Source organism: Rhinolophus sinicus, chromosome 14 (assembly GCF_057876585.1).
Source record: "Rhinolophus sinicus isolate RSI-liver-muscle chromosome 14, RSI-T2T, whole genome shotgun sequence".
Taxonomy (NCBI): domain Eukaryota; kingdom Metazoa; phylum Chordata; class Mammalia; order Chiroptera; family Rhinolophidae; genus Rhinolophus; species Rhinolophus sinicus.
Window position 1 is genome coordinate 20,584,602 of NC_142514.1, and position 144,179 is coordinate 20,728,780.

The following is a 144,179-nucleotide window of genomic DNA, read 5'->3' on the forward strand; positions in this document are numbered from 1 at the left end:
ACCTCCTAACAGTCCTGTGTGGTGGGAACCCTTATAGTCCCCATTTACAGATGAGGAAAATGAGGCACGGAGAGGCTAAGTACTTGCCGAGAATCATACAGCTGAGAGGACTTGAGCCCACGTCTGGCAGCATCCAAAACCCTCTCTACACTTTCTAGTACTATGTGTGTCTGCTGGGCTGGGGGTGGAGGGTGGTGAGAGGGGCTGTGAAAGGCGTCCCAGAGCTTTATGAAGAATGTGATGGTTACAGGTCTCTCCTCCTTCTGAGGCAGGTGTCATTATCATCCGTGTTTTATAGACAGTGGCTCATGGACCTGCTCAAGAGATGTGGTGATGAGGCTTGGACCAGGCCTGCGGGCTTCATTCACCTCCCAAGCTCCTACCTCTACTGTGAGCAGCTGAATGGGGCTGCGGAGGTCCAGGCACAGGCTTGGAGCCCCAGCCCCGAGCCCCGGCACTTCCAGAGCTGCTCTGGGACCCCGTGGACAATGCACAAAGCTCCCCTGTGGCCCCTTCTGCCCAGGCCGGCTCATCCCTTCTGTGGACAGCCCCCCTGTGTCCCTGAGGAGTCCTTGAGTTTATCCAGGTGTCTCTTCTAGGGGCCAATAGCAGCAGTTGGAGCCGGGCGGGGACAGATGTCTCTGGCTGCCTCACAACCCACCCCTCAGCTCATTAGAGCTACTTTCACATCCATCACCTTCAGAGAAAGGCAAACAATGAGCAGAAGGATCCGGGAACCATCACTCAAGGGCTCCTCGAATGCAGAAGCTGCAGTTCTTCCCAATTCACTGATGAATTATTGAATTATTTCCCTTAACACTGATTTCTGCCAGATACCCGCACCCTCACTACGCTGCCTAATGCTCCCTGCAGCTCCTGTGCCAAACCCGGCCTCGTGGGGAACTCAGCAGCGGGCTGGCGGGCAGGCTCTCCATCCAGGCCCATGTGCTGTTCCACACACTTGAAGATTAATGGCGCGAGGCCACCTGGATTTTATCCTCCAGCCCAGAATGTGCGAATAGCTCATCGCTGCTTGTGCTGATGGGTCAAGATGTTCTCCCAAATGTGGTGCAGGAGGCCCAGCAGAGGAAGGAGGAAGAGGGAACAGTGCATTCCTCCCTCCACCCACCCCTCCCTGCTGTCCCCCTGTGGCCCACACTTCCCTCCTGGGGTGCTTGGAACTGGAGGTTTTAATGAGGACATGCAGATGCCTTGCCTACTGGAGACTGGCTGCCCAGGCTTCATTCCAGCAGAATCTCTGGAGCGTCCAGACCCCCTTCTGTAGCTGTCAGTCCGGGCCACATGAGTTCACAGATTCTGGAAGCAGGAGGAATGTCAACTGACTTTGTGTCTGTGCCTTTTTTCTTTACAAAGTGTATTTCCTTCCCATTCTCCACAGCCCCAAGAGTCACAGGAATTACCAGCCCCACTTATCGTACAAATGAAAAAATTGAGTCACAGAGAAGTAAGCTGTTCCTTTGCTGGTTAAGTATCCTTTATTGGGCAGTCCTTACTCTCTTGGTGACCTTGTGACCCAACGTCACACGGGGCCCCTGACAGAGCCTGGACTTGAGTTCTAGCCTGACACTGCAACCCTCCCACCCACCTGTCCACAGCCACCTCTTTGTGGTCTAGTGTCTCCCTGTGTAGCCCCCTGACAGCCCCTCCTCTTCTCCCAGGGGAACACGCCTGGACCTTTACCATGCCCCCCACCATGGCCTGGCTTCTCTTCAGCGCCCTCTCTCCTGGCCCTTTCTCCTCATGCGCCCACTGTCAGGGGCCCTCTGGCTGTGTGGAGCCCTGAACTGAACACATTCAGACTTGGATTATGTACCCACTGTGTGCCCAGCACCTGCCCTCAAGCTGCCCACCCCTGGGGATAGCATCTCCTCCCTTATCCCGAATGTGCCCCAAGGCCTTGGAGTCTTAGACGGTCTTGCTCTTTCTCAAATGCACCAAGCACACCTATGTCCGACTGACCTTGCACTTGCTGGCAGCCTCTGCCCTCACATATTTAAATGACTTAGGTGTTGGTTGGATGTCTGCGCAAGATGGTAGCTGAGGTCCCTGAAATCTTAAAATCCTAGGGATATGACCTCTGACCTTAGCTTCTATAGCTGAAGATTCGATTAAAGATTCTGAGAGACAGTAACATAAGATTCTAGGTTTTGATAACCTCTGGGTTCTAAGATGCTGAGATTCTCATGGATGACACTTCACGGCTGGAGAAACACCCATTAGAACCTCCCATCAGCTGGGAGTAGGTTTTTCCTCTTCCTCATCCGCCAGCCGGCCCCATAATGCACCAAGTGAATGTGGTTTTTTGTGGCTTAGACACAGTAAATGGACTGAGCATTTTTAGCACCACACATGTGGTGCCCTGGTCTCCAGAATAAATACTAGAAGATGATGGATCTTTGGAGATTTTCTGCATGTAGAGGATATAAGTCTTCCAGGAAGGGATTTTGCACAGGGCTCTATTCCCACACTCACTGCAAGGCAGGCTGGTGATTGGGCTGCCCCAGCCCAGAAAACGGAGGAGGGTTCCTATTTTGCCAAAAGGACTGAGAAGGACCCTCTGTCTGCAGAGGCTTTGGGCTGCTGTGAGGGTCTTTCCATCAGGTCTGGGCAGTGCGTTCTACGAGGAAAGAACTAGATTGTGCTGTAGATGTTACTCCCCCATTTCAAAGAAGAGGAAACTGCCACCCAGCTCGGTTTTGCAAATTGCCTGAAGCCACAAGCGTACCTATAAGACAGCAGTCTAGTAACTTTTAACCCTTCCCCAGGCTGCCAAGCTCATCTAGAGGGAGTTAACAGAGAAGCCGTTCAGAAGCTGAAACTGTAAAAGTGCCCACTTCCCTCATTGCCATCAATTACACCTCCCACAGACCCCTCCTTATGTCACATAAGCACATCATTCCGATTTAGACGATCCATAATGTTAACTAAATATGGGTTGATCGTCAAGGGATGTATTTAGGCACCGTGTAATTAATCACAACACAGGAGGTAAACATGGGATCGTATTAATACAAGAACCTCGCGAGCATCATAGGAAGCTCTTCTTTTCACCTCCTGCGCTTGGAGGCTTGAAAGCTATTGCCCAGTTCTTATTGATTAGCAAACATTAAAAATTGATGGAAAATGTAACTTCATTGACCACGGTGAGAAGTGAGCAGAACCTAGGGCAAGGTGAGACGGGAATGGGGAAAACTGTAAGGGAAGCACCAGCCACACAGACACCCTCTGGGGTCATTGTCCCTCAGATGGCTCTCACGGGGCGGGGCATGAGGGGGAGTGAGGGTCTCCATCCTGGCTGAGGTTCAGGCCACCATCCTTGCTTACCTGCTCACCTGCACCGTGGCCCCAGCCTTCCATCTTGTCAGCTCTAATCCACCCTCCAGCCTGACCTTGTGTATGGTCATTCTAAAAGATCAGCCTCACGGAAAAGCTTCCATGGGCCTAATTCCTAAAAATGCCTTAGCCTGGCATTCAAGCCCACCGTGATGTGGGCTGACCCCTGTCCCCTTCCCATCTCCCTCCATAGCCCACCCTTGCCTCTGGCCACGCTGAGTTATTGTCCCAGTTTCCTGCCCTGAGTTCTGTCAGGCCTACAGGCTTGCACATCTCTGCTCTTTTGCCCTCCGCTTGTCCTTCCTCTGGCCAGTTCACAATCACCACTAAATCCGCCTTGCTTTACCTCCCTCAGGAAGCCTTCCCAGATAACCCTAGCAGGCTCCTTCTTATAGGGCCTGAATCAGTTCTCGGACCGCCTAAAAGAAATCATAGAGCCTCGTTGGCTAACACCAAAACGCATTTGTTGCTTGCTTCTCTGGGTCAGCTGTGGGTGGGCTGGGCAGCTCTGCTGATCTTGGCTGGACTGGCTTGTATGTCTGGGGAGGCTCCGTGGTTGTTGGCTGATGTTGGCTGACCTTGACTGGGGGGATGGGAGCAACTTGGCTGTGCTGCACGCATCTCTGAGTCTCTAGAAGGCCAGTGCAGGCTTGTTCTCAGTCATGATGGAGAGGCACGAGGCAGCCCAGCGCACGGCCTAATCTACATCACAGTAGCTTCACATCTGCTGACACCCCACTGCCAAAAGCGAGTCATATGGGGGAGCCATATGCTTTCTGTCAAGGGGTGGGACAGCTGCCCATCCACAGTGGGAAGGTACCGCAAAGTTCCATGGCAAAGTGTGCTGATGTGGAGAACGGATAAGGAATTGGGGCCAAACAATGCACTCCGCCGCAGAGATTGTGCATTCATCATTCAAAGCTCTCAAGACATGGCAATATAGCATATCGCTTTATAGTTGACACACAATAAACTGTGCATATTTAATGTGATGATTTTGATGAGTTTGACATATGTACAAACCCATGAAATCACCACCATAATCGAGACAATAAACATTCCTTCCTTAGCCTATTCAGGCTGCTATAACAAAAATACCATAGATAGAGAGGCTTAATTAAACATTGATTTCTCACCGTTCTGGAGGCTGGAACAACCCAGGTGAAGGTGCCAGCAGATTCAGTGTCTGGTGAGAGCCCTCTTCCTAGCTCATAGAAGGCCGACTTCTCGCTGCTGTGTCCTCACATGGCAGAAAGCGGAAGAGAGCCCTCTGGAGCCTCTTTTATAAGGACACTAATCTTATTCACGAGGGCTCCACCCTCATGACCTAGTCACCTCCCAAAGGCCCCGCCTCTTAACACCATCATATTGGTGGTTAGGATTTCAACACATGAATTGTGAGGGGATGCAAATGTTCAGTCCATTGCAATACTCCTCACCCTCAAATGTTTCCCCCTGCCCCTTTGTAATCTCTCCCTTCCATTTCTCACTGCCACCCCCCTCCTCTGCCCTAAACAACAATTGATCTGCTTTCTGTTACTATCGAGTAGTTTTCATTTTCTAGAATTGTATCTAATGGGATCATACAGTACGTGCTCTCACTTGTCTGGCTTCTTTCAGTCAGTATAATTATACTGAGATTCATCAATGATGTATGTATCAATATTTCATTCTTTTATATCGCTGAAGAGTATTCCGTTGTGCAGATATACCACGATTTGTTTATCCATTCCCCTGCTGATGGACATTTGGGTTGTTTCAGTTTATGGCTTTAACAAATAAAGCTGCCATGAACATTCGTGCATGAGTATTTCTATACGCACGTGCTTTCTTCTCTCTTGGGTAAATACTTTAGCGTGAAATGACCAGATCATAGGGTGGTATGTGTTCAACGTCTTAAGGAACTATCAAAGTGTTTTCCAAAATGTCTACACTCGCTGACATCCCCACCAGCACGCAGTGTATGAACATGCTAGTTGCTCATCCTCTCCAGCACTCGGTACCGGTCGTGATTTTTCCATCTCAGCGGGGATGCTTCATATGCTTGCACTGTGGCTTTATTTTGCATTTCTCTAATAACTAACAACGTCGAGCATCTTTTCATGTGCTCACTGGCTATTCTGATCTCTTTTTGGCATGGTGTTTGCTTAAAGATCTTTTGAATTGGGTTCTTTGTTTTGTTATTATTGAGTTTGGAGGGTTCTTCTTATGTTCTGAATACAGACCTTTATCAGGTATGTATTTGGCAAATATTTTCTCATAGTCTGTGGCTTGTCCTGGATGAGACGTTTAAACACATCGACCCCCCACGCCCCCAGCAATCAATGATTGGTCAGATCTTGGCCAAGAAGGCCAGTGTTGATGGAATGTGTCAGGGTCTGATCCACGTCCTCCATAAAAATAAAGCAATTGCCAGAAATTTACAAGGAAAGCAGCTTGTGAAGTCTCATCAAATCCATCTTCCTGTCCCAGGGATGTCATCCTGCAAATCATGGTCACTGTCAGGGACAGGCGTGGCAGGTGGGAGGGGGGATTAAGCCCTTTGTCCGGCATCATGTTGGTGATCCAAGATCGCCCCCTAATGGGCCAGGCGCATCCAGCCCCTGAGTAAGGTCCCCTCGGGATGCTGCGAGGCACTAGAAGACAGATAAATTGAAGCATCGGCTTCAGCTCCCAAGTTTCTGATGAAAACAAGTGTTTTCATTCACTGGGCAAATATCTTAGCAGAGATGGATGGAAATAGAGGTGAGACTGAGGAGAGCCAATATCTGCTCCTTCTGAAGAGGCTTCTGAGCGAGGGAAGGCTAGATTGAGGGAGGGGAGGAGGGAGAAGCTTATGCACACACGGGCATAACACCTGTCTTGGGCTGGGGGCTTCCTGAAGACACCCTTTCCTTGACCGTGCAGATAAAACGACCCCAGCTGGAACTTCTGAGCCAGAACATGTCCAGCCCTGTCCCCATGGCTCCATCCCAGGGTTCCTGGCATTGGGAATGTTGCCCTGGCCCCACTCGCTCTGAGGTTCACAGAGCAAGTCCTCGATCCTCCAAAGCCTCTTCTTCTTCCTGTCTGGCCTCCTACAGCCACCGGCCTTTCTCTGCGCCATGTTGCCCAAGCCTGGGAAACCAGCCAGCCTCCTCCGTTTCCTACAGGACACAAAGAGAAGACTATTATCTGTCACTGACATTTCAGAAGGTTAGGGTGCAATGCAGGGGGTCGCAACACAGGAAAGACACAGACACCTTGCTTCAGTGTTCTCGAAATCTCCCCGGCCAGCCTCTCCCTTCTTTGGCCCCAGCCTGCTGCTCTGGTGTTGGCCCCCTCCCCTTAGGGTCCTTCTGCTGTCATCCCCCATATCCCTCTCAAACCCCTTCCTCTAGGGCTGTCAGGGCCCCACCTCAAGTGCCTATTGCTAAATATTACTAGATACTGAGTCCTGCATTTGCATAGTCCTCTAGGCCCAGGAACATCTTTCTTTTCCTCAAGAAAAGAATAATTTGATAAAGTCTGAATTATGAAGAGCAAAGTGACAAGCTCAAGGCTCTCTTAGGATATTATTATCCCTGCTGGTGTTGGAATGTCCCTCAGAGATTTTAATGTCATGTCTGGATTAGGAGGGCAGGGATCCATAACTCTGTGCCTCTCCCAAGATTATTTATGGCCCCATATGGCAGTGGAATAGAGCAGACACATGCTCACACCTCCCAGCGCTGAGCACAGACTTCCAGGAAAGCCCAGCCAATTCTGTGAAAGTTCATTGACAAATCACACTAATTTTTAAATGCCAGCTTTCCCAAATTGGTCTCAGGGAAACACAAGTTCTGGATGGTAGTAATGGATTTTAAGCACAAAGATTTTCTGTAAGTTTGAGGAACATTATACAGAGGATGCATGAGGGGACTACGTGGGCTAGCGGGTGCTCAGGGAGTTCTACAGTGATGAAAACTCTCTGAGTGCTGCAAAGAAAGTTTCAAAGCAGCAACTAAGATTGAGTCTCAAAGTCTTTTCATAAAAGAAAGAAAGTTTTAACCAAAAGTAAGAATGACACTATTTCATGGTAAAAGATAGATTTTTTTTTCCCCAAAATGAATAGCTGGCAACTTTATACCGACAGACTCCATTGACTTTATTTTTCTCATTTCTCTGTGAGCCTGCGATAATTTTATCCCAGGCTGCCATGACATCAGGTTCAAGTCTGTTCATTGGCTCCAGTCAGGACTGGGAGACTCTCCTTCACTGTTCCCTCCAGAACCTGAAGGGCCTCAGCATAGTCGTTTACTCCATGGGCTTAATTTCATCAGCCCCCCTCCCCCCGCCCAGGTCCCTGCCTCCTGCTCAAACTCACCCCTCCCTCATCTGTTCCAGTTTGGATTCTGGACCACGATCCAGACCTGGGATCCGTGTGACTAAGGCAGAGCTGAGAGCATCAACCACAGATCAGGAATTCCAATCTTGGTCTCTGTTCTGTCACCAATTCACTGTGTGACCTTGGCTACATTGCCTTCCCCACTCTGGGCCTCAGTTTCCCCAACTCTACCCCGAAGTGTAGGACTAAATGATATCCTGGGTCCTCCCTCCTTTGGTCCAAGAACCTATGATTCTGCACAGGAAAGTCTTGCTCAGGTATGTGTGGGAAAACAGCACAAATATTATTCCGATGGTGACTCCTCGGGGAGGTGAGAAAGGACGAACCATGAACACCACAACCAGAAACCAACGGACCTCATGTTAGTCACCACTGGCCTACCTGCAGGGAGCTTGCATTTCCAGTGTAAGCTGAGCAGGGTGAGACCCTGAGCCGGAAAAACTGTGCGCTTCCTTTGAGATGTGGGTTTTAGGATGAAGTCAGAGAGAAGGAGTGAAGCTCCTCTTGATGACAGAGCCTTGGGGGAGATGGCCCAGCGAGGATGATGGCAGGAGAGGGGACATGGGAATGGGGAAGGGAGTGTCACTACTGTCATCTTCATCATCATCATCATTGTCATCAGAATAACAGCGAAAAATGATCAAGAGCCTCCTCTGTTAAGTGGCTGGCCCAGGCCCAGCACACAGTAGGTGTCCATGCTGACAGTAGGTGCCCACAGTAGGTGGCTGACTGATCGATTCCGGGGCCACCAGTGAGAACTATTTTTGTTCTTGCTGAAATAGCACCTGCTCACATTTCTGATGACTCAGAGCCGCGCGTGGCTGGCTTCCCTTCTAAGAGTGAGATTAAAGCACACAGTGGACAAGCCTGCCCACATCCCTAGGACAGAAGCGTCATTCATGAAGGCTCCACTGCTATGAGCGGCAGGCTGTTCCTTCATGCCACTGAAGCCAGGTGGCATCTTTATTGCCCTGAACACAGTTATAAAAGCAGGTGGCTCTGAAGGGCATAGAATAAAGCCTTCCGGCCTGTCCCTGTCCTTCTCAGGCACCTGTCGGGACCCCAGTGGTGGCAACTGGTCTGTTTCCATCAAGGTCCAGCTGTTTTAATGGGGACTTTAAATAATCGCATCTGTTGTGAAGAAATTTATGTCCTGCAGAGACACGTGCAGCTGTGAACAGAGACATCCAGAGAGATTCAAGGCCTGTCGGCTGTTGGACAATGATACAAAGGACCCTCCCTGCCCTTCCATTCTCCAGAATGTCAGTTTCCAATGACTAGATGTCACTATGGAGTGCCCAGCCATGGACAGAACTCTGGGCACTGAGAGAAAGATCAGACATGTTCCTGTGCTTGAGGAGCTCATGGTCAGATGGGGAAGACAGACCTGTCAGCAACATACACCACCCCACCTGCAAAAAGCCAGACTAGAGTTCACAGCAGTGGCTGCCATTCCATGAGCACCTTCTGTATACAACTCTGCTCACCTAGTGCCTTCTATGTGCTGGGCCCAAAGCCAGGTGATTCACAGGTATTATCACTAACCCTCACAACAACCTCCCCACTATAAGGTCAGTTAATCGTTCCCATTTTAGAGATGAGGACACGGAGGCTCAGAGAAGTTGAGGAGCTCACTCAGGTCACACAGCCAGGGAGGCGGGTTGAGTGAGTGTGTGCTCTGTGGACAGCCAGCATCACTGCAGCTCTGCCCACCCACACCCCCTCAGAAGGAGGCCAGGTCTGCTGGGCTGGACCCAAGGAAAGTGTGGTGACCTGACCCAGGTGGTCAGAGTCCAGAGTGGGTGCTAGTTTGCAGGTGCATTGTCACTTTCTGATTGTGGAAGCTCTTCAAGGTCACTGTATTAACCCAGTTGAGTTTGGTGATCCCACCCCTGCAGCCAAGGAAGAGGCAAGATTTAGGTTCACTTGTACATTAGTATTGTTTGCATGGGCTCACAATCTACTGCCCTCCCCACCATCTTCTCATTTGCCTTTAAAATCATGCCCCTCACCCACAACTTACACTTTGTCTACGTGCTTGAGGCAGGATTGAGCCCCCATGGTTCAAAGGATAAACATGGGGCTTGAGAGTGGCCAATCAGAGCTCTATTCCCCTGGACTTAGTGATTGGCTCAAAGATGGGCACATGACCCAGGTTAATCCAATCAGAGTCTGCCCTTGGACTTTGGCTGAAAGTGCATACTTTCCTTTCCTCTAAGGCTGCTAAACTGGTTGAATGTAGGACTGCAGTTGCTGGTGGCTATTGTAAGAGGAGCCTGTCTGAAAATAAAGCCAGAAGAGATGAATAAATCTCTGAAAGATGGAGTGAAAAAGGAAAAGAGGGATGGTCAAGGCAAACAGAATATAAGCCTATCAAAGGCCCTCATCTCTTTGGCTCCCTGCTATACATTCAGTGCCAGATGTCACCTACAAGACCAGGTGTGACTGCTTGAGCCCCTTGGATCAAGGCAGGCCTGAAGCCAGCAGCCCCCTAGATATTCCACTTTCATGAGACATTGCATTTCATTTTCTGTCTCAACCAGTTTGTAACGTGTTTCTATCACCCACCACCCAGTGGTCCTAATCCAGCTCTGTAGCTACCACCAGGAAACACAGTGCCTGGTGCATAATAGATGCTAAGTAAATATTTGCGCAATGTAGGAATACATTAATACACCTGGCCATTTCTCCCTCTCTGCCTCCCGCAGCCTCCCTCCTCCCTCACCCCCAGCTGCAGACCACCTAGATGGCATCGTCACTCCAGGCAGGCTTGATGACCAGTCAGCTGTTTTCCTCACTGCAGCAGCAATGTCTGCTCCTTGGGCCATTAGAGGAGGAAACAAAGGCTTACAAAGGGGGTGACCTGCCCAGAGAACTGCAGCAAGTTAGGAAGAGTGGGGTCTGGGGGCAGGGCTCTCTAACTCCAAGGCTAGTGCTCCACACATTGCATCTTGGTCTCTCAGGTGGGTGACAAGGGACCGCCTGGCATCTCCCAGAGGAGCAGGGGTCCCAGGAACACCACGTTCTTTCAGGGAGTAACTGCCTGAACATGTGTCACTGAACTGGACCCAGGATGGCCAGAAAGACTTGGTGATCTATAGAGGAAACTGAGGGCATATTCCAGGAGGACAGCTTGGTACACAGTGTCCAGAACGCCATCCCTCATATTCCCACTGGACACTGCACTTTAAAAGAAACCATACGTTAATTTTCATCACCAAAGAATATATACATGCAAAGATGCATGAGTCAGTGAATGAATAAATTCAAATACATCATTTTAAATGGAATCCCAGAGAAATCTAGTGATTTTTCCCAAGGTCACACTGCTTGGGATGGCAGACCAAGTCCAAACCACAGCCTTCGCCACTAAGGCCCATGCTCCTTCCCTCACCCCACCCTACCCTCCAGAGCATGGGAGAGAAGTTTGAAAAGAAAGAGACCAAAGAAAGAGTTCAGCGTGAACTGAGGTATAGGGAGGGCTTCCTGGAGGAGGGGGAGCCCAGGCTGGGCCCTGAAGGGCGAACTGGAGGAGAAGAACATGCAGGGAAGAGAAGTGGCCCACAGTTTGCTGCTCCCTGATCTTTAGGTCTCTGGGACCAGAATTCTCCGTGAGGAGGTTCAAGGTCTTTCCCAAGCAGGTGCCCTGGGAACCTCTCCCGGAGCAGGTGGAGCTGCACCCTGCTGGTTGGAGGTGGCTCCCAGGTCGGAGGTGGTGGGCAGCGAGAAGCAGGGGCCCCTGGGAACGTTCTGATCTCTTGGGTTATGTCCCAAGTGCTGCTGATTGGGAGAGAGGATGGCAGTGTCCTTGCCCATCTGCTGTGAGGGGACAATGGTCTCACCAGCTCTCTGATGAGGCCATTAGACCACATTCCATCAGCCAATCGGCCCCACCAGACACAATCCCTGCAAAGTGTCTCATCAGCCTGAGAACTGCACGGCCCCTGGGCCCTGGGATTTCCCTGCAAATTCCCACTGCGAGCCGCACCCTGCGAAGGTAAGAATCCCCCATTATGTCCACAACCCGGGAAATTAGTTCGTTTCCCTTCGCTTTGCTGCCTCTGAAGCCCATTTCCCCATAATGAGCCTGCAGAAGCAAAACAGCATCACGCTGCTTGAAAATACACATCTGCTCAGCTGCCACAGGATATTCTTGGGACTATTTTGGGAGCCAGAAGACTGAGTTGATGGGAGACGCATCCGTTCTCTGCACAGGTTCACTTTCCAGACATAGGCCCGAAGCTGAGTCAACAATTCTTTTAAATCTCGAATCTCCTTTTCCTCTGTCCCTCTCTCTCTTCGTCTGGCATTTAGTGATGCCAATTAAATGCAGACCCTGAGGTTGGCACCAGGTATTTGAAGATGACCAAGCACCTCCTTAAATATGTGTCCTAGATACTTCTCTTGCCTGACCCTAGCACCAGCCCAGTGACTGAGACATATTCCCTACCCTTGGGGGACTCCGAGACCGACTTGCAGTGTCACAGCATTCATTTATTTAACATATTTGTTGAGCACCTACTATGTGATAGCCACTGTGTTAGGAGAATCAAAGGTAAGCAAAACATCATGGTCTTTGCCCCGTGGAGCTCACCAACTAGACCGGGAGACAGAGACTAAGCTAAAATAATATAAAGAAGTATAAAAATGACAAGGGCTCTAACAGAGAAGTTATATGAGAATCTATAATGGGGGATCTCAGAAGAACTGACCCTCCAGCTATGATCTGAAGAATAAAGCAGTTATCAAGTGAGCTTGGGGCTGAGGAAGAATGTTCAGATGAGGCAACTGCATGTGCAAAGGCCCAGTGGCTGGAGGGCTCTTGGCAACCAAGAAGAACTACCAGGGATTTGTGATTGGAGAGCAGAAAGAAGGTGGGAGCCTGGAGAGGGGACAGGAGCAAGACTGAGTGAGAGCCTCAAAGGCCACTTTCAGGATTGGGGTCTTTATCCCAAATGCAGGGGGACTGTTTCAAGTGGAGGGCAAAAGTCAGGGAACAGAGCTGATATGATCAAATCTGTGTTTACAAATTAACTCTCAGGCCACAGCAAGGTGAGCTATGATGGAGGGAGGTATTGGAACAGCACGATCTGAAGGCAGGAACGTTCGCTTTGGCTGGGAGGTAGAAGGTCGGCTTCCCAAGAAGGAGGAGATGGGAGTAATGAGCATTCACACCCGTATGATGGTCATTCAGTCATTTGACACATGCATATTGAGCACCAATTACGTGCCAACCCTATGTTCAGAGAGGGGGTACCAACATGAACCAGGACAACAAAGTCACTGTCCTCAAGAATCTAACACGGGAAGAGACAGCTATCTCCCTAATGCTTCAGGGAGGGCCAGCTCCTGTGACAAATGCCTGGGCAGCCCTGATAATCAGCTGGCTCTCTTATCAGGTGAGAAAGAAAAGACCAACCAGAGCCCATTTGAAGATAAGCAAGAGAAAGCCAATTACCCCAAGTCAATTAAGAGGTTTTGGTGAAAGGACATAGAGTAGAGCCAGGCCATGTGGAACCAAGAGTCCTCAGGCCTCTGCTGTCCACCAAATGGTGCCTTTCCTGGGACACTCCTACATTCATCCATGTTGCAGCCCTCGTCAATATTTCCTGGCGCAGGAAGCTAAGCGAGCTCAACTTGGGTGATTGCTGAGCAGACAGCGGCTCCCAGGAACTCTTAGAGTTTGGCATGCTGCTACCCACTTTGCAAATGAGCAAATGTAAATTCAGGGAGGTGAAGGCACTTCCCCAAGGTCACACAGCCAATGAGTAGCAGCAGCATGATGTCTGGGCTGGTGATGCCATCACAAGCATGGAGGGTACTGTTCGTCCAAACCTTGATTTTGGTGATAAGGACTGGGCATGTCTGCAACAATAACAGCAGCTAGTGCCCATTCGGTCCTGCTGGGTGCCAGGCAAGGCTCCAAGCACTTTATATCTACTCACTCATTTCGTCTTCACAACAACCCTGTGGAGTATATTCCAGTTATGCTTTGCCACAGTGATGGCGTGTAGCAACCGCAAAAGCTAGTAGCTCAGATCAATGGACATTTATTTCGTTCATGAGTCTTCTGGCTGGCTAGACAGTTCTGCTGGTTTGGCCAAGCTTCAGGCTTGAGCAGTCAGCTGGCAGCTCATCTATGGGTTGGCACAGGTGATGCTGGCTGTCCTTCTTACATATTGTGGGCCTCGTGTGGTCTTTGATCCTCCAGCAGGTTGGCCTGGACTTGTTCAAACAGAGATTGCAGATTTCTAAGAGTGTGAGCAGAAGCACACAAAGCCCCTTGGGGACCCTTAGAATCAGCACAACGTCACATGCAACATATTCTATTAGCCAAAGCAAGTCACAGAGCAGTGCACAGTTAAGAGGTAGGAAAGAAGCTCCACCTCTTGAGTCATGTCAAAAAGAGTATGGGTATGGAAGGAGTAGACAGCTGGGGCATTTTGCCATCAGTCTATCAGAAGATGGGCATCATAGCCAGCCCTCATTTACAGATGAGAGCTCCAAGGCCCAGAGAGGTGCAGTGACTTGCTCAAGGTCACACAGCTATGAAAAGGCAGAGGTGAGGTTTAAGGCCATGTCTGCGCCCTTCTCCATGACTGCTGCCTTTTGAAAGCTGTGGGCAAATCCATGACAGAGAAGTCCAGGGCTGGGAGAACCTCAGGCTTCCAAGATTCTAAGTGGGAGACTTTTGGGTACTGGGAGGCCATCAGGCCCAGGAAGACCTCTGGCAGCAGGGGGAGAAGGGCCTTTCTCCCCCAGAGAGACAGGAGTTACCTGGACAGAGGACCACCTGGGCAGGTATCAGAGCTCATCCGGCTCTGACAGGGCCTCGCCCAGCTCTGCTGCCAAAAGGAAAATCTTGATTAGATTCATTCATTCATTCATTCATTCATTCATCCATATAGTCAATAACTACAACCTTGGAGAGTGTCCTCATGACATGCTCTGCCTTCTAGTCATACTCATGCATGTGAACACTTATCTCAAGTATCTCCTCCTCCAGGAAGCCCTCCCTGATACCCAGGGTTAGTCACCCCCTCCCACTTTGTGATTTTACTGTATCCTGGGAGTGTCTTTGGATTTCTGTTACTGATTTATGTGCCAATATCTACCCCCAGGGTCCTGTGAGAGGACAAGTCTCCAAAGGGCACGTGGGATTCACCTTGTTCACAGCCCTCTGTTGTCTTCCCTGATAGGGTGGAGGCTCCAGGGTGAGGCAGGGCTGTGTCCATCTCGCCCAGTGTTGTCTTGGAGCCTAGAACACTAAGGGACACAAAGCAGTGTCAAAAACATTGGATGGAAGAAAGAAGGGAGGGAGGAGAAGGAAAGTGAGGAAGAAAAGAAGGGAGGAGGAGAGAAATAAAGGGACTTGCTTCATAGGCACAGATGAAGGAGGCAGAAGAGAAAACTGGAAATTCATCTATGAGAAGTGAGGGAAGTGGAAAGACTTGAAAATTGAAAATGGCCCCACTGTGACCTATGACATTTTATTAATCAGAAACAAATTACTCTGCACCCTGGGTAGATCTGAGAGCTCCTCAGAGTTTGCTCTCAGTGGAGCTTTCTGGAGTGAAACATTTCTTTTGAGGTCTGTTTCATGCTGAGCCATGTATATGCAGATTCCTGGGGTCCGAGAGGATCCAAGGCCCTCAGCCTGGAAGAGAGCAGAGGTCTTGAACCCAGCCTGGGTTTGGCTATCTGATCTACCTAACTGTGCAACCTTGGCCAGGTCACTCAGACTCGCTGAACTCCAGCTTCCTGACACTTTGAAAGGGCCTGGAAGAATGACGTCTCCCCCGCCCTTTCTTTGCTCTTTCTCCAACACCTTCCCCAGCCTTGAGCCCAGGTCAGGCTCCACCTCTTCCAGGAAGTCACCCAGATTACACCCACTCTAGATGTGAGCAGCTCCAGTGCTTTGCCTAGAGGCTGAGTGCCGGGCTGTGAGGTCAGCCCAGCTGGGTCCAAATTCAAGTCACTCTCTGTTCTAGACTTTCCCGCACAAAGTGGTGACCAGGAGTGGTTTGAAGGGGAGTTGGAGAAATTGGGTGGCCCCACCCCAGACCTGTAATGAGCCTGACTTCATACTTGAATAAAAGCCCAAGGTGGGGTGTGGGCACATGCAGGTGTGAGAAGCCCTTGCCCTGCAGGTGGCAGAGAGACAGGTAGGGGAGCCCAGCAGGAGGCCTGAGGAACAGCTGGCCTGCCTTTTCTTAGGGTGGTCTTGCCAGGGCACCTGCAACTCTTACAGGCACATCTCCATTCGGGAAAGAACAAAAAACACAACAAAAACACTGCCTGCCTGCCTGCCTATGTGACTTGGCCCCTTCACTCCACTGCTCTGGGGCTACAGCCCTTCCCCTATAAAAATAGGACAATAACTGCCCCTGCTCTTGGGTTGTTATGAGGATGGAGTGAAGTCATTTCCATAAAGCTGGGGGCAGGTGGCCAGCATGGTAGGGCTGCACCTGCTGTTCTCTCTGTAGGAAGCTCCTTCACCTCAGGCACGTCCCAACCCCCCTCCCAAGGTCCCCCTATAACCTCCCAAACCGGATGTCTTATCACCTTATTGCTCTCCTTCATAGAATTTGTTACATCATGCACTATCTTGTTGTTCTTATCATTTACTCCTTTTGTTCGCTTGTTTTCCCAACTGAGGGCGGGGACCTGTGAGTCTCATTCATGGATGTGTCCTGGTGCTGAGCACAGAGCCTGGCACCCAGAAGAGCCTGACAAGTACCTGCTGGGTGAGGGTTGGCTGAGGAGAGGGTCTGGGTTGTATCAGTCAGGGTGGGTGACGTGCTGTAACAAATAGCACCAAATCCCAGGGGCTTCAGCCAAGAAGAGCTGGTTTCTCTCCCACATGAAATCCAAGTGGATGTTGTTGGTCAGGAGATCTCCTCCAGGAGGCACCTCCTCCGAGCAGTGATGGAGGAATCTATGGTCCTTCCATCTGTAATGATGTAATCTATACACGTGACTTTCAGAGTCTCCAGGGAAGGGGGGTGAGTGAGGAGGTTATCACCGGGTAATCGACCAGCTCAGCCCAAGGGGGCCCACGTTATTTTCACCTACATTCCATTGGCCACAAAGATGCCAGGCTACTGGGCAATGTTGTCCCAGGCTAGGCAGTTGGCTGTCCCTGCTCTTCCAATGTGACAATGGATGAGTCCCGTGACTTTGGTCCTCTTCTCCAGACCCCTGGTCCTGGAGTCTTTCTAGGTCTTTAGCTGATGTGATGCCTGGATCAGGAGAGCAAGGAGGGAAGGGCCACCCAGCACTGCTCCCCACAATTGTCTGGGGAGGAGGAAGTTCTGGGCTGTTTCAAGCTGATTGTGTTTGGAACCTTCTGTGTCTGCCAAGCTGCTATTTCCGGTGCCATCTGCCTGTGTTCCCAGCACCAAAGCCCCGGGATAAACAGTTTTCTTCTTTGGTTCTTAAAGGAAGTTTTGGCAGGGGGTGGGGAGAAAGAGAGGAGGGAGGCCTCAGAACAAACATCTTGTTCTCTAAAGAGAAGGGACGTTGGTGGGACCGGGATGTCATGTAGGTCTGCATCCTGCGAAAGGGCCTGAGTGGAGTGCACTGTGGGCAGAGGAGGGCAAGTGGCCGGGAGGATGGCACCACTGTGAATTCTTACCTCCCCCCATCAGACTGGGGCGGCTTGGGGCTGAGTCATCCTGTTCCCAAGGCCCAGCCCAGGGCCTGGCACAGAGCAAGCGTCAGCAAACACTTACTGAATGAGTGACTGAGTAAATGAAGGAACAGGGAGGCAGGGCTGGATGAGGAGGGGGGGAATGGGGTGTGGTGAGAGGCCAAATGGTCACTGGGTCAAGTGCTTTAATGAATGATCCTGTGGCGAGGACTCTCCTGGGATGGCCTCATGGTCCCTGCCTCCTGGGATGGCAAGGTGGGCAGGACCTGTGACTGGTTTTTAACCAATAGAATCCAGCAAAGGTGATGGGATGTTACTTCTGTGATTTGGTTACAGAAGATCATGGCTTCTGTCTTTCTAGTCAACTCTTTCTATTGCCTTCTTGGCTTGTACACGTTGATGAAGTAAACTGCTATGTGTGAGACATCCCTATGGCAAGGTCCTGAAGGCCACCTCCCGCCAGCAGCCACCAGACGGCCGTGACCTGAGGCCCTTGGTCTGTCAGCCCTCCAGGCACAGTCTTCCTAACCACAGCAGGTGCTTCCCTGGCTGAGCCTGCAGACAACATTCCGGCCTTGACTAACCACTTGATCACAACCCTGTGTGAGTCTCTGACACAAAGGATCCAGCCAAGACATAAATTTCACCCCCAAACCCACAAGGAACATGAAAATCTAAAACTTGAAAGAAGCACTTAAATATAAGCCACACATTTCTCTGCATTGCCTCTACTCTCCTTCACTCTAAGCTTCATGGGCTCACAATGGGGAGGAGACTGTGCCAATAATCTAAATGCAAATCACCTCTGGCAGTGACATTCAGCTTGGGAAGAGTCTCCGGCAAGTGCAGATAAATGTTACTGGGACTGGGTCAGGTGGGAGCCGTCTAGGAAGCAGATGTTAGCATGTTTCCCCTTTCCCCACGCCCATTTTTAAAGTGAAAGAGACCGTAGAATGCCCGCAAAGCCAGCTACAGCGGAGGCCTTTGCAGAGGCCACATGGGGCTCTGGGGTGGGTTCACGGGGAGGTACTTGGTGGAGGGTCCTGGAGGGTTAGGGCAGCAGGGAGGCTTCAAGGGCACAGCCACATGGGCCCCCTGGCAGGTCCCTGCTTGGTCGGGTGCCGGGGAAGACAACGTGGGGTCACTCGCTGTGAAGGGAAGCCAGGCAGGTAAGAACAGAGTCTCCAAGTTCCGTTATTGCTCATCTTCCCCTCTAAGCACCTTGGAGGATGAGAGAGCATCAGAGGTCATCCCAGGCCCCCCAGGCAGGAGACTTGGCCCCAGCTCGTGCCCTGCCAGGCTCATGCTTGTGCTGATGCCGCAGGGACAATTGCACAGGACGTCACTGACAGACTCCTGGTCAGCAGGGCCTCCTATGAGCCGGGCCCCGCTCCCCGGCAGTCATCCTGCATGCAGCCTCCGCCTGCAGGAGGTGCTAGTCTAGGCGCAGGTCCTGAGCTTGCCCTGTGGCTGTGGGGATGATGGGCTGAAGGGCATGGAGGCAGGATTGGTGACCCCTGCTCCCGGGAGTTCCAGGATCAAGGCCTGTAGAGCCCCATGTGTCACCCAGGGGGTTGATACTGTTTTTGATAGTGATATTGATAACAATGCTAATAGATGGAAACTGACATGTATCAAGTACTGCTATGCCTCAGGTCCTGTGTGATCCATTTTCCAGCCATTACCTTGTATCATCGTCAGATTGCTCTCCCTGCCCATGACAAGGAAGCTGAGGCCTGGCGCGGTGAAGCGTCTTGCCCAAGATGGCACAGCAAGCAAGTGGTTGAGGCAGAATTTGAACCAAGAGCCCGTGCCCTTAACAATTCTGTCTCTATTACATCCCTTCAGGGAGGGCCCTCGTAACAGACCCAAGTTCTCTTGCCAGTTTCAGAGTGAAGCCAGCCTTCCAGATCATGCAGTGGGGGCTCAGTGTTAGGTGAAGCTCCCCAGACCCCAGGACCTGCCATCACCTCAGCCCTCTGCCTGGTGAGCTGGCGTGAGCCCAGTGACCATGTGCCTGGTGATGCTAGAAAGACACTCAAGGTGAGGCAGAGGCGTCTCTGTGAAGCCCGGTCAGCTGGCGGCTGAGGGACTGCCTTGGGGTGCCACTGGCCTAGTGAGAACTATTTCTAGTCACCATTGTTTGAGCCGCCCTCCTGGCTCCTTCACCTACCAGAGAGAACAGCACTGCAAAGGCAGTCACCTCTGGTTCAAGCAGAACCTGAAAGGCATTACGGGTTCCGTTTGGGTGGAGTCCGTGCACCCTGGGGATGAGATAGTGGCCCTTGTCCTGTAGCCTGCATGCCGGAAGGTTGAGCAGGTGTGGAATGGAGCCCCTCTCCTCCGGGAGACACTTCACAGAAGATAAGGGACGCCTGACCCATCAGGCAGCACCACAGTGTAGACAGCTTTTAACACTTCAGCCTCTCAGACACTTACCATTTATCTCAGAAAATGCAAGTGTTTTTCTTTCTTTCTTTCTTTCTTTTTTTTTTTCTTTCCCCTTTTCTCTGCTCTAAACTGCTCAGGGAGTACTGCAGCGAGAAAGATGAAGGGTTGTCACGCAGGGAACACTTGTTTTTAGAGGTTTCAGTCAGGTTCCATCATCCACGCTCCCTGTACTCCGGCTGAGCAGAGCTGAGTGGAGGGCGGGCTGGGCCGGGCTGAGCGTTGGACAGAGCAGTTGGACTGGGGGGCTGAGCTGGAGGAGGAGAGGACGGAGGACAGGCAGCTCTGGCAGTGGGAGGGTCTTCAAGCTTAGGACAGAGATTGGGGAAGGGGGGTGACCAACATTTAGAGCAGAACCGCCCCTCAAACCAGGTCAGGAGAGGCCCCGGGCCTTTAGTGGCCCCTCGGACTCTCCTCCATGAGCTTGGCCCACGGTGGGAGGACTCTGCAGGGCCAAGGGAGGGGGACTGTGGGCTCCTTTAGACCTCACCCTGGCACCCCAGGATTCTCTGCCTAAATGGTCCCCCAAGCACCCTCCAGGAGGCTTCCTGCCCCTCTTGCCCAGGTCTAGGCTCCTGAGGTTCCCCAAGTGTGAACACCGCCCCCAAAGCAGGCACCCTGGTGGAGGAGCAGCTGAGGGGCAGCTTTTGCAGTAAGACGAGTCACTGAGTCTACAGTCAAGTCAAAGTCTTGCCTCCAGTAGTATTGTGACCTCTCTGCTTCAGTCCCATAGGCAGGGACTGTGCTCTTTGGTTCTCTCTCTAAACCTAACATGGGCCTGGCTCCAAGTGAGGACCCAGTGAGGGCTTGCTCAGGGGAGATCAGAGAGAAGCAGTGGCTCTCCTGAGGGCACACAGCGATGGGATGGACAGAAACCCCTGTGTCCTGGGTCACCTGTCAGAGAGCCTCCAGGGGCTTTCAGGGACCCTTGGGGAGGCCCATGGATGGAACCAATGTGCAGTCGTTTCGAACAATATTAGCCCGAAGCAGGTCCCCCAGGCACAGGGAGCAGCTGTGGCAGGAGCAGCCCTGATGGGCGGGGGGTGGGGCGGTGGTCAGCATGGAGCAGCTCCCTGGAATGTGGGGCTGGGGATCCAGCACCATGTGGGTTCTGCAAGGTGGGCCCTCCATGGCCTCTATCAGGAGACCCCCATTCCCACAGTCTCCTCTCACGCCTTCTCTCCCGGGAGTCCCAGCGGCCTCCATCTACCACAGGCCTCTGAGGAACCTGGGCCTCTCCTCCTGGGACGCTCCCTGCACGTGGCACCAGGGAGCAGAAGGGCAGAGACTTGCCTCCCAGGTCAGTCACTGGGCTCGTCCGTGGACTCAGGGCCTCAGCCTCCTGCAAGTTCTATCTGGTTTGAAAATACACAAGCAGCTGTTGACCGTTATTGGTCATGGTGGTGTCTGAAGCAGCACTGTTATTGAACCACTCAGCTGTTGCCCGCAGTGAGAACCATCAGCGGTTCTGCTGGGAGGAGCTCCGGTGGGAGCAGGAGGCGGGAGGCTCTGGAGCAGACGAGGCTGGCTCAACCCCACTGCCCGCTGTGATCCCCACTTCCCTGAGTCAGACTCTTGGCCTCTGTAAATGGAGTTAATAGTCCCTGCCTGCAGGTGAGGGGAGGATAAAGTGTGCTGCCTTCCTCTGTATGCTTCTCCAGAGCCCCCTTCACCATCTCCCCTGCTCTGTGCCCAGCACTGACCTGCAGGGGCAGCATCCACAGGGCGCTTGCCCTCCTGTTGGGCCTGAAGGCAGCAGAGGAGACCAGGAGCAGGAGGAGAGAGGTCAGGCGTTTGTTCCCTGGCTCCTCCCACTGAGCCACGGTTGGCAGTGGCTGACTGTCACTCACATGGCCCCAACTCCATCGGGTGCCCTTCTCCTATGGCTGCAGCTCTCACTGAGGTCTGGTAACCGCTCCCTCTATCGGCCCCTTCAGGCCTGGGATGGACACAGCTCCCCACTCTCGCTGGTCCCAGGTGCCCACCATCTCCTGTTGGGCCCTCTTGGTGATCATTCCTGCCGCCCCTTGGTGATCATTCTTCCTTTAAACTCCCTTCAGTTACTCTCTCAGGTCTGTTCCCTGCTGACACACTGACCAGGATTCTAAGAAAGGGATTTGGGGTTTCCTTGAATTTCAATGAGAAGAATGGGGTGGGGCATGAATGGGAACCAGGAGACCTCTGGGTCTTGGGAACAGCTGCCTTGAGCAGGGCCATCAGGAAACCAATAAAGTCCTACAATTCTGAGCAGCCTGCATCTCCAGGAGGCACTAAATTAGGGCACTAGAGCAGCAGCCATAATGCTCACCCTTTCTCCCCACCTAGTTTCAGCACCCCACACCCCATTAGTGGGGGAGGGCATTGGGGCAGTGCAGGGATGTGCCCATTCTGCTGAGCAGGCCCAGCTGAGGTCCCTGGTCCTGACCTGTGTGCCCCCTCCCTCCAGCCTTGGGCTCAGGACGTGGGTAGAGTTGGGGAGCAAATCCAGGTGCGAAACCCAGGGAGCTCAGGTATCTTTTCCCAATAGGCCAGCTTTGTGGAAGCCTTGCCAAACATGGGATGCTGGGCAAGTCGCTGAGTAAGAAGACACATGTTATCTGTGTCATCTCACTCAGGGACAGTCAGGACCTGGGCAGGAGCTGTGCCTGGCCCTCAGCAGGTGCTCCACTTAGGGGAGCCCCATCCCCACTGTGGGGAGCTCAGCACAGACAGTTCTCCTAGAACCCAGCCCCTGCATCAGCCTGCCTTCCACATTCCCGAATCTGCCTCCCATCCCCCATCCGGACAATCAGGCCATGGAGAGATGGCCACCACGGCCCTTTCAGCTTGGACAGTGTGGGGCCCTTGTTTCTTTACTGAGCAACAGCCTCATAGCCCAAGCTCTGACCACTGTACCCTCACCCTCATGAGTCTATCAGATGCATTCAGGAGACCCTGAACCCCCTTTCCTCCCACTGGTCTCCTGAGTTGCAGGCAGGAGAAGAGACCCACCACTGATTGAGGACCAGCTGCCCTATTCCCTCTGAGGTCGTGTGTCAGCAGGAGGAAGACGGGACAGTGTGTCAGCAGCAGGGAGAGGGGAACCGTGAGGACGGACAGTGGACACACTAGAGAGCACCGGGGAGCAGGAAGCTCACCTGGGAGACCCAAGAATAGACCCCGCTGGGTGCACGCGTGAGCTCTGAGCAGGCAGCAGTTCTGGGTGCTTCAGCCTGTCAGCACTGGAAATAATTAGAATCCTAAAAAAGCCTCATTATTTCTCCCAGGGCCATGGTGCCCTTTGGAAAAAGGGATATTTTCTGCCAGATCGTTTTCTGAAGATACATTTGTCACAGACTATTGTGTAAATCCATGTTTGGCCCATTTTAAAAGATGTGATTTATCCACTTGACTGGGCTTAATGCTCCTTCTCCGAACTCTCAAAATGTGGCTGCTATTAGGGCCCAGAGAGGAGCCATAAATATTACAGGGCGAGGCCTGGACACACACCTGTGGGCTCTGACCCCTCACGCTGCAGAGGACAGGTCATGCTGCTCAGGAGCTGCAAACACTTCAGGACACTGGTCCATCCTCAAGGACAGAGCCTGGGATGCTGGATAACGGCGAACTTCAGGTTCACTCATTCCACCAGGCTTTTGAGGTCCTACTATGTGCAGGCCTGCATGGGGCCTGGGGGTGCAGCAGTGAACACATGAAGTTCCTTTTCCCAGGATCCGATGTTTGGAGTGGGAAGGCAGGTAGGAACAGGTAAACAATTCACCAAGACTGCCAGGTGGGAGAGGTTCTGGGAAGAAAGTAAAACAGCGTGATGTTACAGAGTCTGGTTCTGGGACAGGGTCAGGCAGTGATCACCTTAGACTGAGGGGATAAGAAAGGTCATTCTGAGAAGGGGACCTTTGAGCTGAAACATAAAGGATGAGGAGGAACAGATATTTGAAAATCAGAGGGAGACCTGCCAGGCTTAGGAAACCTGAGCCAAAGCCCTGAGGGGCAAATGAGGTTGCTAAGGGAGCACTGATGACCGAGCAATTAGCTCCACCTGGTGGGACCAGAGAAGACTTCAGCCAGGAAGTGATACCTGAGCTTTTCAATGGTGAGTGCTGAGAATTTCATAAGCTGGGAGAAGCAAGGGCTTTCCAGGTGAGAGACACAGACAGAAAGGTTCAAACCTGGACAGGTACACAACGTGTAGGAAGAACCAGCATCATCGTGCCCAGAGGGATTTCCATGAGCGGCTGGAAGCATCCTGGGCTGAGTGTGTGCCGACCTCAGGCAGAACTGGGGGACTCTCTCCTGAGGCAAGGAGACCCACTGTTTAAGCATCAGGCAAGTCCCAGTCTTTGAAGGTGTCAGGTCCTATAACTTTAAGGGCACTTCCAACAATAAAATGCGACAAACCAGCAAAATCAGCTTGCACTTTATTAGAATAAAAGTTAACAGACTTTCCGTTTGGATGCGTCTATTTCCGGTTTCCTGTCCTCACCCCAACCATCCAGCAGAGGGAGGTCTTCATGACCAGAATGCTTTGCACACATGTAAAGTGTGTGCTGAGTCCTGGAGGGAGTTGGGAGTGGGTCACAGAGACCAGAGCTGGTGGAGGGACCCAAGCCTCAGTGACCAAGGCTCCCTCGTATGGGAATGTCAACAGGTGGGCACAGTCAAGGGTGTGGATCTCGGCCCTCCTCCAAACAGCCTCTGCACTCAGCTCGGCCCACCCACAGGAAGTGCCAGCAGCACCCAGACCTCCCACTGCTCCTGCCCTGAGTCTTCACCCAGCACCCCAGAAAGCCAGCCCCAAATAACCAGCTCCAACCAGGTCAACCTTCCTCCCTTCTATTTTAGATCAGACCAGCCAGGCGTTTATTTGGGAGCAGCAGACACTGATTTCTCTCCAGGGCTCACTAAATTGGTAGGACCCTGCGACTCTCCCAGCAGGCCCTTTGATGGAGAAAGTCTGTCTAATAAATAACTGAGAGGCGTCTCAGCTTCCTGAGAACTACGTGGAGCAGCAGTGTCCCCGTTCCCCCAGCAAAGCAGAGCTTCAGAGCACTCCAGCAGAGATGAAGAAAAGCCTTTACTTAAGGGTGAGTTAGGAAAAGCAGGCGGGCGGGAGGAAAGAGGCTGGAGACCACAGGGGGAGGCCAGGGTGCGGGGAGGGGGCCTGCTTCAGGTAAAGATGCAATTGATGACATATCCAGAGTCTCACTCAATGCCAAGTGCTTTCTGATGAGCATCTCATTTCACCCCCAAATGAATCCATGTGGTGGAATCCACTGCAGCCCCATTTGACAGACAGGAAAACAGAGGCATATGTAGGTAAGCCAAGCCCTTACCTGAGGCCTCCATTGGTGAAAGCCTGGACGCTGGCCTGTCAGCTCCAACCTTCACACTCTTCACCTCTCTGCTCACCTGGTGGGAATCAGGGACCAGCAGCATCCTGGAGTATTAGGGTCTCCAGAATCTTAAAGCTATACTGATGATGAGATCAGGGTCCAGAAAACCTGAGCTTGAATCCCAACTCATTCAGTGCTTTGGAAAAATGGGGATAACAATCCCAAGGTCACAGTCCTGTTGCGGGGGGTGAAAGGGCAGATATGCAAGACACGTGGAGCACAGGGTCCTACACAAAATACGTACTCAGGGAAGTCCAGTGTTACCTAAGATAGTGGTAGCTGCTCTAACAAGCCAACCCCCAAATGTATAATGGCTGCAATTCCTTAATTGGTGGCACCACAAGGTAGCAGGATGCTGGGTCTGGGATGGCACCTTGGGGGACGGACCAACCTAGTGACACCCAGTCTGTTTTGCCAGCTTATTCTCACCATTGCCTTCTTGGTTTGGATGCTCCGATGAGGCAAGCTGCTATGTGGGCGAGATCTTCATGGCAAGGAACAGAGGGCAGGTGGTTCTTTGTCAGTATCAGGGTGGCAAAAAGGTCAGGTGCTCATGGGAGGTTCTCAAAGGCCTGAAGTGGATGTGACACCTGTCACTTCTGCTCACATTCTATTGGTTGGAAAGGAGTCACATGTTCCATGTACCTGCAGAGAAGGCTAAGAGATGTAGCCTCGCTGCGTGCCCAGGAAGAAGAAACATCTTTGGTGAACAGCTGAACAGTGTCTGCCACACCTGGAGAGGTGAGGTGATGTCTCAGGAGAACCAGTAGGTAGTGGGGAGCCTCCTTAGAGCCCAGGCTCTCAGGTGTACACGAGGACCGCAGGCTCTTCCCACCACACATCACGCCAAAGTGAGGCAGAGTCACAGGACCGGACAGAGGACCTGAGACAAAGCTCCACCTGAGCAGGGGAAAGGGAGCTACAGGTGGTCAACACGTTGCCTGTGTTTCCTGCAGGAATCATGGATGGGGGGCAGGAAAGCCATCGCTCCATAAGGCTCTTAGCTGTGAACTTGATGCTGATGCAGAGTTGGCATCAGGGCCCCCTTGGGATCAGTTTCCTTATCTGTCAAATAAGGCTGCAGTAAAAGGGTCCGTCATAGGGGTCACTTAAGGGGGACGTGACATCTTTGATGCTCAATAACGTGCCTTTCCCATTTCTCTCAGAGTCCTGCTCCTCTGCTGGGACTATCTGACAGAGTCAAGCTAAGGCACTTTGGATGATGCTGTTTTCAGGGGTACCTCCTTTTAGGGGTATTCAAGGACAACAAGAAGTCCATGAGAGGGAAGATGATCATGAAATTCACTGATTTCAAATCTCTCCCATCAGACAGATGAGGACAATGACACTTGGAGACAGGATGCCTTATACACACATGTAAAACCAAGCCCAGAAATCCTGTCTCTAGACATTTAACTCTTAGAAATAGAGATATACGTGGAGAGTTTTTCATATAGGACTTTGCTTATAATAGCTAAAAATTTGATATGTTTACAGACATTACCACAGGAGTTAGATAAAGTTATTTATGGTACATCCATTCAATGGAAAAACTAGGCAAAAAGTCCACAATTAAAATAATTGTGCAGAAGAGGTAAAAAGGCATGGGAAGACTTTTATGATATAGTAAACGTAAACGGAAGATTTTAGAACAGAATGGACAGTATGCTTTCCTTTTTGTGGGAAAAATACAAACATATATAAACACATATAGGTATACAATTAATGTTTGACAGAGGTTATTTTTGGTAAAAGTATTATGAGCACGTTTTCTCTTTTTCTTTTGCCTATGCACACTACGTGTAACAAACATGTATCATTTGTCTAAGAGGAAAAAATATTCTTAAAATGAGGGTTAACATTTTGTTGTCCCTAAAACTAGTTGATATCTAAGGACAAGGAGATCCCGACTTTTTGTGACTCTACGTCTTAGCTCCTCAGAGTGTTTGAAAACAAGCTGAGGTCACTAGGGGGAGGTCAGGACGTCTTTTGCCTTTGAGATCCTTGAGAAATGATTGTTGATTTTAAAGTGTTTTCGATCTCAGCTTTCTTATCGTTGCAATCCAGTTTTACCTTCCTGAAATAACAAAGATATCCTCTTGATTGATTTGAGTACATATGAAGCATTTTAATCCCACCGCATTAGTCAGCTATTGCTCTGTACAAACCACAAATTCCAAGTGACATACAATAAGCGTGTACGTCTCACACAGTTGCAGGTTGGATAGACAGTTCTAAACTGCAGGTTTGGGATGCAGGTCTGTTTTATCTGCCATGTACCAGAAGCACCGCTGCCTACATTCCATTAGACAAAAGAAGTCACAGGCCACATCCAACGTCTGGAGGCCCTGAGGGTCACCCTGCCTTCTGTGGGAGGAATTGCACAGTCACATGGTAAAGGGTACAGGAAGGGTGAAGAATTGGGGCAAATAATTTAATCTACCTTCTGACTGTTGTGGTCAGGTCATAGTGTGAGACGACTGGACATAATGTGTACATTTTAAAAATAACGTTATTCCTCCACTGATTTTAAAAGTAATATTTTAAAAATTATACTACAAATGAAGGGCAAATGAAAATGACCATAATCCTATTATCCACAGATGGTCTGTTAAGATTTTACCACATTTCCTTGCGGGATACACATCCAATTGCACACTCAAATAAACACAGGCATGTATCTGTATTACAAAAGTAGCATCACACTTCATTGGGTTTGTATGCTACCCTTTTCACTTAATCTCATTTTGTGAAATTTTACTTGCATTATTAAATATTCTTTAAAAAGAAGCTTTTCATACATGTACGATAATTTACTCTAAAGATATAGTGTAATGTGTCTAGCCAATCCCCTATGGTTAGATATTTAGGCTTTCTCAGATTTTAGCCCGTTACAAACAACACCATCTTGAGAATCGTGGAATATAGCAGTAGTCGACATATATAAGCCTTTTCATACATCTGTGCTATGTACCTTCCATGCACCCCCTCATGTGGGCCTCACACTCCCCTCTCCGGTAGGTTTGATTACTGCCCCCATTTACGGAGGAGGAAGCCAGGGCTCAGAGATGTGAGGAACTTGCTCTGTCATCACACAGCAGCTATTTAATTGGTGGGGCCAAGATGAAAACTCAGATCCTGTTGATTATAAAAGCCCAAGGTCTTAACCACTCAGATAACCCCCCTTTCTGTGTACCTCCATGATGATTTCTTTGGGATTAATATCTGGAGTAAAATTAATGGGTTTGCACACTTTAAGGCTCTCAGGGCATGTGACCGACACACCTTCTGGAAAGGAGGTATCAATGTAAACTGTTGACAACAGTGTTAACTCTTGTGCTGGGCACGCTTATAGGTGCTGAAGACAGTGATGGACCAGCTAGGCAAGGCCCCTGCCCTCCTGGGACTCGTGGGGTCCCTGCTGCCAGGGCACTGCAGAGGGAACATTATACTTTCAGATAAATAAACAAAGCCAAGAAGTATGACAGTGACTGAGATGGGCAGGATGGGAAGGGGTCTCCACGTTAGTCAGAAGTACCCCGGAGGCCTTCTCAGAGGAGGTGGCCTTGAAGTGAGGCCTGAATGCCCAGAAAGGAAAATTCAGGGAACCCAGAAAAGTTCCGTTCAGGAGCTACATCAAATCCAAAGTCACCAAGGTGGGAACAAGCTCAGCTGTTAGAGAAATGAGGAGACGACCCACCAGTCTGCAGTGTGGTGAGTGAGGGGAAGGGTGCTGGAAAGAGGAATCAGGGTGAGCAGGGAGGGTTCAGGGAGGTCTTGCAGATCATGGGGAGGAAATTAAGTTTTATTCCAAGAGCCGTAGGAAGGTCTAGAAAGTGTCATGGGTCTGAAAATTATACCACTTGGAATATCCTCTTGAAGAAGAGAAAGAGAATTAGGAATCAAAATTAGCTTTGCAATTTAATATTTATTTAGAGTACAAAAAGAAATTGCAATAAATTACAGTATTCAAAAAACAGGCAATCGCCTAAAACATCACGAAATTGAGAGAAATCCCACTATATTTCTGATTTAGTTTCCTGCCACACTTTCATGGCTTTCTTTCTCCCCTGAATTATTGAGGCTGAATTCTCTTTATTCACTTCCTCATAAGACAATGATTTTGTAACATCATTTTCTGTGGCGAGAAGAGAAAGTCAAATCAGGGTTTCATCCAGTGGCGTCTGATCGTAATGGTGCTATATTGATGGAGTTGAGGTTTTTTTCACCTGCACGATTCATATGGATCACGTCATGCAAATTTTCAGGCTTGTTGTCAAATTTGGGAAACCTCCTGTCAAGGTTCTTTTATATCTGAGCAGTACGATTTCCGGGCATAGCAAGTTTTTCTGGCAGTTACTAATCCTAATTAATCTTTGAATTGATGGTGCTCATTAACCACATCGCTTGGGGCCCAACTAGGGCCTTAGAAGGGGCTCGGAGAAGTGAGAGTCCCTGAAGCTTAAGCTTCTTTAGCCTCTGGCAGAGCCTCCGCGGTCTGGAGGGAGATGATCTAACCCTTCGGGCTTCTGAGCAGAGAGTAGCAGATTGTGGGGGCAGCAAGGAAGCAGAGAGTCTATTCAGGGGGCTCAGTGCAGGCTCCAGGAATGAAATGAGGGAGATGGACAGATTCCGGGATGATAGGAGATGTGCTGACCTGGGGAAGAAGGGAAGCCTCAAGGATGAACTCACTTAGCTCTGTTGCTTGATTTCTCTTTTTCTCCCATGTTCTCTGGGGACTGAGGCCTAGGCAGGCCCCCTGCGCCCCACTGACAGGGCACCTCACCCAGAACCGGAGCCTCACACCCTGCCACGGTGAATTCAACAGGAAGAGCCAACAGGGAGGGCATTCTGATCCAAGATGTGTAACGAGGTGCTGAGTCAGGGAGGGTTGCAAGGCTTTTGGTCTAATCTATTGTCAGGATAGAGTTGTTCACTTGACAGGAAAGATGAAATGTAAGATCCATAGTCCTTGAGAGGCCTGGCAGTGAACTTTTGATTGGAGAGGGGACCGGGGAGAAGAGAGAGTCCCAGAAGGGACTCAGTTCTCCACTCAGCATGGCGGGGATTGTGAGCTAAGGAAGCAGAAGGCTGGCAAGCCGTTGGCGTTCCCCGTGCTAGGCATGGTGACTCTGACAGCCCAAGGGACAGAGGCCTGAACAATAACGGCAGGGGGATACCTGGGTCACAGCTCCCAGAAAACTGGATATTCATGGGGTTTTCCAAGAGCACACTGACCTCCTGACCATGAAAACGGAAGGAGATAGCTCCCCCTCCCCCCAAGAGCCAACAAAGTGACAGTGTTTGAAATGATAAACCCAGACAGCATTTAAGGACTACCCAGGCCACGGCCCCCCACCCACCCCAACAAATGGCCACCCCACTCAAGATCAGGAATGACCAGCAAGGAGTAACACAGGACCCACACACAGACAGTGTCTCCCTGCTAACAATGAGAAAAGGTGAACGAACGTTTCTCCTAAGAAGAATTGTCCGAGAATCAAGAGCAGGATGACGAAGTAAAAAACACAACTAAAACTACAGAAAAGAGTCAAGGTAAAAAGAAGAATGATCAGTGGTGATTATAAAATGTGAGGAGAAAAAATGCGTTGGTATACCTCATAGGAGAGAAATGAAACAAATGAAAACATTACAGAGATGAATGCCACATAAGAACCCACCCAAAAGGTGATAAATCATCACTGGAAATTCCATCAGGAAAATGGAGAGTCAGCTTCAGGAAATCAGTCAAATCAAAATGGAAAAGAACAAAGTGGTAATAATGAATCCAGTGAGGATAAGAGACGTGAAAGACAGAGCAAGGAAAGCTGGGACGTACACAACGTTGCTGAAGAACAGAACACACACACACACACACACACACACACACACACACACACACAGAGTTTTCAGAGTCCTCCATTACGCTCTACGGCATCAGGGCTACATTTACTGAGCACCTGCTTTGTGGCGGGACTTGGGCTCGGTGTTCAGTCTAAGGAAACTTGGTTCAGACACTAGGCAAAGAGGATGATTTGACTAAAATAGGAGAAATAGAATAAACACTAACCAAGAGGTAGGACTAGATTCTCTGGAGGATGAGCTATGACTGAGGGAAACGTGTCAATCATACATTGTTCCATGTGTGTGTGATCCGTGTGCTGGGAGTGAGTTGTTCAGACCAGCAAATGATGGAGCCAGAATTTGAAGTCTAGTGTGTCTGCTTCCAAGTTTATCCTCTTTCTCCTTGAACGTGCTGCCTCCAGTCTCACATCAGCTCGAAGCCATACATCACTTTGTAAGGCAACTGTCAGTGATGAAAAATCCTGTGTATTGTGTCATGCAGGTTTATTACGAGGGGTCTGGGTGTGACGGGCTGGGGAGGAGGACATGACTAGTACCCGAAAGATGAGCACAGGTGTATAGAGACTTTGTCTCGGGATAGTTTACATACCCAACCAAGTGGGTCTTGGAAGAACGGCAAGTGCATTCATCAAGCAAAATCAAGGCAAAGGCTATTTACAAGCTGGACAGTGAAGCATTCATCAAACCATCGGCTGGTGTCCAGGATGTGCTAAGAATTCAGGACCACAGGACAGGGGGAGAGGCCATCAGTGAGAGGGATCAACTGCCACAGAAAAAGGGGGAGGAATAGAGAAGAAAGTGCATTCCTCTGTTTTAAGTTGTCCTGAGGTTTTGGCGTCGCTTGCTCAAATCGTGTACTATAACCACAAGCACAGAATACAGACTGTAAGAATTATGGTACTGGAGCGCTGAGTGGACCCAGAAACATAATATCCAATCGGTCTTTAAGTCCTGCACCGGGTCCCTTGGTGTCCGTCCAAAGCTCTCATTTACCTCTTGGCGTTATTAAGATCTTGATTTTTTCCAGTGTCCTGTGCCTGCTTTGTCTGGAAGGCTGACTTATGTACACATGGTCTTCACTTGGGATTCACATCTTTGAATTTCAGGCTCATTACTAGGCTGAGAAGGAGCTGAGGTAAGAAGCTTGGGAGGTTCAGAGCAGACTCAGGGTAGGAAAGAAAACCAAGTGAGCAGATGGAGAAGGGGGAGCCTGGGAGAGCAAGGATTTGGATATGAGAAGCCACAATTAAGGAGGAAGTTTCAGCAGCACAGTGGGATCAGAAGCCAATTTTCAAGAGGTTAAGGAGCAGGTGGGGGATGAACAAGTATGGCTTCCGGGGGAACCCAGGCCCCCGTGTTCCTGCATCAGCCCTTCACCCCTAAACCCGCACCTGCATGTTTCAGACCACCCACTCCAGTGAGACAATCCTGCGGTTCCTTCTTTGGGCCTCTGAGCTGGGCTTTCCTTCTGGAACACTCTCCCTTCTCATCACCAAACCCTGTATTAAAATCCAGAATCTTAGTATTGGACGAGACCCTGGAAATCACTCAGTAATCGTCTCCTTCAGGCCACATGAAGAAACTGAGACCCAGAGAAGAATATGAACAACATAGATCGTACACAGCAGCAAGAACATGACAGTGTCCGTCATCTCTTATCATAAGCGGGCTGCATAACAAACCTTCCCAAACTGGGTGGCTTAAAACCATCGCTTATTTTCATCCATGTCCATGGTTCGGCAGCTATGGTTCTGCTGGTCTTGGTGGGGCTTGGTGAGGTTTGGCTCCAGGCCATGCGTCAAGTCTGCTCTCGTTCCTCCGAGACCAGCAGGCAGCCTGGCATCATCTTTTCATGGGATCGACAGAAGCAAAAGAGAGAAAGCTCAGCCATGCACATTTAAAACCTCCGCCTGCATCACAGCTGTTAACATCCCATTGGACAAATCAAGCCACACGGCCAAGCCCAAAGTGAAGGGGCTATTACACAATATTACACACAATGTTAATACGCAAAGAACTCTTACACAACAGCCAGACGAATGTGCTACTCAAAGAGGCAATCCACACAAGAAGATTGAAATAGCCGATGAGAAGATGTTTAATTTCTCTACTAATCAAATAAATGCATATACAAAGAGAGGTTTGTTTTCCACACACCAGATAGGTCAAGATTAAGAGAATTGACAAACCCACTTAGCTTATTGGAAAATGGACACCCTCATACTCCAATGATGGCAGTGCTAATTGATTCAACCTTTTCAGGAAGGCAGTTTGGCAATATGTGTCAAAATGTAAAATGAAGGTGTCTTTTATCCTGATAATCTCACTCCCAAGGAATTTATTGATGGAGGCAGTGACATAAATTAACAACAAAGAAGTATGTTGCAGTGGTTCATTGGAGCATGGTTTATTTTATGAGATTAAATAGATCTAAATAGGGAATTGAGTTGATAAATTAGTGTAGTTCCATAAGATGGAATACAATGCAATGATATAAAATGACGTAAGTTTGCAACTTTTAAAGTGGAAAAACATCCATGGCTTCTCACTGAGAGAAAACAAAAAGTGGGCACAAACTCAGAAGCCCATATCTTGGTATCAAGAAATGTAAAAAGGATATTGACCAAAATGTTAGCAATGGTTCTCTTTCAGTGCTATGATTTGGGGAAATTTCTACTTCTTTGTACTTTTCCCTAGTGTTTGAAATGTTTATAATAACACATGTATTGTTTTATACAAACAAATAAAGCTTTAAAAGAAATGAAACTACTTTAAGCATTTTTGCTCTGAAAAAGACTAAAACAATTATGGTAATAAGTCACACTAGATTTTGAACAGAAAAAAAAAAGTCTAATTTTCTCTTGTAGCTGGTTTTCTGTTAACTGCAACCAAATGATTTGAAAATGTAACAATTATACCTGTTTGGGGATTCAATAGAATTTTCAGTTTTAACACAGTGTTTGAAAGCATTTAATGCTCTTTACTTTGGCAGGAGGAAGGCACTGTCTGCCAATTACTTATAGGTCAGAAGCTGTTGCATCTGACCCGATTTTGCCTGGGGACCATATTCTAAGCACAGTCACTGATGTGTAAGCGCACACACATTTATTTACACACACACTCAGGAGCCCAACTCCAGGATGAGCTAACATTTATCGAATATTTACGATGTTCTAAGGTTGTCATATTCTTTGTTTCATTCGCTCTTCACACCTACTCTATGATGGAGGTATAATTACTCGTGAGGAAACTAAGCATCGGGCCATTTCAGGGACTTGACTGGCATCCTGTATTTCTTCAGTAACTGAGGTCCTGCAGGACCCACACTTCAGCCCAAAGTTCCCATAAACTATAGAAGGTGCCCAGAAATAAATCTAGTCAACTATGTGCAAGACCTTTAAGGAGAAAATTATAAAACTGTATTGAAGGACATAAAAGAAAAACTGAATAATGGGAAAGATATAACCTGCTTATGGATGGGAAAGACGGATGGTCTAAAGATGTCAATTGCCCCCCAAGCTAATCTACAAAAGCAATACAATTACAGTGTTTAAAATCCCAACAGAATCTCAAGTGAAACATGACAGGCTGATTCAAAAGTTCACATGGGAAATAATTTTGAAGAACAAGGACAACGTACCCTCCCTAACACCCAGATTTATGATAAAGCTCTTCTGTTTCAGACCGTGCGGTACTGGCGTAGTGCAAGTACAGAGGCCAATGGAGAAACCAAAAAACAGACGGGGGTGTGTTTGGGAACTCCATATATAACAGCGGAGGTGCTGCAAATAGGGGAAAGACAGAGGACACAATAAATAATGTTAGGAAGTTGGCCATGTGGAAGGGAGAACTGTTATGTCTCACACAAAAGGGATAAAGTAAAACTTTGAAAACTGCAAAAGAAATAAAACTTTATAACAATTGGAAAAAAGTTGAAGTCTCTTTATGACTTTGAGTGGGAAAGAATTTCTTAAAACATATAAAAGCCCAAACTATACAATAGAATTGAATACAATAAAAAACAAAATTATAAGTTTCTCTATAAGAAAAGATACCTTAGTCAAAATTAAAAAGAAAAAAGAAGACACAGGCTAGAAGAAGCTATTTGCTAAGCACATATACATTAATTAAGATGTATCATCCAGAATATGTAAAAAATCCCACCAAATGATAAGAACGTGACCCAAAAGAAAAAATGGACACAGAGAAAACGGAAATGCATGGCCAATAATCAAGAGAGATGCTTCACCTCACTAAAAATCCGAGAAATGAAAATTAAAATAATTTGCATGTATCTATATTCTCATGTACCACAGGTGGAAGTGTAAATTGTTGCAAATACTGTGAGATTTGCCAACCTCCTCCAAGGTTGAAGACACACGTACTTAAGGACTCAGCAATCTCACGTCCAGGGACAAACCACAGAGAAGCTCAGACACGCGTGAACAAGGAGACACGGGCAGGGCATTCCCCCTCCATTGTGTGTAGTAGTGACAATTTAACAGCCTACGTATCTAACACTTGGAACATGATTACATAAACTGTGGTGTAATCATAAAAGGGAAAGCCACAGAGCAATTAACGTTAATGAGTTATGTTTATAGAAATCAACATGCATGAACCTCCTAGACGTCATGGTGAGTGGAAGAAGCTTATGGCAAGAAGACAAGTAGGTGTTAGTAGAGAATAGTGGCTATGGAGGCAGATTCAAGCCCCAGAAGCAGCATTTCCAGACAGATGTCCTCGTGTCAGTTATCTTAACAGATAACAGAGAGCTGTTCCACTGATTTCCTCACTGGGGGTAGCAATGCCTGGGCTGTGGTGAGTAGTAAACATACTTGTATTTAGCACTTAAACAACTTAGAACGGTGCTGGACACACAATAAGATCTTGGCAAATATTAGCTCTTTTTGAGACATACGTATTTGAAATGCTAGAAATTGTGGTTACTTCTGTGAATGGAGAATGGGGAATGGAATTGGGTTCAGGGTTCAACTGCACCCAAAACATTTTATTTCTTTAAAAAAAATAAGGATAAATAAACAAGTAGCATAAGAGAGTGCCTTTATTGTGATGTAAGAGTTTTGTGTCCTGTGGTGGCAATTATATGAATCTATACATGTGATAAAACTGCATGGAACTTCATACAACACACACACACACACACGCACACACACACGTGAAATCTGAATAAGGTCTGTAGTCTAGTTAACAGTATTGTGTCAACGTGGTTGGATTCCTGCTTTTGATGTTATGCTATAGTTATGTAAGAGGTTACTGTTGGGGGAACCTGGGCAGAAGGTTCACAGGACCCCTCTGTAGTATTTTTGCAATTTCCTGTGAGTCTATAGTGATTTCAAAGTTAAAAGTTATTTCAAAATAAGGAAAAAGAAGAAAGAAATCTGAAGTAAATAAGCCAACTAAAATTCCTTTGGTGGATATTTGAGAGTTCACAGTAGTAATAATAATAAAAACAGTCAGTCATATAGTCCCACATGCCGGGAGGAGATTTATACGTATTAACAACTCCATGAGGCAGGTCAGCTGAGGCCGTGTCTGGACAGCGTCTAACTTCAATTTCTCCCTCCACCCAGTCCTGCTTCCTTCTCTCCCTCCCTCGCGTGTGGATCTCGGGACCCACACGTCCTTCCTAACACACGTCCTTCACACTGACCTGCCTCCGAGTCTGCTCCCCAGGGCATCTGCAGGAAGAAGGGTCCCAGGAGACCTAGGTAGAGGCCAAAGGATTACCTGGGGAGACACGAGGAGGCCAGGTGAAGCATGAAAGCCCAGAAGTGCCCTCCCCTCCCCAGCAGGAGTTCCATGGACTGAGAGAGCAGTGGTGAGAAAACCTTAGCTGCACCATGGCGGGCAGAGCAGCCCAGAGAGAGAACTGCCTGGGGTGGGGTGGGGAAGGAGTGGGGGGCAAGGCCAAGGCTGGCTACTTCCTGGTTTGGGTCTTATTTTTAGCTCAGTTGCCTCTGTGACAAAATCACTTTATCTGAATGCTTTTTTACTGCCTTACTGCTCTAGTTCTGCACTGCAGAATTTTGTAAATGGGGTTAATTCTGGTTTTCTATCTTCCCATATTTGTAACTCCTTTCTCCAACAGTGAGAACTCTGGCTTCCATTATCCCCTTGTTTGAAATCTATCTTCTATCACAATCCTCACTGCCCCCTCTATACCACCCCCGGCGTGGGCTCCCACCTCACCCCTCCTAGTCCCCAATATGCACGGCCCCTACCCCCCTGCATAATTTGCTGCCTGCTTATGGTAGACACTTAGTAATTGTTGGTTGGATGAATGAATAAATAAATGAATGAACATTGGTTATCCCCAACCCCTATCACTATGCCCATGGTGGTTTATAATAATTATTGTATCATTAAATGAACAAATAGTACGGGAAGAACAGTAGAACCCAGTAACTCATAATTTATCGTGAATCAGGCATGAAGTGTATCTTTCGTGCATCTGCGAACAATATTTTGCTGAACCATTTGAAAGTGTCAGAAAGATTATGAATGGCATGTCTCTCGTATTTATATTCATAAATTCATGAATTCACAGCTCCAGAGTCAAGTTCAGTGATGATATAAAACCAGGAGGCAAAGACTGATGTGGGGTCTTACGCAGTATGAGAGGAAGGTCAAGGTCAGAAGCAGGCCTCTCGCTTCTGGGGGTGTTCTTATACTGCAGATGGCCGTGAAAATCAATGGCCCAACTTTTGTGGAGGACCATCCCAAAATAATAATAATAAAGTGATAGTAACAAATGATTCCGTTTTTCCTTCGTGTGGACATAACAACCCTAGGAGGCGAGTACTATTAGCACCCCTATTTTTTAGAGGAGGAAACTGAGTTTTAGAAACAGGGTTGATTCTCGTTTCACCCCTCCTCATATTTGCCACTCCTTTCTCTGATGGTGAGACCCCAACTCCCATTATCCGTAATATATTTACTTATGTGATGAGAGAGTCGGCACCTTTTGCCCACCTCAGATTCATGGTAGAGCAGTCAGACACGTGCGTCTAGAGAGTTTGGTTTGAGAAGTTCACTTCCAGGAAATGCTCCTACAGGAATGATCATGGTCCATGAGATGCCATGTGTTGAAACTGAACAGCAAGTGTCCCATGGACTCTCCTCTTCCATGTTCTCATGGGCGTGCCTCGCCTCCTGCTGGGTCACAGGGTCCCAAGCCCCCAGGCATTTCCTCTCTCTCTCTGGGTTGGGCTAAAGACACTCCTTCAGGACCCCTGTCCGCAGATTCATAGTCCTTGCTTCAAGGTAGTGGGACCCTCATCAGACAGGATGCTGGGCAGGCCAACTTCTGCCCTGTTCTGGTGAAGCAGCCCAGGGCAGGTACCAAGCACCTTGCTCCACTCCAGTGGCCATGGCTCCCGGGCGCAGCTCATAACTGCCCCTCTCCACTTGTTGAAGGCTGAAACCCCGCTGGGGATAAAGAGAAGAGAAGAGGCGCATTATTCAAACTGAAGGGACCTGTTTTGCAGACAGACCAAGGATGACAACAGGAGGAATGGGAGGCAGTAGGGACTGAAAAGACCAACAGTGAAGGCTGCCTCAGGCTGCCTTGTGAGGTGAGGTGGGGGCGGGGGGGGGCGGGGTGATAGCCTTGCTGCCCATAGGGAGCCAGGTATGAGGACGACACGAGGGCCAAACCTCCCCCCCCTACCCACCTCCAAACAGACATGTGGGTGGATCCTGGCACACTTCACAGGGGGACAGGGCATCAGATCCCATCTTCTCACCTCACCCAGATTCATTTTTCAGACCTGAAGGAAGCACACTGCAAGTACCCTGAGATTTCTCCATCCTACAGTTTCCACTGGATATCATGTGCCTTTCACTTTCACATGTTTTTTTCTCCTAAAATGTCAAGTAGCTCTTTCCTGTAAGTACTGAACAGAGATAAAGGGGATTAGAGGATAATTTTATCCCATTTAAAGGTAACTTGGAGCACAGGGGAGTAAACAGACTCACTTGGAGGTTTCTCTTCACCCGCCTTCTCCCTCCTGGCTCCTGCCCTCCTGCTCCCTTTCACACTCCTCAAAGGCACCCTCGGAGCTCCTGACACTGGGACAATTAACGTGTCCAACAGGGCCCTCACCAAGGTCTGCCTTCCAGAAATCCAGTTCCCACATTCACCTGGTCTGAGGCAAGCTGTCAATTAAAAGGCTTCAATTGTCTGGAAAAATAAAGAGAACAAAACCCTTCGAGCTTTGATCAGCAATGCTAACCACAGCTACCTTGTGGCAACATCTAGGAAATCCTGTGTACTTCCATGGGCTCTTTGGTGCCACTTGAAAGGACACCAGACTCTTGACAGGTCAATGGGAGATGGTTAAAAGCAGGGACAACAGATGTGTTAGCCTCTGATGCAGAGCAGCCATGACCCTTAAAGATTCAAAAGTGCACCTCATCCATGGAAGGGCTGGTCAGGGCTGGGGAGGGATGTCAACCTCCTTGGATCTTTGCTACCTGGGCTTTAAGCTTCTGTAGCATTTATAGGTTAAAAACAATCAAATGCCAATAATTTCTTTTTTTTTTTAACCTAATGCGTACCTTGTTTTAACTCCACAAGAATTTTGTGAGGTAATGATTATGATCCCTACTGAAAACATATGGAAAACAGAGGCCCGCAGAGTCTAAATAATGTGCCTAAAGTCACACAGAAAGTGGGCAGAGATGCAAAAAGGTGGGCAGCCATCATTTTTGTACCTCCTCCCATTGCAGCAAGCTCCTCTGTCTATCACTGAAGTGACTTCCAGGGGGATTTAAAGCACTGGTGCTCTTTTAAACCTTCCCTTTCACTGTTCTTATTTTCTTCTGATATTAAAGACTAGGACATCAAAAACAACTACATATATGGACAAAAATTAGAAAGTGACCATGCATGACCAGGAAAAATCTCAGGAAAGAGCTGAGAAGACCTTAAATTTGTATCTCAGGGTAATTCTTGGTACACAGACAGACTATAATAATAAAAATAAATAAATAAACAAAACAATAACCAAAAGAGCAAACCCTGGGGAAGGGGAAGAATCTGAGTTATATTATTAGATTCAAATGCCCAGTTTTCAGCACACACACACACAAAATTGTAAGGCATACAAAGAAACAGAAAGGTATAGCCCATTCAAAGGAAAAAAAATGAACAGAACTGTCCTAAAAAAGAACTGATGAGAAAGATCAAACGAAGACTTTAAAATAGCTGTCTTAAAGATAATCAAGGAACTAAAGGAAGATGTGGAGAAAGTTAAAAAATGATTACGTGTGAAAAAGTGGAAATATCGGTAAAGAGATAGGAAACCTAAAAGAAACCAAAAGAAATCCTGGAGATAAAAAGTGCAATAATTGAAATTAAAAATTCACTAGAGGGATTTAAAGACAGATGTGAGCAGGCAAAAGAAAGAATTAGTGAACCTAAAAGTAGGATAATGTAAATTATTGAGTCTGAGGAACAGAAAGAAAAAATATTGAAGAAAAGTGAGCAGAGCCTAAGGGACCTGTGGGACACCATGAAGCAGAACAGCATATGCATTGAAGAAGAAGGGGGGTGCAGCAGAGAATAGTTGAAAAAACAAAGGCTGAAAACTTCCCAAATTTGCTGAGACATGAAGATAAACATCCAAGAAGTTCAATGAAATCCAAATAACACGAATCAAAGAGATCTACAACTTTCAAAAGAGAAAAAGAGAATTTTGAAAGCAACAAGAGAGAAATGACTTATCACATACAAGAGGTCCTCAAGATTTTCAGCAGATTTTTTTATCAGAAACTTTGGAGACCACAAGGCAGTAAGCTAATACATTCAGAGAGCTAAAAGAAAAAACTGTAAACCAAAAATCCTATATGTGGCAACACTGTTCTTCAAAAGTAAAGGAGTAATTAAGACATTCTTAGGTAAGCAAAAGTTGAGGGAATTGAACACTTGACCTGTCCTGTAAGAAATCTCAAGGAAATTCTGCAAAGTGAAATGAAAAGACACTGGATAATAACTTGAAGCTATCTGAAGAAATAAAGACCTCAATAAAGGTAAATACGTGGGCAATTAAAAAGCTAGTAATGTTGCCACATGGTGATTTTGTTTTCCACCATTTGTTTTCTACATGATTTAAGGAACTAATAAATTTTTTTAAATTAGTAGTCTAAAAGTTAGTATTGTTGTAACTTTGGTTTTGTAATTCCATATTTTTCTCCATAATTTAGGATACTTATGCATTTAAGAGAATTATTAGTTTATGTTTTTGGGTACACAAGGTATAAAGATGTAATTTTGTGACATCAAAACAAAAGGGGGTGGGTAAAGAAGCAGAATTCTTCTATGTTATTGAAGTTAAGCTGTTATACCTTTAGGATGTTAACTCTAATCCCATGGTAACCACACAGAAAATAGCTATAGAATATACACAAAAGGAAATGAGAAAGAAATTTAAAGTTTTCGCTTAAAAAGACTAAACACAAAAGAAGACAATAAGTAATACAGGAAATGAGAAACAGAAAAGCTATAAGGCATAAAACAAACAGCAAAATGACAGAAGTAAGTACCTTCTTTTCATTAATTATTTTAAATGTAAATGGATTGAACTCTCTAATCAAAAGACAGAGATTAGCAGAATGGATAAAAACACATGATCCAACTAACTATATGCTGTCTACAAGAAACTCGCTTCAGATCCAAAGATACAAATAAGTTGAAAGTAAAGAATGGAAAAGATATTTCATGCAAATAGTAACCAAAAGAAAGCAGGGATGGCTATACTAATATCAAACAAAATAGACTTTAAATTAAAAGATATTTATAAGAGACAAGGACATTATATAATAATAAAAGGTTCAATAAAGCAGATATATAATTTGCAACTATTTTCTCCCATTTTCTGGGTTGCCTCTTAATGTGTTGACATTGTCTTTGATGTACTTTTTTTTTAATTGTAAAGTTCATTTGCCTATTTTTTCTTCTGTTGCCTGTGCCTTTGGTGTCAGATCCAAAAAAATCATTGCCAAAGCCAATGTCATTGTACATTTGCTCCATGTTTTCTTCTAAGAATTTTATAGTTGTAGGTCTTATATTTAGGTCTTTGATCCATTTTGAGTTAATTTTTGTATATTGTGTTAGGTAAGGATCTTACTTCATTCTTTTGCATGTGGATATCCAGTTTTCTCAGCACCATTTGTTGAAAAAAACTTTCCTTTCCCCATTGAATGGTCTTGGCACCCTTCAAAAATCATTTGAATTTGACCAATGTTTATTTCTGGCTCTCTGTTTTATCTTTTGATCTATATGTCTGGCTTTATGCCATTACCAAACTGGCTTGACTGCAGTAGTTTTGAAATCAAAAGTGTAAGTCCTCTAGATTTGTTCTTCTTTTACAAGATTGTTTTGGCTACCCAGAGTCCCTTGAGATTCCCTGTAAATTTTAGGATAAGTTTTACTATTTCTGCAAAAAACACCATTGGGGTTGTATTGAATCTGTGGGCTGCTTTGGGTAGTAGTGACATCTTAATAGTGTAAGGAAATAGAAAATTTGAATAGACCTGTAACTAGTAAGGAGATTGAATCAGTAATGAAAAATCTTCTGGCTTCTTTAAAGTAAAGAAAAAAGAAATTTAAAAATATGACCGTAGAGTTCTATACCCAGTGGTAAAATGGAGGCAAGGAAGGGTATTTCAGAATAAATTCAACACCAACAAACCTGCTTTTCAAAAAATGTTGAAGACAGTCCTCTGCATACAGGAAAATGATAACATTTAGAAATTAGGATCTACACAAAGGAAAGACAAGAGCTAAAATGTTATTGTGCTAAATTAAAAACAAGACATAAAAGATTAAATACTGTATGATTTCATTTATATGAAGTTTTAGAAAAGACAAAACCATAGTAACAGAGAACAAATCAGTTGACAAAGTCTATGGGTTATGGGAAGGAGATAAATGCAAAGAAACATGAGGGAATTTGGGGGAGAGTGGAAACATTCGCAGTGTGATTGTAAAGTGGTTTAAAAACTGTATACTATGTCAAAACTCATCAAACTGTATGCTTAAAATTGCTGGGTTTTATTACATTTCCTATATCTCAAGCTGATTTTAAAAACAGATACTTAAACTGCCTTCCAACATGAGTCCAGGCCTTTGAGCATATAAAATGCAGGCTGGGGAAATGTTTATTTCCCCCAATATTTGATGGTCAGAGGGAATGTCAGCTCTCCTCTTTCCGCTCCCAACATGCTGGGTGATATTGGGACAAGTCAGTTTTTCCTCCTTGTGTCTCAAAGGCCCCACTTAGAAAGATAAGTCTGAGAGAGTCAGACTTGGTGACCCCGCTCAGACCTGGTGACCCAGTCCTGCCTGGAAAACATGTGCCACCCACCTTCCTCTGCAAGTGGCAGGCTCTTCATCCTCCCTCTTTCCTGGAAATCGCTTGTGCCTGGGCTCTGGGAGCGAGACGATGATCTGCTTTGCTTATTCTGACCACTTTGCCCAGGAATGGCCTGATGCGATATAAGGCTGGTGCTTGCATTTTCTGGACCCCCGGGCCCTCTGGGAATCCTGCACACCTGTCACCTCCTTAGCCACTAACCCCAGGCAGAGTGTCCCTAGGACAGGAGCACTGAATAACCCTTGGCTAACTCCCTCTCATGCAAACAGGTGCTGACTCAGTGCAAGAGATCAAGGGGCCTGGTAATAGGGAACTTGCACTGTAATCGGAAATACCTTTAACGCTCTACTCATGGCTGTCCCCTGCTGCTGTGACAAAATGAAACAGTAAAAGATATCGATTCTTTTTTTTCTAGCAGGGAAACGGGGAGGAAGGTTGGGTTTTAAAATGAAATTATGGCTATTGTTCTTCTGGTAGCATTTCTCCTATGCCGCCATGACAGATGGCTCTTTAAGTGACAACAGATATGTATTTCATTAGGACACTTGAGTCAAAAGATCGATGATGCTCAGAACCGCTGTGCCAGACGATGGGGGTAGATGAACAGGGTGAGAAGGCTGCAAAGATTCAGCTAAAATTAGGCAGCTGGTGACAGAGGCTGGATTCACAATCATAGTCCATCGATTTCCAAAGTGATGCTGAAACCCCGAGGAGTTTTATTGGCCTCCGTGTTCTGTCTTTGAGGAGAAGGGCGTTCTCTAATAAAGTGGCTTTTCCTCTGGGGAAATGGAGCTCTTTAAAGGCAGGATTAATATTTGGCAGAGGAGCAGGAGAGTAGTCAGGGCATCATGACCACACTTGACTCTGAGCTCACTTGGCTCTCAGCTCCGTTGCCAGGACTCCCTCATCATCATTATTCTTCGTTGCCCTTTGTGAAGCACCGCCCACTTCCCCACTGGCTGCTGTGAGCCTGAGAACTGGGAGGGTTTCAGAAGCGTCACATCCAATGGGTGGAGAGACTCTGAGAGGCCAGAGGAAGGAAAGGGCCAGCAGGTGCCCAGGCAGAGGTGAGAAGGTCCTGAAAGATGGAGGAACCGTGGGAAGACAGCAAGGTTTGTGCTTGAACTCCTCCCCAGGGATCAGGGTGGCTACCACCCTCAGAGAAAGCGTCCCCACCATAGGGCTTGTTCTGTAAGTATCTCATTTAATTTTTTTGTCTATACGAATATACCTTTAAGAATTCATTTTGGGTTGAAATTGATGTAAAATTTTGCTCACATATGATATATTAATTAAAACACTGAACGACATATGTATGGTAAAAGTATAAAAACATGTTTAAAAAGGTCTAAAATCTTTTCATGATCCTGGTTTATAACAGCCTCCAGAGGGGTGGTTTTCACTTCACAGACAGGAGACTGCAGCCCAGAGAGGTTAGGCAAATTGCAGCATCTGTGAGAAAATAGCAGAGCAGGGTTTCAAGTTCAAGGTCTGCCTGATGGCCAAGTGCACATGGTGGTGGGACCCTCCTTTCCCTGTCACCTCCTCCTCCTGTCTCTCATCCAGCTGGCTGTGTTGTCTTTCCATGGCTCCTCCCCCTGCTTCTCACCTCTGCCTGGGCACCTACAGGCCCTTCCCACCCTCTGGCCTCTCAGAGTCTGTCTGCACATCAGGACGCAGCCCCTCCTGAAACCCTCGCCAGTTCTCAGGCCCACCGTGTCCTGTAGCACCGACTGTCTCCCTAAAGCCTCTCACCTGGCCTCTCTACCTTTTCAGCAGGTTTTCTGATAGTCTTGAAGGACATCAACAGATCAGGAAGAGGAGCACCAATCAGCTTTACAGCCAGCAGACCTGGGTTCAGATCCTGCCCAAAGTTTCCTAAGCTCAATGACCTCAGTGAGTCACTGAGCTTCCGTGAGTGAATGAACAAGCCTCCGGGGACAACTGTCCCCAAGGGTGGGAGATGATGAGGGGCCGTGTGGGGGAGCATGTAGAGCATGGACTTTCCCAGCAGTGGAAGCTTAGGAGCTCAGAGCAGGACTTAGGGGCCAGACCACCTGAGTTTAAATGTTAGCAAATCCATTTACAGCCAGGTGACTGGGGCTCAGTTATTACCTCTCTATACCTCAGTTTCCTCATCTGTAAAATGGGGATGACCATTTATCCTAGTGAATACCGGCAATTAGAACAGTAACAGAATTCAATAGACGTTAGCTGCTGTGTGTAATCAGTCCCAGGCTCAAACTGAGGCTCTGTCACTTCCTGGCTGTGTGTGCTTGGGTAAGTGACTCAACCCTCCTGAAACCTTACCTTACAGGGCTGCTAGAGGAGGGGGGACATCCTGATTATGAAGTGCCTTTCACAAGGCTCCATCCAGGTGTGGGTCCACCTAGGGGTGAGCCCACCAGCCTCCCAGGGCCCGAGGAGCCAGGAGGAGGGGGGCATTTATTGGCAAGAGAGATGGTTGGTTATTCCACAAAGGACATGGGGAAAAGAAAAATAAATCACTGCCCTCCCACCCAACTTTGTAAACATCATTGATTTGCGGCAAGAGTCACGTCAGGGCTACAGATGCATTGATTGATGGGGCCTCGCATGTGATCAGTGCTGCATATGCAATTGATTTTGAACCTTTCCTCCTGGAAGGTCTGAGATGAGAGCTGACAAATGAGACATAGGAGTATAAAGTTGCAGCATGAAGGCTTTAGGCTAGACACCAGGAGGGACAGCCTTTCTGCTGCGACTGATTGGTTGCCATAATATTTAAGGATTCCAGAAAGCTAGAAATAATCCTTGTCCTAGTAATAACCAGCATTTGCTGAGTGTTCATGATGGGCCAGGGCTGGTTCTGAACACTCTCATGCATTGATTCCTGTCATTCTCACAACAGCTCTGCGATAGATGCTGTTATTAGCATTCCCATCTTACAGCTGAGGAAACTGTGACTCAGAGAAGGAAGCTAAGTAAAGTAACTGGGTCAAGGTCACAGCTAATAACTGACAGAGCCGAGATTCAAGTCCAGGCCTAGTTCTAGAGTCTGTCCTTGTGGGGACAGAGCCAGGAGTGCAGTTTCCAGGCTCTCGGCCTCACGTGGAAAGGTGCTGGCTCAGGTAGTAAATGGCCACAAACTGTGATTGGATGGCCATCAGCTGTGGCTAGTTGGCGGTCAGCTGTAACCAGTGAGCCATTGGCCACTAATATAACTGCCGTGTCTACGCTAGCAGCAAAAATGGGGGCTAGCAAGGGCGGATTGTGGATTGCGGATTGCAGAGAGGCAGATGGCGCCAGTGAGAATATAATGGTATGACTCCCCTGTGTATGGCTCCGTGGGTGTTCCTTTTTGGCCTCACCATGTCCTGCGTTCTTATGTGGGGAGCGGGACCAGAGACCCCGCATGAGTCCCTGCATGACAGTCCTCCTAACCACCATGTTGTATTCCCTCCCTTTCTCTCCTTGTTTATTCATTCATCCATTCATCTGTTAATTCTTTGGTCGTTACAGACCCCTGCCTGTTGCCAGGCCTGGTGCCAGATTTTGGATGCACAGAGAGGGAGATCCAGGCCCTGCCATGGGCTGCTGGGCAGGGATGTCTGTGGCACCGCCAGGTGTTTCTCCTCCTTTCTCTCCCTTTGATCTGTGTTCCTGAAGCAGCTCAGAGGGCTCTCCAAGGCCCCTGCCCCCGCCTCCCAAATTTTCTCTCCACCAGTTATACAATAACCCCTGTGTGGGGACAGAGCCCCAGAAAGCAGTTTCCAGGCTCTCGCCCTCACATAGAAAGGTGCTCACTCAGGTAGTAAATGGCCATCAACTGTGATTGGATGGCCATCAGCTGTGGCTAGTTGGCCGTCAGCTGTAACCAGTGAGCCATTGGCCACTAATATAACTGCTGTGGCTACGCTAGCAGAAAATGGGGGCAAGAAGATGGCGGCTGGGCTGGCAAGCGTGGATGGCGAGTTGCGGACAGTGTGGATCCAGCCTCCAGTGAGAGTATAGTGCCGCCAGCGAGAATATACTAGTATGACTCCCCTATCTATGGCTCCGTGTGTGTTCCTTTTTGGCCTCACCATGTCCTGCGTTCTTGTGTGGGGAGCGGGAGCAGAGACCCCGCAGGCCTCCCTGCATGACAAATGGCGCAGCGAGCAGGGTCTCCTGCACGACACCCTGCCATGTGCATCAGAGACTCTTAACCAATCCTGCAGAGGCGGGGGTGTGGCTAGGAAGTGGTGCATATCCCTGCTAGAGCCACACCTTCCGAGGCGAGAAGAATCCCGTGTCACCCACTTCCCAGTGAGGCGTGTGCACATGTGAGCATTTTGTAAATTATGCGGTGAAAGCACCCAGTGCTCTGGCTCCTGCCAAGTAAACTCTTGGAACCTTTTCTCATTCTTCACTGCTATTAAGGCCACTCCCAATGGAGGCCGGGTCCACAGAGAATCTTTTTGGTGCTTCTGCTGCCCAGTTGGTCCCTGTGGGGCTGGGAACAGGGGACTAGCCCACAGGAGGTTGTCACACAGGAGGAGTGGCACTCATCATCTTGTTCTCTGAGCCACTGTGCTCTAAGTGTATGAAATGGTCACAGAGTGGCACAGTGGAGAGTTGTTATGAGACCAGCTCTGGAGTCTGACTTCTTAGGGCTGTCTGGGCTCTACCTCTTCTGAGGTATGTGACCTCGACAAATTGTGTGACCTTCTTGACCGCCATTATGAACTACTTGTCCATCCCAGAGGGGACCGAACTCCTTTCACCTCTGCCTTGTGCACTTGGAGCAGCATCCTGCCTCCCTCCCCCTGGCTCTCTGTCACTCATCCTTCCAGGCCTCAGCTTGGAACCATCTTCACTGGGGAGCCATCTGGATCCTCGGAGACATGTCCAGTTGCCCCTGCTTTATGCTCCAGAAGCAGACATCGAGGGCTGCCCTCTCATAGTTCTTCCCAGTCAGTAGCTAGATATCAATAAGCAATTGTCCACCCCCTGCCCAGTACCAGGCCCTGTCACAATATGAATGAAGCAAAGTCCTGGTTTCATGAAACGCCCGTCTGGTCTGTTGTAATCACCTCCTCTCAAGTCGGCTTTCTCCTGAGGTTCTGTTCTTAGAGGCCAGGGGTACGCGCCTAGGGGTCGTCTGCTTCCCTGGAATACAACACTGATCCCAGCACAGAGCAGGAATAGCATTGTTGAATGAAGCAAGTTTGTTCTGAACCATTTTGGGGGACCTTCACTCTTTTGAAACATTCTAGCTGTAAACAACATCAGAGATGACCTAGGAGAAACTAAGACCCCGAGAGGGAAAGTGATTTTCCCAAACCCAGGCAGAGCTGGAACCCAGGGGACCTGGCGCTCAGTGAGAAATCTTGTAGTGGATTGAATGGTGGCCCCAAAAGACGTGTGCTCTCAGACCTCAGGATGCAAGCTTATGTGGAATTCGGGTCTCAGCAGATGTAATTAAGATGGGGCTCTTGAGATGAGATCAGCCTGGATTAGAATGGGCCCTAAATCCAATGGGAAGTATCCTTATGAAAAAACAGAAAAGGGGAAGACACACACACACACACACACACACACACACACACACACACACACGAGGGCCCTGTGGAGACAGGCAGAAATTGGAGGGATGCCTCCACAATCCAAGGAATGACAAGGACAGCCAGCAGCCACGAGAAGCTGGAAATGAAGCATGGAATGGACTCCCCCTCAGAGCCTCCAGAAGGAACTAACCCTGCCAACATCTTGATTTCAGACCTTCAGCCTCCAGAACTGTGAGAGAATCAGTACCCCTTGCTTTAAGCCGCCAGGTTTGTGTTAGTTTGTTACCCAGCCCTAGAACATGAATGCAAGCCTCTTCTGGCTCCATTCAAACCCACTCCTATAGCACATCTGAACCTTAGAACAGACGCAAGTTTGCCAGATCATGAGGACAACTTATATTAATAATTGCAGAAGATGCCTGAATGTTTATAAATGTCCCAAAACTACGTTATCAGCACATAAAGTGTAGAAACACGAACAGGGGCAGAAGGCCCTGCCTGCCAGGCAGTGACTGGCCTGTTCTGTGTGCTCCCATGAAGGGAATATGTTATGGATTGAAAAAGGAAAAAGAAATACAATTTGTTAAAATCCTGCTATGTGTCTGATACAAGGACAAACAAATTATAAATTCATTTTATTTAATTCACCCACAAACCATGTGGAATGGGGATTAATAGACCCAAAGCTCAGCTCTGTGCCTGCTCCACAAATACCTGCTTCAGAATGAAACCCCATTTTACAGATGAGGAAACTGACCGTCAGAGGGGTTGGTGGCTCAGCCGAGGCCTACTGTCAAAATGCCTCTGACTTCCAGGTCAGACAGCCAAGGCCTGATCCTGGCTCTGCCACTTCACTGCAGCATGCTGCTGGGCAGGCCAGCTCATTGCTCTATATCTCAGTCTCCCCATCTGGACATGGGGACAATAACATTTGTATGTGTGGTTGTTTTAGAATGAAATACAGTGACACATGTTGTGCCCTCAACACTGTCAGTCACAAAGGAAGGCCTCAGCCGGTGGTGGGGACATGATTAGTCTCTGGGTAGAGCTATAATTTGAAACTGAGACTGTCTGAGGCAGCAAATTCGTGGCAGACTTGGTCCTAGAATTCAAGTATTCTGACGACTAGATGGCTTTCCCACTGCTGGATGCACATCATTAGGTGTGGATTCCAGCCCTGCCCCCACAGACTACCCTGGCTCAGGTGCAAGGACAGGCTGACATGGACGTGACCCCACAAGGCCCTGAGTCAGGCTGAGCCTTTTCCTGAGTGTGGTCAGAGCTGAGGTGGAGGAACCTGTTGGTTTGATTCTGTTGCCACTGGGAACATTTAACAAGGGGCCTGCGGGTCTCCTGGTTGCCTGGCCTCCCCATGAGCAAGGCGTGAAGCTTGTGTGCACTTCATCTCAGAGCTGCCTATCCCATCACAGAGCCCTTGAAAACTGGCTCTGGTGGGTACCCCTCTGCCCCGCCCCTTGCTCCTGTCAGCTTTCCTTCCTTCCCCCTCCTCCTTCTCCTTCCTTCTCTTTCTCTTGCTCCCTCTTGCTCTCTGCCTGTCTCCTCCCTCCTTTCTCTTCCCACCACCCCACCCTCCTCCCCTTGTACCTGGTATCCCTTCCTTCTCTTCCGTATGTACCTGCCTCCTTGTTCTCCGCTCCAGCCTCTTCCTTCTGTTTCCACCTCCTCTTGTCCATTTTGTCTCCTCCCTTCCTTCCCCTTCCCCTCTCACTCCTTCTTTCCCAATCCCTTCCCCTTTTCCTCCTCCCGTCTCCTTCTTCTCTCTTAACTCTCGTCCTCGGCCTTGCCCTCTTCCCCGAAGTGCCACAAAGTTCCATGGCAATGTGGCCTCCCAAAACGGCTGTACTTGTGGTTGTGGCTGTAGCTGTTTTGTGGAAACACCTTTGCAGATGACAGGTATCCGGACAAAATGCAGGGGGCAGGTGAGAGGAGGAGCAAGGACATCTTGAGGGTGTGGGCGTAGTGGACACTCAACAAACGTCAGTGAAACGAAGGCATGACTGAGTGGAGAGTTTAAGTCCTGTGACATTCCAGAAATAGATGTGCGCGGCTGCCTTGGGCTGAATTCATCCACACTGGCATTTTCTGGAGGGCATTTTCTGGGTTATTTATTGTTCTGCCTTTGTTTTCCCCTGGCCTGAGGAGAGCTAGGGAGGTGGGGTATCTATTTTCATAGCTCAGAGAGCTATGCGGGGAGCAGGAGAGCAGCCAGCTGGCTGGCTGCCAGCACCTCGAGTGTCAGAGAGCCTGATGACGGGAGGAGGGGACAGTGAGGGCTGCCACCTCTGTCCCTGACACTGCCCAGAAAATGCCAGTCAGCAGCAGCATGGGTCACAGCTTCAGCTGCATTCATGCAGCCCCAGACATCAGAATTCACAGAGGAAACAGCACAGGGTGCGCCAATCTCATTTGCACTATCATATATATATATATACATACATATATACGCTGCTATATATACATATACATACAGAGGTGTGATCAAAACATACAGCGAATGTTTGTATAAGAATAATTTATTACAATGAAAGACACATTGCCATTAATCCCCCTCAAAATACTCCCCCTCACTTCCAACACACATCCCATCGTTCTTGCCCCTGTCTGAAGCAGTTCTGGAAGTCCTCTTTCGTGAGTGTCTTTAGTTGCTGTTGTGGCTGCCACGAATTGATTCAAAACATTTTCCTTTTATGGTCATTTTCACTTTGGGAAAGAGTCAGAAGCTGCACAGTGCCAGATCTGGTGAATAAGGTGGATGAGGACACACCGTAATGTGTTTATTTGACAGAAATTGCCATACCAGAGCGATGTGTGACACGGAGCGTTGTCATGATGGAGGATGAAGTAAAGACACTGTAATACATTTTTTTATTTAAACACTCACTGTATCTTTTGATCACACCTTGTACATGTACATACATACACACATATATGCATACACATATACATATATACACATGCACACAAACATAAACATTTAATCTTGGTGGTCACCCAGTGACAGAAATTCTCAATGTGATCCCCACTGTACAGAGGAGAAAATCAAGGCTCCATGAGGTAACTAACCCAGGGTCCCATGGCTAGAGGGTGACAGAGCTGGGTTTCAAACCAGGTCACACCTCTGACCTGTAACCACCTCACATCAGTGCCTGTAAAACACACTCCCATTTCACAGAAAATGAAACTGAGCCCTGGAAAGGAGTAGCGACTTGCTCATAGTAAACTGTCCATTGCACATAATAGCTGGGGGCTGGAGACACAGAAGTGAGTGGAGGTGGCCCCTACCTTGAAGAAGCTCCCAGTTATTGCGGGGGAGGGGAATATCCTAATATACATTGCATTTTGATACTTGCTGTGAAATGAGCAAGAAAGGACGTGTGTGGAAGGTGCAGACACAGAGCAAAGGAGGAAGGGGTGAACTCCAAATAGGTTGGGGCGATGAGGGAAGATTGCTAAGCAAGTAGCTGGACCCATCAGAGCTGTGCCTGAGAAAAAGCAACTGAGGGCGTTCAGGCCTGGGGAGGAGCCAGTGAGGGCCAGGCAGTGGAGAGGGAGATGGGGAGGGCATGTCAGCGGCTATTAATCTCTCCTCTGCCATTTGGCTTTGCGCTGGTTGAGTGACTGATGGGCACAAGGAAGCGGCTTGTTGATAGATGACTGGCTATGTAGCAGCACCTGGGCTGGCACTCTTTTCCCAGTGAACTCTGGCCTCCCCCAAGAAGGAAGCAGACAGGGTTGGGTCTCTGCACACCCTGCAATTTATCTCCATTTCTGTGGGTCAGGAACCTGGGCATGACATAAACATATATGTAATTTTGTTTTCTTGGGATGTCTTTTTCTGGTGTTGGTCTCAGGGCTATATGCTTCCTGTGCTTTGAAATGTATTGCTACTAAAACTATGTAAGGTCAAGAGGAAGGAGAAATGTATATGAGGCTCAGTTTATGTCCAGAACAGAAGACGTTTGGGTTTGGGGGATTTTCCAGATATCTTTATGCTATTGAATTCTAATTTATTTTTATTACGGACAGACAACACAGTGTGCTTGACTAGAATCCTTTAAAATTATTGAGATCTGGCTTATGTAATCTATCTTGGTAAATGTTCCATGTGCAGTTGATAATATTATGTATCCTGCCATTGTTGAGTAAAGAGTTTTATAAATGTCAATTAGATCAAGTTGTTTGATAGTGTTGTAAAAATATTCTGTATTCTTATTTACTTTCTGTCTACTTATTCAATCAATTATTCTGAGAGTGATATGGAAGTCTTCTGCTATAACTATGAATTTGTCTATTTCCCTTTGCAGTTCTATCCATTTCAGCTTCATTATTTTGAAACTGCTTTCAGATGCATAGATATTTAGACTCTTATTTTCTCTTGATGAATTGGCCCCTTTATCATTATGAAATGACTTTTTTTTTTATCTCTAGTAGTATTCTTGGCTCTGATATTTATTCTGATATTAACATAGCCACTGCAGCATTTTATTGATTATTCTTAGCATGACATATCGTTTCCCATGTTTTTACTTCTAACCTATTTGTGTCTTAATACTTCGAGTGAATTTTTTTGGTAAGCAGCGTATTGTGCAGTCTTACTTTTTTATTTCATCTGACAATCTCCACATTCAATTTAGATCATTTACATTTAACATGATTACTAATATGGTTAGTTTTTACACATAACCTTGCTGGTTGTTTTCCATTTGTTACATATGTTCTTTGTTCTCTTTTTCTTCTTTTCCTGCTTTCTTTTTGAACAACTGAATGTTTTTCGGATTCCATTTTGTCCTTTTTGTTGGTGTATCACCTATAACTTTTTGTTTGGGTGTCTTACTGGTTGCTTTAAGGTTTATACTATACGTCCTTAACGTATCACTCTGTACCTCCAAATGACGTTATACCACCTCACATGTAAGACTTCTGTGGTCATACATGTTACGTCTATACATGTTATAAACCCAACACTACACTGTTGTTATTAGTGTTCAAGTGGTCAATGATTTTTAAAGAGATTGAAATAATAACAGGAAGTATTTGCATCTTACCCTGTGCAATTACTATTTCCTGTGCTCTTCCTTCCTTTGTGAGGTCCGTATTTCCATCCGGTATCATTTCTCTTCTGCCTGAATGACTTCATTCAACATTTCCTGTAGTGTGAGTCTGGTGGTAATTAATTCTTTCAGGACAGAAAAATACTTTGAAAAAGCAATGGCTAAAAATGTTTCAAATGTGATGAAAAGTATAAACCCACAAGTCCAAGAAGCTCACCAAATCCCAAGCACACACACACAAAAAGAATAGACGACGACTCCCAGTCACATCATAATCAAAGTGCTCAAAGCCAGTGATAAAGAGAAAGTCTTAAAAGCAGTCAGAGGAAAAATAAAGACGTCATGGGCAGAGGAACAAAAATAAGGGTGATGGCAGATTTCTTCTCAGAAACAATTCAAATAAGAAACGCATCTTAAAAGGCTGAAGGAAAAAAACAAAACAAAACAAAACACTCTCAGCCTAAAATTCTAAATTCGACAAGAACAGCTTTCAAAAACAGAAGAGAAATAAAGTCTTTTTCAGACAGACAACCTGCAATATTCATGGGACTTGCCTTTTCATTTCCCATCTTTCAGGGATCATTGTGTTTTCCTTACTTGACATCTAAAAAACTGTAGTTTCATATATTTCATCCAGTTTTTAAATTGTTTCAGGCAGAAGGGTAAATCCAGTCCCTATTGCTCCGTCTTGACCAGAAGTGGAAATCATAGCTGCCATTTGGTGACATTTGGGGGGTTTTCTTGTGCTGCAATCTACACTCCAAAAGGGAAGGAATGCACCTATTTCCACTCTCTGCTGTACCCCGCCACCTGGCAGTGTCTGGCACAGAGTGGATTCCAATAACTAAATCCTCTTGTTCTCCCTTCCTACTGGCATTAAGCTTGATGTCACAAAATTAATGGGGCCACAAATTAGGAACAACAAGCAAAAGATGAAGGCATCTGGGTCCCCAGGACTGTAGAGCCACATCGTGAGGCCTCGATGCCAATGTGAGAACAGTTGGATGAGAAGTAACGTAATTCTGTCTTGCATGAGCCACTGTTCCATCGAGTGTTATTATGTGATTCTCAGTACTCAGGACCAGGCACATGGACGTTTTTCAGGAAAGCTAAAATTGCTCAGAAAAGCCTACGTCTGGAAGAAAAACCATCTAATTCTGATATGCAACATGGGCCCTAGTGTGTCAGGGGATCTGGGGCAATTTGTTTAGAAAAGGACACCCTGGAATCTATGGCTTTGCTGGTTGCAGCCAGTTCCTGTTGGAGCTCTAACTGCAACAGAACATGTAGTAAGGAGGTTACAGCTGAGCATAGGAAGATGGGCCTGCTGGCCAGCTGCCCCTTTCCTTCCATCCCCTGTCTAGGCAGAAAAATCCTTCCCAAAGTCCTGACTCCTTCTCAGCCTTAGCTTACTCCCATGGCCTTGAGTTGGGCACAGCCATCCACAGGGCAGGAACGGGAAAGAAAGGGACATTGACAGTACCACTGATGGGGATGATGGTTGTGAACAGCTGAATATCCAGACACCCACCCATCACACTCACAAGAGACCCTCCTGGCAAGCAGGCTCAGGAACTGAGATCTCCTTACTGCAGGGTACACTCTAAACCTCACCAAATAAATCCAATATTTAGATAAAGGAGTAGAGGTGGGATTTAGCTAACACTTTCTTGAAATCCAGTAGCAATAAACAAGAAAAATGGACCATCTCGCTCCAGATAACCAGCGCCAGACAAGTAATTTGCCACTCCTACCCTGAGCCAGGATGCCGGTAGCACAGGCACCTGCCCAGGTAATTCATCAGCCTCAGATTTATGGATGCCTCGAGAGCGCCATGCACATCTCCTCTCCTCCAGTTTATTTGAGACATTTTTATTTAGATTTTGTCAAGATAATTGATCTTGAAGCACTGCACTGGGTGGCACAATCAAATATTGATTTGCCAGCAATGATCCAGAAAAAACTGACCCATTCAAATGAGCTGATTCTTTCCAAATGCCCAAGACCATAGAATTCTGGTTTCCCGTGCAAATCCTTGAGCTCTTGAAATCACAGTCCAGGCAAGCAGAGTGCCCACCGCCTGCACAGAGAGGGATTATGGCTGCAAATATAACAAGGGTTGTAAGCCTCAGTATCCTCAGCAGCAGAATGGGAATAAGGAGAGGGCTGCATAAGTGGTGTCTGAATGCTTGGACGCACAAAGGCAGTGAATCACGGAGGAAGGAATCAGACACTCCAAAGCCTCCCGCAGCCCTCCTGGGTGGTTAACATCAAAGCTTGCCAAGCCCAGCAGAACCACAACAGAGGTACAGAAATTGGAGATGGTGTTACGAGGTCTTCCTGCCTATCTTCCTGCTTTCAGGCTGGGAAGAGCGCAATGTTCTGATTCTTCTGATAAATCAGCCAAAGGGTAGACGTCACACAGCAAAACTGCTACCAAGACCCTTGGTATCCAACAGCAACACCCACAGACACACAGCCATCATGAGGCCATGGCGACTCCATGTGCCAGGCGCTGTGTCATGGGCACTGTATCATCTCATTTAATCCTCACAACAACCCAGTGAGGTGGGTATTGTTACCTTGACTTTGAAATGTTTTTATTGTGCCTTGGTTTCTCATTTCAAAAGAAATATATCTTTGTTTTAAAAGGTTTCCTCAATAGAGACACTTATTTCAGGCAGGAACAATAAAATACAAATTCAATATAACTGCAATCCTGTTCCAGGGTTTCAGATTGTCCCCTCACCCAACATCGGGGACACAGGCAGGTTATACATTTGGGGGTGTGAAGGAGACCTGTATGTGAGGTCAACTACAGTTCTGGTTGGGGGGATGGAAGACTCGAAAGTCACACATACTCCTTCCCTGCCCTCTCTAGGTTTACCTGAGACATGTTCCCACAAGCTGCCTCTAACTTTTTATCGTAGCTTCGAAACTGTCACTCATCAGACTGCAGGGCACTTTTTATGGGTTCTGCACAGTGACGATGGTGATGGGGATGCAGAATGGCCGCTCTTCCTTCACCATAACCCTCTTCTGACTGCCGTCGAGCCTTTGGCTGCCCCATCACCTGGGAGACCAAAGATGCATTTTCAAGTCTGAGCTCCTGGCTGGATTTATGGACAATGCAGAGGGTCTTGCGAAATTGCTGGCACAGCTTCTGAGAAGTTCTTCTTTCAAAGCCTCCTTTGTGAGCATCGACGGCACCAGTTTCCCTTTGAACACTGGTCTTCACCTTTCTGTCCCCACCGTGCCAAGCACAGTGCCCACCACATGGCTGCACCTTGGGAAATGCTGGCTGAACTGGCTAGAACTTGAAATAGAAATCAGCCATGTGTGTAAGGGTTGCATCGGAGTATGAAAGGAAAGTTCATAAATCAAAATCCTTTTCTGTAGGCCCCTGGAGAGCAGAGTATTTCAAAGAAGGCTTTGGCAAATCCTTTTGTAAACTGTAGAATCCCTTTCTCCTGCGCATAGCCGTCACTCCTGAAACTGGGACACACATGCTAATAAATACTCACGCACACGCACATGCCCACTCTCACACACACATATATTAGACACACACATATACGACAAAAGTAACATACGCTCACTGGGAAAAAGCAACTCGAACAGCACAGAAGAGAAAATGTAAAATGTTAAGCCTTTCCTTGATGATCTGTCCACTTCCTGTCATCCCAGGCACTCACTATGAAAATCCGGGGTTGTCTTAGAAACTGCTCAGATTAGAGAAGGCTCCCTGCTCAACCTCAGATATGTCCTTAACTGATTTTTTAAAAATCCCTATGAGTAGGAAATTTCAGGACGTACAGAGACAGAGTCTGCCTGAAGGCTTTCTCTGCCCCCCATTCCATGGGAAAAGCCAACAAATTAGGAACAACAAGCAAAAGATGAAGGCAGTCTGGGTCCCTAGGACTGTAGAGCCACATCGTGAGGCCTCGATGCCAATGTGAGAACAGTTAGCTGAGAAGTAATGTAATTCTGTCTTGCATGAGCCACTGTTCCATCGAGGCTTATTATGTGATTCTCAGTAGGATTCAGGGCACCCTATCTTGTGGTTACTAGGGGCTAAGTGCTCCTTCAGTGGAGCCTCTATCTGCAAGGTGGGGACACCTCCTGGGGGGAGGCTGTGTTCTAAGCCTTCTGGTATCTTCAGGGCAGAACTTGTGGCCATAGGTGATACCCAGGTGCAACGCTCTCACCTCATTCAAGACACCTTTAAAAACTTTCCAAATTTTAATGAAAACATTAAAAGGGGTCAAACCTAGTTTCTTGCCCAGGGAAGGGTGGACTCTGGACCATGAGGGTTGCTCTGCCTGGTTTGAGTGAAAGTGAGGCTGACTTTCCAGAAAGTTTACTGTGGTTCAGCAGCAGTTCGAGTAGATGGATGCCTGCTGGGATGCATTCTCTCTAGGAAGACCCAAGTCTACCGCTAATGAGCTGTGTGACCTTGTAAGTCTACTTGGTTTTAAAGTCTGATGTTAGTATAGCCATCCCTGCTGTCTTTTGGTTACTATTTGCATGAATTACTTTTTTCCATCCTCTCACTCTCAACCAATTGTCTTTGGATCTGAAGTTAGTCTCTGGGTGACAGCACATAGTTGGGCCATGTGTTTTTATCCATGCTGTCAATCTCCGTCTTTGTGTTGGATCGTTTGGGTCATTTACATTTAAAGTAATTACTGATAAAGAGGGACTTAATTCTGTCATTTTGCTATGTGTATTTTCTATGCCTGATAGCATTATTGTCCCTCATTTCTTGTATTGCTGCCTTCTTTAGTGTTCCGTTGATTTTTTTTTTTTTTTGTAGTGAAACATTTCAATTTTCCTCATTTCTTTTTGTGTATATTCTACAGCTATTTCTTTGTGGTTTCCTTGGGGACTACAGTTAATGCCCTAAATTTGAATTTATGCCAGTTTAACTTCAATAACATATTTTAAAAATCTGTTCCTAATAGCTCCATCCCTACCCCGTCAGTTATTGATATCAAAAAAAATACCTCTTTATACATTGTGTGTCCAAAAACATGAAGTAATGATTCTTAATGCATTTAATAATGATTCTCTTAAATCATGTAGAACACAAAAAGTGGAGATACAAACCAAAGTTACAATAATACTCCAATAATGTGTATGTACGTTCTCTTGATGGTGTCTCATAGGTCCCTTAGGCTCTGCTTACTTTTCTTTAATCTTTGTTTCTTCTGTTCCTCAGATTAGATCACTTCCATTGTCCTATCTTCAAATTCACTAATTCTTTCTTCTGCCTGCTCAAATTTGCTTTCGAATCCCTCTAGTGAATTTTTCATCTCAATTATTGCACTTTTCAGCTCCAGAATTTCTTTTTATGTTTCCTACTCCTTTATTGATATTTTCATTATATTAGTACATTATTTTCTTGACTTTACCCACATCTGCCTTTCATTCTCTGATCATCTTTAAGACAGTTGTTTAAAAGTCTTTGTCGAGTAAATCTGTCTTCTGGTCTTTCTCAAGGACAGTTTCTGTTTATCTCTTTTTTTTCCTGTGAATGGGTCATACTTTTCTATTTCTTAGAATATTTTGTAATTTTTTTTTTGTTGCTGTTTAAAACTAGACATTTGAATTTCATAATATGGTAACTCTAGAAATCAGATTCTTCCCCCCTTCTCCAGCATCTGCTGTATTATTATTATTATTATTATTATTATTATTATTATTATTATCATTATTATTGGCTGTCTCTGTGCCAGGAATCAGCTTGAGGTATAAACTTAAGGTCTTCTCAAGTCTTTTCTGAGTCTGCACCTTGTCTTGGCCATATACAGTGACTATCTAAATCCCCTCATATATGCATTGATTTTAAATGTCTGAGTCCTTAAATGCCTGGCTCCCAAAAAGGGAAAAAGAGAAAACTTAAGGGGGAAAACATGCACCAAGCCTGGAAGTCACTTTAGCTGGAGGACGGAGAGTGGGGTTCGCAATACTGGCAATGAGAGTTGCAACAGTGGCTACTCACATCTGTGTCTGCACCTCCACAGTCAGAAACAGTAATTGGGGATCAGAGCACAGATCCTGATATTTGGAGAACAGATTCCTTATTGCCTACCCTTTCTCCCACAAGCTGTGTGCAAGCTGCTCCAAGAACATGTGCACTGCTGCCAAACTAAGAGCTGAAATTAACAAAAAAATAACCACAATTTACTAATCAAGGCTTCTCCTGGAGGAAGTTGCAAGCCTTCAAATAGACTTGACTTCCAAAATAGACAGATTCCGCCAATAAAATTTTTGCCTAGGTGGGACGATAAATTCCTGGTGCTTTCTTCTCTACCATCTTCCCCTGGCTGTGTGACCTTGAGACAGTCACTTAAACCTTCTGGTTCTCTATTGCCCTGCCTGTGAAAGTAAGGGGGTTGGACTGAGGGTTTTGAAGCTCGTGCCAACTCTAAAAGGCTAGGATTCTATCCCTAGGATAATAGCAACTCCAGTATCATTGGACTATTGGGAAAATGAGATGGATCAGCCATAATGCATAAGTACTTGTGTTTTTACCCCTTAATCTTATTTTTGTTAATGTTTTCTTTAATTGCCCTCCACCCCAAACTCACTAGAGGACATCTATGGGTTTTTATGCTTTAGTTCCATTTTATCCTTTTACTGATATTGATATACCTGTACTCAACCCCACTCTTAACCCATGTGGGTGGGGTTAACCTCACTCATAGGATAGACTCTGATTAGCCTAAGCCAGTCAGCATATTCCAACCCTCTGTGCTTTCTTATGGTACAGTATAGAGTGTATCTCCTAGAGCCAATGACCTTGATCAACTGTGAGGAAGAGAATTTCTCTCGTCTCTACTAGACTTCAGTGTGAATGGAAAACATCTGGCCACCAGGAAGGAGGGCCTGACAGGTGTCTTGCACGGAGAATAGATGCTAAAAAATGAAGAAAGAAAAAGTGTCACCATTTGGGCCCCTGGGTCAAGCTGTTCCTGAAGGCCACCCTGTTTCTGCATTTCTATGTTTGTATAAACCAGTAAATCTCTTCTGTGCTCAAGCAAGGTTGAATTGAGGTTCCTGTCACAGAAGATGAAGAAGGCTAATGGCTGCCTCCCTTCTAGCATCTAAGTCTCCAAGCTGAGATGAGTATAAAACAGCTATTTCAGCTTCTCCCCCACAGGGGTGAGTCAGGTTCATCTCCTGCTTCCCCTTCTCTCCATTTTCTTCCCTCCCACAGAGGAAGCTGCAGAAACCACTCCATAATGGCATCTCCAAGGGCGAGGGCACATTATCCTCAGACACTAATGAAGTGAGCGGCCCTGTCCCTGCCAGACCCAGCATCACGCAGTGACTGTGAGCACTGCCGACTCAGCACTGTGGGTTCCGGATGTTGACTTACCTCCTGGCTGAGGGAGGGTTTGAGCTGGGAAGCCACTGGTCTGATTTAAGGCAAAGAATTAGGATATGAGAGCAGCATGGGGAGTGGGGAACCACACAGAACAATAAACAGTCCAGACCTGACCCCTGTATCTGCAGGAGGCCTGCTCCACTCTGGACTTTGTGGCAATGACAAGGAGGCTTGTTATCAGAACCGATTTGTGGAGGTTGAAAGGCTTCGAATGAAAATTTTAGTGATTGGACTGATGGACTCAGGCAAATATGTTCACAATCAGATAACTGTATAGGTAAAAGCAATGTGGTCGTAAAATTTTAATTCAGCTCACGGTTGCATTGAGTCACTGAATGTGGGATTGGAGTCTACTGACTACCTGGGTCTGTCTCTGAAAGGAAAGCTGTGCCCACTCCTGGTGGGAAACTAGAGACGTCCTCAGTACTGAGGGGAACAAGATAACCTTCCTCCTTTGCCCGCCCTGTGTGTGTGACCCCTCTTCTCAAAGAAGTTGGCTTTCCTGTTTCCTGCCCTGGTTGTCTGGCAGGAAGTGGGCAAATGGGAGGAGGAAATGGAAGAAAGCCAAAGAAAAACTCGTAGGGCTGGGGGTGTGGAAAGACCACGGAAGTTAGAGTCCGGCAGAATAAGCCAGGAATCCAGATTCTATAATTTACCAGTTGTATGATCTTGGGCAAGTCACTTTACTCCTTTGGGCATTAGTTTCCTCATCTGGAAAATAGGGACACAATTCACATTTGCTTAAAAATGCTAATTATTTTAGCATTCTATTTCCTGCATATCTCTCCTTGTTCAGCCTAAAGCCTGGTAAGCCCCCCTGTCCCCCAGCTTCCATAGCTTCTTAATAGGATGGAAGTGGACGACTCACCCAGGCTGGGCAAATCGATTTTCTTCTTTGGGAATCTTCAGTTAAGGATGAAGAGACAAAATCAATTAGCTGAAAAGTCAACTTGGAAAATCAGCTCAGAGGTAGAGGTTACTGTTTTGGTGTGGCCATGGTGGGTCTCAAGTAAGCAGATAAGCCAGCCTGCAGAGAGAAGAAGAAAATGAACAAAGGAATAATGGGCCTCCTAAACCTTCTTTCTACTTGAGTTTCCATACATGAATTTGTGTAACAGTTATGGTTCTTCTCTATTATATATCATATATATTTTATTATCTATTCTTTTCTATTTCACATGCCAGAAATACCTTAAACATACAAGGAATTCATTGGCTCACAATAAAACTTTAAGGGTTAAAATTGGTTCTGGTCTTGACTTAGAGGGGGCCCCAGTGATGTCACCAAGGCCTGCTTTGCCTTCATCTCGCCTCCACAAGTTGTCTTTCTTCTTAGGCTACATGTGGCCTATTGGCAACCGCATAGACTACAAATTCCCAGGTTCCGATTTACTGGTAAAGAATTGCAGCTCGCGTCTGGCCTCTGGCAGGGTCTGGTATTCACTGTGCAGCCCTCTGTCAGTGGGGAGTCCTGGGCCCCAGTCACCAGCTGAAACCATCCGGATCTACTCCTCACTATACAGCCTGGCTGTTCATTCCGGCACTGCAGCCCTTTCAGAAGCCCTGCCTGCTCCCACAGAGCCCCTGTCTGCCTCCCCTGTGGGAAAGTCTCCCCTCCTGTATTGTCCAGGGTCTCCAGGGCTTGTGCTTCGGCTGATGGGGCCTGTGAGAGAGGAGGCAGAGGATAGGTGGGGGCGGGAGGGGGTAAGGTTGAGGAGAGAGCAGGACACCTCCCCTCTCTCTTCTTTAAGGCAAAGCCATCACCCACCACCCCCAGAGAGGGGAGGAGAATGACTGAGACACTCTCTCTCCCTGTGAGGGCAGCGCTGGGGTGGGGAATGGAGCGGAACGTGCTGCCTCACACAGCAGAAAAAATGACCCAAGACGAGTTTGCGGCACACGTTGTCCCTCTCCTCCCCCTCACGATCAATGCGTAACAGACCTTTATTTCCTTTGTAGTTCATGCCTCAAGTGGATTGTTATTCTTCTCTTGATAAAAGTGTAATCCATTTAAGGTTCTTTGATGGTTATTTTATTTCTCCCAAGTATATTCTACGTGAGAAGATCAATTCCAAGCAATTCGATCCATTAATAAGTGCTAAGCGGTCAGCGGTTAGAGGAGGGGCCTGTAGACTAAGATCAGGAGATGAAAACTCTGCCTGGGCTGCTCTGCAGGGAGCCCTGGAGCAGACCTCACATCCGTCTTTAGGAGTCCTCCAGACTGAAATTCAAGTTCATTTTGGAGTCCAAAGATGATGGGTGAGAACTCATCAGCAACAAATCAGCCCAGTGCAACAGGCTGAGGACTCCGAGATCTCAACCCTAAGAGTGTGTCTGTTCCCGAAGGCCGTGAACAAAGTGGTGAACAGCCTGCTTGTTCCAGGGCCCCCTTCAAGGTGAACATCAGTCATTCCCCACCGTTTGGGCAGTGGGGAGGGAAGAAACCACAGTGCCACCTCAGCACTGCTCTCCACTGTGGACCAAGAGGCAGGACAGGAGATTCTGACCCATTAGAGACCTTTCTGGTGGCAGATAGGGGCACTGGGAGGATAAGAAGGGGAGTGATTGCCTGTGTCCTCATCACCAGAGGCTACAAGAGGGCAAAGGAGTCAGGGGACCACCAGTAAGATTCCAAATGGGGTCTTCCGGAGAGGTCTCCAGAGCCCAGTGTCCTCCCTGTGGTGACCTTTGTTAAGACCGAGTGTTAATTGTTGTGACACGTTAACTGTGTTACTCAGATAGAACCTCAGCAGGGATGCTTTCCGTCCACTCACCTTCAGAATAATTCAGTTTGGTAAAGTGGTATTTACATTGGAAATTTAATCATCATTTCTGATGATAATGGAATTGACAAATAAGTTGAGTGTCAAATACTGCATTAAGAGAGATAATCAAGGGAAGTAGGGACCAAATGCCTGACCTCTGCATTGGGCTCTTTTATAGGCCTGAGAAACTAGGTGACTTTCTGTTTCCATAATTGCAGGATCAAGAAACAGGGATGAGAGGCCTGGAAGAGAAGAGAGGGGGCAGTGGTGTGCTGGAGTTGGCTCAACCCAGCTCCTAGAGCTGATGTTACATTTTCAGAAATTCTGTCAATAAGTTGGTAAAACACAGCCACAATTAAAAACGAAATTACATAATCTCACAATGAAATAAGTTACATTAAAAACAAAGGCAATAAACATTCCAATCCTAATTACTTTTTTATGTTTTACAAACATTGTGTATTCTTTTGAGATTATTTACGCATATTGTATCTGTATGATGGAAATAATATATGATGGTGTGTTGCTCCAGTCTCTTCCAAATTTTGAGTTTAATGACTTGGCATTGGTAGTTTGAAATTGACCATCATGGGAGTATTTACACCACAGAGATTGGCAAACACCACAAATTGGGGTCAATTCAGAAGACAGAAATCACCAAAGTAATTTGAACTGATAAAATTCAATATAAATAATTATTAACTAAAAGATGATTGACTACTAAAAGAAGTAAATTAAATTTTAAACAATATAGAAACACAAAATATAGGGAACAATCATAGAAGAGGGCCACGTTGTCCAAGGCCAAGTTTCCGTCATTGCTGGATAGGGTTTGACTGTGCCCGGGGGATAAAGAAGTTCACTGGCGTCCCATGGGCTAGAAATGGTCCAGTCAGTTGGCTAAAGCTAGTAAGTAGGAAGCTGCCCACTGGATTATAACAAAACTCACAGAAAGGTGAGTCACAGAGTCACTCCCATGTCACTGGCAGTCATGCCATGGGAGCCAGAAGAAAGGAAAATCAGAAGCTACATGAGAAATCCCATCTCTTTTTTGTCTCAATTTTTTTTATTATAGTAAAATACAAGTACACCTAACATAAAATTTAGCATCTCAACCATTTTTAAGCATACAGTGCAGTGGTATTAAATACATTCCTAATGTTGTGCAATCACCACCACCATCCATCTCCATAGCAATTTTCATCTTAGAAAACGGATTCTCCTTAAACAGCAACTCCTTATTTCTCTCTCTCCCCAACCCCTGGCAACAAACAATCTACCTTCTGTCTCTGAATTTGCCTACTCTAAGCATTTATAAGTGGAATCATACAGTATTTGTTTTTTTGTGATTAGCTTATCTCACTCACTTAGCATAGTATCCTCAAGGTTTTCATCCATGTTGTAGCATATGTAAGAAATTTTCTTCCTTTTTAAGGCTGAATATTATTCCACTGTGTATATACCACATTTTGCTTATCCATTTACTCATTGATGGACACTTGGGTTGTTTCCATGTTTTAGTCATTGTGAATAATGCTGCTTTGAACATGACTGTATAACTGTTTCTTTGAGACCCTGCTTTCAATTCTTTTGGCTATATACCCAGAAGTGAAATTGTTGGATCATATGGTAATTCTATTTTTTTTTTATTGAGGAACCATCATATTGTTTTCTGCAGCAGTTGCACCATTTTCTATTCCCACAAATGGTGTACAGGATTCCAATTTCTCTACATCCTCACTAACACTTGAAATTTTCTGGTTTTTTTTTTATAGTAGCCATCCTAGTGGGTGTGAGATGATATCTCGTTGTAGTTTTTATTTGCATTTCCCTAATGATCAGTGATGTTGAACATTTTTTCTTGTGTCATTGGCCATTGGCACATCATCTTCAGAGAAATGTCTATTCAAGCCCTTTGGTCATTTTTGAATTGTGTTTTGTTGTTGAGTTTTAGGAGTTCTCTATATATTCCAGATATTAATTCTTTATCATATATATGATTTGCAAATATTTTTCCATTTTGTGGGTTGTCTTTTTATTCTGTTGATTATGTCATTTGATTCAAAAATATACATTTTTTTTAATTTATTGGGGTGCAATTGTTAGTAAAATTACATAGATTTCAGGTGTACAATTCTGTATTACATCATCTATAAATCCCATTGTGTGTTCACCACCCAGAGTCAGTTCTCCTTCCATCACCATATATTTGATCCCCCTTACCCTCATCTCCCACCTCCCACCACCCCCCCTTACCCTCTGGTAACCATTAAACTATTGTCTGTGTCTATGAGTTTTTGTTTCTCATTTGTTTGTCTTGTTCTTTTGTTGTTTTTGGTTTATATACCACATATCAATGAAATCATATGGTTCTCTGCTTTTTCTGTCTGACTTATTTCGCTTAGCATTATACTCTCAAGATCCATCCATGTTGTCACAAATGTTCCTATATGATCTTACTGCCGAGTAGTATTCCATTGTGTATATATACCACAACTTCTTTATCCATTCATCTATCGAAGGACATTTTGGTTGTTTCCATGTCTTGGCCACCGTAAACAAAGCTGCAATGAACATTGGAGCACACTTGTCTTTATGGATAAATGTTTTCAGATTTTTTTGGGTAGATACTCAGGAGAGGGATTGCTGGGTCATATGGCAATTCTATTCGTAATTTTTTGAGGAACCTCCACACTGCCTTCCATAGTGGCTGCACCAATCTGCATTCCTATCAACAGTATATGAAGGTTCCTTTTTCTCCATAGCCCATCCAACACTTGTTACTATTTGTCTTGTTGATGATAGCCATTCTGACTGGGGTGAGGTGATATCTCATTGTGGTTTTTATTTGCATTTCTCTGATGATTAGTGATGTTGAGCATTTTTTCATATGTCTATTTGCCATTTGTATGTCCTCTTTGGAGAAATGTCTCTTCAGGTCATCTGCCCATTTTTCAATTGGGTTGTTTGTTTTTTTGTTGTTGAGTTTCATGAGTTCCTTGTATATTTTGGATATTAGCCCCTTATCGGAGGCATTGTTTGCAAAAATCTTCTCCCATTCAGTTGGTGGCCTCTTTACTTTATCGATGGTTTCTTTTGCTGTGCAGAAGCTTTTAAGTTTCATATAGTCTCATTCATTTATTTTAGCTTTTACTTCCCTTGCCTTTGGAGTCAAATTCATAAAATGCTCTTTGAACCCAAGGTCCATAAGTTTAGTACGTATATTTTCTTATATGCAGTTTATTGTGTCAGGTCTTATGCTTAAGTCTTTGATCCATTTTGAATTAATTTTGATGCATGGTGACAGATAGCAGTCCAGTTTCATGCTTTTGCACGTGGCTATCCAATTCTCCCAGCACCATATATTGAAGAGGCTGTCTTTTCTCCATTGTATGTTTTTTGCTTCTTTGTCAAAAATATCTGTCCTTATTTATGTGGTTTTATTTCTGGGTTCTCAATTCTATTCCATTGGTTTATGTGTCTGTTTTTCTGCCAATACCATGCTGTTTTGATTATTGTAGCCCTGTAGTACAAGCTAAAGTCAGAGAGTGTGATACCTCCCGTATTGTTCTTTTTTCTTAAGATTGCTTTGGCTATTCAGGGTCTTTTGTGGTTCCAAACAAATCTGATGATTTTTTGTTCTATTTCTTTAAAATATGTCATTGGGATTTTGATGGGGATTGCATTAAATCTGTATATTGCTTTGGGTAATATGGCCATTTTAACTATGTTGATTCTTCCAATCCATGAACACAGAATGTTTTTCCATTTCTTTGTGTCTTCTTCAATTTCTTTTAAAAATGTCTTGTAGTTTTCAGCATATAAGTCTTTCACACCCTTGGTTAAGTTTATTCCTAGGTATTTTATTCTTTTTGTTGTAATTGCAAAAGGAATTGTTTTTTTTATTTCTTTTTCTGAGATGTCATTGTTAGTATATAGGAATGCAATGGACTTTTGTACGTTGATTTTGTTGATTGTTTCTAATAGCTTTTTGGTGGAGTCTTTAGGGTTTTCTATATACAGCATAATGTCATCTGCAAAGAGTGACAATTTAACTTCTTCATTCCCAATTTGGATGCCTTTTATTACTTTCTCTTGCCTGATTGCTCTGGCAAGGACTTCCAACACTATGTTGAAAAGCAGAGAAAAAAAGAAAAAGAAAAGAAAAGCAGAGGTGATAGGGGACAGCCCTGTGGTGTTCCTGAATGTAGAGCAAAGGGCTTCAGTTTTTCACCATTAATTATGAGATTACCTGAGGGTTTGTCATATATGGCCTTTATTATGTTAGGTATTTTCCTTCTGTACCTATTAAGTGTTTTAATCATAAATGGATGTTGTATCTTGTCAAATGCTTTTTCTGTATCAATTGATATAATCATATGATTTTTGTCCTTTATTTTGTTTGTGCGATGTATCACCTTGATGGATTTGCGGATGTTGAACCATCCTTGTGCCCCGGGGATGAACCCCACTTGGTCGTGATGAATAATCTTTTGAATGCATTGTTGTATTTGATTTGCTAGAAATTTTGTTTAGGATTTTTTGATGCAAAAATATTTTAATTTTCATGAAGTCCAATTTGTCTTTTTTTTTCATTTGTTGCCTGTGCTTTTGGTGTCATATCCAAGAAATCATTGCCAAATCCAGTGCCATGAAGCTTTGCCATACTTGTTCTTCTCAGAGTCTTATAGGTTTATATCCTACATTTAGGTCTTTGATCCGTTTTGATTTAATTTCTGTATATTATGTTAGGTAAGGGCCCAACTTCATTCTTTTGCATGTCGATATCTAGTTTTCCCAGCAAGATTTGTTGAAAAGATTCTCCTTTCTCCATAGAATGATTTTGGCACCCTTATTGAATCTCATTTGACCATATATGCGAGGTTTTATTTCTGGGCTCTCTATTCATTATTTTGATCTATCTGTACCAGTACCATCCTGTTTTGATAATGGTAGCTTTGTAGTACATTTTTAAAACAGGATATATGAATCCTCCATCTTTGTTCTTCTTTTTCAAGATTATTTTGTCTATTTGGGGTTCCATAGGAATTTTAGAATGGGCCTTTCTATTTATGCAAAAAATGTCATTGAGATTTTGATAGGAATTGCATTGAATCTATAGCTCACTTTGGGTAATATTGACAGCTTAACAATATTAAGTTTTCCAATCCATGAACATGGGATATGTTTCCATTTGTGTCTTCTTTAATCTATTTCAGCAATGTCTTATGGTTTTCAATGTACAAGTTTTTCACCTTCTTGGTTAAGTTAACTCGTAAGTATTTTATTCTTTTTGATGTTATTGTAAATGGAATTGTTTTTGAAATTTTCTTTTCAGATTATTCATTGTTTGTGTATAGAAATGCAACTGGTGTGTGTGTGTGTGTGTGTGTGTGTGTGTGTCTGTTGACTTTGTATCCTGCTACTTTGCTAAACTTATTTATTATCCCTAACATTTTTTGTGTGTGGAATCTTTAGGGTTTTCTACTGATAAGATGATATCATTTGCAAACAGAATTCATTTTACTTCTTCCTTTCCAATTTGAATACCTTTTATTTCTTTACCTTGCCTAATTGATCTGGCTAGAACTTCCAGTACCATGTTTGATAGAAATGGCAAAAGTGAGCATGCTTATCTTGTTCCTGATTTAGAGAAAATCTTTCTTCAGTATGATGTTTGTCGTGGGTTTTTCACAAATGGCTTTTATTATGTTGAGGTAGTTTCCTTCTGCTACTAGTTTATTGAGTGTTCTTCTGTTTTGTTTTGCTTTGTTTTATCATGAGAGAGTGTTGAATATTGTCAAATGCTTTTTCTTCACCAATTGAAAAGATCATATTTTTTTCCTTCATTCTGTTAATGTGGTGCATTACATTGATCAATTTTCATATATTGAACTATCCTTGCATTCCAGTAATACATTCCATTTGGTCATGCTGTATAATGCTTTTAATATGCTGCTGATTTTTGGTTTGCTAGTATTTTGTTGAGGATTTTTGTGTCAATGTTTATTAGGGATTTGGGTCTGTAGTTTTCTTTTCTCATAGTATCTGTCTGGCTTTGGTATCAAGGCAATACTAGCCTCATAGAATGATTTAGGAAGTGTTCCCTCCTGTTTAATTTTTTGGAAAAATTTGAGAAACATTAGTATTAGCTTTTCTTTAAATGTTTGGTAGAATTCACCCGTGCAGACATCAGGTCCTTCTTTCTCTTTTGAAAGATTTTTATTATTATTATTGCTTCAATCTCTTTAGTAGTTACAGGGTCTATTCAGATTTTCTATTTCTTCATAATTTAGTCTTGGTAGGCTTTGTGTTTCTAGGAATCTTTCCTTTTCATCTAGTTTACCCAATTTTTTTACCATACAGTTGTTCATAGTGCCCTCCTATAATCTTTTTTATTTCTATAGAATCAGTAGTAATGTTATCATTTTCATTTTTGATTTTAGTAATTTAAGTCTTCTCTCTTCTTTTCTTAGTCCATATAGCGAAAGGTTTGTCAATTTTGTTGATCTTTTCAAAGAACCAACTTTTGTTTCCATTGTTGTTCTCTATTGTTTTTCTATTCTTTATTTCATTGACCTCTGTTGTAATCTTTATTGTTTCCTTCCTTTTGTTAGCTCTAGTTTAGTTTGTTCTTCTTTTCCTAGGTCCTTATGTTGTAAAGTTGGGTTTTGTTTTTTTTTATTTGAGATTTTTCTTGTTTTTTAATGTAAACATTTATATTTATAAATTTTCCCCTTAGCACCACTTTCACTGAGTTCCATAAATTTGGGTATATTGTGTTTTTGTTTTCTTTCATCTCTAAGTATTTTTCTAATTTCCCTTGTGATTTTTTTCTTTGATTCATTAGTTCTTTAACAGTGCATTGTTTAATTACCACAAATTTGTGAGTTTTCCAGTTTTACTTCTATTATTGATTTCTAACTTCATCAGTTGCAGTTGGAAAAGATACTTTGTATAATATGTCTTTAAATCTATTGAAACTTAATTTGTGGCCTAGCATATGGTCTATCCTGGAAAATGTTCCAGGTGCACTTGAGAAGTCTGTGTATGCTGTTGTTGGGTAGAGTGCCTCCTATATGTCTGTTGTATCTAGCTGATCCATTGTGTTGTTGAAGTTCTCTATTTCCTTACTTACCTTCTGTCTGGTTGTTCTATCCAATATTGAAAACGGGGTATTGAAGCCTCCAACTACTATTATAGAACTATTTCTTCCTTCAATTCTGTTAGTTTTTGTTTCATATACAGTAAATCCTCACTTAATGTCATTCATAGGTTCTTGGTAACTGACTTTAAGCAAAATGACATACAATAAAACCAAGTTTACCGTAGGCTAATTGGTGTAAGTAACAGTTAACTCCTTAAGGCATATTTCTGGTCACAAAAACATAATTAAACTTGTAAATAAAGACCCCAAACACTTCTAAATTAAACATTGAAATAAATATGAGGTATACATACTTTAAGACTGAGGAATCAAAACTAGTAAAATAATTATTTTCCACCCCACTTATTCCATTTCAAGGTCATGGGTAGCCAGAACCTATCTCAATAGCTCAAAGTGCATGGCAGAACCAATCCTGGACAGAATGCCATTCATAGCAAGGTGCATTCATATACCCATCTTCACTCAGACTGGCACAATTTAGATATGCCAGTTAGCCTAACATGCACATCTGTGGAATGTGGGAGGAAAATGGAGTACCCAGATAAACCCATGCAGACGTGGGGAGAATGTACAAACTCCAGACAAACAGTAGCCCCAGCTAGGAATCAATTTATTCTCATCAATGTTATAATGACATGATGTTGAATGAAACAATGTTATTCAAGGATCGACTGTATTTTGATGGTCTGCCATTAGATGCATAAATGTTTATAACTGTTATATCTTCTTGCTATATTAAACCCTCTATTAATATATAACGTCCTTGTTTGTCTCTTGTAAACCTTTTTATTTAAAGTCCATCTGGTTTGACATAAGTATACCCACCACGGCTCTCTTTTGGTTACTATTGGCATGAAATATCTTTTTCTTTCCTCTCATTTTCAAGCCATCCTCTTTTACAAGACTTGGAGTGTCTCCCCAGCACCCCCTACTGACAAGGTCTGACATTGCACCACTGGCATAGGAGAAACATTTAGAGGGTCCAACTTCAGTGTCCCAATGCAGAGCAAAGAAGAGTGAAATTTGAGCTAAGAAGCAATAAATTGATAATGTGCACACTCCCCTAATTTTCAGAGCATTAATAGAGACATCTTTTCTAAAGATGCTGAGTTCTGGAAATGGGCAAATGTCCAAGGCCTCATCTGATGCTTTATCTGCTCAATAAAAATAAAACATCGATAGTAAAAACATCAGCTCCCAGGTAGGCACTGTGTGTAATGTCTTACATATATTATTTTATTCAGTTCTCACAATAATCCAATGAGATAGATAGCATTATTTTCGCCATTTTCCAAATGAGGAAACTGTGGGTGAGATAGGTAAAATAGTTGGTCCTGAAAACAACACAACAGCTGTCATTCAAATTCAGGTCATCCTGATATTATGTCCTTCAGCAAGTGGTATCTAATTACTACTTGTGTACCTGTAAGGATGGGGAGCTTATCACCTCTTGAGGTCGCCCCTACTCTCTCTGGACAGCTTTGATTATTGGAACCCTCTTCCTTCAGCCTAAATTAAGGGTGTGTACTCTCTGTTCCACATGGAAGCTCTTTTTGTGTTTCAAGATATTTCCTTTGTCTATGTTGGGATTTTTCTTCTCCATAGCTAACAGCTCGTTTCCCTTTAGCATTCTGCCTCATGCTTTTTTGACCAAGCGTGGGTTTTCTCTTCCCTTTTCCATTGCCGTGCAAAGGTGGATGCAGCTTTCCACCGATGGCTTTCCCAGGGCAGGGCCACACTGTCTGTCTCTGCCTGTCCCAAGGATCTAGCAAGGGAAGTCAGATTGTTTCTCTGAGCTTTGGTTTTTGTCTTTTAGTTCTGGGGCAAAAATGTATGTCTAAGTGGGTTTCTAGGGGTAGTCGATAAAGTAACATATAAGAACGTGTTTGACTCAATGCAGATTGGAGAAAACTAGATCAAGTCCACTGATACATGGAGAAAATCTGGGAATTATTCCCAGTCCTACCGTGTGGCAAACAAGAACTAGAACTAGCACCTAGGTTTCCTGATACCCAAGCCTGACCTCTCCTCATACATTAGAGGCAAAAGGCAGCTTCTCTCCTCTCAGATGCAACAGTGAATCACATCACATGAGGGTGGCCACGTGCCCTTTCTCAAGCATCAAAGATACCGGAATTAATTAGGAGCAACATTTATAGAGACACCCATGGTGCTAGGATCAGCCCTTTTCCCTCTGCCTTTTTTCTTCCTCTCCTTCCCTCTCTTTGATGAGTTGACATCCTACAAAAGTTGAACAGTGTGACAGAGAGTTCTGAGTGGCTGGTGGGGTCCCTCTGAGGACTACTGTGCATTCCCTGTAATGACATTCATTAGTCTGTCTGACATCAATACTGCTCTCAGGTTAATATGTTTAACTTAATGAGGCATTTATTTTCAGTTAAAAAATCTCCTGAAGAAACATGTTTTCTCCTGACGAGTTCAGCTGATGAGTAGACTAATGTTGGTCTCGAAAGCGTTAAGATTAAGAAAATGAATATAACCAACTTCTTTCTCAGATATAGGCTATGCTTAAATGAAGTTGTGTTAAGCTGCCTATTTCTTAGGGGAAGAAACAGGCAGAAAATCGTCACTTGGCTCTCTGATTTGTCCTCCATTTGCTTATTTGTTTACTCCAAAATCCAAGGATATGAAAAGGCCAAGGACCAATGTGTGATGAGAGGAAAGAATGTTTGCAAATGAGCAGCCTGAGAGCCCAGAACATGAAAGAGATTGCATGTGACCCTAGGCCACAGGAACCATGAGTGCAGAGGCCAGAGGTGAGAGTGTGCCCAGTACACTCAAGGGTCAGCAAGGAGGCCCAGGTGGCTGGGGCAGAGTGGGGGGGGGGGGGTAGGGGGAGTTAGGGGACGGGAAGTCACAGGGGTCCTGGGAGCCAGGGAAGAAGGACTCCGGCTCTACCCTGAGAAAGACGGGAGCCATGGAGGTGTGAGCAGAGAAGATAATTAGTTGCAGTGGCATTTTTAAAGGCTCTCTTCCTGGTCCTCAGTGAAAAAGGGACCACAAGGGGCAAGATGGAGTCAGGGAGACGGATGGACAGAATCATCTGGGCTGCGGGTGATGGTGGACCTCACTGGAATGAGGTCATGAGGGTTGGAGATGAGGAATTTTAAAAACACCAACACAGCACCTGGCACACAGTAGGCCCTCAGGAGATGGCAGCTGTGATGATCGGAATATGGAAGGTGCTGAGGCATCTAAAATGAAATCTCCCAGCTGCCTGTCATTACCTGAATTCAGGCTCGCACACGAAATTGAAAAGAAGAGATTGCAGGGAGAAGTCTCTTGCATTGGAGCAAACAAGAGGGCAGGATTACATAAGTGATAAAAGGCTAACATTTCACATGTTCGACAAGCTTAAATTACACACATTCAGATATTTAAGGGGTAGGAAACCTTTAAAAACAATTTTCCTTTTCTTGGTTAAAAATATATAGTATGTAAATGGTTGGGGGGCAAGATATGTGTGTTGTAGCTTGAATTTTCCCAAATCTAACCCTTTCTTTTTATAATAAATTCATTTGATGGGTCTTTTAACTTGATGTAATGCCACATTCACACAGGGGGACAGGTCAGTATTTTCTTTTGGTGTGAAACTAACAGCTACTTTAGGTTTTTAAACATGTGCCTTTTAAGCAGTAGAGGTAATTCTAAAAAGAAAACAAACAAAAAAAGTAGCCCCAGGGCAAATTGGCCTCCAGCTGCTGGAAAGCCAGGTTTCATGCCTGTTAGCTTTTGATCTTGATGAGAGGAACTGGCAAGGAACCTTCTCCGTCATCTCAGCTTGGAAGTTCGGTATCTCCATAAATTTCAACCCTACCTACAAGACACCTATTCCTTTAAGATATGCCTTCTTACCTTCAATTTATATGCACCAACCACTACTCCTGGTCGTATTCCTTCAGCGCAGGCCTGGCTTCTAAGGGCCAGCTCCTGTGTTTCATCGAGCCTTCTAAGCTCACTCTGACCTCCTCCTAAGGGACAGGCCAGAGGGGCCAGAGAATAACCACCCCCACTCTGGCCCCGCAATAGCCTTCAACCAGGGACCCAAGTTCCCTGGGCTCTCAGATGGGAGCACCCTGAGGCAGGCCTTCTGGTCCCAGAGTTTCCCTAACAGAATTAAGCCCTATCTACCCACAGGCTGGGAAAGGTTGCTGGGTCAGACGCAGCCCAGAGGACATCACCCAGAGTGGTCTGAGCATGTATCTTAAGAACAGAAAGACAGGACCGAGGCTAGAAAGAGTCAGCAGCAGGATGGTGGGGTGAAGGGGTTGCGGGAAGCCTACACCGAAGCCCCAGAGAGGAGACAAGACCCAGACAAAGAGCTGAGGTGGGCCAAGAGGACCTGCGATAGAGGAGGAGAAGCAAAGTCATGGGAAGGGCGAGTGGCTCAAGGGCGAGCCTGTGGGCAAAGGTAGACCCCACACATTGACACAGCCACTTTCGAAACTGCCATCATCACTCAAGCTGGACTTGTGCATAACCTTTTCCCCAGCAAGTCTACTCCTGGGTCTATGCCCCATGAGAATGCACTCATATGGTCACCAGAAGGTCCATAACACCACTACCCACAGCAGTTGCAAAAAGGGAGAGTACCCAAATCCCATCTAGAGTTGATGGATAAATAAATCGTTGCATATTCACACAAGGGAACACCAGCCATTGATAAGAACAAACAATGCACAGTTTAATGCAGTCGCTTGGATAAATCTCACAGTGTCACGCAAAGGAAGCTGCACGTGTGGGAGCACAGAAAGTATGAGTCCATTTGCCTGAAGTTCTAGAACAACACAGGTAATCCACGCTGTTAGAAGTCAGGACGGCAGTGACAGGGAGGGAGGGCACAGAGGGACTTCTGGGGGGCTGGTGCGATTGTTTGCCCAAATTCTTCAGCTATACATTCATGATTTGTGTGCTTTTCCTGTCACATACTATATTACACTGTCATGAAAATTTACTTCAAAGGCCCCGGGACTTTGTTGTGCTGGAGGGACAGCTACGGGATCACATTGGACCAAATACCACAACATATAGTTTACTAACAAGTGGTACGCACGTGTTGAATGAATGAATGAATGAATGAATGAACAAGTGCATAAACAAATGAACAAAGAAATAATGACTAAATGCATGCTGGAGGTGACGAATGCATGAACATATTCATGACTGAATAAATGAATTCATGAAATAAAGGAGGAAAGAATGAAGAAATCTCTGAGAACTGCATATAGAGTGGGCGCACAAATGGGCAGCCAAGGAAAGAATGAAAGACTGAATGAAAAGACAAACAATGGGAACAGGAATGGAGGAAACAAAGAATGAAGGAAAGAATACATTACTACCTAATGTGTGTGAAAAAAATGATCACTGAACGAACAAAAACTGAAGAGGTGAACAAGTGAATGAACAGAGGGCACATCAGTGAACACGAGTGGGTACTTGAACGTTTATGTGCCCGGTGGGGCAGGAGAGAAAGGGTAAGTTCAAGGGCAATAAACCCCGAAGTCCAAGGGAAGTATCTCCACCGGACATGAGGCCAAGGCCTTGGCAGATCAGCCAGAGAAGGTGCCTTATTTCAGATTTAATAAGAATACAGAATTGTACACCTGAAATCTATGTGACTTTACTAACAATTTTCACTCCAATAAACTTTAAGTAAAAAAAAAAAAAAGAAATGTGACTTACAAGGTAGGAACATCTATCCTCTGCTCTTTAATATACTAGCTTCTACCTCATTAAATGTATATTCATTAAAACCAAATAAAATTTAAAATTCAGCTTGTCAATTGCACTAAAAAAAAGAAAAAACAGAATGTTCCTTAACAAACGTCAACTGAAGCCTCCAAGTATGCCGCTCCGTGGGACTAACTCTGGGTTCAGTGGGAAGAGCTAAATGGAATTGACTATGTTGCTTTCACAATTAGGTCACAGATAATTACCTATTATCTAGCGAACCCCCAGCATGATTTTAATAATCACTATTTAAATAACACATTTTCACAGTCTCCGTACAAATTAACCTCCAGAGGTATAATTAATGTCAACATGGGGAAAGTTTGCTGTGTGGCCTGGGAATGAAAAAGGGGTTGGCGCTGTCACTGTGATTGTCCTGTGAGACTCCGGGGCCAGGTGACCCTGTGGACGGAGCTCAGGTTTGGGAAAACCTGGATCCAGAACACATCAGGAAGTCACTCCCCATCCGGGCCTCTGTCACCTGCCCTGTGAAATGAAGATGGTTCTCCAAATTCCCAAGCTCCCTGGGCTATCGGGGAGTCCTCATTCTAAACCCAGTTCAGGGTCAGAGTTAGTCACACCCCTGTAAGGCAGGGTCTCAGCTCCCGCTCCCCACACAAGAACACAGGATATGGTGAGGCCAAAAAGGAACAACAGAGCCATAGATACTCCTATACCACTATATTCTCGCTGGCAGCTGGTCAAGACACAAAAGCAAACATCCGCCAGTACCCCAACAAGGGGTCTTCCTGCACCCCAGTCTCGCTGACGGCTGGGCGAGACACAGGAAGTAGGATCAACACGATCCGCAATGGAATCCACTTGCTAACTGCACTTGCTGCCACAATCCGCCGTCCGCTTCTCTGCCAACCAACCAACCCCCTTGCCAGTGTAGCAGTGGCAGTTATATTAGTGGCCAGTGGCTAACCGGTAACAACTGATGGCCCCACAGCCACAGCTGATGGCCATCTAATAACCGAGCCAGCACCTTTCTGCGTGAAGCCGAGAGCCTGGAAACTACTCTCTGGGACTCTGTCCCCACACCCCAATATTGTGCCCCCACAGCATGGGGCACGTCCCTCATCTCAGGGTAACGGGGCCTCATCTTGACGCATGTTTCTCCCCCACCAGACTGAGGGTGGGAACCGATCTGGCCCTCACTGCACGCTCAGCACCCAGCATAGTGCCTGCATGCAGTAGGTGCTCAATGAATGTTTAAAGTAATGGATTAACCTTATCACATATTGTGTGTTTAATGAACTGCCTTTATAAACAAAAGATAGTTTAATAAACAGCGACTCACAAAGCACTCTGACTTCACTCCCAGCTCCCGCTTCTCTCCTAGGCCATCTGTCCTCCCACTTAAATGAGTTTCTCAATTTCAGCACTTTTGACATTTTGGGCCCGATCATTCTTTTGGGGGGGGGCCTCTCCTGTGCATTGTAGGATGTTCTGGAACAAACTGGGCCTCTTCCCGCTAGATGTCAGGAGCACAACTCCCCACCCCAACCCCACTAAGTTGCCATAACCCAAACATCTCCACATATTGCCAAGTGTCCCCTGACCAGCAAAAATCGACCCTGGTTGAGAACTACTGCTTTACCTGAAGGAATGCAGTTTGGGGGATATTTCAAGAATAAAAAAATGATAGTAGTTTTGTTATTGACTAAGTGAAGGATAAAGCAGAGGTTGTCTCGGGAAAGAGGCTTTTTGTGTCTTTGTCCGTTTGGAAATTTCCCTGATGGACTGCTTGAGCCAGTATGATAATCTCTTATTCTTCTGATAAAATAAAGCTTGGTTGCAGAAAGCTTTATCATCAGAGGGGGAAAGAAAAAAGAAGACATTTACATTGCAATGTCCAAAAAATCCATTTCTTACACAAGGTTCCTGGTTGCAAAGAAGGGAAGGGCAGCCACTCACCCCTGCCTGTGTCGCCCTACACTGAGGGCAGGGCATGCAGTCTCTTTGCACCTCCCAACAGCTGAGAAGGGGTTTCATCCTCCCATCGTGCAGAGGAGAAAACTGAAGCTCAGAAAGGTGACGTCACGTCAACATCAAGTGATGCCACTTTATTAAGCAACTGTCACATGAGACCCAGCAGTGAATGAAGTCTCTGCTCTCATGGAGCTGGCATGGGACTGTGGGTAACAGATCATAAGAGATGAAGGTGTAAAATGTAACAGATGGTGATTGTGTGATGGAGAAAACCACAGCTGGACGTACTTTGTCCTAATGAGCGGTGCCTTTGTCCTGCTGCCCTGAGGCTTCTCAGAGCTGCTTCCTGCTGGGGAGGCTCCTGGGCATGAAGAACAGTCTTATGGGAATAATGGATGTGTGTTTGGAGTAGGACCCACACATACATCCAAGGACAGTTCATTCATTCATTCATTCACTCGTTCATTCATTGCCCAGGTCAGCCCTGGGTGTAAGTCAGTAAAACCAGACAGACAAGGCCCCTTCCTAGAGCTCACACTCCAGCCTGAGGCCTGATGCCTACAAGTCAACACAGATCCATGAGGTCACACCAGCTCTTGGCCTGTCAAAGCCTCAGCTCCCTCGCCTGTACAATGCAGGCGGGAACAGCATTTATTGACCAGTCACCCAGTGCTGGGAATGGTGCCGAGGTTCTACACGCTTCATCTCTGCCCAGCCTCATGTTCGCCCTGTGCACCCACGATGCACAGATTAGGAAACTGAGGACCAGAGAGGTGGTGTCAGCTGGTCAAAGTCATCCTGTCACCAAGTAGCTTCAGGGTCGGAGATTTCCAGTTTGTGTCCAGTCCAGTGGTGTGACTTTGGCTAAGCCTCTCTCCTCTGAGCCTGTTTCCTCATCATTAAAGTGACAATGATGGTGGCACCTGCCTGATGGGGCTGTGATGAGGGGTGAGATGGTGTGTGGGACACACATGGGGCTGTGCCTGGCACAGAGAGACTGTGAGGATGGGGATAGCAACTCCCTCTTGTTTGGTGCTTGCTGCACCTAACCCTCCTCCCAGTAACCCTTAAACGGAACGTGCTGTTATAACCCTTTAACAAAAGGTGCCATTATCTCCAGTTTGTGGGTGAAGACATCAAGGTCAGTGTGCCCAAAGTCACACTTACAGATGGGAAAGGCAGAACCAGGATTCTACCTTCATTCCTAGTGCTTTCGATTGCAAGGATTTTTCTGTTTACTTTGCTGTTTTATTCTCTTTCTCCCTGCTTCTGTTTGGTTCATTTCCTGCCACCATTCATATTGATCAGGTTTTGTTTATTCCCTCTTTTCCCTCTATTGGTTTGGAAATTTCATATTCTGTTCTCCTCTTTAGTTGTTTGGCCTTGAAATCATAATAGGCACACTTGACTTCACAGTCTAAAGTAAATCAATATCCTCCCCACCACACCCCACAGCCCCCACCCCCTCACTCCCCAGAATAGCACAAAAACCTAGAATGTGTTTCCTCTAATCCCCCTTTTCTACCCGGAGGTTGTGCGCTTCAGACCTGCGGCTCTGCCTCCCTTTGTGTCCCTGCATTGGCTGTGATTAATACGGCTGGTGTTGCTGTGCTTGTTTATGGTGTCCAGCCCCAAATTTACCCATCTCTTTGCTCACTATTGCTGGTTTGATCCTCTCCCTTCTCGGTTCAATGGCCACCTTCCTGAATAATTTTTTTTCTTTTTTCTTTTTTTTTTTTAGTTCTTTTAACAAGAGCCTGCAAGTGTATCTTTGCCTGAGAATGTATTTCTTTCTCCTTCATTTTTGAATGATAATTTAGCTGGGTCTAGAATTCTACTTTGCTCATTTCATTGGCACTAAACATATTGTTCCCAGCTCTCTGGCCTCTAATGTTGCTGGGGAGAGTCTGCTGCCTGTTTGTCATTCCCTGGTAAGCCATCTGTCTTCTCATGGGCTACTTTTTAAAGATCTTCTCTTTTCTTGGTGTTCTGTATTTTTATTACAGTGTTGCCTAATCATGGTTTTAATTTTACATATCCTGCTTGGAATTCATAGAGATGTTTAAAGGGGTGAGTACTGGTCTGTGTGTGGGAGGAAAGAAGTTTGCCAAATACTATCAGCATGTTGTTGATATTATTAGTATTGTCTTAGAATCCTGTAGGCTAGGTGGCTTATAAATAACAGAAATTTATTTCTCATAGTTCTGGAGGTTTGGGCGCCCAGAGGAAGGATGGGGTGTCTGGTGAAAGCCCGTGTCCTAGTTCACAGATGGCCATCTTCCCTCTCTGTCCTCACATGGCAGGAGGAACAAGAGTGCACTCTGGGGTCTGTTTTATAAGGGCACTAATCCCGATCATGAGGGCTCTACTCTCATGACTTAATTACTTCTCAAAGGCCCCACTGCCTAATGCTGTCATATTGGGGATGTAATGAGGTTTCAACATATGAATTTGGTGGTTGGTGGGGGAGACACAAACATTCAGTCTACAGAAAATAGTAATATCGATAATAATTAATAAGTGTTATCACTAACACGTACTGAGGATTTACTACCTACCAGGCACTGTTCTAAGAGCTGTGTGTAGACACATGATAGATAGATAGATGGATAGATCACCTTATTTCCTCCTCAAATGACATCGTAAGGAAAGTACTAGCATTATCCCCATTTTACAGATGATGAAACTGAGGCACAGAACAAGAGTTCGTTAGAGAAAAGGAGCTGGGGGTGGAGGGGGAAGGGTCAGGCAAGTCGGAGTTCACATCTCACCAGTGATGTGGCCTTGAGCTAGTGACTCCACCTTTCTGAGCCTGAGTTTCCTTCTCTGCCAGATGGAGGATGGGCTAGGACCCCTGCAGGACACGAGGCAGAGGCAGCAGACACCACAGTGCCACCTCCCTCCCTGAAGATGCAGTTGGTGCCAAGTCCCCATTCTGTTTCCAGGCACATTCAGGGGCTCCAGGTGCCCAGAGGAGAGGATGGACCCTTAGTGAGAGAGGACCTGGGTGAGCTGCCTTCTGGGAATTGCCTGGAGTCTGTGGGGCCCACACAGTCCAGAGACACTTCCTAGCATCACTTCTGGGGTCCAAATCCTACCTGGCAGGGAGCAGTGGACCCTCAATGCCAACTCTGAAGCTGTTGGCAGAGGGGCTGAGCTCCGCAGATGGGACTGGACTCCCCAACGCAAGGATCTTTGATTACTTTTTAATGAAAAACATGTTTGCATCCAAGCTGAAATTATATTGTCAGCAGTTAATTATCACATGTCAGACAAGCGTGTGCCCAGATTGTGGGTCTAATTTCCACATAGGTTTGCAAAAGCCTCGTCCTCTTATTTGATGAGGCTTCTCTGAGAGAGAGGCATTCATTGTTGGAAAGAGCGCTTTTTTTAAATCAAAATTTTTTTTTTAAATAAACAGGTTTCCATGGTATCTGAGTGAGGCCTCTTTGCAAGGAACAGAAAAGTTCTTAGTGTAGTTTAGGCAGAGACGTAAGCTGGGGTGGGGGGAATCCCAGGTCCAGGTGTGTATCATGGAACTCAGGGGCCCCTAGGCCACATTAGGGCCTGAACTGGGACAGTAGAAAGTACTTCGAACAGGGTGGGGTGTAGGGGAGGAAGGCATCAAGGCCACCCACCCCCCGGTGGTCAGAGCTGCCAGGTGGAGGGCCAGAAAGGGAGGACAGGGGGCCATCGGCTATCAGTGTGTGTCCTGGTCGCCTGGTGTCCATGCAACCCCAATATGGACCAGCTCAGAGCTCAGAATCAAAAGGAGTGAAAGCAGATGGAATTTCACTGAGATACCATTTCTCCCCATCAAATCAGCAAGATTCCCAGCGCTGGCAGTGGTCTGGAGAGAAGGTCAACTCTTACAATACTCAACAATCATGCCCTTTGTGGAACACTCCAGAACAGCATCACACCTGCATGAAAGCCACAGCCAGCAGTACTCAGAGCCCAGCCCTGGGAACACTGACCCCACCCTCATCAGCTGTGAGGAACCAGGCAAGGTCTTGAGGTAGGTCATGCCTGTCTCCTCCTGCGAAATATAGAGGTGTTACTAGAACCCTCTTCATGGGGCTGTTGTGAGAAGTAAGGGGACAATATTTCATTCGTAGGGCAGCTTCTTCTATGTGGCACACAGCCAGCACTTACTTTTCAGCAAAAGTCCACCAAGAGCCCACTGTGGGAAGACACTGTCGTTGGAAACAGGGAGAAACCCTGATTCGAGAAAGAGGCGACACACTGAGCGTTGACGGTGACTGCAGAGTGGGAACAGCTGGGCTAAGAGCCAGGAGGAAAGGGAAGCAGGGGAGAGTGGTGGAGGGGTTGAGCATTCACAGTTGTAAACAGGGGCTCAGGGAAGACCTGTGAGAACAGGTGACACTGGGGCAAAGGCCTGAAAGAGGTGGGGGACAGATGTGGGGAGGAGGCTCCAGCTGCAGGGAAGGCAAGGGCAGCGGGGCCTTGAGGCCGGAACATGCTGAGTGTCCAGGAAGAAACACAGGGGTGACGGGCTGGTGTCCTGTCCAGCACCGCAGGCGCTGTGGGAAGCGAGAAGGGCAGTGCAGGGCTAAGAAAAGACAGTAGCCAAGATGAGAGTGCGAGAGGGGCCGACGGACTCCAGCTTCAAGGACTGACCCCGAATCGGGCCAACGCATAGTTTTTATTGGTAAACTTCTAAGGAGGTAAAAGATTGTTAATCTCAAGATCTGTGTGTTAGTAGCCTACTAGCTGTCTTTCCGCAAGTTCCCATTGTGTTCCAGCTTGTACTTTGCCTTCACACACACGCACATCTCCAAGGAATCCACTGAAGGGGAGGGACCGATATAATTCCATCGGGCCTCAGTTTCCTGAGGCACTCCCTTGTGAAATCCTGGGAAGAGCTCGAGGGAACAAAGGGTTTGGCAGCTGTAAGGCAACAGACTGGGGTGGGGGTGGGGATGGGGCAGGAGGCTGCAGGGCTCCAAGGGCACAGAGAGAGGCTGGAGCTGAGAGTGGGCCTGGAGCAGAGCAGAGCAGGGGCAGCTCCACCCTGAGTCTCACAGGGCCACCAGGCTGCTGCAGTGACAGGAACAGGGCCAGGCCAGAGGCAACTGCGTGATGGTGGTGGGACCAGGGAGGGAGCCTGGAGAACAGAAGAGGATGCCGGATCTGGGGTTACGTGAAGGCCGAGCAAACTGGACCTGAGAATCACACTCCATGAATATTAGGCATTATTAGTCTTAGAACTTCATACTATTTCACCCAAAATCTCTTTAGAGGAGGCTCTTCTAACCTTTGTTGTTTTGAGAGGTGTTTGTTTTTGTATCATGTCCCAACATCTCCTGAGAGTCACGCCAATGTCAAATGAGTTATGAAACTGTAATTATATATGAGAAGAAAAAAAGAATGAAGAAAGTAAAAACGACTGTCTTTAGAGTGACACATAGTGATTTATATACTCTTTTATACTAATGCTTGCACTTTCCAAAGCGTCCCCATAAGGATGTATCGCTTGCATTAAGGGGAAAGGTCAGTGTTATTCCCAAGGTCCCTGGGCCCTGGCCGAGGCCGTCTGTCCCAGGCTGCACTTCCCCACCCCCAGCTCAGGCGCCTGGTGCACTTGGCGTCTGTTCTGCCCAATTAGCCCTTTATTAGAGATCGTTTGGTTCTCTAATTGTCCACCCTGCATAATTTAGCACGGCCATCTACTGTCTTGTTCTCTGGCCTCAGTTTCTTTGTCTCTAAGTGCAGTGGTGGCAGAAAGGGAGCTCTTTAGAGCCTCGTCAATGCCAACGCTCCCTTGGGGCCAGGAATAATAAATGCCAGCCCTGCGTGCCAGGCACTGGGCTGAGCGCTTTACAGGCATTGGTCCACTGAACTATTTCAACAGTCCTGCAAAGGAGGCACAGTTATTATCCCCCCATTTTAAAGATGAAGTTACTAAAGCTCAGAGAGGTTTAGAAACTAGTCTGAGTTCACACAGCTCAGAAGTGTTGGAGCTGGGCCTTGAACCTAGGCAGTCTGCTCCAGAGTCCCTGCTCTTCCTGCTCCATTGAGTGTCAGCCTTTGCTGTTCCTGGACCCTCTGCTAGGGGTTTGCAAAGACAAGACGAGGGCATTTGCCTGCAAGATATTAATAAATAATAATAATAATAATAACAACAACAAGGCCAGGTAATGTGCCTTGAGGGCTCACCACGCGTCAGACATTTAACACACACTAGGGCGTGGAGTCCCCACAATGTCCTACAAAGCGGATTGTCACAGTCGCCATGTTACAGGGGAGGATCCAAGGCACAGGGAGGCCCGGGGTTTGCCCAGAGTCCCGCCCCAAGCCCAAGCGCTGCCCGCAGGTGTCATGTGAGCTCGGGAGCCGCCTCCCGCTGAGGTATCCTCTTTGAATCCTCATGGTAACCCTGTGTGGTCGGCATTACTGTGCCCATGTGACTGAGGGAAACCTGAGGAGGCTCAGAGAGGTTAGGCCACCTGCCCAGTCACACAGCGAGTGAGTGCTGGAGGCTGACTCTGAACCCAGGTCTGTGAGATCTGAGGCCGTTGTCGGCTCCCTGCTCCAGTGGCAAGAGGCCTAGGCCTGTACCTTCCAGGTGCAGGAGGAGTTACCCAGCTGCGGGCTTGGGGCCAAAGACGTCACCTGACGCTACATGAGAATAATAACAGCAGAATCCTTCACTGAGCGTGTCACACGTATTAACACGTCTAAGTCTGGCCTCCGCCCCATAATACAGCTTGTATTATCTTCAGCTCACACGTGAGAAGACTGACCTCAGAGAGGTTAAGTAACTTGCCCACCGTCTCACAGCGAGGAAGTGGCAAAGCCCAGATGAAAGCAGGGCCGTCCAACGCCAGTGGCCTAACCACTTCACCACACTGACTCCCTCTATGAAGCCTGGGGCTCAGGATCTTTAACAGGAGCTGAGCCTCCTCCATTAGGGTTTGGAACCAGAAGGTAACAACGGCCTCCGGGAGAGGCCCTCAGAGATAAATGGTGAGCTGAGACCCTGAGAGCAGGGAGGGGAGAGAGCAGGAGGCTCCAAGGAGGGAAGGGGTGGGGGAGCTGGGAACCCAAACGGCCAACTAACCCCAGGCCTGGGTGGGCTCCCTGAAGGGACCCCAGGTGACACAGGGCAAACTGCTGGAGAGGGGCAGTCACTTTGTTACTGTGGCCATCACTGTCTGCCACATGGAGACCTGTCAGGCACAGCTGGGGTGGCTGGTGGCCATCTCAGCCCCAGAAGCTGTGATTCACCGTGGGTCCTAAATTTAGCGAGAGTCTATTGTCCAGCATAATTGTTCTAATTGTCATTGTCATGGCCAATAAGATTTTGTGAGGGCCATAAACGCAGAATGTCTGAAGTGGGCCCCAGAGAAGGGACAGTCCTTGGATGGTTCAGACGGGATTTAAAAGGGAAGTAGGGGTGACCTGAAGCCTTGGGGAGACTCAGGTTGGGGGGACTGGCTGCCTGTTCTAGGGGGAAAAGGAGGCATTTCACAGAGTCACAGAATGCCACCCTCACCAAACCTTAGAATCAGAGGATGTTAGAGCACAACTCAGTAATAAATGTTATAATCTTTGAAGATTAGAAACATACTGTCCATCTACCTACTTTAGATCTCCCCACACTCCTCCTCACCAGCCGAATCCCGTGCCTAGAACAGAGCCTGGCACAGTGAGCTCTCAGTAAACTGTTGGGCGAGAGATTGGTTGGGGAATGGGCCTCACCTTCCCATCTGGAAAAGAGGGAATTCAAATCTGGTGGCTCTCCCCCATGCACCTCCTCCTCCACCCCAAGACCACCTCTCTGGAAAGCCCAGAGGGCCAGAAAGGCTGGACATGGTGGGGACGGCTGCAGGTCTGAGTGAGGGTCCGGCAGCGGTGACAGCCACCCCCCCTCCCAGCCCCAAGTAGGGCTGGGCTGCACATTTCATTTCACAGTTTGTGCCCAAGTTTACAGTACAGTGCCAGCCTTGTGTGCAGTTATTAAACTGATGTACCTGCAGATGTATAATTGTTGGAAGTAGCTTTCGCATATTTCAATAAAACTATAAATGTGGAACATATTATCCATCATTATCATATGCTTATGTTCTATGTTAAGGATATATAGTGTATACTATTTCCCCAAAGAATGGAAGTTGCAATTCATGACCAAGAAATAATGACTCCATTAATTTTATTGTGTATTCATCGTCTTGGAGAAAGAGAGGTAGCTGGGAAAGTGGGCAAATCCCCCCCCCCCCCCCACACACACACACACAGACAGGTTCTAGGGCCCAGGAGCTCAGAAGGGACAGAGGAGACAAGGCTAGGAGACAAGCCCCAGCCACCACCTGGACCCTGACACAGCAGGGCAGGAGGCGTTACCTGAGCACCTGCCTGTGAGGCTCCCTCCAAGCCCTGCAGGGGGTCAGAGCATGGCAGCTGGAGCCTGATGGTCCTGGAGCCCCACCTGCCCTCCCTTACCTGGGTCACCTCCCTGAGCCTCAGTGTCCTCAGCTGTAGAATGGGGGTGAGGGCACCCAGCACACACAGGAAGTGTTCACATGTGTGAACTGGCACTCCCACTATTGTCACCCCAGGACAGTTACAGGGGAAGCACCATGAGCCCCGTTTTACAGAGGCTCATCACTGCAATAGCTAACAGCTCTTGACAGCTCCTGCTACAAGCAAGACCCTACGTCACCTTCACAACTGCCCTACATAGCACATGCCATTATGGTCCTCACTACACAGGGGAGGAGTCTGTGCCGAGGGAGGGTCAAGTACTTCCCAGATCACACAACCCTCTGTGGGCAGAGGCTCAGAGCAGGGCTTTCTGCCCCCAGGGCCTAGCTTGGCCACCATGCAGGCCCCATACTGGCTGGGACACTCGGTCACAAGCACTGGTGAGAAGGTGGTGGACACATGTGGTTGCCCCCCCCCCCAGCAGCCACTCCCTCCTTCCTGCGCTCACAGGACCCTGGGTTTGTTCTGCTGCAACAGGATCAGACCTGGTGGGCCTCCCCGGCCCCAGCGTGAAGCCAAGGCTGGCAGCCTACATTCCTTCTCTAGAGATTGTTTTAGGGGTGGGCATGTGACCCAGATCTGGCCATTGAGGTGTGAGGGAAAATCTGCTGGTGGAGGGAGTGCTTCTGGGAAATAGTTTTTTCTGCCTCACTCTACTCCCTTCTTATAGACTCAAGTGAGACATGATGTTTGGAGCTACAGCAGCCATCCTGCAACCATGAGGCAATAAGCTAATGACAGAAAACCAACACAGCCAAGAATGGTGAAGAGGAAAGCAGGGAAGAGCCCAGGTCTTTGTTGACATCTGTGAGCATCTGACTAAGCGGCAACCACCTCCCACAAGACATTTAGGTATGTGGAAACATTTCACGTTTAAATTGTTTCAACCATTGTTTTTGAGGTTTCTGTTACACGCTGCCCAACACATTTTACCTAATAAGTACCTACTGTGCGCCCAGCACACATCTGCCATGAACCTCACCACACAAGGTCATGGCTATTTGTCCATGCCTGTCTCCCCTTCGGACTCTAGAATCCTGGAGGTGAGGGTTGTATCTTGTAGGTCTTCGTAGCTCCAAGCATCACACAGGTTATGATCCACAATGATTCCCAATTACCACGGAATAAAGAATATGAAGGAAGGAACGAGTGAAAGAACAGTTAATAAATAAATGATTATAGTGTATGCGAAAATGCTTTGTAAACTGTAACTTGCTGGGTCCAAGTGCAAGATCAGGTTCTGGCATGTGGATACATGTAGGGAATAGAAAGTGGTACAGGGTGGAGGCAGAGATGAGAAAAACATTCTTTAAGGGGAATGAGGCCCCGCCATGCTCCCTACCTCTCCATCCTGCTCACACAGATGCACAGGCGTCAGGTGTGTCAAATCCCGCCCACTCCCTGTGCAGCCATCCCCCTGGGCTGCTGCCTTCCTTAGACAGCAAGCACCTCTCTCCCTCCCCCAACAGACACTGAGACACGAGGCTCTGTGCTCTGTCGTTTTCTCTCTAAAAACATTGTTGTGAGAAACCAAATGGTTATCATTCCGCCAGCTGCAGTTCTTTGCTGCATTATTTTTTAAGGGTGGGAGTGGGCTGGACACCAGGAAGGGAGGGAGTGGGAGGAGTAGAAAGAAATTTTTCAGGGCAGAGAGCTTTCAAAGGTTCGACTTCAGGTTTTGTAGGGAGACTAGATTAAAGAATCAAGTCAAATGAATTTTGCCATCAGAGTAAGAGATCTGTCTTTCGTAAAATGCTTTGACAGTTGGTTTCAAGAGATTTGACAGATTTCTTTTTTTTTTAGTAGACAAGAGATCAAGGTATTAAACAAAACACATTCCACTATGAGAACTCTGTTAACTACTTAATAGAAGTGAGTTTGGGGCAAAACTGGGAAGTCATTTTTTTCCTCTGGAAAATCACCTAACAAGGGAGGGGAGTCAGTGGGCAGGAAGGAGCAGAGGTGGATGTGGTCAGAGCCCCTGGCCAGGCCCTGCCATGCCTGCCCTCCTGCTCTCAGAGTCATCCTAGGGAATCCAGCAATGGAGAGCCTTGACCTCTCGGGGCTTAAAGCCCAACGTCAGCCATCCCTCTGTTCCCAGCCTCAATTTCCCCTCCATCAGGTCGGACAGTGCCCTTTCCTTTAAAAACTGCCATTTCTCAAGCAGACACATTTCCTGTGTTATTTCATTTTGTTCCTCAGAACAACCCTCAAGCCCTTAGCTGAGTCTGGAATTGTCATTAGTCACTAACCCTCTCCGAACCTCAGGTTCCTCGTCTGTAAAAAAAGATCTGATGATGAGATCCAGGGGGAGCTGCAGGTTCCATGAGCCTGCAGATGTGAGAGCACACAGATGTGAGAGCACACAGATGTGAGAGCACACAGATGGGAGAGCACACAGATGGGAGAGCACACAGATGGGAGAGCACACAGATGGGAGAGCACACAGATGTGAGAGCACACAGATGGGAGAGCACACAGATGGGAGAGCACACAGATGGGAGAGCACACAGATGTGAGAGCACACAGATGTGAGAGCACACAGATGGGAGAGCACACAGATGGGAGAGCACACAGATGGGAGAGCACACAGATGGGAGAGCACACAGATGGGAGAGCACACAGATGGGAGAGCACACAGATGGGAGAGCACACAGATGGGAGAGCACACAGATGTGAGAGCACACAGATGTGAGTGCCCACAGATGGGAGAGCACACAGATGGGAGAGCACACAGATGGGAGAGCACACAGATGGGAGAGCACACAGATGGGAGAGCACACAGATGGGAGAGCACACAGATGTGAGTGCCCACAGATAGGAGAGCACACAGATGGGAGAGCACACAGATGTGAGAGCACACAGATGTGAGAGCACACAGTAGACCGTCAGCTGGCAGTGTTCCCCAGGAGGCCATGTAGGCATGGGAAGAGAGCAGGCGCTTTGGAGACAATCCTGGGTGGATGTGTCGTGGCACATGGAGGCAGCCAATGAACGGTTGTCACCATAATGTCATTAGGTGAGGTGAAGGCACCGGCTCTGAGCAAGACAGCCCAAGTTCAAATCCCAGTTCCTTCACGACCTTGCTCTGTGCCATTGGGCACATCCTTTCCCCTCTCTGTATCTCACCTTCCCCACCTGTAACCCAGGAATGATAATCACACCAGCATCACAGGCAGGGCCAACGTGATGCTCACGAAGGTTGGCTGAGATGGTGACAACCATGATGATGGTGGCAGCAATGGCGATGACAAGGAACGACGATGACGAGGATGATGACAATTGCGATGACAGCGATGGCACACCGCTAACTGTGGTAACAGTGATGATGATGAGGTGATACGATCATGATGATGAAAACCGTGACGATGATGATGGCGATGGCCATCATGCCGCTGCTGCTGATGAAGATTCTTCCCCCAAGAGTGAGGGTAACAACAGTAGGAATAACACTAACCGTGGCTGGCATTGATCAGGGCTTTGTCCCAATCCCTCAGAGAATAGGTGTCGTGATTACCCCGATTTGCTCTCTGTAAGCATTCTTATACTACCCTGTAAAGATGTTTTTATTAGTCTTATTTGCTAAGTGAGGAAAGGGACTCAGAGAAGTGAGATGCCCAGCACACAGCTGGTCAGGGACAGCGATGGGACTGACACCCAAATCATCATGTGGTCTTTGCTCTACTACCGTGTCTCCCTGAAAATAAGACCGGGTCTTATATTCATTTTTGCTCCAAAAGATGCATGAAGGCTTATGTTCAGGGGATGTCATCCTGAAAAAATCATGCTAGGGCTTATTTTCTGGTTAGGTCTTATTTTCGGGGAAACACGGTGACTCAGGTACAGCCCAGGCAGGGCCTTCCTTTCCAAATAGGAGACCCCCTAGTCTTGCCCGCAGACACTCTCCAAGCTCCTCATCAGCAGATACCCCTCTCCTCTCCCCACCAGGGGCTGGCAGCCTTCCCAGGTGCACATGGATACTGGCAGTGCCCTCTCCGCAGCCCCGGGAATATCATCTATTGATCACAGGTGCTCGGGCTATAAAGTCAGGTTCATTTGTGTACCTGCAATGACCAGAGGCCACAGGGCCATTCAAATCCCAGAGATTCTGGGGAGGGGAAGAAAATACTCAGAGAAAAAGCAGAGGGAGCAAAGAGGAAATAGGATGTGATAGGGAGATTATTCCACTGCTCAGACATGAAAGAAATATGTTCAATTATATTTTATTGCATTTCATTTGAATGTATACGTCATAGTTAGCTGCCTGCAAGCCTTAGATTTCCCAGAGAGAAAGCACAATGAAAGACGAGAGAATAAAAACACAGACATAAAAGCTTCTGAAATTGAAATCACTAAGAGAAAAATAAAAGCCAGACTTGAGACAAAAGCAGCTACTATGCACTGAGGCTTTCTTAGCACTGACACCAGGTCCCCAGGGCCACATGGCCCAGTGCCAGCTGTCTGCCAGCCTAACAGTCCTGACCACTGGCATTGGGAAAAGTCCCAGGCCAGACACAGGAGGCTCCGCTGTCCTCCTGCAGCTGTTCCCTACTTGCTGTACGACCTGGGGCAGGTCACTGCCCCTCTCTGAGCCTTGTTCTCAAGGGTGAAGTTAGAGGCCTGGACCAGATGCTCTCAGGGGTAATGGGGGAAGGGAAGAGAGGTTAGAGCAAGAAAGGGTCACACTGGACCCTTCCCATGGCTCAGGGGACCCTGTAGACATTCTCTGGGGTTTGAGATCCTCTGTTATAGGCTGAATTGTGTCCCCCCCCAAATGCATATGTTGAAGCCCTAATCCCCAATGTGACTGTATTTGGAGATGGGGTCTTTACGGAGGTGATTAAGGTTAAATGAGGTCATAAGAGTGGGGTCCTAATCCAATAGGACTGGCGTCTTTATGAGTAGAGGAAGAAACCCCAGGGGTGTGCGCACAGAGGAAAGGAGGTGGCCATCTGCAACCCCAGGGGTAAGGCCTCAAGAGAAATGACCCTGCCAGCACCTTGATCTTGGACTTCTAACCTCCAGAACTGTGAGAAAATAAATGTCCGTTGTTTAAGCCCCCCAGTCTGTGGTACGCTGTTATGGCAACCTTAGCCAACTAATACATCCCCCCTAGGGCTCACTGATAAATCTGAACCAAATGTACCCAGGAGTCAGGATGAGACGCTGAGGGCAGGTGGACATGGGTGGATATTAGCACCTTCTCCTCTTCCTTCGGGCACCTTCGGTCTCCCCCAGAACCCCAGCTTTTGTGTCCTGTGTCCCCTCCCCCATCAACACTGTACCCAGGAAAGACCCTGAAATCCACTCTCACTGCAGAGTGATTGGCTGAGGAGGGGGAAGGAGCAGGTGCCTGGTGCCCCCAGGACAGCATATTTCATTTTCTAGAAAAAAGGACACTAAGAGTCTCAGGCAGCAAAGAGAAAGGACCTTGGTGGAAGGGGACCCTCCAGCTTCCTGACCTCTGATTCTGCCCACCCTCAAGGCCAAAAAATCTTGGAGATGTGAGGATCTCAGGAAGGACCACTGTTACTCTAATGTCTAATGTGCATGTGTTTCTGTGTGTGTGTGTGTGTGTGTGTGTGTGAGAGAGAGAGAGAGAGAGAGAGAGAGAGAGAGAGAGAGAGAGAGAGAGAGAGAGAGAGAAACCAGTGCCTCAAGAACAGCGCACAGCAGGAGGCGGCTCAGACACACTTGTAACCCCTGGCACCGTCAGTGAAGTTCCTCAGCTGCCCAGAGCAGGAGTGAGGCTCGAAGGCAGCTCTGGAGACACAGTCATGAAGCAGACACAACCCAGAAGAGCAGGAAGCCTGGCTGGGGCTGGGCCAGATCACTTATCTGTGTCAAGCTCTGTTCTAGGCACTGTGGATAAAGGGATAAACCATGAAGAGAACACAAAGATCTCTGCAAACTGAGAGCCAACATTTATTGAGCACTTGCTGCATTCTGAGTCCTTTGCATGACTCGTCTATTCATAAGGTATTATCGCTGTCCCCATTTTACAGATAAGAAAATAGAAGCTTGAGAAGTTAAGCAGCTTGCCCATGTCCCACCCAGTGAGTAAATGCTGGAATCAAGATTCAGATCCAGGCTGGTCTGATCAAGTCCTGTTTTCTAAACACCACATTGTTGGTACTAATAGAAACACCATTATTATCTCATTATCACTATTAAGTCAGATGTCCCCATTATCCCAAACTCGCCAGATCATGACGATAATTACGGACGGTTACTGAGCGGGTTCAATCAGGGACCCCTGGCTGCGCTCAGCAGTTTATATCTGCATCATGTTAGCAAAGCTGGGAGGTGGAGACTTTCATCACTCCTGTTGCATAAATGGGGAAACTGAGACCCAGAGATGCGAAGGTTTATGACGATCCCAGCAACTATTGAGTGGCTGAGTGGGGCTTTCCATCTAAGTTTAAACTCCAAAGCCCTTAACAGAGGTAGAGAGAGGTTAAATTAATGAAGTAATTAAACCCATCATATTGACACTTGCATAGCCAGACAGCTTAAGACAGCCAACTAGACACATTCTCATGTTACCATATGCACTCCCTGCTTCTTATTGCCAAGCAATGTGACACCCCCGCTCTCGGTCCTTCCTGAGCCATGGGGGTTAGTACATGCTGATACATTCTCAGAAATGGAGCAAGGGGGCTGTTGAAAACATCACTGACGTATTTGAAATAGCTGGAAGTGTAATGCTTTATTTTTGTAAGCCGTGTTAAAACATTCTTAGGATGGGAATAGGTGAATGGAATCAGAAAAAGGGACCCAGTTACAGCGTATCGGTTCAGGACACTCTGTGCCCATGGGCCCAAGACTAAACTCCCCTACCAGAGACCCCAGGGCAGCCAAAGCACCAGTGGGAGAATCCACCATAGCACAGTCTCCCATAGCATGCCCAGGGAAGCCCATGACACCCCCTCAGGTAGCCGCAAAAGGGACTGGGACCCATGGCAGCCTCAGATAAACCAAGCAGATCAAAACAGCACCACAAAAGCTCCGATAACTAAGCTGCCACTGGGACCACAACCCCAACAATAGGCCAAGAACCCCTGTGCTAAACCCAACAGAGTGATTAGCTGCTAAAATCAAAGATTTAAATGGGGCCTAGACTCCCCTAAAAGAGTAAACAACATGTTCAAGCTACAATAAAAAGTTGTCCATCATACCAAGAACTAAGACAATTACAATGTAAAAGAGCAACGACGTTCAAATGATGCCAGGCGCCAAAGTAATCACATGTTGGAATCACTTGACCAGGATATTAAAGCAGCCTTCTTAAAATGTTTCAAAAATCCATTATAAATTCTCTTGAAACAAATGAAACAATAGAAAATCTCAGCAAAGAAATAAAAGTTACAGACAATGAAATAATATTATAGAGCAGAGCTATAGAAGATCTAAATAGTACAACCGACAGCAGAATCTAACTGACCTGTGTAGAACACACCACCGGACAACATCAGAAAACCCACGAACATTCACCAAGATAGACCATATCGTGACCATATGGGCCATAAATCAAAACTGAATACATTTTTAAAAACTGAAATAATTGAATCAATTAGAAATCAATAATAGAGAGACAACAGGAAAAACTCTAAACATATAGAAATTAAGCAACATACCTCTTAATAATCCATGGGCCACAGAGGAAGTTTTGAAGGTAATTTTAAAAAATACAGAGAATAAATGAAAACAAAAACACAATATAGTAAAATACATAGGATGCAGCTAAGTCAGTGCTGAGAGGGAAGTTTATAGCATTAAATGCTTATATTAGAAACGAGGAAAAGTCTCAAATCAAGCATCTAAGCTCTTACCTCAAGAAACCAGGAAAAAAATCAGCAAAATAAACCCAAAACACGCATAAGGAAGGGAATTATAAAAATGAGAGAAAAAATTGATGAAATTGAAAATAAGAAAACAACAGAGAAAAATCAATGAAACAGAAAAACTACTCTTCAAAAAACTCAATAAAATTGATAAACCTCTAACAAGACTGACAAAAATAAAAAGAGAGAAGAGACAATATGCCAATTCCAGGAATGAATCAGAGGATATCACTACAAATCCTGCAGCCATTAAAACAATTTAAGGAAATATTACTAACAACTTTACCCTCATAAATTTGACAACTTAGAAGAAATGGATCAATTTCTTGAAAACCCCAAATTACCAAACTCAACCAAGATGAAACAAGTAATCAGAATAGCCCTAAAACCATTAATGAAACTGAGCTAATTTAAAAACTTCCCAGAAAGAAATTTCCAGGCTTAGATGGTGTCCTTAAAGAATTTTACAAATTTGAAAGAAGAATTAACACCAATTATACACAGTCTCTTCTAGAAAATAGAAGAGGAGAGAACCTTTTCCAATGCAATATATGAAAACCAGTATTCGCTTGTTACCAAAGAGTAGGAAGAAAGAAAAAGGACAGGTCAATATCTCTCATGAACCCAAAATCCTCAAAAAAATATATCTAACAATGTATAAAAAGAACTAAACACCATGACCAAGTGGAATTTATTACAGGTTTACAAGCTGATTCAACATTCAAAATTCTATCAACATAATTCAAAATATTTGCAGGCTGAAAAAAAAACAACCACATGATTATACCAACTGACACAGAGAAAAAACTTGGCGTTATTTCATACCCATTCATGGCAAAAACTCTTAGAAAAAGAGAACTAGAAGGGAACTTCCTGAACTTGATAAAGAGCAACTACAAAATCCCACAGTTAACATCATACTTAATTGTGAAAGACCGAATGCTTGGTCCCTAAGATCAGGAACAAGTTAGCATGGCCACTCTCACTACTCATATCACTATTACTGGGTGATATAGCTACTGCAATAAGCAAGAAAAAGAAAAAAAGGGCATGCAGATTTGAAATAAAACTGTCTCTGTTTGGAAATGGTATGATTCTCTTCATAGGAAATCACAAGAAATCTACAAAAACAAACAAACAAACAACTTCCTAGGGCTAATTAATGAGTTCAGCAAAGTCACAGGATAAACGACTGTGAAAGATGACATGAGTGGAGCCATATTAAAATAGCGTTGAATAGCCATTTCAAAGGAACTGCCCTGAGTGTCTTGTTTTTCTTTACCTTCTGAACCGAACAAAATTTCCAACATTCCAAAAAGTCAGTAAGAACAAGAATATTGTTTGTAAGGACTGAGGAAATTGGACTTTGCTGATGATGGAATCACTAACCAATCAATAAAGTACAAGTCCAGCGTTTTTGCCTGATGCGTGAATCTCAAGCCAATCCATGAAGTACAAATCTAACCTTACTTCATCTAGCACCAGTGAAGTCTTCTTTAATATGATTTACCTCATCTTCTTTCCCTCTTTGTCCCATAAAAAACTCTAAGCCTGTGTCTATGAGTTTCTGTTTCTCATTTGTTTGTCTTGTTCTTTTGTTGTTTTTGGTTTATATACCACATATCAGTGAAATCACGTGGTTCTCTGCTTTTTCTGTCTGACTTATTTCGCTCAGCATTACACTCTCAAGACAATAGTTTAGTGGTTACCAGAGGGTAAGGGGGGTGGGGGGTGGGAGATGAGGGTAAAGGGGATCAAATATACGGTGATGGAAGGAGAACTGACTCTGGGTGGTGAACAGACAATGGGATTTATAGATGATGTAATACAGAATTGTACACCTGAAATCTATGTAATTTTATTAACAATTGTCACCCCAATTAAAAAAAAAAACAAAAAAAAACCTCTAAGCCCCTGTCCTACAGGGGAGGAGGGAAACCTATGGAGACTGATCTTCCTGAATCTGGGCTTCCAGAACTGCGATTCTTTGATCTCGAATAAACACTCGTTGCCTCTCGTTCTGACATTTTACTTTTAGGTTAACAAGATTAACACACAAAAGTTAACGGTATTTCTATAAACTAACAATGAACATGTGGAAACTGAAGTTTAACACACAGTGACGTTTACAATCTCCAAAGGAAATAAAATATGTAGCCTATGCACTTAACAAAACACACGCAAAATCTGTAAGCTGAAAATCACTGTAAAGAGCTTGTAAGTTATCGCTCCCATTCTCACAATAAGAAAACAAAATAGCTGAATAAACTGAAAACCAACAATCGTCTTCTTAGATCCATCAGAGAATTGAGGCCACAGACAAACTGGTGCCCCCAAAACTGGAGAGACAAGCAGAGCCCTAGGATCCCAGCCTACCAGGAACCAAAGCCCATGACTGAGCCAGCATCTATCTGTAGGGACACTATAAACTGTAAGTGATGATTTGCTGGGAGCTCAATGCAGACTAGCTTGAGAGTTTAAAAACTCCAGGTGGCCAAGTCTTAGGGGGACCCTCACACTTTTGTAAGTTTTACCTCCTGAAGCCCCACCAGGTTCTCAATGTGAAGACAGGAGAAAAATTCCGTCCTGCTTCTAGCAGGGGAAGGGAAAATAACCACTTTGAAATATGCCCAGAGAGCTCTGTTCTCCTCAACAAGGCCTGTTTCAAGGGAAACTCTTTTACCAGAGTCTAACTACCTGGGGGAAGAGAAATACCCAACTCAGACTCACTGACAGGCTGAGACCTAATCATAGGACTGTATCCCCCATCCCCCCCACCTTACCCATCCCCCACACCTCACCACCCTTTCCATAGGGCTGCCAGGAATAACAGGAGTACAGCTAAAAGAACTGTTGCCTCAGGCCCTATTTGAGGAGTCTCTAGGAAAACCCAAGACAACAGGGGTGACAAAAACAAGGACACAGGAGGAAATTTTAGCCTCTGAAAGCACAACTATAGCAAACATAAACACAGCCTAACTCCTCGCCAGATAAACATAAAACCTCCCATAAACACCGGTTTACCTGAGTTCCTTTGACCTGATACATCAGGTCCTGCTAGCAACAGTAAATTGCATGGCGTGCTAAAATGCAAAAAACACAGTCTGGAGAGATAAAGCAAGCGTGACCAGGAGGAGGGTACAAGGTCATCCCCAGTGAGGTACTGATGTTGTTTCTACAAGAAAGTAAGTACAAAGTAAAAGTGCTCTAACTCTGATACAAGGACACGTAAAAAAGGATTCTTGTTTAAAAGGGCATCAAGAAATATTTCTATATGGAAATCGATAGAAGCTCATGAAAAGAATTACTAGCTGAATAATGAGGAAGAACAAGTCAATCGAACCGTGTAAGTGCAGAGGAGAAAAGCCACAACTCACCCCCTGATTAGAGGGTCAGAGACACCAAATTGATAAAACAATGACGTTGAATTATGAGGAAACATGATGCAACCTTTTAACAGAGACAGAAACCAGCTAATGTGATCACGAATGACACTCGGGGGATATCAGAGCCTGTGGTGGGGTCTGAGCATTTTCTAACCACATAAGTGATTCCCCGAAGTCCCACCTGCATCCCAAAGTGAGCCCTGGGCTGGACTCTCAGCCTGGCCCTGCCCTATGCACTGTCTGTCTCGGTCTCCCCAACACCTTCTCTGGACCAGAGACCAGTTAGTCCTGCCCACCTCTTCACTCTCAATGGAGAACCCCTCTCCCAGGAAGTCTCCCCTGATTACTCTAGGTCCCAGTCACCCACCTCTGATCTCAGCCCATCTTCTCCCTAAATGGCAGGTGGTCTCAGCAGAATGTCCTGAACTGTGTGCTAATATTTAGTAATAATGTAGGTAGAGGCACTTTCTCACAAGTGAGAATTTGGGCTTTAGAGTCAGAGATTAGGGTTCACATCTGGTTTGCTGCATGATCTTGGCCAAGCTGTTACCAACTCAGCCTCAGCTTCCTCATCTGTGATATAAGGGTCATGACTTACACCTCACAGCAGATTGGATAAAAAGCTGAATATAAAGTGTTATCACAATGCCTGGAACTTAGATGGTGCTCAAGAAATGCTGGTCATGGTTATCACCACACTTAACAGTTTACAGAGCACAGCCACAACTATTAGGTTCAAATTCTCTCTCCCATAGAAGGTGACCTCATCTGGCATTTCTACAGCATTTTAAAGTGTGCAGAGTCCATTCACACCCTTTTATAGAATCCTCAGAACCCCAAGAAGCAGACAAGAATGTGAGCTCTGGAGCCAGAATCCCTTGTTCAAATCCTGCCTCTACCACTTCTTAGTTGACCTTGAGTGAGTTATGTCTCCTGTTTGAGCCTTAGTTTCCTCATCTGTAAAATGGGGCTAATAATGATATCTACCTTATAGACTGTGGTAAAGCATGCAGAATACTGCCTGACCTGTAGAAGCACCTCAGTCATGTCTGAGATCTCTCTCATCCTCCTCGTTTTACAGATGAGCCAACTGAGGCTCGGAGACACTCAGGCATGTGGCCAGGATCACACAGACAATGGAGTCAGCTCTTTATCTCGGATGCCTCGTGCCGGGGCCCACCTCCCACCCACCAGGTGCCAAGCACTGTGCTGCTCCCTTTACATCTCATCTCATCCCGCAGCTGTCCTGGGAAGGAAGTCTCATCTCCTGTTTCACAGGTGAGGAAACTGAGATACACATAGGACTGACCCAAGGTCCCATGGCCGGTAAGTGGAAGAATCCCATAGAATTCACTCCCAGGGATCCCAGTTCCCAAACCCACAGTGAAGGAGGTTCTCTCCTCCCTTCCTTGTTCTGAGTCTGCAGTGGGACCAACGGGCCCGGCAGAGAGGAGGGGGCGGCAGGGACAGGGACCCAGTTGGGGCCTGTAGGGAGGGCAGCCAGCGCAGCCAACCCCCAGCCCCCAGGTTTCTGGAAGTCGCCCAAGTTCTGAACTTTGCCTGCCAGTAACCTTGCAGACTTCAATTCTTTGCAAAGCCAGAGCCTCCTCCATGAGCTGGGAGGGGAGGGAGAGCCCACATTCTCTCCGTCCCCTCCCCAAGGCACGCGCAGAGCTGCGCATGTGCATCGGAAGAAGAAGCTACATCTTCAAGGGCCCAGGAAAAGCCCACACACAGATGGGTTTTTCTCACCCTCACCATCTTTCTCGCTCAGGGTCCCAGGTCACGCCAACAACTTCCTGCCCACTGCCTGCTGCAGATCCGCAGCAAGGCTGCCAGCTGCTGTAGGGGCTTATGGTTCCCTGCCGCCTCCCCCTGCAAATCAATTGGAAACCCAGTTGCTAAATCCACCCAAATCCAGCGGTTCATGAATCAGAGGCCTCTTCTGGGCTCGTGCTGGGCTGGCCGAGGCTCCATCTCCCCGGACCCGGGTTCTATCCAGGGCCCAGGCAGCAGCAGGACCCACCGGGGACCAGGCCCAGAGGACAATGGCAGCGGGGAAACCCCAACCCAGGGACAAGTGCTGTCCCAGCCTGCCAAGGAAAATTCCCAGGGAACCTGCAGAGAGAGAAGCCACGCTGGTCCCACAGCCTCACCCACAGGCAGGCTACTCAGAAATGAGCACTTGTCGAGTGCCTGCTCCAGAGAGCACCCCCGTTCTGAGGTGGCCCGGGACTTTGCCTCCAAGTTCCATCTCTTTGCAAAACCAGAAAGCTTAAGGCTGCACCTACTCTGGGGGGGGGGGGGGGGGAAGAGGGGCGAAGTGGATTGCATTCGCTGCGGTGTCTGGAGGCCTGTGTGGCGTGAGCAATGGGCGCTGAAGGTTGAGCTCTGATGTGCCTGGGGAATGTGCACTCCCTGCCTGAGGTCACACAGGAAGTGAGGGGCAGAGCTGGACCAGCCCAGGTCATCACGCTGCTGAGGTAATGCTCTAACCTTTAAGAGACAGTCTGCGGAGCCCTGGAAAAGGTTGGGGTGTGCTGCGGCTTGGAAGGGCCAGACCTGAGAGCCCCAAAGTTCTGAGACACTCTTCACCTCCTTCCAGGTTGTGGGGGCCAGAGTGGGGGCATGTCTCAGAGCTTCTACTTTTCACAGTGGCAGCTGGTGCCAAGTAAATTACTTCTGGTAATGGAGATGTCTGCTTGGGGAATTAGGGAGGCAGTAAACAGAAGCCAGAATAATTAACCACGAACTGCGATGTGCCCAGGCTTTCAATGCCACTGCCCCTGCAGTGGCCTCTTCCTGAAGTGAGGTGGTGCCACAGGGGCAGTGTTCGTCTGCTGAGATGGGCAGTTGAGAATCAGAGAATCAAAGAGCTAGGGGGGAGGGGATGCTGGGGAGAGCACTGAATATAATCCCCTCACTGGACAGATAGGGAAACCAAGGCCCTGAGAGGGAGATATACCTGCCCAAGGACACACAACAAGGTAGTGAGAGGTGGGCTGGATTCCAGCTCTCCTGGGATGTAGCTAAGGCCTGTTCCCAGCACACTTGTCTAAGTACAGCATCTAGGGCATGGGGTTGGCTGGGACGGGGGATCTGGCAGATAATGAAAGAAGAAACAGAAGCTCAGAGATAGGAAATAGGAAACAATCTCTTCCCCTAGCCCTACATTTAAACAGGCTCCGTCTGAGCCTCTATTTGCCCTAAAGGACATCACAGGAGTTGTGTTAGCCTTGCACTCACCACCAACTGCAACAGCAGCGTTTGGGTTTAAGGTCTGCCCACTTGTCAGCATTAAAAGTTCTGATAGGGTTCTCTCTCTTCAGCTCAGGTCTCACCCGGGAGCAGGGACCCTAGCTGGTGGGGGAGGTGGGGTGCCTGGTCTGCTCATCCCCACCCCCTTCCTCTCCACGGCCCTGGCAGAGGAAGGAAATCCCTTAAGGAAAGAGAGAGCCATTTTTTATTAGGCTGGTGCTGTTTCTGGTCCTCCCCTAGCTGTGGAGGTCCTGGTCACGGTGGGTATATGCATGCCAGCTCTTTCCTGTGGCACCAGTAGATGTGTTTATTGGAACCACACAGTTCCCTGACAAAGGGTATGCTCCCTCTGGCCAACCTTTTGTGCCCCCTCCCAACCCCAAAGGTGCTCCTTGTTCAGTCCTCCCCAATGCTGGCATCCTCTTCTCCCAAGAGAGCCCCCAATAAAATTATTAGAGGCTCAGTGAACATCTGTGGCTCCATGTGTGTCTTAGTCCACTGGGGCTGCTATACAAAAAAATACCATAGACTGGGTGGCTTAGAAACAACAGAAGTTGACTTCTCACAGTTCTGGAGGCTGGGAAGTCCAAGGTCAAGATGCAGGCAGATGGGGGGTGGGGGGTGGGAGATGAGGGTAAGGGAGATCGAATATATGGTGATGGAAGGAGAACTGACTCTGGGTGATGAACACACAATGGGATTTATAGATGATGTAATACAGAATTGTACACCTGAAATCTATGTAATTTTACTAGCAATTGTCACCCCAATAAATTTAATAAAATAAAATTAAAAAAAAAAAAAAAAAAGATGCAGGCAGATTTGGTGTCTGGTGGGAGCTCTCTTCCTGACTCATGAACAGCCGTCTTCTCGCTGTGTCCTCACATGGTGGAAGGGGTGAAGGAGCTCTCTGGGGTATCTTTTAAAAGGACACTAATCCAGTTCATGAGGTTTCCACTCTTCTAACTTCATCACTTTCCAAAGGCCCCCACCTCCTAATACCATCACACTGAGCATTAGGTTTCAACACCTGAATTGGGGGGAGGGGGCACAAACATTCAGTGCACAGCGACCTGGTGCACAGAAAATTCCCCTCCCCTCTGTTCACCACCTAGGATCACAAGCTGCCCTTTCCTGTACCCTCATGCATCCCTGCCCTGGTAGGCAGCCATAGCCAACCTCCACCCGACCTCTGGCCTCCTGAATTCTCCAGGTATGTTTGCCTACATGTCTGTATCTCCCAGAATCACATGAAGAAACTGAGGCACAGAGAGGTTAAATCCTACGTATAATAGGATCAACAAAGCCAAAAGTTTGCTCTCTGAAAAAAATTAAAAACAGAGAAGACTCTGGCAAATTTGGACAGAAATAGAGAGTGAGAGCACAGACGATTTATATAAACAATGGAATAGGGAAATGGATACAGAAGTGGCAGAGGTATAATACATAGGAAATTGCATGAATAACTTTATGCTAATAAATTTGAAATTTTAGGTTAATTGAATATATTTCTAGAAAAATATACCTACCTAAACTGACCCAAAAAGAAATTTATAAAATCTCCATAATTTTGTAACTATTAAAGAAATTAAAGTGATAGTAGAAATCGTCCCACAAATAAAACACTTTACCCATGTGGTTTTATAAGTGAGTTCTCGCAAACATTTAACAGAGAGTATTCCAGTTTTACACTAATACTTCCATTTATGAGACGAATAAAACCTTGATTCCAAAGTCAGACCAAAAATTAAGTGTTAAAGACACTCAAAAATGTAATGGGAAAAGTTAAAAAAAAAAATTAGCATGAAAATTTCAGCAACAAATAAACTAGATAATATATTATGACCAAGTTTGGTTTTTCCTAGGAAATATGATGTGAGCTTAGTATTACCATATGAATTAATGCGATTCCATCACATTAGGATATCTTTTAAAAGCATGTGATCAACTCAATAGTTGCAGAAAAAGCATTTGATGAAAGTTGACATCCATTCATGATAAAACTCTTAGCAAAGTAGGCATGAAAGGAATAAAAGATTCCACCAAAAAATAAAAAAATAAAAACGCAAGCCTACAGCAAACGTATTTTGTGGTAAAACGTTGAAAGCTTTCCCTTTAAGATCAGGAACAAGACAAGGATTGCTGCCAACACCATTACTATTCAACCTGGGCGGTCTTTTCTAGAGCACTTTACAAGAAAAAAGAAATAAAAGGTATACAGATTGAAAGGAAGCGGGAAAACTGTCATTATTTGCATATGCTGTGTTTGCCTCTTTAGAAAACCTGCAAGAGCCCACAGATAATAAAAGAGTTTAACACATTTGCTGGATTCAAAATCAATATACAGAGATAAAGGTGCCATGGACAATAGGAAAAAAATTTTTTTACAAACTTTCTAAGATAAATAATAAACCTGACGAAAGTTGTGAAGTTCTTTACGTAGAAAATCAATATTTGGATCTGCCTGACATGAACTTGGCACATTGTAGCATTTCATTAAATACGTATTTCTGTTTCCCCCTGCCCTATATCTGAGATGGTCGCATTTTCATCCTAAAGAAACACTACCAGATTTGTCAGAACAATTTGTGCACATTGAGTCTGACTAAATCAGTATTACTTCAAAAATTAATATTTGCGTAATGCATTTGCCAAACACCATCTCACTCATCTTTTCCCCCAAAAGAAGTGAGTAATAACGTTCACATTTGTACTGAAAAGAAAGTGACCTGCATGATATATTTAGTTTGGTGTCAAGTGTTGGTCCCAGGTCTGTCTTATTTCCATAGCGGCAGTGTTTTGCCTTGCTATGTGCCTGTGGACCGGACTCATTCACTGACTAACAACAGGGGTACTTACTGAGCCCTGTGCCAAGAGCCAGGGGTGCAGGGACGTGTAGGGTGGACACAACGCTTGCCTTCACGGAGATCCTGCCTACTAGAGGGTCCAGATCATCACAGCACTGGATGATGCTGAGCACAGAGGAGGGGGGCAGGGGGGCTTCCTGGAGGAAGGGGCATTTGATTTCAAGCCTGAAAGACAAGTCATCCAGAAATTGGCAGTGGGGGTGAGGTAGACACGAGAGAGAAAGGTGTCCAGGGTGAGGATACAGAATGTGTCGGCTTGGAGGAGAGAATGGCCACCACTGAACTGACGGAAGTTTGTTCCAGCCAGAGTATAAGGTTTGCAGGCGTGAGGAGTGAGAAAAGAGGCACTCAGGAGCCAGCCCTCCCAGGACACTGCATACCAGGCTGAGGAGTATGACCTTGACCCTAAGAGCAAGGGCCAACTACAGAGGGGTAAGCAAGGGTGGGACAAAGCCAGACCTGTGCTTTAGAAGACAAAGCAGGCATATTGAAGGGCATGCCACAGGAGGAGACCCTGGAGTCAGGAAGCTGGTCGGGCCAGAGGGAACCCACTTCCTGTGCATCCAAAGTCCTCATGACCTCATGAGCCCACTCCCAGTATCCGTCAGGACTCTGGGCTGCAATGACAGACTCCAGGTGAGAAGCGGAGGCATTTAGAAGGAGAATAGTTGGCTCCAGGAATGGAGAAGAGGCTTGGGAGCTCTTGGGACAGAAGGAGGAAGAGCCAGGGTCTCCATGCATCAAGGACTCTCTTCTATACTCAGCAATCGTATCTGCTTGTCTCCACCTCTTTCTGCAAAGTGGACTCCCTTTCTCCCACTGTACCCAAGGCAGGCCCCAAGAGGACAGAAAGCAGCCCGAAGCTGTTTCCAACCCCATAATCCCAAAGGCAACTGGAAGCTCCTCCCAGTAGCTCCAGGAGAAAATTCCAGGGAAGGAGCTAAAAGGCTTAAGGGCAGCATTCTGTCCAACAGCTATACAGCCAGGAAATCTCCTTTTATGAAAACAAACTTATGCCACAGAGTTGGCAGCGCCCCCAGGAGCCGTCCAAGAACAAGGCCTCAAACAGAGCATTAGTAGGTAGGTAAAGGGCAGATCTTGTCAAATGCCACCTGCAGCAAACTACCACCTGGGACCCACAAGCCTGACCTTCCCCAGCCTCTTGGGGCCTGAGATGACACCTGGCATGGCAAACCCTTCACCCCAGCATTTCTAGGTGTGGGCATCAATCCTAGAGAAGTGCTCCCGTGTGCACACAGTGAGGCCCCCCCCCACTGTGATGTTTATTGCGGTGTACGGATGTTTACATAGGGAACAAAATGGAGACAACTTAAATCCCCATTAGTAAGGAAATGGGGGCTGGTGAAAGAAAGGATAAAAGCAAGGGAGAGAGAGAGAGACGGGGGAGAGGGAGAGGGAGGGGGAGAGGGAGGGGGAGGGGGAGGGGGAGGGGGAGGGGTGGGGAGGGGAGGGGGAGGGGTGGGGAGGGGAGGGGGAGGGGAGGGGAGGGGAGGGGAGGGGGAGGGGAGGGGAGGGGGAGAGGGAGAGGGAGAGGGAGGGGGAGGGGGAGGGAGAGGGAGAGGGAGGGAGGAGGGGGAGGGGAGGGGGAGGGGAGGGAGAGGGAGAGGGAGAGGGAGGGGGAGGGGGAGGGGAGGGGGAGGGGGAGGGGGAGGGGGAGGGGTGGGGGAGGGGTGGGGGAGGGGAGGGGAGGGGGAGGGAGAAGAGAAAGATGGGGAGTGGAGGGGAGGAAGAAAGGAGAAATATCCAAGCATTTGAGATAAATTACTTCATTAAAACAAATGAGATCCCTCTATATGTACTGACATAGAAAGATGTCTATGATATTGTTAAATGATTAAAAAGCTAAATGCACAAATACATATGATACTTTGTTTTAAAACACACAGAACAGATCATATATAGCTACGCATGCATACGAGTACATGTGTGTGCATAAATGTATAGATAAAGGTCTCTAAGGGCTACATGCCACTATGAGATCAGTGGTTACTACAGGGTAAAGTTTGGAGAGGGGGTTGACACAGAAGTTCTTTTGTTTATATGGCCTGTTTGAATACATAACAATAAGAGAAATAATTTTAAATGAATGAGGGGAAATAAATTGGCAGGCAGTGTTGCTTGTAATAGAAAAAAAACAAAAAGCCACCTAAATACATCTAAAGGGAGCTGACTAAAATAAATGATATTGTCTGTTACAACAAAACACCAGGAAGCCATTGGAAAAGCAAACTTACGTTGGGGAGAGAGTCGCAAATGAAAAGCAAATTACAAATTAGTGGGTGCCAAATATTCCTATTTTGAGAAGAAAAAAAATTAGAATATGCATAGAAAAATATAAGCTGTAGTGGAAAGAGTGGGGCTTTGGAACTGCACAGACCTGGGTTTCAGTCTCTCTGCTAGTTGTCAATAGTGGATTATGAGGTTCACTCCATTGTTCTGAGCCTCAGTTTACCCATCCTTAAAACAAGAGTAACAACAGTGTCTACCTCATGGGGTTGATGTGAGGCTTAATTGAGCTAATGTAGTCAAAAGGCTTATCACCGGGGACACGAGACAGCAAGCTCATTCTCATTTTTCCCATGTTTCATCTGGGAAATGGATTTGGGACTAGGCAACAGGGCACTTTTACTCTTTATACATTCCTACAGGGTTTGTTTTGAATATTTAACAGTGAGATTGTGTTATTCTCTACAGTGGACTGAATTGTGTCCCCCCAAATTGCTATGTTGAAGCCCTAACCCCAAAGTGATGGTATCTGGAGATGAGGCCTTTGGGGGATATTTAGGGTTAAATGAGGTCATGAGGGTGGGGCCCTCACAATGAGGTTAGTGCCCATAAAAGACACCAGAGCGCTCTCTCTCCGCCACATTTACACAGTGAGTAGGCAGCAAGCTAGGAAGAGACCCCTCACCAGAACCCAACATGATCTCAGACTTCCAGCCTCCAGAACTGCGAGAAATAAATGACCGTTGTTTAAGTTACCCAGTCTATGCTATGAGTCATGGCAGTCTGAGCTAAGGCACAAGACACTCTCAAAATTTTAAAAAAAAATACTGATAAAGATTAAAAAGGGAAACTAGCCTTGGCCCAGCAGCTGCCTGTGCTGTGTCTGCTCCACTGGGCTCTATGCCCTGCCATGGTGACAGGCTGCTGGAGCAGCTGTGGCTGGTGAGTACCTCCGGCCACATCCACGCTCATCCTGAGAAAATCGTGTCCGGGCCACAACCAGGATTATGCAGGAGGACTGGGGAATTGAGCCAGGTCCTCAGAACACAGTGAGACAGGCAAGGACGGTCCCTCCCCACCCAGAGCGTGGGGGCCAGAGGACAGGTACAGGTGGGTGACAAGTGCTCTCCTGTCACCTTCCTGTGTCCTGTGATTTAATATAATTTCTACGTTTCTCCAGCTGAGTGGTGGCTGGGTCTCCAGCTGCATGAAATCAGGCAGATAAAAGCCAAAGCAAAGGGCACTGAGACCATGGTTCTCTGTCATTTTGTCACCAGCTCTGCCAGAGACAAGCTGGCAGGTTAAGTCACCGAAGTCAATAAGGAAATAGATCAGGACTGAAAGGGGAAGAAAGAGGCTGAGAAGTCTACAAAATTGCTCCTTCTTTGCGAGTCATGTGGTTCTGCTGTTGTCCCTTTGGCAGAAGAGGCGTCAGGAGGCCCCATCCAGCTGTCCAGAGGAGACCCCAGCCACTACCAGTGGATTCTGAGCACCTACTATGTGCCAAGCCAGCGCAGGCCCCAAGGATGCAGCAGCGATAGGCCAGGCTTGTCCCTGGCCCCTGAACAAACATCGTGATGATCACAGAAGTAAGACATAGTCCTTGGTGCTCCCTATGAGCCGGCTGTGCGCTAAGAGCTCTGTAACCCACATGTCTCTTTTAACCCTCACGGCCACTCTGTGAGGCAGGATTCCTATCATCCTTATTTTACAGAAGATGAACCTGAGATTCGAAAAAGGACCAGTGCTAACCTGTGGGAAGGCAGAGTCAGGACGCGAGCCAGTCTGTATGTGTCGAGTGTATGCCCTGATCTACCCCACAGTGGCCTCGCTGCCAGCCACTAACATACTCTAGAAGGGAGACTTGTGCCCAAGGTTTCATCAGACTCAGGAACAAACCCCAAAAGCAGTCTCTTGCACATACCCAGATAGGGGCTGGATGAGCTTTAAAATGGTGTCTTAACTCTGATCTTTAAACCTAGAGCCTGGGGACTGGCTTTGGGCAGCTAGGCCCACACCCCACTCTCTGCAACCAGCCAGTACATTCCCCTGGTTCACTACACCCTTTGAGTTTTAACCGTTTATACATCTATCTTCCTGAACCATTGTGAGCTCCAGGAGAGAGCAGCCAGCACGGGGTCTGCATGCAGCAGGGCAGATGGCATGTGGTTCTGAGTATGGACCTGGAATCAGAAGGGTGGGCCACAAGTCCCAGCTTTACTCTTTACCAGCCACCTGACAGGGGCATTTTGCATCTGAGGGTCTCCTTCCCTCACCTGTAAAATGTGAGTGCAACTCCACCTCCTCAAAGGTTGTGGTTGGAGATCAAACAAGAAAACAGGTGAGAAGCTCTCAGCACAGGACCAGGCAGGTACTAAGTGTGCAAATGATTATACTTATAACAACTGGTTGAATGAAATATAAAGGCAGGGTTGTTACTTCCTTCTGTTTTGAGACTTCTGCTCCCTGTTAGCATTCATTTATTTATTCATTCATTCATTCATTCATTCATTCATTCCACACCCGAACTGGGCTCCTTCCATGGCCCAGCAATACTCCCCCACTCCCATGGGGATGACAGCAGTGAAGGGGACAGATGAGGCTCCTGCTTCCTGGGACTGACATTCCCAATGACCATCAAGGCACCAGAAACATGAATTAAACCACTACAGCTGGGACAAGGACGGCAAAGAAAAAATAGGGCGCCGTAAAAGAGAATGATGCTATCTCTGGGAGGATCGTTCTTCCTAGTGAGAGGAGGAAACAACACGACACACCACACCAGTGTCTGCAGGGCCCTGAGCTCTCTGGTGACCATTGAGTTGTCCCCTCCATGTCCCATATGGCCTAAGGGCACACACCCTCTCCCCCTGTGCACCCCAAAGCTCCTGGTTGTTCCTCAGCACCCTGCTTGGTGGCTCCCTCTAGCTCCTCTGTGGCTGACCTGTCCTGGGGCCCACCCAGCTCTCAGCAACCTCCTCTCTCCCCCATCCTCAGCCGGGGATGGGACAGTCACTGCATCCCTCCCTGGCCTTAATTGATTGGATCAGGACTGGATATCTGACCCAGGACAGACCAATCAGGCTTGGATTCAGCCTGAGACACCCTGGCCAGTCCACGCTGGCGGGCTGATGGCCCAGGCTGAGTATAAAAGAGCAGGAGCCAGGCATGGGTGGAAAGAGGCCCAGGCAATTATAGAGAGCCAGAGATCCCTTAACCTGGCATCCAAGGCCTTTGTCCACTTGGCCCAGCCTCACCCTGGATTTGTTAACACCCCTGAACTACGCAGGCCTTCCTGGACACTTCATACTTTTTCTTGCCTCTGCGATTTGGCATTTGCTGATGCCTTTCTCTGTATTTCATCCATTTGATAAGCTCCTATTCATCCATCAAAACCCAGGTTAGGGTTTCCTCACTGCCATTTCCCTGTCCCTGCAAATCTTTTTGTCTCTATTGCTTCTGAACTATCTAACTTCCTCCATTTAAGTCCTTATCAACTAAATTGTGATTTATTTATTGTCTACTCAGCCACACAGCTGGATTTGATTCTTGGCAAGAGCTTGGCAATCAACTGAGCAGGGATGGAACCACTGAGGCCCTCTGAGGCGTGATCAGGCCCATCCTGGGGAGCAGCTGAGCCTGTGCCCCTGACACGCCCCTGGTCACTGCCCATGTGCCCACAAGATGTATTCCCAAAGGGCAGGCCGAGAATGCTGAATTCTTTAGTGTCATTGTCAGGAGGGGTTGGCACAGGGACCAGGAGACAAAGTTCATCATGGTGTTAGGAAGGGGAAATGTTCGCTGCTTCCATTAGAAACCCAGCCCTGCTCTGGTAACTAAAGCACAGGCAGCCCAGGAAGTGTGAGGACCCAGTGCCCTTGGAGTCAACACTGGCATCGTCGTGCCCCCTGGGGCACTTGGGACGTGGCAGCCTACAGGCACCTCCAGGAGCTTCCCGAGCCCAGATCAGTGGCAGCAGGAGGGAGCACCTGATCACTGTAGCTCTTTCTGGGATAGTTTTGGAGTCCACATGAGACACCCAACGGACCCTCAAATTGAGGGAGGGTATTGCAAGGAACTACAGTTCACTTGGGTGCAGGAGGGACTCAGCTGGCAGAATCCAAGTTTAGTTTTTAGATGCCCCATTTTGCCATCCATAGCTGGTGAGACCCAAGGATATTCAGAGACTGTGGGCACTCAGCCTGGGTGCAGTCTCCCCAACATCCTCATATCTATCCCCCTTTAGGTGGCCTAACACAGGCTCAAAGTCTCCAGGGGCCGATGTTGATTGAAATCCCCCCATGCCTCCAAACCCGGTGTGCACAGGCACAACTCCAGCCCTGGAGCTCTCAGAGCCTGCAATGGGCACGGCTGCAGCCGGGTGACCCCCACACTCCACCCACCTCAATTTGTACCCAGGACACAGAGGAGAGCACGGTGGCACATTGTACTTTCTCTGAACAAATCCACTTTCCGCTACAGCCAGGCAGCATGGAGACGTCAGTGTGTCCAGACATCAGAGATGGTATAATGCAGGGACTCGGCTCCCGCTCCCGGCAGGTGAACTCAGGAGACGTGGAGGCTGAAAAGGAGCAACCACCATACTCTGCTCGCTGCACCACGTGTCATGCCGGGTCTCTGGTCCTGCTCTCGGCAGGTGGACACAGAATATGGTGAGGCCAAAAAGGAACACCAACGGAGCCATGGATAGGGGGTTCATACCACCATATTCTCACTGGCGGTTGAGTTGGAGATACAGGAAGCAGGATCCACACGACCCACAACCCACAATCTGCTTGCTAACCACACTTGCTAGCCGCAATCTGTGCTTGCTAGCTTAGCCACAGCAGTTGTATTAGTGGCTAATGACTAATTGATTACAGCTAATGGCCAACTAGTCACAGCTGACGGCCATCTACTACCCGAGCCAGCACCTTTCCATGTGAGGCCGAGAGCCTGGAAACTGCTCTCTGGGACTCTGTCCCCACAGATGGAAAAGCAAATATCCGATTCTGCAGGTTTTATTAGTCTCACCCACACTCACCAGCTGTCCCTCCTGGGGCTCCCTGAGGCCTGGTTGTGTTCTCAGAGACCTGTGCTTCTGCCCAGCACAAACCCCCAGTAGCTGCCTTCCCTCTCTTCTGCTTTTCCTACGATGTCTCTCCTTCTCCCTACCACCCCCCTCTCTCTCCTTTGTCTCTTTATTCTCCCTTGCTGCTTGTCACCTCTGAGGACAGGAAAATGTGATCTCAGTATTGTATTGTGTTGCCTTCCTTTAATCAGACCCTAATTCCTCATCACAGAGCTGAAGGTTTCAAGAAGACAAGGAAGGCCTGGTGGTAATTAACACTTCCCTGCCCTCTGGAAAACAGGAATTATTCCAGGGTGTGGATTTCTTTTGAAGGAGCTTTAGCAAGGGAGACACTGGGCGGCCAGCCTTGAATTAATAGCTACCCCACCAGGCAAAGCAAGAATTTGGAAGAAAGGAGGGTATGACGCTGAGAGAGCAGAGGGTGAGTCCAGAGGCAGGGTTAGGGAGACGCTCCCAGGTGGGCTGGAGCCAGCCAGGCCCCCACCACCAGGATGACCAGATGCTCGGGGCCTTGGAGGAGAGGAAGGGCCTCCCTGGCTTTGTAGTTCTGTCTTCACTCCTGCCCATGTTCTCTAACCAACCCCACTTAGATTTGGTGGTCTCTCCCCTCCCAGAGGTGACCAGGAAGGATCCGAAGAGCCAGAGGGGAGGGCACTTTGAGGGAGCAGCTGAAAATGTGGATGGAGGAGCAACGGAAGTGACCCTGGGAGGACATCAAGTACCACGTGCACGAGTCCAATTTTGACCAGAAAGCAAGACAGTCACCGCGGGCTGGGGATCTGTTGTCTCTGTGTGCTCTGTGCAGCGGACGACAAGGTGGGGGTGTGCCATCGAGTGAGTGCTCGGTAGGGGTGGGCCGGAGGGGGGCCTGAGGCCAAGGAATCGGGTACCAGGATGTGCAGTGGCCTGGTGGGAGGTGCCTTGGGTCCGGCCAACATGCACAGCTGCAGAGAAGGAGCAGCAGCTGGAATGCATGGGAGGGGTGACTGTGGTCAGAGAAGGAAGAGAGAACAGAGCACCTACTGTGTGCTCTCACTTGCTCCTCAACAGAATTTCCGGTCCCCTCAGGTGGTCAGTTTGGGAATCTCTAATTGTCAGATGGACACAGAGACATGCTGAAGGTCACTAGATACTGTGAGGCAGTGGCATGTCCAAAGCTGGCATAGGTCAAGGGACATTTCTGAGGCAGTGACAATTCTCAGTGAGCACCCAGGTGTGGAGAGGTGAGATAAAGGAGCAGAGATGTCAGCAATTCACATTTCACCCTCTTCTCCTGGACAGTCCAGCTCAGATCTTCTTACCCATCCCCAGGCAGATTTGCCTTTCTCCACACAGCTGATCCTTAGTTCAAGGCTGGGCCCATTAGCCCCACCCTAGCTGGTGGCTTTGTCTCTCTCTGGGCCTCAGTTTCCTCCTCTGCCAAGTGGGTAAATGCCCCTCCCCCCACACTGTTGAGGCCACTATGAAACCATGGCAGTAAGAAAGCCAGCAGTGGCCTGGCACGTAGGGCACGGAGGTAACAGGGAGCAGCATTGATGCCCGGCTGTTTTGTGCCCTTAGATGACGTTGGGTTTTACCAAAGTTGGGGAGTTCCAGGATCCAGCACAGAGCAGGGCCTCAATTCATGTTTCCCACATGAACTAACTAATTAGTTGATGGATGTGGATTCTGGCTCTGACACTGACCAGCTGTAGGACCTCCCCTCTGGGCCTCAGTTCCCCATCTCTGAATCCCTGGCCCAGAAACATTTGTTCCCTGGGTTCCAAGTAAACACTGTAGCAAAACAGCCCTGGAATCAGGGGCCTGGGGAGTCTGGGGGCAGAAATACATGATGAACTATCCGGACACAGGCAGGTGTCCCAGCGCTGGAGATTCCTCCAGGGCAGAGAGGCTGTGCTCACCTTACATAAGGCCCGAGGTGGTAGGAGGTGCTACCAACGACAGGTTCAGCAGATGTCAGTCCTGCAGGAAGTTTTCCATTCACATTTGTCTTAGGTGGGGAGCAGGAGAAACAGCAGGAAACTCTGTGCACGACTGGGGGAGCGCATGGGGGCAGGGGTGTTCCATAGGGCAGGCCCTAGCTAATCCAGGAGGCCCCAGCAAGACAACATTATAGTCCCACAAGGGAGGAGAGCAGGAGGAAGAGAAGGAGGAGAGGGAGAGGGAGGGGAAGGAGGGGAAGGAGGAGGGATGTGTTCAGGTGGAGGGAACAATCTGTTCAAAGACGTCCCCCTCTGTGCTATTTTCATTCCCTCCTTGGAGTGAACTCATTGTCATTGACACAGACTCCCCAAAGGCCCTCAGATCCCTGTCCCTGTTCCCTGAACTGTCCCTCCTCCTCCCTCCTTACCCCTCCCCAAGGCCAAGGCAGCCTTTAGGGTCCCAGAGCAAGACCTGCTGTGTGTCCCTGAGGAAATCACTTACCCTCTCTGAGCCTCAGTTTCCACATCCGTGAACTGAGGGGCTTGGATAAGGGAAGAGGGCTCATACTCAATGAGCCCTACTGTGTGCTGGGCCCTGACCTCCCGCCCCCCACCCCAGAGCCCTGTGACCAGGATTCCTGATGCTCTGCCATGAGTCTAGAAGCACAGACTCCAGCTCCTGCTCGTCCCCTTCCTCTGTGTGACATTGACACTCACCGAGCAGAATAGCCATCCTCCATATCACCTGCGTCACTGCTCTAGCACCTGCTGAGACTCCCGCTGTCGGCTGCCTCAAGCCATAATGCCTCCCTACTCGGCAGCTTTCCCACCCACCACCTCGCCCATCCCTCCCCTCCAGGAAACTCCAGGCAAGCGGGCCTTCACTGTGTGCCCAACACTCTAACCCCACCCTCACCCCGCCAGGGCTTTCTTCCTCCTTTTGAGGAACTCCTATGCATCCTTCAAAGCCCAGAACTCATCTGTCCGGTGAAGCCTTTTCTAGGCAGAACAAATGGCTCCTTCAACTATGCCCCAGAGCAGCTAGTAGAAACATATTCTGAGCGTGTAACACACGCCAGGCTCCATCCGCACTCATTACGTGCATCATCTCACTTCATCCTCACCGTAACCCTATGGGGCAGAGAGCATTATTATCTCTACTGTACAGATGAGGCTCAGAGACGTGATGTAACTTGCCTGAGCCACACAGCCAAGAAGCAGTGGAGCTCCTACCTCCTCATGTTTTGTAAATATCTATGTGGTAAGTAGCTTGTGACATGGCCCCTAATGGCCCCTGCTTCCTGTATTCACCCCTTGTGTAATCCTGTCCCCTTGAATGTGGGCAGGACCTAGTAACGTGTTTCTAGTGAACAAGTACATGGCAAAAACAATGGGGCATCACTTCTGAAATTAGGTTACAAAGGACCCTAATATCTGTTTCCTGGTATTCTCTCCATAGCGGCTTCTTGGCTGCCATGATTAGATGAAGCAAGTGGTCACATTGGAGAGGCCCACATGGCAAGGAACTGAGGATGGCCTCTGGCCTGCAGTCAGCAAGAAAACAAGGCCCTGAGGCCCTCTCATCAACAGCCCATGAGAAATTGAGTCCTGCCAATAACCGTATGAGCTTGGACCCAGATCCCTCACCAGGCAAGACTTCAGGTGAGTCCTCGCTGGTGCTGGCTGCAGCCTCTAAGGGATTGTGAGCCCGAGGGCCCAGTGCAACCATGGATGGAATCCTGACCCACAGAAACTGTGAGGTAGTCACGTGGGTTGCCTTAAACAGCTAAGTTTTGGGGTAACACGTTACAAGGCAAGAGAGAACTAATGAAATCTGTTTCCTTGTCTGGCTCCCCAACTAGATCTCGAGGAACTCAGTGCAGAAGTCATCTCTGTTGAGTCATCCCATGACCTCTCAGTGCCTATGTCCCCAGCGTGCAGGGGGCATGTTAACACTCAACTGTGCAGGGCTGGGGGGCCCAAAGAAGCAGGAGATACACAGACCTCACATTATTGTTATAAGAGGCATTTGGAAGAACTAAACCAGTGTCTGTAATACAAATACATACATGTTGTTAAAGGAACACACCAATCAGTTCCCGGTTCTGTGCCTTTGCTTACGTCAGTCCCCTGACTGGTGCCCTCACACTCGTTTCCAGTGAGTACCTTCTGCATCCACAGCCTGCCTCTGCAGAAAGGCTTTCCAAAGCATGTGCTTTCCAAAGCCTGGCGTGTGTTACATGTTCAGAACATGTTTCTGTGTGCCTCTGTTCACTGCTTGCCTTCTTGGAGTCCCCGCCACACACACACACACATACACACACACACCCAGAGGGTTGGACCTGCTTCACCTGGTCTCCCACCAAAGTGTCAGCCTGTGCTTCACAGGAAAATGCTCCACGTCAGCTGAACTGAATGTGGACTCAGCCCCATTGGGTCAGCACCAATGTCTGGAGGCCCAGCTCCCCTGATGCAAATCCCCATGTCCCTCCTGCATGGGGCCAGGGAAAGATCAGAGACTCTGGTTCAGTCAGGCCTGGGCTCACATCCCTTCCTGCCACTGATGAGCTGAGTGACCTGGGACAAGTCAGTTCACCCCTCAGAGCCCCAGACTCCCCTCCAGAAAAGTGGGAGCAGCAGTGCCCTCCTGGGGGCAGAGTGAGCGTTGACGGGGTTCAGCATAAACATGGCCCCTGCACACAGTAGGCGCTCAGTAAATGCCAGCCCCCCTCCCCTGCAAGGGCGGGCACACTCTGTAAGCTGCATCCAATTCAGAGCAAAGATTCTAAGAAGTTTTTGAATGAATCCTTTATCCAGCTGCCTCCAAACCCTTAGCCCCATCCCTCCCACCTCAGCCCCACTTTTCCTAACATAATTTCTGAAGAATATGGCGAATTTTTGCACAGCCATACTGTGTATTCATTATATAGAATAAACTTTCCAGGCTGTTCAAATTTCATTTTTTTATTATCCTCCAGAGGAACAGCTGCGTTTGGTAAAGATCACACAAAACAGATCATATCAGACAGGAAGAGGGGGCAAGGAGACTATTAAGGAGCAGCTGCCATTCATTAGGGGACATCGCAGGTCCCCCTTCAAGAAGCACATGCTCTGCCAGGGCTGCAAAGCCCAGAGGGACGCTCTCTTCTCCCCACCGCCTCTGAAATGCGTGATTTAGGGGTGGCTTCTAACAGCAATGATGTGAGCTCTGTTTACTGGGCACCTGCTTCCTTGGGCCCCCGAGCCCTGCACAGGCCACACTGTTATCATCCCCACTACACAGATGGGGACACACAGCACCGAGAGATGAAGGGACTCCCCAAGATCACACGCAGCAGGAAGAGGTGGGGCTGGGATTTGAACCCAGGTCTGGCTGGTGCTAAGGCCCCTGCTCCTCTCCACTTCTCTCCTGCACCCTGGGAACACGAAAGGATTTCAACAGAAAAGATGAGCAGAGAAATCAGCCCAATCCTGCTGACGCTCACCAGGCTTTGGGCTCAACCTTGGTTTCAGAGACCTTAAATACAGGCCCAAAAACAAAAGCACAAAAACATTGATTAATTAAAGCAACCAACCATGTGTTTAGCTGTAGGATGCCCTAGAGCACAGTAACACAGACAATGGACCTGCAATGGTCCCTCTCACTGCCTCGGGGGCAGCAGAGCCCACCTGACTGAGACCAGCACTGCGGACCGCCCCCTGCCCTTGCTTTCCTACCTACCTACCTAACTACCTACCTCTTTCCTGCTCAGAAGAAGGGACTCAGGAAACATGGACCCATGTTTATCTTTACTCTCTGTATCTCTGTACTTTCGCCACCTGTGTTCTTACACCAGAAAGCTGGGGTCATGAGTAATAGGACATAGATTATGGCCTCTGTTCTCTGCAAATGCACCAGAGGCAGAATTCCCAGCCCAGAGCTCGTGGGTGCTCAGACACCCTCCCCAGAGGTGAAGGGATGTTCCGCGACAGAGCGAAGGCAGGTGGTGTGGCCCAGGTCTCACAGAAACCCTGAGGGTAGTGGGTGCTCCTCCCGATGGGCTGCTCTGACCTGCCCTCCAGGGCCCACCCATTAATGCCATTAATGCCCAGTCCCTGAGTGACGGGGGGGGGGGGGGTGGCGGCGTGGAGGGGAGAGGCGAGCGGGGACCTGGGGACAGGAGATCCAAAGGAGTCACACCAAGCTCTTTAAACTGCCCTGCTGCCTTCAAACCACAGGAGGGCCCGTGGCTGTTCACAGCTGAGACCAGTCACCCACGGATCTGGGGCGTCTTCCACAGGCTGGGGAAAGCCTGGACAGCAGGGTGGAGCCCGTCTGATGCACAAATGAATGAATGCGCTGAAGAGGAGGAGCAGGAGACTGACGGGAGAGTGAATCCATGCCTGACTGGACAAGTGCATGGACCTGAATGGACAGGTGTGAAGGAGAGAGCAGGCATGAATGGACCCTGAGGAATGGAAGGCAGAGGTCTTCCTGCACTGTCTCCTTCAGTCTGTGCTGCTGCCCTGGGGAAGAGCTCCGTCATCAACCTCACTGCACCCAGGAGAGGCAGAGAGGTTAGTTAACTTGCCCCACATCACACAGCTCATGGAGGCAGAACTGAGATCCCAGCCCAGACCCCCAGGCCCCCACAACGTGCCTCTGGCTGCTTTCCCAGATCTGCCATGGCCATTGCTTTGGCCCAGGCTCGTCAGGAGACTTGGCCTTCTTTAATCCCCAGTTGACGTTTGAAGAAGACTTAATAAAATCCAGCTCTTTATTTCAGAGTAAAACCTTGCCAGATCCTCCTAAATTACTCCAATGTTCCGGTGCTGGGTTTCACCATCAAATCAGGCTGGGTGTTGGCCGGGAACTAGCAGATTTCATCTTTCCTGATGATTGTTTCTGACATGTCTTAGTTTGTTTGACTTTCCTGACCCCGCCTGGCCAATGGGGCCCCAGGAGGCTGGGTGGCTGCCCTCTGTCCCCAGGCTGAGGCTGGGTGCCAAAGGAGGGTGGGTTGTCTTTGCAGGAGACCACCTCTGCCTGCCACGGCTGCCAGCGCCCTCATTCCACCCATCTGGATAGTGGCATCCAGGGTTCCACTACCCCTCAGACCATGCCTGCAGTTTCAGCCCCACATCCCGACACTCCAAGAATACTATGTGTTGCTCTCCATGTTACTCCTGACATGCTCGTGGGTCTCAGGCCTTTTCACAGGCTATTCCCTTCACCAGGAATATTTTCCATGTCTTCTCCATCTGGAGAAATCCTGCTCATCCCCCAAGCCCAGCATGGATGGTGGGGTGGGGGAGGGAGCTATTATATTTGCCCTCCTGCCATGTACCAAGGGCCATGCTGAGAGCTGAGTACTCTCAGTGAGTCCCACTGCAGGCTGGCACCAATCACAGACTGGATTTCATTAGCCCATTTTACAGATGGAGAAGCTGAGGCTCTGAGATGTTGAATAACTATTCCAAAGTCACCCAGTGGTCAGTGGCAGGGCTGCGATAACTCTGACCATGTCAGCCAACACACAAACCAACCTGTCCACCCACCCCTGGCTCTGGACACTCTCCCAACCCCTGAGAAGGGGCATCGCTCCTTCCTTCATGCCCTTCCAGGGTATTACTGAGCCTCCTTTCCTCCTGGTCATTTCCTGTCTGTCTGCCTCTCTCCCGAACAGGTCTCTCCTAAAGGAGAGGAGTGGATAGAATTCTTCTCTTGCTCTTTTGGTGCACAGAAGTGGGTTGAGGTGATCTGAATGTCCCCATCCCATTCCCGTGTCCTGATGCCCAACTCTGCCCCAGAGAGAGACAGACCCCAGAAGGATAGAGCTGTGCTTGCCTGGGTTAAGCCTCTGTGATGGTATCCACTTCACATGGTCACATGTTCAGCTCTCAGGAGGGGCCAAGAGAAAGCGGGGTGACAGGGGAGCAGATTTAGGCTCAGCATCAGCTGCCGGATAGGCCCTAGAGTGGGGCAGGTTCTCCTGTCAGGTGGTGAGCTCCCCGTCCCTACAGGAGTTCAACCTATCACAGGACAGTGAAGAGGGTGCTTCCTGCATAACTGGGGTGGACTAATCTTCCTGTGCTAAGATTCTGACTCCAGGATATCTATTTCAACCCCACGTTTCTCTGGATTGATTCTGTGATTCCAGGGGTCCAGTAAGCTATAGGAGCGGTTCCAGGCCTTCTCTAGAGATTCCTTAACTTGAGACTCTCGGGCCTGTGAGTCTACGAATGGTTCTGTGGTTCTAGAATTCTAGGATCCCGTGAAAGGGACCAGATGCGCAGATTGTGAGATGCAAAGATTTTATGAAAGTGTCTTCGAGCCTCTGAAAGAAGCTCTAATTCCAAGATTCTGTGCATCGCAGATGCCATGAAAAGACTGACAGGTCTGAAAATCCTCGACTGTGTGAGAGAAGGAAGGTTCCAAGACCCTCCGCGCTCAGGTTTCAGCGCCTGCAGAAGGACACCCCAGGGCGATGACCTGCAAGCCCCTCTCAGCACTAAGATGTGGTCCCCGGGAGTCCCTGACTCCACGCTCCTCCCTCCCCTCTCCTCACCTGCTCACACACCCTCCAGGTCCCCGCATGCTGGGTTAACTGCGTCCTGAGGCCCCAGGTGACAGAGCCATGAGGCCAGCACCTGGGCAGACGCTCCTCTGGTGTTTTCCTGCTGTGTTACTTACGAGCGTGTGACAGGGATGCAGCCGCTGCGGAGTGGAATTTCTGGTGCGTCTCCCTAGATATAAGTAGCGTGGAAGCCAGGAGCCCACTTTCATTTCAGTCCTGTTTGTTTTTCCTGATCCACTCGCCCTGCTCCACACAGAGGTCTTCACCTGTAGGCAGTGTTTAATCTGGTGGCTCTCAGGGGGCTCTGAGCAACGGCTGTCCTGCGGGTTCAGTTTGATTTCTCCGGAAAGGAATGGATCCCAGGGAGGGGAGAAATGGGAGACCAGGCAGGAGGGGCTGGAATTCCAGAGGATCCACAGTGGGTCCTCCAGAATGGCCCAGGTCCCTCTGCTGGTCACCCCGGTACAAACAGCAACAGCTACACTCAGAATAATGGATGGATGGATGGATGGATGGATGGATGGATGGATGGATGGATGGATGATGGATCGATGGATGATGGATGATGGATCGATGGATGATGGATGAATGGTGGATGGATGGTGGATGGATGGAAGGATCCACAGTCGGCCCTCCAGAATGGCCCAGAGCAGCCCCTCCCCCATACCCTGACTTCCACAGAAAGGTTGGGGTCCAAGGGCACCTGTGGCAGAGAGAGAACCCACAGCCCAAAGCCCTGCCGACTTGGCTATGGGGACGGGTACAAGCCATTCTCCTCTGCACCTCAGGAGCCCCTGGAAATAGCCCCAGCCTGGCCAGTCCTGAGCCCCTGCGAGCTGGCAGGGGAGGCTCTAACCCTCACCAAGGAGAGGTAGGGCAGAGGCTCCCATGAGCTCTGGCTCAGGTATTCCAGCCTTTTCCAGTCTGAGGCTCAGCCTGAAAGCCTGTGCACAGCTTGACCCTCAGGAACAAAGGGCCACTGCTCCCACCTTGCACCTGTGAAATGTCGATGTCACCTCAGAGACTTTGGCTGCCCTAGCTTTGCACTCAGCACAATTGTCTCCTCCTCCAGGAAGACCTTCCCTGCCACACTCACTCTCTGTACCCCATCTCTGCCTCTCCCCCAGGCTACTCTGTCACCTCCCACCTGCCTGTTTACATCCCCCCTCAACCACCCCCGTGAGAATGAGTTCCTCAGAGGGAACACCCTCCTGGGTCCCTGTACAACCAACACCTCATTAGTCTAATGGAATTTCTTCAACCCACCCCCCTCAATGGTGCCCAGTGAGGGTCATGTGATATACATGGCACGTACTCACGAAGTGCTAGTTGAATAATATGCAGGTACAGCAGACGGGTAGAGGGAGGAAGGACCTCTACGTGAGTACATGAACGTGTGTCCACCTGTGTGGGAATGGGGGCAGCTGTGCCCCGTCTGTGTGGAGCTGAGCAGTTAGGAGGTGTGGCTGAGAGTCAGGCCCTCCTGACCCCCATTCCTGCTGCTGGGTGGAAAGGCGTGTCCAGGTGTGCACAGGGGAGGGAGAATGCCAAAGAGAAAAGAGTGGAGGTCACTGATGGTGTCCTTACAGTGAGGGCCATGCTCTGCACTGGGGAACATGTATTCACTCAACGAGCATTTGCCTACTGCATGCAGGGCACCGAGCTGGCACGTGGGGTACATGGGAATATGAAACAAAGATCCCTGCCCTCATGGAGCTGATGTGCCAGTGGGACAGTCAGATAATAAACAGTAAACATAATCTATCAATAAATTATATAGATTGTTGGGGGCGAGAGTGGCGGCAGGGTTCAGAATTAAATAAGATGGTAAGGCTGAGAAGGTAAGGCTGGAGCAATGACTTGTCCCCTCATTTCACCTTCACAGCATTTTGAGGAAACAGAGGCTCAGAGAGACTAACCATGCGCCCAAGGTCACACAGCATGAGGTGCAGGCAGGACTCTGCTGCATTCTGAGCCCTCACAGGCATTACTGGGCAGCTCTTTGCATTAACTCTGATACAAGGACACTGTCATCCCCACTTGACCAATGAGGAAATGGAGCCAGGTGACCAGGACCACAGTATGGAGCGACAAAGCCAGGACTCGAACCCGGGCTTGCCAAAATGAAAAGCCTCTGGTCTTCCATGAGCTGCCACTTGAAAGGAAGCCACAATGAGCCCCCAGGTGGGTCTCAGGCAGCCCCAGGGGAGCTTTTTGGGGCCTGGGCCCTTTTCAGGGACCTCTGCTCACTGCTGATCCAGGCAGGAAGTGACACCCTTAGGAAACCGGGGCGGGGGGGGGCTGGTGCCAGCAACAGCATTACACACTGTGGGAGGATCAAGGAGGACTTTCTGAGGCCTGAGCCAGGCCCACTGTCTGGGCTAAGAGGCAGCTGGCCTTTGATCCAGGGCCCAGTCACTGAGCCGCCTTGGATGTAGGAAGACAGACACCTTGTGAAGCCAGAGCTGTCAGGGGACAGATCAGAACCTTGCGCCTCATTAGCCCTCTGGCCTAATTTCCTGTTCCCTTTGCTGAGAGCTGAGGTGGCTGCCATAGTAACTGCACAGACAGACAAGTTTACACAGGCAGCTCCCGGAACACTGTGTGTCCACCTAAAGGAGAGAAGGCATCTGGGCCATGCATGTGGAACAAACGGGCCTGTGTCCCAGCCCCGCGCTTCCCCTCCTGTCCTCTGAGCCTCACTTCTCTCTTCTGTAAAAGGGGCTGTCACTGTGCCTGTGTCCCGAAGTTGGGAGGAATGCAATGCCAAGCATGGGAAGCGTTCGGTATCTGTCAGCTGTCACAATTTTTGCATCTGGAGGTTCAGGGACATTCACACTGTTAAATGCCTACTGTGTGTAGGTCATAGGCTGAGGCACGTTCCATGGCAGCGTCTCACTGAGCCTTGAGTAGAAGCCTAGGAAGCAGGAAGCATCTACCCCACTAACAGATGGACGAGGAGGCTCAGAGAAGGGGAGGGACTCACCCAGCGTCTCCTGTGCTGGGTGCTGGAGCAGGTCTCCCACCCAGGTCTGGGCAGAGGCAGGGTGACCACTCAGAATCCCCCCACCCAGGGTCTCCTTGAAATGCAGGCTCCAGGGCCCCCTACCCATTTGAAGACTTAGGATCCCAGGGCTGGGTTCTGGGACTCCCAGGGGGATTTGGGGCAACAGAGCCCATACTAGGGGACCCTTGAGAGGGATCAGCTGGGCAACTTCCAGGGTCTTCTCCAACCTCCACTATCCTGGAGTCTGAAAGCCCTGCATTGAGTGTGCGGCCAGATGCCCAGCCCGAGACCATGGATGGCCTGGCTTGCTGCCCACATGGTGACTCATTGATAATCAGGTCCTTCAGCTCTTCCGAGGGCCCCCCAGGTATTCTCCCAGCCTGGTCTGGGGCGCTGGCACATCCTCCTGGCCCACTCTTGCACACTCTCTAGATTGTCCCCCTGCAGAGACCAGACGCCCTGGCACTGTCACCAAGTAAGGCAGCAACTTGCACTTTACAATGAGTGAGAAAGGCAGAAAGGAGTGGCTTCAGGCCCTGTGAACCTGAGGGGGCAATGGGAGGGGACGCGTTCTGACCTGTTAGTAGGTTTCCATGAGGGAGGAAAGGACAGTTCTTGATCTGGAGGAGATGCTGCCTCCTCCTGAAGCCCTGGTGGGAGATTTGTACCTGAGATACAGCTCCTGGGCCCAAACCCCAGCAAAGATGCAGTTCCCATCTTGAGCACTGACCGGCATGTGCCCTGTAGTCAGCACTTACAGTCTCCTTTCAGTCTCCATGCCCCAGCAAGGAAGGAATTGTTCTCCCCATTTCCTAGGTGAGCAAACTGAGACCCAGTGAGGCAGTCATGTGCCTGAAGTCACACTGCATGTAAGGGACAGTGTGACTCACCCCAGCTCTTTGGATTGTGGGGTCTGCCTTGTCTTCATGGCACTTTTTTTGAGGCCCGTCAGGCATCTCTTGGGTTTCCCAGTACGTCCCCTGCCCTGCCCAGGCTGTGGCTTATCTGTGTTGGGAGAGGCAGGCCCTGACGTCCCTGCAGGTCCTTGCTGAGTGTGCCAGACTGCAGAGCTGAACCATCCCAATGCTGAGCGGTTCCGCTGGCAGTCACATTCCCCAAGTTGGTTAAGGTGACCACAGCGTGACTGCCAAGTGACTGCTTACTCCCCAGGGGAGGGCCTGCTGCTTTGCCGCTTGCTACAAAAGGTATTGTGCCCTTGGTTCCTCGGCTGCAAGACAACCCACTGGTGTACGAGTCCCCCATCTGGACACAATGCTTCTCCCGGTGCGACTTGGAGCAAAGGGCAGGCCCTGCAGTACCTGGCTGTTGGCTGTGCTATATGTCAGCGACTCTGTTGCTCTGATTCCTCCAGTCTCACCTCCTTCCAGCACCTGTGGGGCTCAGCAAGTCGACCAGCTGGCTCCCGTGGCCATCTCTCCTTTGCAGTCTGTTGCTTCTTCCCATCCCTATGAGGTTGGAGTTCTTCCCTGACAATTGGCTTGGAGACATTTACTATGTGATTAGGGGTCAAAACTTGGCCATTTGCAATTAGGAACTTGAGAGAGTGGGGAGTAGAAGACATTTTCTTTGGGGGCTCCTGCTCAGCCCCCCGCCCCACCCTAACAGTCAGTCTGAGCCAACAGCCCCCTGTTGGCCTCCAGACAGCTCGAAACCAGGGAGAGCAGAAACAGTATCTAGGGGTGTTCACACAAACATTTCAGAATGAGGGGTCGGGAGAGTTGCTCAGCTGGCGGAGTGAGTCATCAACCCCTCGACTCTTTTGTAGGGGCACCCTGAAGGGTTGCTTCTGTCTGCCCATGTGCCTCAAGTGACAGGGGTGAAAGCGGCCCTCTCTGATCATGCCTGCACCTGACTCCCAGCGCCAGTGAGCCCCTCCTTCATGTCGGCCATTCCAGGTACACCCCCTTCTTCAGAAAACAGCACACTAAAGCCCAAGATAGCCTTCAAGCTCATCTTACACGGTCTCCACAGCCCATTTCACAGGTGGGAAAACTGAGTATCAAGTTCACCAGAAGGCAGCAAAGAGGGAGTAGAAATATCAGAAACATTAGAGACAATAGGCCTGGTTTCCAATTCCAACTCTAACTCAACTGCTTTGGGGCATTCTGCACCCAGCCCAGTGCCCTGCACACATCTGTCTGCCTTAGTTCCTCTCTCTGTTAAATGGGTTTATAAAATGAGCACCGTGAAGTTTAAGTTAGATAATCCACGTAATGCCTCCAGCACATAGTAGGTGCCCAAGAAATGGTAGTTCAATAGAAGATCAAGGCTGCCCTGACCCAAGTCCCCAGATACTGAGGCCCGTCTCCAGGTCAGCACGCCTGACGCCAACTGGGCTGTAGTGGTGGAGGCTCCCAGCCAGAGGCAGCTGCGAAGAGGAGGGAGGAGCAGCCTTCTAGCACCGAGGCCCCTCCCCCCCACCTGTCTTCTCCCCTGTCAACTGCATCTGCATCTGGACTCAATGGATGAGTTGGGTCTCTTTTTCCTCATTTTTCACAGAGCGTTGGTCCAGGAAATAATCATGAAATTAAAAGAGGACAATACTCTTACTGAGACTGTGGACCCCCACCCCTACCCCGCCATCTTCCCTCCCTTGTAAATCTACTAATGAACGGTAATTGCAAAGACACATCCCTTGTTGAAACCTGGTAACCAATTCACTGTGGATCAAGAGATTTCCCCATTGTTGTCCAAAACCTGAGGAAAGAAAGAAAAAAAAAAAATCCTAATTAGTTTAGTCCTATTTATCTATACAAAAATAAAAAACGAAAAAACATTTTGGTTGCAAAGCAATTTGCCGTCTGCCAATAGACCGTGGCTGCCCTGGGGAGACACTGGCTTTCCTTTTTCTGGAACTTGTTTATAACCTTCTGTTAATCAAACCCAGATCTGAGAGAGATGTGGGAATTACATGGAAAGGGTAGATTGCAGGAGGACCTGGAGAAGATGCAGGAGAATTGTGATGAGTTAGCAGTAGGAGATTGGGTTTGAAAGACCCCCCACACCAGCCCCTGCCTTTCTCAGAGCCTGGCGACATGGTCCTTTTAAACTGGACCCCACACAAGGAAGACGTGGTCCCACGAGATACAGGCAGGGATCCAGTGCAAACTGAAATGGGGACCCATGGGCACGTGGTGTATGGAGGGTGCCCTCTCAGGAGGGAGGACAGAGATGCAGGGGAGGGAGGGGAGGAGCCAGGCAAGGGTGTGGCCTCAGCCTGAGCCCCAGGGGAGCCCTGGAGCACTTATCAGACCACATGGCTGTGGCCCTTTAGGCAATGAGCTGGGCCTTCTGCACCTGTGTCAGCTGGTCGTTGGTTGTCGTTTGCCCTAGTGGGAATAACCTTCTAAGCATTTCCAGCTAGTCAGCAGTCAGCTCCCTTCAGCTGAGGACAATTCTCTGAAAAGGGTACCACTGGGAGCTGTTAGCAGCCAACACTCATCAAAGCTGGAGGATGGGTGTGCTGAACTGGTGAAGGACATCTGGGTGGGGCCAAAATTCCACCACCCCCATCTCTGACTCCACCCACAGTAGATATCTGATGGTTTTGCTCACCCAGCTTGTGGACCCAGCCTTGGTAACAGTCTTCTTTATTTTCCTTGGGGAACCACTGCTTGGCCTTGCCAGTCCTAGGAATCCTGCAGAAGTCACCCCACTCCCAGAGAAAGGAGTGGGCTGAGCCACAAGCCTGACCAATCAGAATTTTGCAACCTCCTCACATAGTGATGGACTCAGGGAAGAGCCAATGGGACGGAGTTATGGGAATGTCCACACACTTGGAGTTGGCAGGGTGTGAGTGTAGAGTTGGGGGTTCATTTAGAGGAGAGCGCCTGCCTGGGCATGAGGCCATCATGGTGGAGACCAGAGTCAAGAGTACAGAGAAACCATGGCGTAACGACTTTGCTGAGCCCAGCACCTCCCCCAGCACCTTCAGTCCTGGGATCCCATCAACCCCCTTCTTGTGCTTGAGCTGGTTGGTGTGGAGTTTCTGTCACTTGCGACCAGCAGCTCTAACTCACCCCATAATGACCCATGTAACTGTGGTCTAGTCTCCTAGGCTGCTTCTCCCTCCAGGTACATCTTACACTCTCTTTTGTGACATGAGATTCCTTGGGCAGGGACAGGGAACCCCTCCCCTGACCTGCCTCTCCAGGCCCACAAATGACTGAGTCTTAAAAATACACCCTCCCATTTGTTGCTTTCATGGAAAATCCTGAGACTCAGCCCCATAGGCCCCTAAACTCCCCACCATACACAGCTCAGGTCAGCCTGGGAACTGTGCTAGGCCTGACCAGGTCAGGGGTCACAACAACAGCCCAGGAGACACAATACTTAGGCCCCCAGTGCTTAGCCTCTGAGCTGTGGTCTCCGCCAGCCTTTGCCCCGTGGACCCCTCCTTGGCACTGGGCTCTGATCACATTCCTCTCTCCAGGCCCTCTCACCTTTCACCACCATGCTCTCCTCTTACCCCAGCCTGCTCGGGAGAGCCCTCACTCCCTGCGTCATCCCCACCACCTCTTCTAGAGGGTCCAGTCTTGCCCCTCTGCCCTCAGGACTGGCTTGGCTGGGATGTTAGCCCATGGCCAGGATGTCTGCCGATCTCTGAACCTGCTGGCTGCCTGGAAGAGGGTGGGAGAGAGAGAGGCACAACTATGAGCCCAGCTTGGCATTCTTTCTCCAGTGGGCACAGGCCCACTGGCCTTGTTAATAAAGCCATGGCATTCAGTTGACTCAGGAATCAGACTCCACTTTTCTAGTCTAGTTGATGCCACAGGTAAGTGTTACACACTCAGAAGCTGACTCCAAATTCCATAGACACCATCCTGCCGGGGGCTTCTTCAGGAAGAGCTGCAGGGGAGCTCCTCTCCTCTAATTGAGCACTGCAGACCCAAGGGATTCTGTGGGCAGACTCTGAAGCTGCCAGGCCGTGAGTGAGCCAGGAACCCTCCTCCTCCGGACCTGTCTCTTCTCCCTCTGAGGCTGTTCCAGAGCATTAAATGATGAAACAGCCTCATTACTGAAGCCTCCGGCTCATTAGCAGGCAGCTGGAGGGGCTGGGGGACCACTGCGGAGAGATGGGGGTGGGGCAGGGGGAGCAGCCAATCCGGGAGTAACATCTGCACAGCTCTTTATGCTGACTTTGGTGTATTCGGATCAGTGTACAGACATCCTGGGCTTTTCTCTTTTTTAATCACTCACGATCCCATTTGATCTTTACAACCTGTGGCACTGTGCTGTCATTAGAATGGTTCCCATTTTAGGCTGTGGATATGGGCACGGAGGGGACATAACTTCCTCAAGGTCAGGCAGCTGGAGGCAGCAAACCAGGTCCTAACAACAGCTGCCCACATTTCTTGAGCTTGTCCTGTGTGCAGGGACTAGAAACATTACCTGCAGTACTGGGCACTTGCAACAACCCTACCAGGGAGGAACCACGATTATCCCATTTTATAGAGAGACAACTAGAGGCAGCAAGAGGTCCAGGTTCTTGCTCAAAGTCACACAACTCCTTTTTCGTACCTCAGACACCACGCCTTCCTCACTGAGATGGAATTCAGCTTTTCTGGTAAAAGGCCGGAGCTTCAGTGGAGTGTATTCAGGACTCCGCTGAAACTGACCTCCCCCTCCCCTCACCCCAAGAGCCCTGGGGTCAGTGTGGGGCCAAGGGCAGAGTAGATGGTGTGAAGGAGACAGGTTTCTGGCCTCAAGGAACAGGCAGGCCACTGAGCTCAAGACCCAGCTCCAGCTAAGTTCTAGTCCTGCTCTGCCATTTGTTTGCTGTGTGACCTGGGGAAACCATTCCCCCTTCACTAGGCCCTCATTTCAAAGGTTCAAGAACTTGGAGGACTGCACAGATGCCCTGCCTTTCTGCATGGGCTTTAACTGTGCTCTTATCCCTGGAGTGGGTGCCCCATTGTGCAGTTTCACCTCCTCCGTGATCCTTCCTCCCAACTCTCCAGTCCTCCAGTCTCCACTCTAGCTGGAAAGAAATTGAATTGGGAACTTAATTAACATGTGCTATATGCTGGGGCACTGAGGACACTTCCCCCCATTCAGTGCTCCCACCCCCCCCATCAGGGGGGAATAAAATGAGAATATTATCATTCCCATTTTACAGATGAGGAAACTGAGGCTCAGAGAGGTTGAGTAGTCCAAGCGTACCAGCTAGGAAATGGCAAGGCTGGAATTTGAACACAGATATCTAGCTCCAAAGCCTGCTTTCCCCTGCTCCATGCCACTTTTCCTTATAATGCCCGGTAGGATGGTGGCCGAGTCCTTGACCTTCACTCCACTGGAGGACATGATCTTCCTCAAGAGAGAGGAGCCCCAGGAGCCCAATGGGCACGTCACTCAGGACAGTTGTGTGTGTGTATGTGCACTGGGGGGTAGGTGTGCAGGATGTGTGAGCATATACGTCCAAGCCTAGGCATGTCCACGCCATATCCCAGCTGACCCCTGTGTGTCAATGGCAAAGATGGTGTCTTGAGGGCCCTGTGACCCAGCATCGTGCTTGGATTTCACAGGTGTGGAGTCATTTCATGCCCATGGGAGCCTTCTGGAGTGGCTGTGATTACCCTTATCTTCCACTTCAGGAAACTGGGGCAGTGCTCAGTGTCCCTCCTGGGTCCTGTCTTCTGTGGGTCTGGTTGGTTGGTGTTTGTAGCTCTTCTTCCAAGGAGGCCAAGAGGCCTGGGCGAGAGCAGAGCCCTGTGGTACATCAGTGGAGATGGCTTCTGGACCAGTAGCCACTCATGACGGGTCCTCCTTGGGCACCATTGTCCAGCCAGCTTGACCAGCTCTCCTCTGTCCATGGTCCTCTGTCTGTGTCCCCTGTGGTTTGCTGGTGTCTGACCCGTCCCTTCTTCTCTATGTCTCCTTTTTCATTCTCTCTCCTTGTCATTGTCCCCTTACTCTCTGTCCCTTTCCCCTCTCCCTCCTCCTTCTCGGTATCCTCCCAATTCTCTCACCCCCTCTCTTCCCCTCCTCACCTCCCTCTCCTTCCTCCCTTCTTTCCTTCCTTCCTTCCTTCCTTCCTTCCTTCCTTCCTTCCTTCCTTCCTTCCTTCCTTCCTTCTCCACCTTCTCTCTTATGCTGATGGTCAAGGTCACAGCCACAGAGGCTTCTGCTCATCTGTCCCCAAAGTGGTCTTTGGCTCTGCCCTGGGCCACAGTGAGGGTGATGCCCAAAGCCTGCAGGTGGGGCTGGGAGTAGGAGGGAGTGTTGCTGTCTGAACAGAAGAGATCAGAGCAGCCTCACCATTTACTGAGCACCTGCTATGTGGGGGGGGAGGGGGTCCAGTGACTGAGAGGAAATGATCTGGAGTCACACAGATGGGGGCTTGCCTCTCAGCTCCCTTCTTAGCTGTGTGACCTGGGACAAGTCACTTACCTTCTCTGGGTGTCTGCCTCCTCATCTGTAAAATGGGGTAAATAGCATAGGGCTGCTGTGAAAACTAAATGAGACTTTGCTTGTGGATACCTTGGTGCCGTGCCCGACTCCAGAAAGCATGCGGGCAATCCTGGCTGGCATTATTTGTATGTGCTGGGCCCTGTGCCAGGAGCTTTTCATATACTACTTCATTAAATCTCTTCTATTTCTGATGTAATTTTCCATATGTACAGCAGCATCTGTATTCCACATCTATCTGCCTATCCATCTATCAATATGTTAGGAACCATCCGTGCACAACAAACACCAGTGAACTGTACTTGAGATTTAAAATGTCACCAAGAGCAGGGATGCCCCCCAGGGTCCCTCACCAATCACTTCCCCCACACACTTCTAGAGGCAGCCAACTGTCCTGCATTTTGTGCTGTTCATTTCTATGCTTTTGGAAGAAAATATAGACTTTTTATGACTTCGGGTAGAAAAGGAAGCATTTACCAAAAGATAAAAAGTGCCAAACATAAAGGAAATTATGGATACATTTGATTCCATTTAAATAAGGAGTTCCTGTTCCTCCAAAGTCACTGTAAATAAACAAACTGGAAAAATAAGCCACATGTGAAACTGGACATTAAAACACATACATTATTTAGCAATATATTATTCTATCTTAAATATATAAAGACTTCCTAAAAAGACTAAGAAAGCAATTTTTAAAATCTAATAGAAAATTAGGTAAAAGACATGAGTAAGTATTTCAAGAAGAAACCTGTACAGCTCATGAGCATTTGAAAATGTGTACAATCTCATTAGTAATCAAAGAAATGCAAATTCTGGAACAATGAGAATTCCTATCTGACACCTGCTGGTCAGGCAAAAACGAAGTTGCAGTTTGGGTGGGGAACAATGGAAACTCTCCCCCACTGCTGCGGAGAGTGGAAAGGACGCAGGCTTTTTGAAAATCAATTTGGCTCTGTCTTGTAAAAGTCAAACGTGCACATACCCTGTAATTCAGCAGTTCAACTTGGAGAATGTGCCCCAGAGAACCTTTTGTACATGTGCGTGGCAAACTTTTACAAGAATGTTCACAGCAACTTCGTTTGCAATAACAAAAACCTAGCAACAACCCAATCGATATGATATGTTTAAGTAAGTGAATGAATCTCTCAAGTCCCTTCCAACTCCCAGACAAAGGTGCTGAGACTCCACACCAGGTCTGGTGAACAGTGACGGCCCCCCTCCCCCCAATCAAGGTGCTCCCTGCAGACTTGACCCTCAGAACAGACCCCCGCTGGCCCCTCCAGGACCAGTTCAGTACGGTCTGAGAATCAGGGCCTCCTGGCTCTTAATCCAATAAGACCTACGTGGCTGGGATCAGGTATCAAGGACCCCAGGAGAGGGCAGGGCTGCCCAGCAGCTTCTCCATCTGATGAGCCCATTCCCACTCAGGGCCAGGGAGCCCTAATGTGACCTTCCCCAGCTCAGAGACACACAGGACCCTCTTCTCCAGCTGCCCAGTACACAGATGGGCACACTGAGGCCACCAGTGGGCTGGGAGGGAGGTCACAGATTCCTAAGTTTCAGTCCAGTTGTCTTCCTGGCACCCCATGCCACCCTTCCAGGGGCCCTGACATCCTCAGCAGGCCCAGATGCCCCCAAACAAGAATGTGCCCCACATATACACTGATACACAAACATACACAGACACCACCAGACTCAGTTCACAGACAGATGGGCCCCTCAGAAACAACAGTTGGAGTTCTTCCTCTTGAGGGACCACCATGTCCTTCCACCTGAACCCCAAAGGGCTTTTGGACAGAAGCCAGGCCAGCCACCTTCTGCTCTGCTTGCAACAGAGTAAAGGAGGCAGAGTTCCTGGGCTGGAGGCAGGGAGAGGGGCTTCTAAATGGCTCCTGAGCCCTCAGACCATGGCCAGGGTGGGGCCAGAGAACAAGTCACCATCCCAGGCTATGTCCTGGCTCCAGCTCAATTGCCCCAGGACAAGCTCCCCCTGACTCCAGATCAGGTCTCATCCTAACCCCAAACCCTCCCAGACTGCCAGCTGAAGCCCCCAAATCACTCCTTCTTCCCCAGGCTCTGCTGGGCCTAATCCTGGAGATGGCCCTGCCTGGACTCCCCCACACAGACCCCTCCTCGGGCCAAGAGTAGCACCAGAGGGGGAGCGCTGGCGTTGATGTCCCTGGGAACAGATCACCCACAGACCCGGTCAGGGAGGACGCAGAGGACCCCCAGCAGCGTCCCCAGGCCTTCCCACATGTATTTCCTCAAGCAGTGGGCTTTATCCTGAAACCCTCGGGAGCCACAGAGCTGCCTCTCACCCCTGGGGGCCTGGATCCGGGTCGAGCTCTGTTGGGGGCAGCATGGGAGGCTCAGGCTTTGCTGTCAGGAAGACCGGCCCCACCAGCTGCGAGATGACATGAGTCAGCCACGCTCTCTGGGCCTTGGTTTCCCATCTGTAAAATGGGGACCATCTTGTTAGGATGACATGATTGTGATTAAGTGCCTGGTTTGGTACGAGGTGTGGTGAAAGAATACCAATTTCGTTGAAATTTCTGTGGTTTATCTAGTTTTGCCATCTCTCCGCCATCCTTGACTGTCCCCCAGTGTATCTTTTAGGTATTGCATTCAGCTGTTAGTAGTAACGGGATCTGAACAATAGTGTCTTAAACAAATTGAAGATTACTATTTTTTTCTCTGGTTTAAGAGAATGTTGGATACAGGAGCTCCTAGCATGCTGTTAGTTCCCCATATTTTGTCAATGTCCCAATCTCCTTTTTTGTTATTGCTTTACCAGCCCCGAGCATGACCTCATCCTAAAGATGGCCTATTGATCATATTATGGCTTCCAGAGCTCCAGAAATCACTGCAGTATTCCAGACAGAAAGAAAAAGTAAGGGGAGGACAAAGGAGCAAAGAGGGGTTCTTCCAGCTGCTAAGCTCTCATCGAAGAGCTATCCTGTAAAAAGGGTAACAAGAGACAAAGATAGACATTTCATAATGGTGAAGGGGACTGTACAACAAGAAGACATAACAGTCATCAATATTTATGCCCCCAATCAGGGAGCACCAAAATATACTAAGCAACTACTAACAGAACAAAAGGGGAAAATTGACCAAAACACAATTACAGCAGGGGGCCTAAACACATCATTGACAGCTATGGATAGATCATCCAAACAAAATAAAAAATAAAATAGCCGCCCTCAATGACGCCTTAGCTGCAATGGACATAATTGACATTTATAGAGCACTTCATCCTAGAACATGAGACTGTATATTATTTTCTAGTGTACATGGAACATTCTCAAGGATAGACCATATATTGGGACATAAAACTAGCCTCAGCAAATTTAAAAAGATTGAAATCATCCCAAGCATATTTTCTGATCACAGGATATCAACTGCAAAAAGAAAGCAGGTAAAACCACAAATGTGTGGAGATTAAACAACATCCTTTTAAAAAAAATTTTTAATAGAGTATTTTTAAACTAAATGTTAATTTTATTTTAATTAAAGATTACAGAAATAAATGCTAATTAATTAAACAATGTTACATAATAAAAATGTTCATTCTTGAAATTTTTTTTTTTTTTTTAAAGAGCTATCCTGGAAGCCACACTTACCACTTCTGTTCATATTCCGGTGGCCATCACTATCTGAAAGCGGAGGGAGATGTAGCTTTTAAGAGGATACTTACCCACCCTCAACAGCATTCCTATTCTACTATTAAAGAAGAGGAGACAGGATCCTGAGTGACAACCTACAGCTTGGGCCCTTTCCAGCAACGAAAAGTTTAAATAAGGACCTAGAGATTCTGAGATTAGCGTTCTAGCCCCAGAGCTGAGTCCAGGAAGTCTCCTTGTGGGGAAAAAAAAAAAAAGAAAAGAAAGAAAAAAAGAAGAGGAAGAAGTTTCCTTGTAGAGATCCTTTCATACCTACCTCCATTTTAAAACAAATTTAAAAAATAATTTATTAATAGATGCTCATTGCAGAAAATTTTCAAACGTAGGAAAAAATAAAGAAAATTAAAATCCTTTATAATTCCCTATGCAGATACAACAACTGTTGGTATTTCTGCAATATCCTTCTGGGGTTTATTTTCCCTTTGCTTATATAAGGTAAATTAAGAATTTACTGTATGTTCAGTTTTATACGCTGCTTTTATTTCCTACCCTATTTTTTATAAGCACTCTCCCAGCAAGAAGTACTTTCTGAAGGTCTCATTTTTAATGGCCATGCAACAGTCCATCATGTGGGTTGTTCCATAACTGACGTAGCTTATCCACCATTGTTAGACATTTAGGCGGTTCCCATGTAAATTTAACCATTATAAATGATGCTGAGATGACCGACTCTACACATAGATCTTTGTATGCATCTCTGATTACTTCCTTATGACAGATTTCTGGTCTCACCCAGTCAAAAGGTATGGACATTTTTAAGGCTTTTGATAAATATTGTAAAATTACCCTCCTAGACAGCTGGCCTGGGTCCCACTGCCCACGCAGGGTCTAAGAATGTCCTCACATGGGAACATTTGCTTCTAACACCTCCCTCCCACTTCTTTCAACATCGTCTCTCTAACTCCCAATTCAGCCTCCTTTCCCCTATCTCCCTCAGGAAACAATGGAAAAAGTTTAAATTCTGAAATATCTTAGCATGTAGTATCTTTAAGTACTTTTAAAAGTCAATATAATTATTCTAGTCTCATTAAGCTTAATTTGCAGCAAATTACACATTTAGCGTGAAGTGGGGGTTGCTTTGCTGGTTGGAGTGGAGATAGCGTTCGGCTGTTTATAACAGGAGCCGATGATAGAGCATAGAGCACAGGCTGGGGAAGCAGCATCAGGACCTTTCCTGGGAAAGTGTTATTCCCAGTGGGAACCTCAGTGCCTTGGAGCACTGGAATTGTGCCAATACCCCAGCCAGGTGTCCCAGGGGGACTGGGAGAGGGAGGGAGGACGCCAACAGCTGTCTGGTTTCCTGGACATACCAGGGTTTGAATCTCCGGGTGTCTGCAGCGCTGAAAGGCAGCCTGTGTGGTTGCTACTATACATGCAGGCTTGGGACATGTGTCACACCAGGTCCAAGCTCTGAAGCAGGGGTAGGAGCTTGGATTTTGGTTCTTTTCTCAAAAGCCAAGAGGAGCAGTTGAAGGGATTTAAGCAGGAATTACCTCTTGGGAAGCCCTCTGAATCCCTGAGGGCAGGTGGGGGAGGATGGATGGGAGAGGCACAAGAAATAACAGGGAAACGGGGAGGAGGGCTTGTGGTCCCCCAGTGAGGGATGACAGCTGTGGCAGAAGCTCTGGACACCCACCATATGTCCCCTGGGCCAGCTCTGTAGTCACCACCTGCACCTGGGGTGGGCAGTTCCTAGTGTGCTGACCACTGCCCCCTCAGGCCCTGCTTTCCTCTGCTTCTCCATCTTGGGGCCCTCCAGTGTCCTGGGGCCTTGAGAAGCTATGAACAGTGCAGCCTGGAAGTGCCAGAGACTTAACACCCCAGGGGCACCTCTCAACCAGTGAGGGAGGGAAGTGCGTGGATAAATCCCCAGCTTCCCTCTGAGGGACAAGACTGAGGCAGGTCCCACACATTTCCTCAGAGGGTCCCCAGAATCCTCTCTGATTCAGTCCTTAGGGCTTTTCTCCTTCCCTGCCCCACTGTCCCCTCTTCATTGTGCTCCCTGGGGTCACCTCCCACAGAAACCACCTGCACTTTCAGAGGAACCCAAACTCAGACAGCACTGGGTCACGGGAGAGCAGCCGTAGATGCATAGAGTACAGGATTTGAGAGGTACTCAGGCAGGGCAGAGCTGTGATGGACAGAATGTGGGGGAGAAGAGAAGGGAGAGGTCAACACGACTCTAATGGATCAGCCAGTGAGTGGTGCTCCTTTCCTAAGTGTGTGTGTGTGTGTGTGTGTGTGTGTGTGTACAAAAATTTTGTATACATCCATCTAACGAGCACCCCATTAAAATATCCCATTTCCATTATCCCAATAATATCGCTGGTGCTCAGTTTCAATCAATCCCCCAACCAGCCCCTTTCTGCCCTTGTACATTAATTTTGCATGCTTCAGAATTTCACGGGAATGGAATCCCACAGTAGATATCTAGTGTCTTTTGCTCAACATGTTTTTGGAATTTGTCTAGGATTATATTTGTCTAGGATTAATAAACAGGTCACTTCTGTTTATTGCTCAGTGTTAGTCCACTGTGTGTGTGTGTGTGAGTGTGTTTGTGTGTGTGTGTGTGTCTGTGTAAAATAAAGTTGCTATTATAATACCTATACAGTCTATTTACGAGTATAGACTAAAGTTTTCATTACTTTTGGGTACCTAAAGGTTGAATTCTTAGGTCACAACATGGGTGTATATTTTACATTATAACACACTGACAATCTGTTTCCAAAGTGACTGTGTTGTTCCATAATCCCTCCAGAAATGTAGAGCATTTTCATGTGTTCCACATTTCTCACCAATACTTGATATTGTCAGTCTTTTGATTAGGTTGGTGCAAAAGTAATTGCGGTTTTTGCAATTTTTTTTTTTTTAACCTTTTAAACCACAATTACTTTTGCAGCAACCTAATAGTTCAATAAGCAAAAAGGAAAAATAAGTAAAAGTCTTGAAGTTTGGGAAGGATGAATTAAAACTCTTATTACTCACAGATGACGTGAATGTTTTATAGAAAAGCTTAAGGAATCTACAAAAAATTACTAACGGATTTAAAAATAGCAGGAGGCAAGTACAAACAAAACTATAAAACTGTCAGGAAACTTAACAAGTGGCAAATATGAATCAAAGTATAAAAATCAATTGATTTTTCCATGTCAGAGTTTGGCCAGCTAGGGCCTGTGAGCCATATATGGCCCGCCACCTCCTTTTAGCCTGCAAGCTATGAATGCTTTTAAAAAAATGTTTAAATAGTTGAAAACAATCCAAGAAATAATCTTCTGTGGCGTGTAAAATTACACAAAAATCAAATTTTAGTGTCCATAAATAAACTTTTATTGGAACTCAGCCACAGCTCATTTGTTTATACTTTGTCTAGGCTAGAAGGGCAGAATTAAGCAGTTGTGATAGAAAGTGCATGGTCTCTATAAAGCATAACATATTACGCTCTGCCCCTTTACAGAAAAAGTTTGCTGGATCCTGCTTTATACTAAAAATAAACACTTGTTCAAAAAAAATTAAAATGCACTACTGTTTCAATAGCATCAAACACATAATATTTAAGGATTTTTTTAATGTGCAAGACCTCTATGCTGAAGATTATAAATTATTTCACAGGAAAATTAAGAAAGACTTAAATAGAAAGATACCATGTTCATGGATTAGAAGACTCGGTATTGTTAATACATCAATCCTCCCCAAATTGAAATTGATCCTTAGATTTCACACACACACACACACACACACACACACATACACACACACAGGTTTGTTTGTTGTGTATGTTTTAGAAATCAACAAGCTGTTTCTAAATTTATATACAAACGCAATAAAATTAGACTAGCCAAAACAATCTTTAAAAAGAGCTTGGAGGACATATTATATCAAGTCTGTGAGGCTACAATAATCAAGACAAAGTAAGAATAGAAATGGATCAATAAAACAGAATAGAGAGACCCAAAATAAACCCACACATATATCTGTTGTCTAAGACTAAGAGACATTTCGGTGTGGGAAAGGACTACCTTTTTAACCAATAGTGCTGTAACAACTGTATCCACATAGAAAAGCTACGTAGGAACCTAGACCCCTTAACTCACACCTTATGTAGAAATAAATTTCAGATAAATTGGATGTAGACATAAAAACTAAAAAACAAGATAAAAGTCTTAGGAAAATATCATTGTGATCTTGGGTGTAGACCAAAATTTCGTAAGACACACACAAAATAAGGACTATCCATAATAACCATAAAAATGATACATTAGAGTTCATCAGCATAAGAACTTTCTGTTCTTCAAAAGATATCATTAAGAATAAGAAAATGCAAACCATAGATGGGGAAACATAATCACAATACATGTATCTGACAAAGGACTTGTACTCAGAATATGTAAAGAACTCCCAGAAATCAATCACGAAAAGAAAATTCAGAATAATGGGTAAAAGAATTAAACATACACTCCACATTAGAAGAGATACTAATGGCCAAACACACATGAAAAATGCTCAGCATTATTAGTTATCAGAGATGTGCACTATGGGTAAAAAGTAATTGCGGTTTTTGCAATTATTAATATTTTTAACCCTCTAAACCGCAATTACTTTTGCACCAACCTAATAATTAAATAGAAAATGATAAAGTCAACACAGACACAGTACTTGAAATAAAAGTCAGAGGTTCTCAAATTAGTTTTAAAAAGTAAGACCCAGTTATAGGATGTTTACGACCATATACTTTTATTTTTTTTAAGGTATCACCAATCTTTTCTTTTTTTTAATTTAATTTAATTTGTTTCAATTACAGTTGACATTCAATATTATGTTAGTTTCAAATGTACAACATAGTGGTTAGACATTTATATAACTTACAGAGTGATCCCCCCGATAAGTCTAGTACCCACCTGACACCACACATAGTTATTACCATGTTGTTGACCATATTCCTTATGCTGTATTTTATACATCCTCGTGATGATTTTGTAACTGTCAATTTGTACTTCTTAATCCCTTCACCTTTTGCACCCAGACCCGCAACCCCCCTCCTATCTGGCAACCATCAGTTAGTTCTCTGTATCTATGAGCATGTTTCTGTTTTGTTTATTTAGTTTTATAGATTCCACCTAAGTGAAATCATATGCAAACCATACACCTTAAATATGAAGATGTACGAGACAGGCTGATAGCAAAAAAAAAGATAGGTTAAGCATAAGAAAGCTGGTGGAGCTATAATAATGTCAGAGAAAGTAGACTTCAAGACAAGGAGCATATAAAAGACAAACAGGAATATACCCAAAAAGTCTATTTATCAAGAAGGCAGGTGCTGTGGATTGAACTGTGTTCCCCCAGACACATCTTGAAGCCCTAAGCCCCAACCTGACTGCATTGGAGATAGAGTGGGGCCCTGATTCGATCCGATTAGTGTCCTTAAAGGAAGAGACACGAGAGAGCTCATGCTCTCTCTCCACCTTGTGACGACACAGAAAGCAGGGGCCACCTGCGAGCAAGGCAGAGAGCCTTCCCCAGGAACCAAATTAGTTGGCCCCTTCATCTTGGACTTCCAGCCCCCAGAAATGTGAGGGATAAATTTCAGTTTAAGCCACCCAGCGTATGGTATTTTGTTACAGCAATCTGAGCTAACTAAGACATCATGAAAAAAATGAAAGAAAACAAAAATCACGAATATCGGGAATGGTAGAGATATCACTACGGATTGTACAGACACTAACATGGTAATAGGGAAAGTTATAAACAACTTTAGGCCAATAAATTCAACAATTTAGACAGACTCAAAAAAATGTTTTGAAATATATAATTTGCCAAAACTAACAGAAAAATAAATAGAAACTCTGAATTGCCCTACAGCTAATGTTTAAATGAAATTCATAATTAAAAACCTTTTCCACAAAGTAAGCACTTGGCCCAAATGGTGAATTCTAGCCAACATTTATGAAATAGATAATATTAATTTTCCACAAATTCTTTCAGATAGTAGAAGAGGAGGGGACATTTCATGATTCATTTTGAGGCCAGTATAACCCCCAACATATAACCCTAATGAGGACCTCAAAAGAAAGAAAATTAACTCAAGCACATGGATGCAAAACTACTTAAAAAAGAAAAATGAACACATACAATCTAGCAATACATTAAAAGGAGAACACATGACCGAGTGGAAATTATTCCAAGAATGCAAGATTGTATTCAACATTTGAAAATCAATCGAAGTGATTCACCACATTAACATAACTAAAGAGGAAGGCTGTATGACCCTATCGGTAAATGTCAAGAAAGTATCTAAAAAAAATCAATACTTATTCATGACAAAAACTCTCAGCAAACTAGACATTGAAGGAAGTTTCCTTCATCTTATAAAGGCCCTCTATGCAAGATCTGCAGCTAACCCCAGGTATATGGTAAAAGGTTGAAGGTATTCTTCCATAAGGAACAAAATGTATACTATCATCAGTTCTATTGAAGGTTGTACTAGAGCTCTACAATCCTATTTGGCCCCATTTGGTCTCGGTTTCTTTGTTCTTCCTTTCCTGTCTTCTTTAGGGTTCATTGCGTATCTTTCAGTATTCCAATTTATCTCCTTTATTGGTGTTTTAATTATATTTCTTTGTGTTATTATTAGTATTGGCTCTAATGATTACAACACGCGGTTTTTCCCTTACACTTATTGAAGTCGCATTGCATATGCCAGCTGAGTGGTCAGCAAGCACACTTAACTTACCTTAGTCTAACTTACATTAACGCTGCAGTGCTTTACTTACATAAGAATCTTGTAACAATGCAATTCTCTTTAACACTCACTCTCAATTATTCGCTGTTATAGTCATATGTTGTATTTCTGCCTGTGTTATAAACTCCACAGTACATTGTTATTATTTATTCTCTAATTCATTAACTAACTTTTACATAATTGAAGAGAAAATTGTTTGTATACTTACCATTTCCAGGGCTTCTCCTGATCTTCTGTGGAACTGAAATTTCCTCTGACACTATTTCCCTTTAGACTGAAGAACTTCATTTAGGATAGTGTGGGTCTGCTGACAACAAATATTATCATCTTTTATTTATATGAAAATGTTTGTAATTCACCTTAATGTATTTAAAAAAGGTTTTGCTGGATAAAAGCTAGGTTAAAAGTTGTTGTTTTCTTTCTTCCAGAACTTGAAAGATGTTACATTGTCTTGAGGCCTCCATTCATCTGATAAAAAAAAAAAAAAAGCAGTTTCCATTATGATCCTTGTTCCCCTATATTAATGTTTCCTCCTCTCCGACTGCCTTTAGGATCTTTTCTTAATCTCGGTGTGGCAGCAGTTTGATTATGATGTACCGAGATACGATTTTCTTGTAACTATCCTGCTTGAAACTCATTGAGCTTTGTGATCTATGAGTTGCTGTCTTTTATCATTTTTTAAAATTATTTTTCTCATATTTCCTCAAAGGTTTGCTTTTCTGTCCCTTTCTTTCTCTCCTCTCAAGTCACTGAGGCTTTGTTGGTTTGTTTTCAATGTTCTACACACACAGCTTCCCGTTATTAACATCTTAAATTAGCATGGTACATTTATTATAATCAGTGAACCAATATTGATACATAATTGTTCACTGAAGTTTGTAGTTCGTTCAGATTTCTTTAGTTTTCACTTGATGTTGCTTTTCTGTCCCAGGATCTCATTCAGAACACCACATTACATTTCACTGTTGTCTCTCCTTAGGCCCCTCTCGGCTATGACGGTCTCTCAGACGTCCCCTGATGTTGATGAACTTAACAATTTTGAGGAGTTCTGGTCAAGTATTGTTGGATGACCTTCTATTGGGATTTGATGTTATTCTCATGATTAGACTGGGGAGTAAGGGCATTTGGGGGAGAAAGGTCACAGACGTAAAATGCCACTCATACCATATCAAGGGTAAAACTATCGATATGATTTATGACTCTTGATGTTGACTTTCATCACCTGGGCTGAGGGACTGTCGGTTGGGTTTCTCCACAGTAAAGTCACTCTTTTTTCAGTAGGAGCAGCCCACACATAAGGAGTGGGGAATTATGCTCCACCTCCTTGAGGTTGATAGGTTGAGAGAATCTACATAACTTATGTGGAATTCTCTGATCAAGAGATTTGCATCTTCTCCACAATTTATTAATTCATTCAACCATATATTTATGTCAGTATGGACTCAGATATTTATCTAATACTTTGGGCTATGATGCAATATGAGTTTATTTATTTTGCTGTTCAAATTTTTCAAGCTTTGGCCATCTTTTAAGTTAACCATCTATGTAGGCTAGCATATTTATTATAGCCATTATAAAGTTCTTCTCTGCCAATTCCAACATGTGAATCAGCTCTGGAATTTTTTTCACTGGCTGATTTTTCTCTTGACTATGGGTCATATTTTCCTTTTCCTTCACATGTCTAGTCATTTTTATTGTGTACTGGACACTATAATGACACTTTCTAGAGATTTGATTTTATTATCTCCATGAAGTATAATAAGTTTCGCTTTGGCCATCAGTTAAATTATTGTTGGATAATCTTTAACTTATGGCTCCTTAGTTTTATGTTTTGTTTGGACAGATCTAGTTCAGTTTTGTTCCTGATCTAAGGATGAATCCCTCTGTCACGAGATGTAGTCTTTACTCTAGACATGGGACCCCCACTTCTGGGGATTTGGTGAAATGCCCTCACTCTTGGCTGACCTCATACTCCAAATTCTGTTTCCCCTGCATTGGGCAGAGTCTGAAATCTCTGCTTAGCAATTCCATCTTTCCAGCTATTGTTTTCCCTTTGGGCTGTTGGAAGTCTTGCCTATAGGACCAGCAAGAAGAAACATCTGGTGACCAGGAGACTGGAAAATGCTGGAAGCTAGACAAGAGAACTCGGGAGAGCAGGCTGGGCCCTGAGTGTGGGGCGAAGTGTCTTAAGGGACGCCTTGGGGTTAAAACGTGTAGGGAAACGGTGGTGACTCAAGGAGCAAAGCAAAACTTAAATTATGTTCCGCAGTCCCCAATCTAAAAATAGAGGAATATGAGGTATATTTTATTCATTTATTTTAAAAGTAGACTGATTCCATGCAGCAAAGTTAGCAAAAGAATTAGAAATCACCTGTCATCTTAGAGATGCCTCCTTGGGGATGGTGTGGCCTATGAAGGTGTTGGTTCTGCTCTTTCATTCCTGGGTCCATGAAATGTGTTTCACAACCATGACTTCAGTTGGCTGCATAACATCCCATCATATGAACGTACACTGTTTCACATAACTATTCCCCTATTGGACAATATTTCTAA

General features: G+C 47.0%; 3 long non-coding RNA genes across 4 annotated transcripts; 2 read left to right on the forward strand and 1 right to left on the reverse strand.

Moving 5' to 3' along the window:
- Positions 1-13,754: 13,754 nt before the first annotated feature.
- On the reverse strand, positions 13,755-21,615 carry LOC148755598 (uncharacterized). Its single transcript, XR_016018465.1, has 4 exons — positions 21,524-21,615; positions 14,886-14,986; positions 14,498-14,562; positions 13,755-13,945 (listed from the first exon to the last, which is right to left on the reverse strand). It is a non-coding gene; the product is annotated as an uncharacterized LOC148755598 (long non-coding RNA).
- Positions 21,616-44,438: 22,823 nt separating this feature from the next.
- Positions 44,439-101,108, forward strand: LOC148755599 (uncharacterized). Its single transcript, XR_016018597.1, has 5 exons — positions 44,439-44,670; positions 82,917-83,109; positions 88,270-88,451; positions 99,911-100,107; positions 100,604-101,108. It is a non-coding gene; the product is annotated as an uncharacterized LOC148755599 (long non-coding RNA).
- An 11,785-nt stretch (positions 101,109-112,893) lies between these two features.
- On the forward strand, positions 112,894-118,973 carry LOC148755600 (uncharacterized). Of its 2 annotated transcripts, none has more exons than XR_016018467.1 (3): positions 112,894-113,109; positions 115,675-115,877; positions 118,434-118,973. It is a non-coding gene; the product is annotated as an uncharacterized LOC148755600 (long non-coding RNA). The 2 variants fall into 2 exon arrangements; XR_016018466.1 differs by lacking the exon at positions 118,434-118,973 and adding an exon at positions 116,078-117,037.
- The last annotated feature ends 25,206 nt before the right edge of the window (positions 118,974-144,179 follow it).